The 144,179-nt window shown below is 42.1% G+C and overlaps 5 protein-coding genes and 1 long non-coding RNA gene across 12 annotated transcripts; 2 read left to right on the top strand and 4 right to left on the bottom strand.

The window, feature by feature from the left end:
* Nucleotides 1–257: 257 nt before the first annotated feature.
* ndufc1 (NADH:ubiquinone oxidoreductase subunit C1) lies at nt 258–3,003 on the bottom strand. Its single transcript, XM_044205792.1, has 5 exons — nt 2,868–3,003; nt 2,033–2,204; nt 1,397–1,500; nt 534–605; nt 258–352 (listed from the first exon to the last, which is right to left on the bottom strand). The coding sequence occupies exons 2-4, from the start codon at nt 2,076–2,078 to the stop codon at nt 546–548; spliced, it is 210 nt and encodes a 69-aa protein (XP_044061727.1). The 5' UTR covers nt 2,079–2,204; nt 2,868–3,003; the 3' UTR covers nt 258–352; nt 534–545.
* An 11-nt stretch (nt 3,004–3,014) lies between these two features.
* On the top strand, nt 3,015–31,831 carry naa15a (N-alpha-acetyltransferase 15, NatA auxiliary subunit a). 3 transcript variants are annotated; one of them, XM_044205782.1, is made up of 20 exons: nt 3,015–3,156; nt 4,333–4,417; nt 11,126–11,230; nt 11,524–11,681; nt 11,873–12,007; nt 16,822–16,975; nt 17,252–17,371; nt 19,341–19,436; nt 21,979–22,085; nt 22,187–22,259; nt 22,417–22,586; nt 22,697–22,849; nt 24,145–24,273; nt 24,829–25,042; nt 26,309–26,502; nt 26,632–26,740; nt 26,826–26,924; nt 27,250–27,393; nt 30,930–31,027; nt 31,148–31,831. In XM_044205782.1, exons 1-20 carry the CDS (start codon nt 3,103–3,105, stop codon nt 31,355–31,357), a joined length of 2,607 nt encoding a protein of 868 aa, XP_044061717.1. In that variant the 5' UTR covers nt 3,015–3,102; the 3' UTR covers nt 31,358–31,831. The 3 variants fall into 3 exon arrangements, 2 of the variants coding, with proteins under 2 accessions (XP_044061717.1, XP_044061718.1); XM_044205783.1 differs by lacking the exon at nt 3,015–3,156 and adding an exon at nt 3,395–3,540; XR_006378958.1 differs by lacking the exons at nt 22,417–22,586; nt 22,697–22,849; nt 24,145–24,273; ... (5 more) ...; nt 30,930–31,027; nt 31,148–31,831 and having other exon boundaries at nt 21,962–22,085; nt 22,187–22,236.
* Nucleotides 4,638–11,571, bottom strand: LOC122880542. 2 transcript variants are annotated; one of them, XR_006378959.1, is made up of 3 exons: nt 11,472–11,571; nt 6,337–6,456; nt 4,638–6,175 (listed from the first exon to the last, which is right to left on the bottom strand). It is a non-coding gene; the product is annotated as an uncharacterized LOC122880542 (long non-coding RNA). The 2 variants fall into 2 exon arrangements; XR_006378960.1 differs by lacking the exon at nt 11,472–11,571 and adding an exon at nt 7,429–7,535.
* A 4,245-nt stretch (nt 31,832–36,076) lies between the features above and the next one.
* On the bottom strand, nt 36,077–55,665 carry mlsl (malate synthase-like). 3 transcript variants are annotated; one of them, XM_044205793.1, is made up of 16 exons: nt 55,495–55,665; nt 55,224–55,292; nt 52,934–53,062; nt 50,764–50,982; nt 50,100–50,190; nt 49,866–49,942; nt 49,426–49,536; nt 49,274–49,333; nt 43,045–43,201; nt 42,658–42,856; nt 41,923–42,001; nt 41,726–41,818; nt 41,169–41,241; nt 40,988–41,055; nt 39,590–39,714; nt 36,077–36,621 (listed from the first exon to the last, which is right to left on the bottom strand). In XM_044205793.1, exons 2-16 carry the CDS (start codon nt 55,227–55,229, stop codon nt 36,450–36,452), a joined length of 1,659 nt encoding a protein of 552 aa, XP_044061728.1. In that variant the 5' UTR covers nt 55,230–55,292; nt 55,495–55,665; the 3' UTR covers nt 36,077–36,449. The 3 variants fall into 3 exon arrangements, with proteins under 3 accessions (XP_044061728.1, XP_044061729.1, XP_044061730.1); XM_044205795.1 differs by lacking the exon at nt 36,077–36,621 and adding an exon at nt 36,628–39,264; XM_044205794.1 differs by lacking the exon at nt 49,426–49,536.
* Nucleotides 55,666–55,799: 134 nt separating this feature from the next.
* hars (histidyl-tRNA synthetase) lies at nt 55,800–79,393 on the top strand. 2 transcript variants are annotated; one of them, XM_044205797.1, is made up of 14 exons: nt 55,820–55,960; nt 61,312–61,707; nt 61,860–61,949; nt 63,465–63,584; nt 64,884–64,979; nt 66,206–66,331; nt 66,480–66,587; nt 66,680–66,778; nt 66,999–67,092; nt 70,263–70,390; nt 70,613–70,885; nt 71,077–71,193; nt 71,842–71,988; nt 72,874–79,393. In XM_044205797.1, the coding sequence occupies exons 2-14, from the start codon at nt 61,597–61,599 to the stop codon at nt 72,931–72,933; spliced, it is 1,569 nt and encodes a 522-aa protein (XP_044061732.1). In that variant the 5' UTR covers nt 55,820–55,960; nt 61,312–61,596; the 3' UTR covers nt 72,934–79,393. The 2 variants fall into 2 exon arrangements, with proteins under 2 accessions (XP_044061733.1, XP_044061732.1); XM_044205798.1 differs by lacking the exon at nt 61,312–61,707 and having other exon boundaries at nt 55,800–55,960.
* A 1,238-nt stretch (nt 79,394–80,631) lies between these two features.
* On the bottom strand, nt 80,632–94,540 carry dnd1 (DND microRNA-mediated repression inhibitor 1). The gene is made up of 5 exons (XM_044205799.1): nt 94,325–94,540; nt 91,398–91,503; nt 85,849–86,174; nt 83,992–84,124; nt 80,632–81,226 (listed from the first exon to the last, which is right to left on the bottom strand). The coding sequence occupies exons 1-5, from the start codon at nt 94,346–94,348 to the stop codon at nt 80,652–80,654; spliced, it is 1,164 nt and encodes a 387-aa protein (XP_044061734.1). The 5' UTR covers nt 94,349–94,540; the 3' UTR covers nt 80,632–80,651.
* Nucleotides 94,541–144,179: the final 49,639 nt, after the last annotated feature.

A 144,179-nucleotide genomic window follows, 5' to 3' on the forward strand; every position in this document is an offset into this window, starting at 1 on the left:
ACAAGTGATGGTGATGTTATTTGGTGGCTATACACTGACAAGAAGTTATCCTTCTGCTTTGTTATATTTCAAAGGCTAACAAATGTCATCCAACCCAAGTTTATATACCGATATTTTGGAAAAGCTGTTTGGAATAGAAAACACGTATCTCAGACCACTGGTTCATTCATAAAGAAGTATAAATCAAACGTTTATAATATACCTATCTACCACAGCAACTGTGAATTTCTGTGAACAAAATGATCATGACTAATGTATATTTCACATAGTTCATTTTTATTAGACACAGAATTCAGAGTTTGGAAACAAGCAGACAAACAGGTGCTTCCTATAGACAGGACCTGACCGCCTCCTGCACGGGACAAGAAACGACAGTCAGGTTTTATTTATTCACCCATTTATAGCTTTTATATCTTCACGCTGGCTGACAGAATACCAGTAATACTATATGGCAATATAGGTATCAGATCACACAATAATGATATATGTTGATTTCATATTAGTATCATCTAAACAGACAGACACTCACGTACCAGTGTGGTGGGTTATTCCAGGCCATTCCTCACTTTGTACTCCTGTGCGTCTGTGCTGTGCTGCTTGAAGAGCTGTGGGTGGAAGACAGACACCTCAGGTCATTTAAATGTACCAACTGCTTCTATCAGAACATTCTTCATCTTCAACTACATCCCGTCCCAATCTGAGATTCCTCGCTGCCTTGCAGATCTACGATAAATGAATGTTTGTCTTCAATGTAGCAGCAGATTTCAAAAGCATTCATTTAGGACTTTGAGAGCTTTTTATTGCCACCTCGAATTAAATACAATTTTTACAACACCAAACTGCAATATAAGACTTATCTTTAAAACAAAACTAATCCAAACTGGTAAAATCCAAGAAACTCTCCTTTTATGATGAGAGCATCACACCAAATGCCATTCAAACAGCTGGCCTTTTAAATGGCTAGATGTATATGGCGCTTTACAAGGTTTTTGCCGCTCATTCGCGCACACACCGATGGCAGCAAGCTACCACACGGGGTGCTGGCCTGACCATCGGGAGCAACGTGGGCTTCAGTGTCTTGCCCAAGGACACAGTATGTGCTGCATGGTGGACCAAGTGCTGTGCGCTCCAACTTTCCCTGATTACTACTTGATTTAGAAGAGGGTCTTTTATCTTGCTGTAAGACACGTTTACATTTCTTGATAGGTTAGGCAATGATAAAAATGACTTGCTTGGCGTATGAACAGTTTCGTCTCCATACAAATGAGAGATAAATCCACTGGGCCAAAAGAAGCCCTGGTTGAATTACCCATAGCACCCTGACACCAAATTATCCATTTTATAGATTATATGTTCATCATCAACATGTTCTGTGTTAAATGGTGTGGTCATTTACCAGGCCCCAAAGGAAGGCAGACGTTCCAAAGGCAAGACCAACCCGCAACCAGTTGGGGTTAGCAGTGTCGGGCTTGGAGCTTGTGAATACAGACCTGGATCCAACTGAAAAAATAGCAAAACAGCATGTCGACCCACACTTATCAATGAAAAAGGAACATTGTCTGGGCACTGGCAGGCAGTGCTTGAAACAGCCATGAAGGGAAGGATCAGTATTAGTGTGAGAAGAATGAACCCACGTGATCCTCTGTATGTTACTGTGGACTGCCTAGCTATTGGAAATCAGCAGAGTTGAAGAATGGCTCCTATTCACGCTAAGCAGTTCCGGGAGAGCAGCACTGAATTGCTGAATAGTGCTGAAAGAAACTTGCTACAGAATGGTATAGGTGGTAACATTTGGATTACAATCCTTACTGTTAAACTAGATAAACAGTAGAAGAATACATTAGCGATGGGTAAACAAGCACTAAGTTAAGTAACACTGCCATAAAATGCAAAGCTGGAAGCATGCTAAGCTAAACTAAGCTAAGGTCAGTCTTCAAAATAAACACGGCGTTCTCGTTGTAAATATCAAGATAAAACGCAGGTCTTTTAAAAGCAAGACCATGAATTCATTACCATGATGTCATCATCTTACCTCTGCTGACGAGAACAGCGCTAGATAGTAACCGGTTGAAAGTCATTTTAGCTAAAGGACAGCTCCCTTCTTCCGATGTGCGCTCCTGCCACTCCGCGGTCGATTAAGCTTCCTGCAAGGACCGAGTAGCTGATTCCGACATCACCGATAAGTCGCTCCAACACTCATGTTGCTGTTATTAAATGACATTTGGAATTTTAAACTCAACAAATATCTGGATTCTACAATTTTCAGCCAGTTTAGTATAATTTGCGTTAACAAACAAACTAATTCCTCTTCTAATGGGTTTAGTAGTTGATATTGCACCAAATTCCATTAGAAAATGAATCGTCGCTAAACATGCACACTGTTAGGGCATGTATTGAGAAAATGTTTAAAACCCTGTGACGAACTATTCAATTTGGCGTATATTAAACAAACCAAAAATCTGTTGTTTAAAAAAACATCTCAAATCCCCGCTATCCCTTTCCACCAAATTCACCTTTTGGTTGATGAACCTAAAAGTCCTTATTCTAAACCACGGGGGTTTAGTTCAACTGAAAAGGTGCTGCTTGCTGAGTTATCTATGTACCTCCTTTTATAGCCTATCCACATAATTAGTCAAATGTTTTACACCCAAGAGTTATCATTTGCCAAGAAGCAAGGCAGTGTTAAATTTATAGACATTTCAATGGAATTTGGTTAGCAACTTTGAAGACCTGCACAGTGCACCCTAACCCTAACCCTGCTGGCATACTCTCCATCCAACACGTATTATTTTAGAGTTGTATTATTTTGTAACATATCCGGGTATTTATGTGTCATTCAATAAAACACAGTGTCATGGCACTCTTACCAAAAGACCATTCAGTCACTGATGCATCTTTTCCCTCCTTGGCCGTGTTTGACACGCAGACTCAGACAGCAGCCTGACCCGGAGGAGGAGCACATCGGCCATTTTGCTCGGAAGGGGGCCTAGGTTTCAACACGTGAGAGAGAGGAGCCTAAAGAGACTGAAACAGTCCAGGATCTCTGACTCCAAGAGGATATTATTCATGTGTGAACCGTCAGAGGCATAGGAAGCCAACACAATGCCCACAATCACTCTGCCGCCGAAGGAGAATGCTCTCTTCAAGAGAATATTGGTAGGCTAAATGCCTGAGATAACGTTAGCTTGCTAGCTAATGCTAGTTTGCCAAGTAGCCATCAGTTCTAGCAGTCACAGCAAGTAGCTAGGGAGTTGCTAGTGAATTAACCAAAAGATTCAGTCCACCAAACGCATTGTAATGATCACGACTCTGTTATTAACTATTAGTTGTAATAATGCAATTAAGGAACCAGCATAGTTAGCAACCAATCATGTGCTGTCCTAAGTTAGCTATCCTTTGGCCTTGCAACACATCCAAAGTGCATCAGTGACAAAGCTGTTTGACACATGACAGTCACACACAGCCTCGGTGGATAGTTGAGTTAGCTTTCCAGTTAGTAAGCTGCGGCTTGGAAACATCTTCGGCTGCACTGTCAGTAAGGTTGGTCAGCGTTTGTCTTGTATATGCGCTCATGTAGTTGTCGTTAGGTCGAGGACTTGAGTTGAGCACACAGTTAACTCAGCCCCGTCCGGACCCGCCGGGTGCCTTCCGAGCCAACTCACACTCATTTGGAAATGCAACGGTTAAGCTAGCTTACTCTTGCTTCTTTACAACATAACATGGATGGAAAAGCTCAAGTCGTTTACTAAATCATTTGAAGCCACATTTAAATCCCGCAGATATCAGACACGCAGAAAACCAACAGTTAAAGTCAAATGTTTCTTAAAACGGTTCTGTCATTAACAGAACAGAACTATGGTGTAGAGTTCAACGCGAATGCTAATAATTGACACTACTAATACTGCTCCTGTGATTCGGGAGTGTCTGTCCTTGCCTTCTGTCAGTCAGGGACGTGAGTAGAGGGAGTTGGCAGGATTTCCACTGGGGGGCTCTACGCTCCTGGTGTCTGCTCTGAGCCAGGCACATCCATCTGGCTGCTTGTCTGATTGCATCAACAGCCCTCCATCATCAAGCCTGTTCAGTCAAGTGCTGTTTCTTCCATTTATCTCAGGGCTACAGTCCCCCGCGGACTGGACTACCGAGGAGGCGATGTGCAGGAAGGACCACTTATGTCTGCTGCTCACTGGAACACAGCGTTTTCATTCAGCACACTTGCGATAATGTCCTTTTCGTGCACGTTTAACCCGACTCTCTAAGGATTAGTGCAGCGGAGAATGGCAGGCTGTTGGCCTCAGATGCCTGACGTATAGTCTGCTCTCTCTTATGTTGCAGAGATGTTACGAGCACAAGCAGTACAGAAACGGCCTGAAGTTCTGCAAACAGATCCTGGGCAACCCAAAGTTTGCTGAGCATGGAGGTAAGACATGAGCTACTTGACTTGCCCCCTCACACTAAACTAGTAGGAAACCGCGAGAAACATCATGCTTCACTGTCACCTTTTTCCTGCTGTGTTTGAGTGGTGAACTAGTTGTTACACAAGATTTGTAAAGTAAAGTGGATGGATCACTGGTCACCAAAAACAATAGGTGTCATAAGAGGCCACGCAACAAGAAAAAATCATATGTTGTTGGTTTGAGTTGATGTGAATAAATGGTAGTTTAAGTTTTAATTCAAACTGGATTAAGAACAAAGAAATTCCCATTCTGCTGGATTTACTGATTTTATAGTGAAGAATATTTGATTATAATATGATAAAACAAGTAACATCTAATGAAACTGTTCTTTAAATGTTACATGGTTTGCAAAATAACCAAATTTGAAAAATAAAAGTGAACATTTCACTTTCAAAGAGCCCAGAACTCATGAATTCAATAAAAGCTTTAAGGTCAAATAAACTCTCTCATAAGATCACATTGTGCTCCATCTAACACTGAAAAGTTGTGAGCATGCAGGGAGTCTCATTTTTTCATGGTGTGTGATCAGTGGCAGTTGCGGCACCGCGGGTCAAAATAGCGGAGTGGAGGTGTAGGAGCATCTGTGCGTGTTCAGAACTTGATCTGTTTTTCGGTCGCACTCCTCCTGTCTCTTCTTTTAAAGTACACCACCTGCATTGCTGCCAAAACTGAGGTGATTGATGTGACTGAGCAGTAAACACGGACAGTGGAGGAAATATGTAAGGAATGAAGAGAAATGAATTTGAGTTGGAGTGCTTGGAGCTGTTCCCATTTTCACACCTGTGCACACCTGGCCAATTGCTGCAGGAAGTAGGCAGGACTGTCGTATTTTCGGTTTCTAAAGGTTGCTAGAACTGTACGGCACAGACCCTCCCTGTCCAAACGGCGCTTCTGAGGGAGTATATTTTGAGTGTTTAGTGGAGATCTGTACAGGTGAAATCCAAATTCTGAGAAAATGGCTGTGATGAAAAATACATAAAACAAACACCATTTAGTAAAAGGGTTCTGAAGTTTGGCCCAAATGGTTTCTGAATATCAAAGACCAATATGAGAACTTGACAAAAAACATCTTAGAACACATTTATTGACAGTGCCTGGTTCCTCTCAATATATTTCCATCTGTCCAGTATTTCCCTCCAACAAACAAAAGAAATAGACCTATTATATGCATAATGGAACAGTAGCCTTCATACATACTGTATATGATTTTGATTGTTGTCATGGCTGGTTGTGTATGATTTGATTTCTCATTTAGCCTAACTGAAAGTGTAAGTGTAGTCTAAAAGTGTGAGGCAGTGCTATACACACACTTTGGTGTACTTTTGGTCATGTGGTTTTGGCTAGGCCCCTTAGTTCCACTGTGGGGGAATCTTAATGCTACAACACACAGTGGGATTTTAGACAATAGTGTGCTTCAATCTTTTGTGGCAACTTTTAAGGTGTCATTATGACTTAGTGTCCAAGGCGGGTCCATGAAGAAATGGTTTTCTGGGTTTCCCCGTCTCAGGATGAATGCCACCTGCGAGCCAGGCCTTATCTCCCAGACAGGTGTTGGCAATCGGAGCAGAGGGAAAGGTTAGCAGTGAAGTTGTCCAGTGGCAGTAAATGTACAGTGTAGGTTACAGTTTGCCCATGAATAAAGCTGCAGCTCCTCAGTACCCAAGACGTTCCCTTGTCTTCAAACAAAGTCTTCCCTGTGCTTCCCGACCACGGTCTGAAAGCTGCAGCAGGAACGGTTAACACTATGCTTAAGTAACCTCATTAAGCAGATCATATGATTTATAAAAAATATTTTAAATACTAGTCATAATGATAAACTACTCTTACTAGGTTTTTACTTGCAAAGCATTTATTGCACTTTCAGTAACAAGATTTTACTCACAATGTTACGATGGTGGTTGATGGCTGTCAGCCATCGGCCCGACCCTAGGACCTGATTAATGCTCTTATGGCTGAATGGGAGCAAATCCCTGCATCCGGGTTCCAACATCTGGTGGAAAGTCTGAAACCAGAAAAGTGGAGGCTGGTATAGCAGCACATTAATGAACATGGTTTTGGAATGACATGTTCAGCTATCACATATGGCTATAAGAACAGGTGGCTGTCCACCTAAAAAATGTTGATATTTAAAGTACTATCTTACATTAAAAGGGAGGACAGTGAAGGGTGAGATCCGAGCACTGACCATCGCAACCAGCCATTATCACAACATGTACACACAATAACCACAGGCAACTGCTCTTTAAAAGATACAATAGCATGTATTTAACCTTAGCACTGATTCACAATCAATAACTTCGACCAACAACCACTATTGTCAAATAAGCATACAACAGTGAGCAAGCATATAAGGTGTGTGTGTGTGTGTGTGGGACAAACAGAGGGTGGAGTGCAAGGAAGGTGGCGGCCATGTGGGTGGTCGTCACGCACAAAGCCAAATGGCGGGCAGACCCGCAAATCTCAAACAGATGGACAGAGCTAAAACGGGAGGACGAGCTCTATTTGTCCTCAAAATAACATGCAGCTAGCTGGCTAAGCTACCACGTTATCTGGGCTGTTTGAGATGTGTGTAAGCGTGTAAAGGTGTGTGGGCTAGCGGGGAGAGAGAGGGAAGAGAGAGGGAAGCACACAGAGTAAGGCACATGGAATCTCAAATGCCATGACAAAGCCTAATAGCTGTCCCTTTATCACACAGTAATCTGGCAGTAGACTTTCGTACAACGGCCGTGTTACTGGACCTTAGTCTGATAAAGCACAGTTATTAGCTCCCACAGTGGCTAAAGCTAACACAGGTAAAACGGCCCAACAGCGTGGTACTGATACAAAATGGAACGTGCTAAACACAAAGAAAAACACACCAATTCGAACTCAGTGGCCCGTCACTTTTCCAAAAAGCAAAGCACAATTCACAACACTGAAACTTAAAATAACACAGTTATAAAAATCTATCTCTTTCCAGACACAAGCCTCTTACTTGAAATCGCTCTCGGTTACCGACCGATGTCACGGTTTGTTTGGAGCAGAGTTTCTCTCAGCTGCTGATGCTGATGAAGTCGGGTCCACTGGCGAAACTGTTCCTTTCGAGGCAGCAAAGGAAAACGGGTGACGCCGGTAGGGAGAGGGGCTCAGCGGCGATCTTGCTCTGGGTGAAGGGAACGGTCAGTCCGCTTTGTCTTCCTTCTGCAGGTACGGGATCGTTATGGGGCGAAACGATCAGGATCCAAAAGTGTAGAGCAAACACAAAACAGTCGGTTTCGTCCAGCGAGTTAAGCGCCTTCTTGTGGTAACGGCAGTTACCGTGGAGAGAGACATGATGCGCCTCCTTTAGTAAAAGGGTTACTGTGGAAATGGCAACGGGCAGTGTGGAGCGCCAGGCTTTATAGAGTTGGTGTCGTCATGGCTGTGCGCCGAGATTTCATGCGCTGTCTCGCGCTCTCGTCCAATAGGAGTTTAGATTCAACTGAGATCTCGCGTTGGGTTCAAACGAGATCTCATCTCACTTTCACATTCAGGTGTGTATTAACGGTTTTGTCAGCTTGGCGCCTTCCTATTGTCTCTTCTTTGTTTCTCAGTCAGGCCTCTTAGTGAAGGCTTTGGCCTTTCCAGGTAGGCCTGTCTTTTCTCCTTTCACACATGGTTAGGCGAGGCCCAGCCCTGCTCTGGACTTACTAAGACTAATTTATCAAACAGAACTTTTGTAGTAGTGGTATTGGTCGGTGGTGCCTCCTCTTCTGTGGCCCCTCTGACCTGTGGTGTTCCCTAAAGCTCCTTCCTTGGGCCCCTGTCGTTCAGTGTATACATGCTGTCACAGAGACATATCATACATAACATAATATTCAGTACCACTGCTGAATGGGGATTTATGTCCCATTTAGTAAATAAAAATAAAAACTGAAGAAGGCAGTTTTCATAAGTTATTATCTTGTCTGTCAGGAATAAAGTGCTGTATGTCCCAAAACTGTTCCAAGCTAAATGAAAACAAATCTGAAATCATTCCTTTTGGTCCTCCAAAGTCCCAATTTTATGGAAACATCTTGACTCCCTGTCTACAAATGTCAAACCTGCAACGAGAAACTGGCTATACTAATATTTGACAGTGACCTCACAAAAGTCGTTCAATCAAGTTTTTATCAACTGAGGAGCATCTCAAAAATCTGTTTTCTCTCTCTGATCTCGAGAAGGTCATCGATGCTTTTATTTCATCTCTATTAGATTATTGTAATTCATTGTATTCAGGGTTAAGCCAAAAAACAATCTCACGCCTTCAGCTGGTACAAAAGACAGCTGCTCGGCTTTTAACACTACTAGAAGACAAGATCGCATCACTCCTGTTTCAGCCTCTCTTCACTGGTAACCAGTAAGTTTTAGAATTGATTGTGCCTATAGAAAATCATTATAACATGTCAAAATCAAAGAATCAAGGTCATTTATTTGTCATTTTACAACACAGAGTTGCACAATGAAATGTAAGTTGTAGCCCCATCATGCTGCACACACGTAGAACATTATATATACAAATATTTAAATTTAAAATAAACAGAACAGTATATAGTTATTTACATATTTACCCACAGTATACACCCAGAAAGTAATAATTCTGTAGTGCATTTTTTGAATTTGCATCTGGGGGAATGTAAACAGCAGCAACAAGACAGTGTTGATAATATGGTCGGCATCTTAACATTAAAAACTCGACATCTGGGGAATCAGAATCAGAAATACTTTAACATTGTCAATCAAGTCTGACCACGTTTGAGCACCAAGCATCATTGATGTAAACACAGAGTCTACCTCCCCTCTTCTTGCTGCAGTCTTGTGTTCTGTCGGCACGGAACAAGCTCCGCCTGCCGAGTGCAATAGCTTGATCCGGGATCTTGTGGTGGAGCCTGGTCTCTGTAAGATGTGGGCACAACAGTCTCTGATTTCCTGTTGCTGGGTTAGTCCCATTTCATCCATTCCATTTTCCTGCGAACAGACAGGAGCCAGGAGTAGGCTGGGTAGTGGAGAGCAGCCTTAGGTCCAAGCTGGGTTAGCTTAGCTCTTATCCCTGCTCTCTCGTCCTAGGGTCCGCTGCACTTAATTCACCTTTTGCTTTAATTACAGCCATCAGTCTATTGGGATGTGTCTCTACCGGCTTTGCGCACCTACATTGGGAAATATTTGTCCATTCTTCCTTGTAGAATTGTTAAGAGTTCAGTCAAATTTCGTGGTGAGCAACGATGGACTGCTCTCTTCAAGTCCATCCACAAATTTTCTATCAGATTTAGGTCAGGGCTCTTGGCCACTCAGGGACATTCACCTTCCTATGGGGTTAGGGAAGAATTTGGGTGTACTTTGCAGAATCCATTTTCCCTTCACTTCTGACCCAATTGCCCAGAGAAATACCCCCATACCATAATGTTGCCACACCATTCACAGTAGGTATGGTGTGTTTTGGGTGGTGTGCTGTGTTTGGTTTTTACCATAGCTCCACTTGGAGTTCAGTCAAAAAAGTAAAATCTTGGTCTCATCTGACCATAAAACCTTTTTTTTCAGTGTGGCACTTTTTCAGAAGAGGCTTCTTTCTTGCCACCCTGCCATACAGGCCAGCTTTGTGTAAAGCTTGTGAGATTGTTGCCACACGCACAGACGACCAGTCTCAGCCATAAAGACTTGTAAGTCCTTCAAAGTTGCCATTGGCCTCTTGATACCTGCTCTGATCAATATCCTCCTGGCTCCAGTTTGTAGGGACGGCCCGAACTAGGCAAGGTGTTGGTGATGCTGTATGCTCTCCACTTCTTAATAATGCTCTGAACGGTACTCAGAGGGATTGTTGAAGCCTTTGATATCTTTTTGTATCCTTCTCCTAACTTGTGGCTCACAACTTTATCCCAAAGCCCTTTTGAAAGCACCTTTCCATCTATGGTGAATTCTTTGTGTTCCCATGCACTACTAGTAGTGGAATCCTCAAGGAACAGCCGGGTTTATTCTGAAGTGATCAAAACCACTACAGTTAATGGTGGGGGCCAATTAGCCTGGTGTGTGATCTGGAAGGTGAGTCTACTTGAGCAGGTTTATAATGGTTCATTTAAGGAGCTGATCAATTATCCAAACCAGGTGTTTTACTAATTAAATTTTACTAATTGAAGGCGAGTGTTGTGTTTGTAACCCAACCATCGCTGGATTTTTGAGGCAGCTACAAGTATCGATATCTTAGAACCTCTTAGAGTTAAGAGGTTCGACACTGCACTTCCTTGGGTCCCCAGAAATACACCCGCCAAGTGTGAAGTCGATCGGATGAACGGATGTTGAGAAAAGCGAAGAACACACACGCAAACAGACAGACTCCTACCATTTTTATATTTAGATGTCCATTTATTTGCGGCGTGACTTGATTTTAATAGAAGTGCTTCTTGTGCAAAGTCGAAGCCATCCAACCCCTTGGCACGACTGGACAATGATGACGCATGCCTAATTTGTTCCAAATAGTGCCTCATAAATTATTACACCTGTTCCACTTAGCTGCCAAGCCAACTTATTAAATACTGAGTCGTAAACTGTAATGTTCTGTAAGTCTCTCCAACAGTTAATATGAATAAATTGGGTTAGTAAACATAGTCAGTGTCACTCTTAACAACTCATGTCCCTGAATGTCTCACTCCTCTCCTCCCCACCCCTGCTTTGTGCTCCAGAGACGCTGGCCATGAAGGGTTTAACCCTCAACTGTCTGGGCAAGAAGGAGGAGGCCTACGAGCTGGTGAGACGAGGCCTACGCAACGACCTCAAGAGCCACGTCTGTATCCTTCCATCGGGCCCTCGGGGCACCCAGATTTCATCTCACACAACAGTTTGACATTCAAATTCAGTTAAACACTACAGCTGCTGAACTCACTCTGTAACACCTTCGAGAACTTGCTCTTTAACTGAATTTCTGCTTGGCTGCTCTTTGTTGAGGGTGTAAACCAGTCTTTAAATCCATCCGGTCTTTTAATTTACTGTATGTGTGTGTTTGTTACATTTGTAAACACATATAAACACCTGAATAGTGTGTCTGTGTGTGCTTTGCTTCCTGAACTCGCTCATCCTCCAGGCTGGCATGTGTATGGCCTGCTGCAGCGTTCGGATAAGAAGTACGATGAGGCCATCAAGTGTTACCGCAACGCTCTGAAGTGGGACAAGGACAACCTGCAGATCCTGCGAGACCTCTCCCTGCTACAGATCCAAATGAGAGATCTGGAGGGATACAGGGTGAGGGTCACCAGAGAGACAGGGTCAGACAGTTACCCATCCTGCTGCACCAGATGGAAAGTGATGGTGAAGATAGACAGGTACAAGTGGTGGACAGGATAATCAAACTTAAATATTATTGCTTACAGTTGTGTTGTGTGTGTGTGTGTGTGTGTGTGTGTGTGTGCTGTGATGGTCTTCTCCTTCTCTAGGAGACTCGGTACCAGCTGCTGCAGCTCCGTCCAGCCCAGCGGGCCTCGTGGATCGGATATGCTGTAGCCTATCACCTGTTAGAGGACTTTGAGATGGCTGCCAAGATTGTTGAGGAGTTCCGCAAAACACAACAGGTAGGCCAAAGCTGTACTCAACAGAACTGTCAAGATTTTTTAAAACATATCTAAATTCTAAAGGCAAATATAAGGTCCACTCTAACAAGACTAAAGCCCCATTTAGACATTACATTAACATTACAGGGGGAGGTGGAGAATGAAATGTTCACTGTGCTCCTCGGTAAAGCGACATTCACTGCCACTAAGTGTCGCACTAGAGCAGCAGCATCTCAGACCAAAACAAATGGGCGCTGACTCCACTGGAAAAAGTCATTTTACCTCGCAGATCATCGTAAAACACACTTCATTCAAACTGGACAGAAACAAAATTAGACTCACCAAAACCGTCTTTCCACTGTTCCAACAATCACCAACTCTGGTTTGGTTGAAGTAAATCCTTAATTCACAGAGTTAGATGAGAAAAGAAACAGCCGTGACATCGCTCTCCTCACAGACTTAACAGTTTCACACGAGGGACTCACATGCACGCGATAGCAAATAGTTGTTTGCTGCTATATTAATGTTCAGAATATACTTTACAGGACCTTTAACTCATTGGTCCAGACTGCATTTTAACCATGGTGAAATTACAGGATGTGGTCTGTAATAGACATGGACATTCACCAGGACAAAGCCAAACGAGAAAGACCAAAGCCTCCCCAGGGGGGCGCGGAAGGAGAGACGTGAGGTTAATTTCAGTCAAAAATCGTACTTCTTTTCTGAGTCATAGTCTCAGTCTGTCAAATCTGAACAGACACTAAACACATATTGATATCATTCAGTGTGACTTACACTTTCCAAGGATATCATTATCCCCCATGTCTATCTCGAATAAATAAATCCACAGTCCCAATGGGGCTGGATGATGCAAAATGACCACTGATGACTGATGAGTGTCTGAAATCTCAATTTACTGCTCACTGCAGAGTAACTGACTGTCTCCCTGTTATATACTGTAGGGAGTAGTGAACGAGTAAATGAAGGAGTGATTTCGGACACAGCCACAGTAATATAAAAGTGCTATGAGATAACTTCTGTTATGAATGGGCGCTATATAAATAAAATTGAATTGAATATGATAAAAGTTGATGTCCAAAGTTAGTTTTTTATGCTTAGCCGTTGAGGTGAAGTAAATGTAATCCGTCAGTGCGTGGTCTCAATTGAATTGTAAATGTTCAAACTTTTTTATATGAAAAGGCTGGGGTCCCACGGGTCCTTGAAATCCTTGGAAGCCTATGAATATGAGGGGAAAAAATATAGACATGAATAGACATGGGTCATTGAAAGTGCTTGAATTGATATATTTTGTGCAAGAATAGAAATTGAAGTTCACTGTAACATAGTCAAGCCTCTCTCTCTTTTTAATTGTCTGTGAGCTTCTGTAAAGCCGGCTAGTTCTTATTATTAAAAACAACAATAATCAACCTTGGTAAGTGTCTCAGACTGTGCCATGTTGGATCCTTGAATTTGAGGCAGTTGGGCATGGAAAGGCCTTGAAAAGTCCTTGAATTTTATGTTTAAGAAGGTGTGGGAACCATGAAATGGGTTTATCGTAGTGTTAGCATGAAAGTGTTAAGAGTATGTCCAAGTATTGCATATTTTGTGTGAGGATGGTGCAAGCACAACAGTCAATATATGAAGCCACATTTACAATTTTATGATGTCAGAAAATGTGGTGTTGGGTGTGCTAAGATGATAAAAATGAAATGAAAAATGAGCTGACACAAAGACATTTTGTCTTTATTTCATCTGAACATATCGGAGCCACAATCATTATTTTGTGAAAGTGGCATATTTTAATTCTTAATGTTTTCCAGTTATGGTATAGTGCAATTGTTAAATATGTTTGTAATACTACAAGGCTATCATAACCGATAGAACTAAAAACTACCTATTAACTACCAAAATAAGACCTAAATTGTAATAAACTGGAATGATCCTTTAAGGTAAGTGTGTCTACCAGGCTCTTGTGAGTTGATATGAGCTCACTCTGAGGACATTTTTTTCACTGTCTACTGGTGTGGGTGCAGTGCCACGGCTGAAAGGGAATGTTTTTTTTACCTTTTATTTTTATCAATAACTTAGAATCTCTCCCAGGAATCATGCTGATTTTCAACAATCTCAGAATAGGAAAAGAAAGCCAGAAGATGAAGTTATGAAGCTTCCTACATGCTTGAAAGAAAGAATGACATTACTGTTTTTTCAAACTCTGACCTTAATTTAATGATAATATAGATTTAGTTTGCAGTTGTTATACTACTCCAACGCACTCAAAAGACTGTCGAATTAATATTGATATTCTGATGTAGAAGAAACAAAAGAAAATACAGACTATGGCATCAGTTGTTGGTGAATGACACACAGGGGCCGACTCAAAATCTTTTTCCAAGATAACATATATACAATTTACATTTTATCCGTGTTTTTAACCGGTTTAATTGAATCCAGTGTCGTTTCCTGGTCTCTTAAGCAGTTACAGTGGTGTGAAATAGTGTTTGCCCGCTTCCTGATTTCTTATTTTTTTGCATGTTTGTCACACTTAAATGTTTCAGATCATCAAACAAATTTAAATATTAGTCAAAGATAACACAAGTAAACACAAAATGCAGTTTTTAAATGAAGGTTGATATTTTTAAGGAAAAACAAAATCCAAACCTACATGGCCCTGTGTGAAATAGTGATTGCCCCCTAAACCTAATAACTGGTTGGGCCACCCTTAGCAGCAACAACTGCAATCAAGTGTTTGAAGGACCTCAGCCTCCTCAGAAAATAGAGGCGGCTCTGGCCCTTCCTGTAAAGAGCTTGAATGTTCTTAGCCCAGTCCAGTTTATTGTCCATGTGTACTCCCAGGTACTTGTAGTCCTCCACAATGTCCACACTGACCCCCTGGATGGAAACCGGGTCACTGGTGCCTTGGCCTTTCGTAGATCCACAACCAGCTCCTTAGACTTTGTCGCATTGAGCTGCAGATGGTTCTGCTCACACCATGAGACAAAGCTCCCCACCACAGCCCTGTACTCAGTCTCATCACCACCGCTGATACATCCCACCACAGCAGAGTCCTCAGAAAGCTTCTGAAGGTGGCAGGACTCTGTGTGGTGGCTGAAGTCTGTGGTGTAGATGGTGAAGGGAGAGAGGACAGTCCCCTGAGGGGGCCCCAGTGTTGCTGATCACGCTGTCCGACACACAGTGCTGCAGGCGCACGTGCTGTGGTCTGCCAGTCAGGTAGTCCACAATCCAGGACACGAGGGGGGCATCCACCTGCATCGCTGCCAGCTTCTCACCCAGCAGGGCAGGCCGGATGGTGTTGAAAGCACTGGAGAAGTCAAAAAACATGATCCTCACCGTGCTTGCCGGCTTGTCCAGGTGGGTGTGGATACGGTTCAGCAGGAAGATGATGGAGTCCTCAACTCCCAGTTGGGACAGTGCAGTCCACACAGAAGTTAATGTAGCCAGAAATGCACTCAGTGAGGCCATCTATGTCCTCTCCATGAGGCTCACAGAGGCTCACATTCCTGAAGTGTCTCATAGGCCTCCTCTGACCATCTCCTCACTGTCCTTGTGGTCGCAGGCTGCCTTTTAACCAGAGGCACATAGTGGGGTTTGAGGTGAACCAGGTTGTGGTCTGACCTACCGGGGGGGGGGGACGAGATGACTGTATGCGTCCTTAACGTTAGCATACAGCAGGTCCAGTGTCCTCTCCTCTCTAGTAGGACAGCTCACATACTGGGTGAAATTAGTCAGCGTTGTTGAAACACTGACATGGTTGAAGTCACCCGAGATTAATATGAGTGCTCTCGGGTGTTGAGTCTGGAGATGTGCTATGGCAGTGTGAATGGCGTTGCACGCCGATGCCGGGTTAGCAGAGGGGGGGATGTAAACAGTCACAACAATGGCGTGTGAGAATTCACGTGGCAGATAATATGGCTGGAGTCCCACAGCTAACAGTTCAATGTCCGGGCTACAGATACTCTGCTTGGTAGTAACGCAGTGTAGTGACCAGGGTTACACCATCTGTTGTTAACCAGAACAGCAAGCCCCCCGCCGTTCCGCTTACCGCTCCCGGTGTGATCCCTGTCGGCCCGAACACTCTGAAAGCCGTCGATGGAAACGTTATGGTCCGGGATATCCTGGTGTAGCCATGTCTCTGAGAAGCACATCAAACTACACTCACGGAACTCCGTCTGACTCCGGGCTAACGCCGTCCATTTTATTCTCCTGTGATCTCACGTTGCCCATGACGAGAGAAAGCAGACACGGCTTAAATCTCTTGTTCTTAAGTCTCTTTTGTCTGGACCCCTCTCTCTTCCCTCGCCGCTTTGTTCCACCTCTGCATCCTCGGTGTGTCCTCCTCCAGATCTCAGTGGGGACATCGGTTGTCCTGGGCACCATGCCGCTCGGCTTCAGCGCGATCAGCTGTTCCCTGGTGTAAACAATGCGGCCAAACCGCTGATCTGCAGCGGTGCCCTGACCGAGTAGCAGGAGAAGAAGTTTCATGGTGAAAAAAATCCTCAAAATACTCTCATTTTTGTAAAGAGTGTAGTTTAAATTACACTTACACAAAAGTTACTCAAGTTTTATAAGAAAAAGGAAAGCTAAAAGTTGGAAAAAGACCACGAGACGGAGCAACAGCAATAGGCAGCATGCACGTTGGCGCATGCGCACATCAACGCATTATAAATATAAGGAAGCCATCGATTTTGAATCGGGGGGGAATAAAAAAAAATGTGGCAGGAAAATGACTGAGTCGTGGAAGTATCAGTTAAAGTCCACTTAGGCACGCTCCATTTTTTTTATCTCTTTCTCTTCTGTGTGTGTGTGTGTGTGTCCAGACGTCTCCAGACAAGGTGGACTACGAGTACAGTGAGCTGCTGCTGTACCAAAACCAGGTTCTGAGGGAGGCCGGCCTGCACAAGGAGGCCCTCGATCACCTAAACAATTACGAGAAACAGATCTGTGACAAACTGGCTGTAGAAGAGACAAGAGGTGGGTTGATGCTGTCGTTTGAACAGCGTTAAGTTTGTGTGTTTAGGCAGAGGCAGTGAAAAGGTTCGGCCAGTTCTCCAGCATTCTCTGGACAGAATGTTCACCTGCTTGTGAGGAGAAGATTTCCTACTGTGCCAGTGACAGAATTTAACAACAACAGAATTTAAATTGGCTATTTGCTTAGTTAGTGTTGCAGCATTGTAAGCTGGAGTGGAATTGCCTTTTTGTTGAAATGTGTGTGCCATACCGAATACCTAATTGTGTGTGTGTGTGTAGGAGAGCTGCTGCTAAAGCTGGAGAGGCCCGAGGAGGCTTCTGAGGTCTACAGGAGACTCCAGGAGAGGAACCCTGAGAACTGGGCCTACTATCAGGGCCTGGAAAAGGCCTTAAAGCCAGGTGAAGACCATCCTATAAATACTTAGAGTTATTACTGTTGTTTTTTACCTACAGTTATGGCCTGCTTCATACTGGCCATTAAGAGATTCCTTCTAGTGGAGGAGATGGGTGACAAATTCCAGGCTTTGTTCCTTGCAAAAATACATCCCAAAGTTTATCTGAAGATAGTATGAGGTTTCAGCAGTCTGAGTTCATCAAATCAAGTGGGTATCATCTAGAAATGCAGCTTTTTTAGTACAAAATTCCCACTTTGTGTTTCCACAGACAGTGTTTCTGCGCTGAGCTACAGTCAAAGGACCGTAACACAAAGAGTAACACCTGCTCTTTACTTTTCCTCCCTATTTGTTATAAGAGTAGCGTGGCTCCTTTAAGGAACAGGCAGTGAGTGTGTGGGTGAGCGAGAGAGAGCGTGAGTGATGGTGACTGCACTCAGAGCAGACAGGTGTTGGCAATCGGAGCAGATGGAAAGGTTAGCAGTGAAGTTGTCTAGTGGCGGTAAGTGTCAAAAATAATTTTTCTGATTCAAAACGATCGGCATTTGAATTGTCCGATATCAATTCATAAAATCCAGAGATCTATCTTTTAATATATGCCTTTTCCTGTGGATGCCTGACGCTTTATTAACCCTGTTAGGGCTAAATATAGCGCAGCTCTGGCAGCGCGCTGGGATGAAGCGCTTGTGCAGTAAGAGGAAAAAAAAATGCTACGCGTGGGTTTTGTTTCTATGACAAGCAGATTGACATTAGCTAAAAAGAGAAGAAATAAACCCCACCTAGGTCGGAAAGCGGTGTTTACCTGTATTTTTCGATGTATCAGGCTGGGATGTAGCCGGTTTCCCCCGAGCTGCAGCCGGACCCCAGCCACCAGTGTTAGTTGCTCCTCTCCAGGAGAAGCTTTCTCCGGCCGCGACGTGCAGCGAGTTGGGCTCCGGATCGAAAGGCGCACCATGTGCAATACTTGGGGAAACTTTACAGATTTGGCTGCTTTCACGTGTTGTGCTGCTAGCTTGATTAACTCTTTCTCTAAGCTAAAACAGCATATAGATGCGCTGAACGTAAGACAAAGGAAGTTCACAAACCGTGCGTATAAATGTTGATACATAACCACGCAGTATTAAAGCGTGAATAACACTAAAATTCTACAACATATTATGCTAACTTACATGTAGCATGGAGGTTTTGTGAGTCGAGTGAAAATGTGCCATTCACGTATACAGGTTCCTGGGCTCACCTGCCTGACCTCTGACTGACAACAACATTTAGAAATACAATACTTAAACTACATGATTAAGGGACATTATATGAACTATATATATATATATAAAAAATATGCACGTCAGCGCCGGTATTTTCCCTGATTAATAGGTCAAAAGCTGATTAAAAGCTGTGCTCTATGTACTTGTCAGTTCATTAAGTCCATTAAAAAGCGATTTGCAGCCTAATAATGCTTAGAATCAGTTATTTCTTCATAAGACCTTTGTGACACCAAAGAACATAAATATACACATCAGAAGCATTAAAGCTGCATAAACTTCTGTCAGTCACCTGAATTTGATTTCCCCACGTGGGTCCTGATGATGCGCTGATGATGCAGGATGACAATCGTCCAAACTGTCCAATCAGCGAGTTACCTGTCAGTCTGTATAACTTCTCGTTTACTCCTCTTGGTTCGTTGGTAAAATTTCAGTGTGAGCAGGAACCACACCAGAACTAAAATGCAACAGTGTCACACATTTGTCCCTTGGTCCGGACCAAAAGAACTGAACTACAGGTGTGAAAGTGGTCCCATTAACTGTATCCACACTGTTCTTTAACAGACTGCAAGTTCTCATAACGATACTGGGTGGCACTGGGTGGCCAAAGGGATGACTGCAGTATTAGTGGGGGATGATGTGTTTACGGTCAATCAGTTTCTCTCCTTACCCCTGTGTGTGTGTGTGTGTGTGTGTGTGTGTGTGTGTTTTCTCTAGGAAGTAAAGAAGAGCGTCAGAAGATTTATGAGGACTCCTGGGTGAAGTTTCCTAAAGGCCTGGTTCCCCGAAGACTGCCTCTTAATTTCCTCACAGGTAAACACAGTACAGCCTGCAGCACCACCATACAGTCAGTGTGGCAGCCTTTTTTCTATGCTCATAATACGTTGGGAAATCAAAATATACTGTATCTCACGGTCTGTATCAGCATGTATTGGGAATTGCTTTTGAAATGTATTACTCTAAAACTTACTAAAATAAAGTATTGACTTGTCTTGATTCAGATAAATAATTCATGTTTGAGCCACGGGGGTCTGGGAGGGGGTAAAATGGGCCCAGTAGTACTTTTCTATGGGCTTGCTGCATTATCCAAGGGGGACATAAACAATACTGTGAAAGCTGTACACTCTGTGAGTGCTACAAAGTAATATTAAAATGATAAGAGAATTGATATTTGAGAACATTAATGTAATTATAAAATCACATGGATGAAAAATTGGTGATTAACTCTGACAGATATTTTAATTGGTATTTTACTTTGAAGTCAACTTTATAGAACTTGGAAGTTAATATATATGTAGCACACAGGACCGGTTAGCTCACATTTATTGTATAGCTACATTAAAGTGATCCTTAATATTACTTAGAATCACATAATTTAAAAGGTGCAGTTATGTTTAGTGATAGCTACTACGTAGATTTCCACTTACGTAATAATGACAAACTAGCCCAAAATAATTTGGGCTACTTTTTTGTACCATTTGGGCAATTTCCACCAACGAACAGTCAGGCTATATTCCAATAAATCGGCCCCCCCAATCCTCCGGGTAGTGTGATTGAGATTGACAGAGCACCGAGTTCAGTAGGCCAGCTCGATACACTGCGACTGAAAACCAAATGTCATTTCAGTTTATTACAACTAAGTTATTAAACTTTTCTCCTATTCCAGCTATTATTGTGTCATAGCTGTGATAAGAGACTTGCATGTGAAAGCTTACATGAAAACCTTTAACGTTTAATGGAACCTTATCTAAAAGACCTTTATTTTATGACTTCTGTTATAAAGTTTTCATTATTGTAAGTTATCCTCCACATTTCTGTGTCATCGCACCGTAACAAATACTACTCCCATTGGTTAAACAAGGCTTATAGAGAAGGGATCTGAACTGTGATTGGCTCATCCTCCCAAGGTCTGGGTGAAGCCACTAACCAGCTGGAGGGGCGGGTATTGTTAGGATTGTATCTTTATCTGATCCATACTCTTATCGGCCCGGCTCTTTATCAATTCACTTACTGGTTCTTTTTCAATACTAAAGAATTAGGTTTTTTTTTAATTATCATTTTAAAAAAGAATAAATTCAGAACAAGATTAGAATTGATTTATATTTTAAATATAATTAAATATTGTTTCTAGAGCAGCAACAGTTCACAACAGCAAAGTCACTCTATACACTCAATAATATCTCACTGGAAACAAATCTGAAATGTCAGTAAACTAAATAGCCGAATATTCCTGACCTCAAAATAATAAGGGACATTTAGAAAGAATGAAGAACGCAGAAATCAGTCAGCATCAGTCCTTCCTCCCGTCCTCTTTCTCCTCCCTCGGCTGCTGCTGTGATTCACTGCCTGCAGGCACTGCTGGTAGAGGGAGGGGCTGGTTTGGAGGGGGGGCTGCCTTCTCAGCCAGTAGCTAAGTTTACAAGAGTTAGCCAAATTTTATGATTCGTGGCCAACTAAGATAAACAGTTAGGCTACACACAGACAGCTTTCGTTTTAGCTTGTTCGTACCAATTCGCTATTAGCTTAACAAGCGTGCTGTGGTGGTAACAACAACAACTGCAGACAAAGCAGGTGGAAATATCACTTTTCGTACTTGAGTTGTCCTCAACTGGAGTAAAACGTTACCTTCACGTCACCTGGTGTCTCCACCTGTGTGTGTGTGTGTGTGTGTGTGTGTGTGTGTGTACAGCACAGCAGGGGAAGAGGGGCTGACTGACTGGCAGTGAGAGATGCTTTGCTGAAGCAATGACGCAAAACTCAATATTAGAGATCTTTTATCTTATGATGGGACGTGTAAAAATATTTTCACTGGTTCATTATGAAACTGGCGGGCCGCCACAGTCTAGGTAATTAATACATTTAGTGCTGAAAGTCAGTACTAGACTGCTACCTAGCTAGAATGTACAGGACTAGAAGTAAACTATCTAGCGTTAGCTGACAAGGCACGTTAAGTACAGATATAATAATGATGATGATGATAAAAATAATTTAAAAAAAAGACTAATCAGACATACACACTGGTGTTTTTTTCCCCAAACAATTCAGCTTTGCCTAAGTGTACAGATACCAGCTTGTGTTGCACAGGTAACAGTAACAGTTTAATTTTGTAGTTTGGCTAACTCATGAAATGAACTTGAATTGACTACAGCTGATAAAATCTAAAAATGAGAAGCCCACTAACGGCCCTTGATTTTATGCGGATAAAGGAGCAGGAGGACACAATCAATGGGACGTCTTGTGTTTTATTGTGTTGATTTTACAACGACGCATCCTGGATCATATATTGTCATTCTGTCCTATGTGGCAGTGCAAATCTCACTTTACTGTACCTTTTACTGTGTGTTGTGCTGGCCAGGGGAGAAGTTCCGTGAATGTCTGGACAGCTACCTGAGGATGAACTTTAGTAAAGGCTGCCCACCAGTCTTCACTACCCTCAAATCGCTCTACGTCGACCAAGAAAAGGTAAGCAGGGCGGCATTTAAAATGTCTGCTTCCACATTGAAATTCTCCTTATTCCTGGTCTGAAATGAAACAACCATTTAACTCGTTTTCCCCTCGTGCAGGTTACGATCATTGAAGAATTAGTCGTTGGCTATGAAACCTGTTTAAAAAGCTCTCGAATGTTTAGTGAAAATGGTGAGTGTTAATCTTTCTTGAATTTCCTTCTTTTTCCTTGCCATTGGCCTCCATTTATTTGTTTTGATTTAGCTAAATCACACATAAAGGCAGAGGTTTCTGGAGCTGATCTCTGAATCCACACAACCAATGTGATTTATGTAAAATGTGTGTACAGATGATGGGAAGGAGGAGCCCCCGACCACCCTGTTGTGGGTACAGTATTTCCTGGCACAGCATTTTGACTTCATAGACCAGCCCAGCCTCGCCTTGGAGTACATCAACACCGCCATCGACAGCACGCCCACGCTCATCGAGCTCTTCCTCATCAAGGCCAAGATCTACAAGGTTCAGTGTAAACTATACCTCGAGTAAACAGATTTGCATAGTTAGGCATTTTGATTGAAGTTGGGTGATTAGTTTCTTTTGTATCACGAGTGTTTACTCTGTCCCTGCAGCACGCAGGCAACATAAAGGAAGCAGCTCGCTGGATGGACGAGGCTCAGGCCCTGGACACTGCTGACCGCTTCATCAACTCCAAGTGTGCCAAGTACATGCTGAAGGCTGGCCTCATCAAAGAGGCAGAGGAGATGTGCTCCAAGTTCACACGGGTAAGAGACCGAGAGGAAGAGAAGTGTTTTCTGCCAGATAATTTTGATTATATGCATGCATCAGACAGATGAGGATTCTAGTCTGATGGTTATAAATCGTAGTTTCTATTTGTGCCTAAGCTCTTGTGAGATGTTGTTTCATCTGCCTTCTAGTCTAATGTCACATTTCAGTTTGTTAGTTTGTAACCTGCACCACAGCCTCTTATTGTCTACCAGTACTCAACAGCAGAGCTTATTATTACACTGAGTATACATCTTTTGAGGTGGGGTCAATGGGCAAGAAGCACTTATACAAACAGATTCTTTCTTAAAGGGGAACTCCACCAATTTTACACATGAAAGTGTGTTTGCAGGTGTTGGGGCGTTCTACTGCAGATGTGAAAAAGTAGTATAAAGCCTTCAGTGTGTCAGAGCCAGCTGTGTGCAGTCTGATAAATGTCCTCAAGTGATGTCACTCGAGTCGGCGTCGGTCGGTCGGGGCTGAAGGCTACAGGTGTGAAACTGAAACTAATGTGTTGGTGTGGAGTCAGAAAGACGTGAGCTGAGCAGAGCTCTGCAGCTGCTGCTCGTCTCTGCTGCAGGCTGCATTAGCCGCTACTAGCATGACACACCCGAATCTTCTTGCATTGTGGGTAATGTAGGCGCCAGGTTTTGACAAGGAAGAGGACGATGTCGCTGGTTCTGCTGCATTGATTTTGATCTTTCTTCTTTTTTTTTTTACTGTCCATCATAAGTCCGGCAATGTTATAGGAGTGTTCACGTACGAGAGATTGTAAACAAACTTGTGTTCACTAATTTCCTTTTTAACATTTTCAATAAGGCATAAACAAAAGTCACAAAGCCCTTCCAGACGTGTTGTACGAGTCATGTACAGAGAGTTCTCCGCAGGGGAAAAACACTTGTTGGAGTAAAGAATTTAATCTCTAATGCCTTAATCTGAATGAATATTGAGTTTAAATATTTTACACAAATCAACTAAAATATATATAAGATCAAAATAATGTCAAATTCATATTTTGTTCACCTTACTGAAACCGTAAAAGTTTTTTTTGCATGACAACTCGGACAGTTCTTTAGTTGCTGCCTCAGAATCTTTCTGCAGGCCGCTGTCCCGGGGAATGTCCTCCTCCTCCACCCCCCATCTTGCATAAGGCCCAATGTGCCTGAATGCATGAAGACACACCAACCTAGTTTTTCCATGGGCCACCATGACTCCAGCTCACCTCGCTGGCTGCAGTTTCTCTTTGGCTCTACATTGCGATAATGGAAGTGTGTGTGTGTGTGTGTGTGTTCAGGAGGGGACGTCGGCAGTAGAGAACCTGAATGAGATGCAGTGCATGTGGTTCCAGACGGAGTGTGCCTTGGCCTACAAGGCCATGAACAAGTTTGGAGAGGCCCTGAAGAAGTGCCACGAGATCGAGAGGGTAAGCTTCTACGACTATCATCCCCTAAATCTAACCTAATGGTCCTCACCCGCTCCGCCTCACCCATAAATTCCCCTCTCTCACCCACACTGCGCATTCAGTGGCTGAACTGATCAGGGATCAGATAAACGATACAACATCTCGGCGTGCCTTCTGAATGATTTCAGCATTTCAAACTGTCTCAGAAAAATTGAATTGATCAAATTACAGACATTGTGAATCTTGTACAGACCCAAAGTCCAGTCCGGAATGTTCCTTGAATTTGAACGAATTGGGCCTGGAAAGGTCTTGAACACTTGTTGAATGTAATGTTTAAGAAGGTGTGGGAACCATGGTATTAAAAAATACATATGTTACATTTATCTTTACCAAGATAAAATGTGTGAGTTTACTATGATCCAGATTTCAGATCTGTTCTCACTGTCCTCTTATCAGATGCCTTGGACTTCCACACCTACCTGTGTGTCTTCGCGTACCACAGTCATTCTTCTAACACCAGCCGATCTAAACGCAGGCTCATCTGTCTCTTCTTTCTCCCCTTCTCCTCCCCATCAGCATTTTGTGGAGATCACAGACGACCAGTTTGACTTCCACACCTACTGCATGAGGAAGATGACGTTGCGCTCCTATGTGGACCTGCTGAAGCTAGAGGACGTCCTGCGGCAGCATCCGTTCTACTACAAAGCTGCTCGATCCGCCATCCAGATCTACCTGGCCCTGCACGACAAACCTCTGACTGACGACAACAAGGAGAGCCAGGCAGACACCGGTCAGACAGTGTGTGTGTGTCTGTGTTACAGACTGTGCCGTCGTTAGTCAAATAATACCTCTCAAATGAGATTTTAGCTTTTGTATCAAGTAAGTTAAACGTTTAGTATTTAGTTTGTGAAATGGAATTTGTGTCTTTTTTTAGAGCAGCCCAGAGAGTGTCCTGTCGTGACTGCATATTTTAGCTTTTCCCTTATCGGATGTCCTCAGGGACAAACTTGGTGATTGTCATGAGGCGTCTTCATGTCGGCCAGGCATAGTATCGGTGCATGACTTGTAATGTATTTCCCGATTGAACTTCTACCAAATATATGAGAAGTGCAGATATGATACTACACATTCGGGTAGTATATGGTTGTTTTCAATTTTGCTTCAATGTTAACACCTTTGCTTATCCCCATATACAGGGATATGCCTCTGAACCTTTCTCAAATGAACTCCTGTATTTACTTCGTCTTACTATAATACATTCGTTTTATAGTTTTATAGTTTTAAACTCTATTTAAATTGAATTTAACACTCTAAAATGAGCAGAGCTGTCTAGATTCTGCTTTTGTTAGATAGGTGCATTGTGCACAGGTGGTGGCTGCTTCCACCACAGGAACCTTTCCAGAGGCCCAGGACCCACTTTAGATACTTCCTCTGCCATAGTTCCTGGTGCCAAACGTCCCTGCTGGTGGGGGGGTGGGGGGCAGAGTTTGCAGGACTGACACAAAACACAAAATCTGCATCTGCTACAATTTCTAGCCTCATTCACAAAATACGGACGCACTGGTCTCAGTAGTATCAGTATTTGGACGAGAGGTGGACATTTCTTGTAGTGTTTAATAATGTTAAAAACAAGTTATGTGGTCGGCTTCCTGACTAGTCTAAAAAGAGCAAAACAACACTGTATTTGCTAATAGTTTCTTACTGAAGCAGAAATAAATAACCATTAAACACTCAGCAAGTCGTCTACTTGTTGTCAGTCTCCTTTTCCACCTCTGCAGGTCTCCTTTGCTTCCATCCATTCAAACATCAGTCGTGTATCAGAAAATACAGTGAACCGAATGATGATTCTGTGTTGTATGACAGTTGTGTCTCAAACACTGCCATCTTTTTTGTCGTTGAGCATTAATGCCTTTTCAGAAAAGAGTTGAGAGAGAGCAAAAGGGACTTTAGTTTAGTTTGCAAAGCAATACCAGTTTGTTGACAGTACTGTCTTAACAGCATCACTATTATTCATTATTTGAAAAAAAAGTACCATTTACCCTTTTGCTCTCTGCAGAGAATCTGACGGACAAGGAGTTGAAGAAACTGCGGAACAAACAGCGAAGAGCCCAGAAGAAGGCCCAACTAGAAGAGGAGAAGAAGAACGCAGAGAAGGAGAAACAGCTAAAGAACCAGAAGAAGAAGAAGGAGGATGATGACGAGGAGATAGGAGGGCCGAAAGAGGAGCTAATACCAGACAAACTGGCCAAAGTGGGCTCATGTTTACCAGTTCTTTCAGCATGACAGAAGCTTTTGTAGCTGTGCTGTGTGAGCACAGCGTGCCTGATTGGTAGAATTATTACAGATTAATAACGTGACATGGTTAACTTCTTTTACCAGCCGGAGAATCCTCTGGAGGAAGCAGTGAAGTTTCTGATCCCTCTGAAGAACCTGGTCCGCAACAAGATCGAGACTCACCTCCTGGCCTTTGAGATCTACTTCAGGAAAGGTCAGACCGATACTTCCAGCCTGCATTTCCCCACGTTTCACACGCTCCTTTCAATAGTGCCAACTGTTTTTCTTCATTCCTCCAGAAAAGTACCTGTTGATGCTGCAGTCGGTAAAGAGGGCTGTAGCCATCGAGCCTTCCAACCCATGGCTGCACCAGTGTTTAGTGCGCTTCTTCAAAGGAGGTGAGCACAACCCGCACTGAGCTGACGTTTCATAGTGACGTCTGCTGGATATCACCGGGGGAGATGTTTCAAAGTCACACGAAGGGCAGCTGTTCTACATGTAACATCTGAAGCCTTCTACCTGTGTGGTCTAAGTGTGAAACCGCTTGCAGTCAGGATTGTGGTATCATGGGTTAAGTAGACCGAAACCACGAACTGTCCATCTAACTTGGATTCACTAATAATAGATCTTTCTCAGTAGGTTGACATGCCTCAGTTTGGGTTGAGATTTTTAAAGCTTCATATGGTTCTTTTATTGTGTATGTGTGTGTGTGTGTGTGTGTAGTGAGTGAGAGTGCCGACCTGGCGGAGGCAGTCAGGACGGTGTTGAAGCAGGAGATCTCCAGGCTGTTTGGGGAGAGCAACCCTCAGAGCTTCAACAAAAACTTCCTGAGCCAACACTCCAGCTCCGTCCCACACCGGCTGGCTGGTACGCAGCACACACACAGACACGTCTGCCGTTATCTGTCCACCTGCACTCAAAAATGGGTTTGGCTTATTGTTGTTCACTTCACTGTGCAGATTCATGAACGTGGAGTTTTTCACATTCGGTGAGAGGGACTCTGAGTTCTGACAGCCAGAACACACGGATTGATTCAACTCCGACTCGAACTCTTTCTTTCTTTTTTGAAATGTCTTTTTATTGGGATATACCAAGGTCTATACAAACAATGTGATCATTGCAATAAGACTTAAAGGCCTTATCTATCCAAGCCAAACCGTTGAAGCTGAGTAACAATAGATGGGACAGAAGCAAATAAGGACCAATAAAATGAATAAAAAATACAGGGATAGAAAACTAAATTCATAATAGAAAAGAGAGCTATGGCTGTGCTGATTTCTTTCAGCTGCGAGCTGATTACTCTGCTCATTAGTTAATTTGGGTAGGCGAATTGTCTTAAAAGATATCCTCCATTTTCACTTTGTCAATATGAGGTTGGGAATATAAATTCTGCTCAAATCACTCCAAACTACTTTGTATATCTTTTCATTTGTGGTGTATGATGTTAGTCAAAGGGTTTGTAATTTTAGGAATTTAGTTCTCCGCCTGCAGTTTTTTCAGTCTGTAAGCTAACACTGTGCTGGCTTTTCCTCCTCCATAATATTTGTTTTGTAAATATGAACCTGTTTTCCAAGTAGTCTTTGTAACCACCTTGATGTGGTCCTGAGTGTGCACTCTCCACAAACTATTTCTTTGATCCAATTCAAGATTCAGTTTTGAGTAAAGAGGACTGTGGTCTGGCAGGTCCATAATGCCTATGTCACAGTCAGCAACCCTATGTAGGCCAACGATTTATTAAAAAAATGTTTTTAAAAAATGAGTGGGGGTTGGAGAAGTATGTATAGTCCCTTCTTAATGGATTTAATTCTCTCCAAATTATTAAATTAATGCTTATCGGTTTTGGCTGATGAACACAGCTCTTTGTGTGTTCGAGGCGTAGACTGTATAAAAGAAGTGGACGCAGACACCGTGACGTCACTCAGTGTTTGGTGGACTACCATTTAGAAGTCTCGCCTTCGCATTTTGGCCCTCGCCATCTTGGTTTTTTGGAACCAGAAGTGACCATATTTGGACGAGAGGGTGGAGCTAGCTAGCTTGGTTAGCAAGATGCGTCCGTAAATGAGGTTAACTGTGATATTAATTGGGATGCTAATTTTGGCTAGCGAAAAACAGGTTTAAAACAAAATGTACTTTCCAGAAAAAATGAACAGCCGACTCATCACAGTGTCTTTAAGTCCAACCAGTAGGCGATTTGAGGGGGGATCCTTCTTGTTAGCAAAATGACCAAAGTCCGTCCTCCTTGTTAACCTGCTCAAAAGATGCTCTGTGCTTTGTCTCGTAGTGGCGCTTCACATTGCTGCTTTTAATAATCGTCACAATCTCGGAACGCTGTGTTGAAGAAGACTTGAAACTAGCGATTGAGAGCATAAACTCAGTCGCCCCCTGCTGGCCGCTAGAAAGAATGCAGGTTTAAGGCACTTCCGCATTGGCTTCACTTTTCAGACCCGGAGGTTCCCGCTTGGTTTGAGGTCATCACCTCCGATTTTCAGTCCTATTTGCTGTACAAAGGTGCTGAGACGTCTGGTGTAAAAACAGACGTCTATATTTGCCTCTCGGTCGGTCAGTTGTTCTTCGCATCACACAGTCTATGACCATATTGAAAAGCAACGCTGACATCACGCATCATTGCCTCACTCCTGTCTTGACTTCAAAAATGTGGTTGCTGTTACCTACGTGGCATCAAAACTCTTGAAGATCAGGATACTTTCAAATATGAGTTGGAAATTAATTTTGCTGGAGATTAGTATTGCCACTCCCCTCCTATGGCCAGCCGAATATGATGATGAAAATTGGTACTTATAGCCCATTCCTTTTATTTTAGCATGTTCTATATCTGTAAAGCAACTTCAACTTTTTTTGAATTTCTTCTCAGTTTGGATAATATCTTGCTTCTTTTGATTGGATTGAGTAAACCATTCACATTGTAAGTTACAATTTAACTGCATGCAATTTGGCATGAAATAAAAAATCGAAATAAAATATCGATTGTAAACTAAATGCATCAAAGACACCCCAGTGGCTGCAGAGAATGGCAGCAAAAAAATACCCTTGGATGGGCAAGAACATAGTAAAAACAGTGAGACGCTACTGCTCTGCCGCCGCCCTCCACAGCACACAGCAGCGTTATTAAAAAGCACACCATTAATATTATACAAGTTCACAATATAAAGTTTACCCTAAATCACACTGCGTAAACAAAGTGACGTTCCGCATTCTACGACACTCTCCCCCTTTAACAGTTGGCGTCCCAACAAAGTGCTAATAGCCATAGGCCTACCTGTCTGGAGGTCCGCTGGTCTGTGTGCATTTTGAAATGACAATTGCGCGTCTTGATTGAACAGAAAATTGGAATTTGGATTTTATCTACCCAGGTGGGTCTTAATCTGCCTGGGCGGGCTGCCCCAGTAGAGCCTATGTATGGGAAACGATGCATTACTTATAGTCTGTCATCCCAAGACTGAAAATAGTGCTTCCCTTTTTAATAGCGACTCGCCCGCTCTTCTCTCGACTCGCCACTGAGCGGCAAGTCCCAGTACTTTTGCGATCATGTACAGTCACATCAGGTCCTGGTGCCTAAAAGCCTGGAGCCTTTCCTTGTAGTCCCGAATCATACCAGCACTTCTGTCGAACATCTTCTGTCGAACCATACAGAACTGTTCCCTCCTTTTAACACAGTTGTCCCTTCAGCATGTTCTCTTTGCGCAGGCGAAGTCGTGATCGGGATTTACCCTTCTGCCGACTTTTAGCTCTGAGGGATCTTGGTGAGGCATCTGAGGGCGTCTGAGGCATAGCTCAAGAGAAGCAGGGAGCTCCAAATTTTCCCTTAACAGGTGCTCTACATGGGAAACCACTGACAGGGGGTGCTCCTTGGCTCCCTCTTTCCATCAGGGCCCCGAGGCTCCGGAGCAATCTGCCCAAAGAAATGAGGCTGTCTGAGTCGCCGTCTTCTTTTATGTCTCTTCGGAAAGCAGATCCTGATCTTACCTGAGCTGTCTGTCTATTTGATTGGTTTTTAATTTATTATGTCTTATTTTGTTTTTGTCCTTCGTGTATTTCATCATTCACTGTGGTATTTTATTTCTCTCTCTGTGAGCACTTTGTTTTGATAAGTGCACTATAAATAAAGTTTAGGAAGGATGTGTATAACAAGAGGAGATCTCTGGTTCTGCTGCGTTGACTTTGAACCCTGCGACGCTGTTATAGGAGCTCAGTGCAGTGGAGACCTCTTCCAACACTTGCACTGTGTGTATTCAACCCTGTGCTGCTGCTGCCTTAACACGAACATGACAGCATTTAATTCAGACTTGTGCCATGTTGAAAGGGTTTAGAAATGTGGCTTTTCTGTGATAGTGTCTGAAAGGGGCTGTTGTATTGAAACTTGTGTGTCTCTCTGGTATTCCCAGCTGCTAAGATGATGGTCTACCTGGAGCCCTCCTCTGATAAGATGGCCTGTGAGATAGCTATGGCCCTGGATGAGTCACTGTCTGGAAGAAGCATCCAGGTCTGTGGTGATTTACCAACAACTACAGTACCAGACATCACACACCTGCTGTCTCTGGTTTACAACATGGCCACGATAATTCACATAAACTAACTGTGTGTGTGTGTGTGTGTGTTGCAGATCTGTACTGAGGTGCTGGAGGCTTTGCGTGATGGGCAGCTGGGCGAGGGCCAGCAGAAGGCTGCTGAGGCTTACCGAGCCGCCTGCCATAAGATCTACCCCTACAGCCTGGCCTTCATGCCTCCTGGTTACCAAGACAACAGCACCACAATCAGTGCCAACGGCGACTTTTCGGCAGGAGAGCACGACGACATGGCAAACGAAATGTGAGCTCTGACGAGGAGGATGAGGAGGTGCGATATGCCGCCAGACGCCTTAGTCCGCCAACACACCCGTTTCCCCACCCCCCCTCCAGTCCCTGGGCTATGGCTGCTGTGAGTCGCCCCCACATTGCACTGATCTGGTTGGACTGAGCGCCACAGGAGAGACAGGAAAAGGAGCTGGCACACGGAGGAACACGATGCCCATTTAACTTTTTTAAACAATAAAAAGGCCCTGTCCACAGTTGTTCTGTAACTGAAAAAACAGATAAATACAGTATGGGGAGGCAAAAGAGGATTCTGGGAAAAGCGGACATTGGCTGGCTAAGATGGCTTCTGTAAACACAGTCTTGGTTTTCTATAAACTCCTGTGTTTTCACGCCATGTCCTTCTTGAAGGTGCATCTGCTTCTCACGTTTTTAAAAGTAATTTATATATTACAAACTGACAAATGGATTAATAAAACAATGTTTGCAAAACCAAACAGTACCATTGTGATAGTGGTGGTGATGTTGAGGGAGTGTTGTTGTTCAGAATGTGAACTGCAGTTTACCAAAACCAAACGAGCAGGAAAACAGGGAAACTGCCGATGTTCGGGGAAGTCGTCGTAACCAGCAGTTCTCTCCTCTACCACATGAGGGCGCTGCCTGCGCCCAACATGAAATGGAAGAGGAGGATGAAGGGACATGCAGGACAGGACTGAAAGAGCTGCAGATGCCAGAGCTGTGCTTTGTGTGACACACAAATGTCCAAGACTTCATACCGATCCCTTCGTTTGTCTGCACGTCTTCAGTTCCTGGTGGGGAAAGGCTGCGAGGTGTCTGAAGAGCGTCAACCTGCTCCTATATATCAGCATCAAGGAGTTCTGAATAACACTGGTTTCCGAAGGCAGTTGTTTGAATTGTTTGAGATCCATATAGAGCAAGCTAGATTTAATAAAATCTTTGGTGCTGAGCGTGCAAAAAAAGAATTTACACTGACGACGTATTCACACTCATTCTACATGATGCTGCCTGTCAGAGAACTGCTCTGCTGCGTCGTCATCTAGAGTTCTGGGCAGAGATCGGGAAGCGGTCTTCCAGACGGACCGGCACAGGCTGGGTTGGGGTTTGTCTGTGTCCAGAAGCTCCACCTGTCTGCTCTGTTCTCAGAGCTGACAAAGGTGTGGTGATGAACTCTCTTTAGGACCACCTCCACCACTTGAAACTAACAGCATACAGAAGCTACGCACACATGCTAATTACAGAATATAAAGGCATTCATAATAAATGCACACATACAGTATCCTGACTATGATTCTTCATGATGTTAGTGTCCCCTCATCTTTCCTCTAACTCCACTGTCAGGCCACATTTTCCACTCGACCAAGCCTTCGTTCCATGGCAAGAAATCTGAGAAACTGCTGGTCGGACTGCTTTGCCTTTGTCTCGGATATTCAGGGTCGCCAGCGTATGAACCATATTGTCGCTGTTAATCCTGCCGGCTGAAACGCCCTCTTGTACACATGAAATAACGGAGGAAAGGAACGTTTCCGGAGGGGCGGCCCGGTAGCTCACCTTACCGCAGTGGCTCGGGTTCGAATCCATCCCAGGATCCATCCCTGCATGTCACCCCCCCTCTCGCTCCCCCTCCGCCTTTCCTATCCCTCTGCAGCTGTCACTGTCAAATAAAAATGGCCAAAAACATCATCTTAAAAAGAGCGCACTCCTCCTGTTCAGATCTTACTGACGCCATGGCCTGTCCTGTAAAGTGTTAAATGATGACACTCACACCAAAAACGTCAGTGCATGCTATTACGCTTCATTACATCAGTGTGACTTGAATCAAGTCTGCTTCAGTGTCTGTACATTCAGCACATGCTTGAGTGTTTCCAGTGTCATTTGTCACGCGTTGAGCAGAACAAATGAAAATCCACTCGCCTTCATAGTTTTGAGAAGAAGGCAGAAATCTCAGATTTCCCGAGATTACAGAAGGGGTAAGTGAGAAAATAAACTTTTGTTATTTGAACCGATCAAAGTTCATCATTCTCTCGACCCTTACTGTTCGACTGTCACAGAGCCCTTCGTTGGTAACATCTTCAGAGGGAGTGTGTCTTCGGTCCAGTGTGTGAGAGTGTGTGTTAGTGTCAGGATCAGAGAATGACAGCTTTCCTCTGTTCCAGTCCAGCTGCACTGTGAACTTCAGCTGCACTGGATCATTAAAAAACTCTCCATAATGCAGAGTTGATGCTCCCCTCCTGTGGGCAGACGCTTCCCGGTTTGTGTTCTGTCCAACCTCAGCATCCCAGCTCAGGGTTTGGGTCCAGGATCACAGGAGTGTAGGAGACCATGTCCATCTTGTTCCAGATGTTGAAGGTCAGCTTGCCCAGGTGTTTGGCCTGGTCTGTCAGAGCTCCGGAGAGCAGCTGTGGATCATCCAGCAGGGGGCGCTGCTGGACTCTCTCCACTGCAGCCGTGTAGTTGAGCAACAATGAGACGTCTTCAGCTCTCAGCCACTCCTCTGTGGCTCTCACTGTGAGAGCCTCCATCTTGTTCTTCATCAGCACCTGACTCTTCAGCTCCTCTTCCTCCTCCTCAAACTGCTCCTTAATCTGCCTCTCTGTGTCGGACCCTGTGCAGCTTCGGCGCTGGGTCTGAATGTGTGGCTGGCTGCTGCTGATCCAGACTGCAGAGAGCCGCGCAGCCTGACGAAGCTCTCGGATCTCTCTCGCAGGTTATTTAATGCGGCTCAATGTTTGAAGGTCTTCTCTTACAGAAGCTGTGGCTACATGACGGGATGTTTGAAGATACTTACTTGGTAAACTTACTTTCTAAAACTCCGTGCAGTGTCTGCAGTCAGGAACGGGCTGAAGAGGCAGTATTCCAGTTTTCTGCCGTCTTCCTTCAGTGGAAGCTGTTGCTTTTATTTCACAGCCAATCGTATCGTGTGTCTGCTCGGGAAGAAAGAGAGGCAGTGTTTCCTGGTCTGTGTTTAGTCAGGTACAGGGTGGGGCTTTGTTAAGCCTACAGTAAAACACATTCAGGTCTCAGTAAGTTGTTGGGGGGGAGGCTCTGACCGCAGCTTTGTCCCGCCTCTGGTGGCCTCCTCGGCCTGAGAAAGCTACCTGAGTTTAACTGTAAATCATGTCTTGTTATTGTTAAAGAAAAAAAAAAAACTTGGTCCTTCACCCTCCGCGGGTGGTCTCATCCTTCGAGCTCGGGTCCTCTACCAGAGGCCTGGGAGCTTGAGGGTTCTGCGCAGTATCTTTGCTGTTCCTAGTACTGCACTCTTCTGGACCGAGATGTCTGGTGTTCTTCCAGGGATCTGCTGTAGCCACTCCTCCAGTTTGGGGGTCACTGCCCCGAGTGCTCCGATGACCACGGGCACCACTGTCGCCTTCACCTTCCAGGCCTTCTCCAGCTCTTCTCTGAGCTTCTTGGTGGAAGCTGATAGACTAACAGCCTGAACCCACACATCCATCCAAGGCCTTGTCACTGACGACTTACTTTGACCTCAGCTTACAGGTCCAAGTCCTTGTGAGTTCATGTCATGACACCAACCTCTGCTTCAACATCAGTGAAACTAAAGAGAGGATGGTGGACTAGAGGAGGGCGACCCTACACCCATACACATCTGCAGTTGAAAAGGGTCAGCAGTTTCACACCATGGATGTATCACAGGAAGCGGTTACCAGACTCCAGCACGGCGCCCACTCACCAGGCACATATGCCAAAAAGGTTTTTCCACTTCACTTTCACATTGTGCGTCCCACTGCTCTCGCTGGCCCTGCCCGCTCGGTCCATCCTGGTGATTCGAACGTCCTGCCAACGCCTCTTCTTTTTCAGAGGACTTAAGAAGTTCGACATGGACCCGGCAATACCCACAAATGTTTACAGATGCACCATTGAGACAATTCTGAAAAGTTGCACCACCGTATTGTTCGAGAGCTACTCTGCTCACAACTGCAAGACTCTTCAGAGAGCGGCAGTATCTGCAGAGCATATTGGGGGGGGGTCAGTGGGCTTCCAGCCATTGAGCACACGTTGTCTGAGCAAAGCACTGATTATAATCAAGGACTCTTCCAACGCAGCACACAAACTCTTCACGCCGCTGCCCTCTGGCGGACGGTACCAGGGGATCCAAGCACGGACCTGCGCTCAGACCCACGAGTGACGCCGTGGCAGTGAGCGCGGTTGCCAACGCACAGGGCTACCGCAAAACAATGCCGGACCGCAACACGACATTTCCTGGCAGGGCACAGGGTCAAGTACGTGCAAGCGCACATTTCTGTTAGATTACTTTGAAACGGGAACGCTGTATTTCTACTCTTCACCTCACAGTGGTGATGATGAAAGAAAATATTTGTAGTCGTGATAACCTTCCAGAGTTGTAAGATTTACAGACTGCTGTGATAAGCCTTCACACTCCTGGATCTATTACTCAGACTGGACTTCCTGGATTGTATTTCATGTCTCACTGGTACCTGAAGCAATACGGCCCCTCCGATGCGACTCTGTTTTTAATGCAGGGCTGGTTTTGGTCTGAAGACAGTTTGTACCTCCATTCCATCAAGCTTCTTAACACTTAGTACTGGTCTGTCATTTAGTACTTTAATGCTGTTATACGTCACCATGTGCCATTATGCCAACATACAATTTGTAATAAGTGTTACTGTAACTGCGCTACTGATGTCATATGTATTTTAAAGGGCGGGGTCCGGACTCTAAACATGATCAACTCTGGCACCGTGTGTCTATAAACCTTTATGTCAGTTTGCCAGCAGATTTATGTTGTTACAAGGCATGGCTTTCTGGAAACCAAACGTAAGCAGGATGGCACGCATTTAATTCTTCAAACATAAAGCAAGGTAAGCTTATTTATTTAAATGCATTAATATATTTAACAGAAAATATTACATCTGCAATTTATTTTAAACTTTGGGTGTGACATACAGTAATATTACTCCATATTTGTCTTGATCTTATTTTCTTTAACTAACTGATTAAATCTATAAAATATCAAAAAATAATGAACAATGTCTATTGCAATTTCTAAAAGCCCAACGTGTGTTATGAATAAAGAGTTCTGGGCAGAGATCAGGAAGCGGTCTTCCAGATGGACCTTCACAGTTTGGGTTGGGGTATGTCTGTGTCCAGAAGCTCCACCTGTCCAGAGTTCTGGGAGCTGAGAAAGGTGTGGTCCTGATTCAGGTAGGTGGTGATGAACTCTGGGAAATCTCTCTTTAGGACCACCTCCAGGAACATGTCTGCTGCTGTGTGTAACCTCTGTTTAGCCCTGAAGAAGAGAGACACAAGACCTGAACCTGTTTCCATCTGTGTTTGTATTTAGAGAGAGAGGAGAGAAGTGAGAGAGGGGGTAGGAGACTGTTGGACCTCCTGCTCGCTGTGATCCCCGTCACTGTGTTTTAATCGGCCAAATTCACAGTTTACTTGTTCTCATTTACATATTTTTCTGTTACTGTTGTCAGATTATGTGACGAGTAGGGAATTTTATTGCAGTTAATAAATAGCATGTTGACCTCCAGTCTCCATCAAGCTGCTGAACTGTAGATAAAATCGTTTTTTTCTGACCATGACATCGTCAGACAAAATAAACAGAAATACAAGTTAATTCCGGCAGCTGTGCTGTGAGAGCTTTATTGACATTTTAAGGCTCTATAATGACTTATTATACTCATTTTTATGCAGATGACACAGTCTTGTATGCATTTGGTTACTCTAACTCAAACTATATCAAGATTTCAATGTGCCTTTAACGTTCTTCGCACATCTCAACATAATCTCAAACTCGTACTGAATGCTGACAAGACAAAATGTGTTTTATTCTCAAGAAATCTGAATTCCACTTTGCATCTCCCTCACCTTCCTACATTTAATGGTACTGAAATTGTCCAGTCTCACTTTTAAACAGCAAGTCACAGGAACTAAAGCTAAAAATGGGGCTCTTATATCGGAATAAAGCGTGTTTGTGTCTTGAGGACAGGGAAATGAATGTACAGACAATCATCATGTCTGTGCTTGATTATGGAGATACTTTATTCTCATGCTGCTCGCTTTACTTTAAAACAACTTGATGCAGTTTATCATTGTGCTTTGTGTTTCATTACAGCAGATACATATGGTCCTCATCACTATATGAGACTGGTCCTCAGCAGCAACAAGAAGAGCTGCATTCTATCGTATAACGGTCTCCTGGTGAAGCTGCCTGATTAATTTAACACCACTGCTCACCAGAGCCGATCTCAGGCCCTCTGGTAAATGCTGAACTACAGACGGCCTTCCACTACTTTGCAAATGTAAATGGAACGAATTAGAGGATTTTAAAACTTGAATGTCTCATCCCACTGCTCAATTTTAAACTTTCAACTTCAAATCTATCAAGTGATGTCTGTGATTATTTGTGCTTTTGTTATATCTCGCTATGTTCTTTATGTATTTGTCAACAAATCAGAAAATCATCTTTAAAGAAAGATTGAAATCACAGTCAAGTCATCCCTTTTTACAGTCAGAAATCTGTTTCAACATAATTGTATAATTTTGTTATTTTTTTATAATTGAAAGAAAGAGGTGCTTCCTTAATCGTCAAGGGCCAATTACTTTGCCAAAAGACGGAGAGGTTCCTGTTGTCAGATGGTTTTTCTACATTGAAACAAAATAAAACACCAAGTCCACTTGACCTGTGCTTGATTTTCTTCCACAAACAATGGCCTTTGAAGAAGCAACAATTATGTAACCAGTATTTTTCATAAAAATATGATCATATTCAGGATAAATGATGAGAATAAAATGTTATCCTCCATTTCAGTATAATATGTTTTTTATTTTATTTTTTACATAATGTGTCAAAGATTATTTAGAAAACAGGTGTTTTCAACATATGTCCCGCACAATATTGCAAAAACGCATACAAATTCAAATTTAGAGATAATCCTAATAAAATCTATTTTGATGAGAAATTTTAAAAAGAAGTCATTATTTTTATGATCACACTTACTACATACACTAGGTGGATAGAATACTTAATATTTCTCATTTTCAGGCGCATTTGTAAAATATGGTGCAAATGTCATGAAGCCAACAGAAATACAACGTACATTTTAACAAACCTGATGCATGCTTTTAAAACAAGTTTTTCAAAGATTTTTGAACTGCTCATCTTCCCAGCCCTTATTTGTCACTGACCCATCAACAGATTGAAGGTCCAAAGGGTGAGAGTTCCAAAGTTTAGGAGCCACAGTCTCCTTTAGTTTTAAGCCTAGATCGAGGACCAACCAACAAACTCTGATCAGGGGACCTTAGAGACCTGCTGCTGATACAAGGCTGCAGCCATGCCTGGGTTCAGATTTTGATGGGGAGCCAGTGAAGAGAAATCAAGATCTGTGTCACATGAGACCTTTTGGAGGACCTGGTCAAACGATCGGGACGGGATAAAATTATCATTTCCATCTCGGTTTGAGGGTTAGGATACTCTCAGTAAGGTTTCCCAGCTGGAAAAAACAGGAGCGACTCAAACACTTGACATGTTGGTCCAGAGTCAGAGCCTGATCCATGGTGACACCTACATTTCGTGGAGGATTTAAGAGAGGAGGAAAGAGAGCCGAGACCTTCATGACCTTAGAGACAAGACTGGGTGGAGCAGTAACCAGAAGTTCTGTTTTGTCAGCACTGAGCTGCAGGAAATTATCTGCCACCCAGTTTTTTTACGAGTCACCGGGGAAAGTAAGCCCAGAGAGTGTAGGGAGAGACCGGTCGGAAGCAGAGACTGGACAAGGGGAAGTTGTTCCGCGGAGCAACAGCATACACCAAACCAAGGCTTCGCTCAGCTTCACCTGCACTCCGGCCCTTCTCCCTCTCCTCTTCCTGCGTTTGTTTGGTAGCTCATACAGCAAGCAAAGGTGCAACACAAGACCTGTCCGTGCTTGTAGATAAGAAGGAGACATTAGCTAAAAAGCTAAAGGGACTTATGGTTCAAAGTCTGTCAGCCTATGATCCACTTGTGATGGTTACTCTGCAAATAAGTTTAAGGTAAAATGATTTGATATAGCTATACGCTAAAGCTAAAGAACAGCAGCCTTCTGCCTGGTATCTGCACAGATCAAATATGAAATATAGTGTACATTTCTCAATGGAGAGCATGGGTGGTATAATTTAGTTGTGCTATGGTTAATGTCTCTGGAGCCAGTGATCTACCACGGACACGTCCTCATTGCTCACAGACTGGTCCTTAAGGAGTGTGTGCTTACCTAACAGAGCGACAGAGAGCGCTGAACTCCATCGTGGCCTCGTTGGCGAGGTCCTTCACCAGCCGCCTGCTCACCACCCTGCCGTCATCCTCCAGCTGAGTCCGATGACGGATCCACTGCCACACCTGACACACACACACACACAAACACACAGCGCGATTCAATTATTCATACTCGAGGGTCACTGAGGCTTTACAATTCTGATTAACAAACTATCCAAGTGTGCAAAATGCTAACATTTAGTAATACCAGTTAAGTATTTCAACTGAAAACATGGATTTACAACACGAGCTCCATTAAAAGCCCTGAAAACCTAATTCCTCTATCGGCTTCTTGTCACGCATTTCCGTACACCAATCAGGATTTAGCAACATTCGAATCTGATCAAACCACACCCGCTCAGTCCTGAAGCAGATTGGCTGAGTTTTCAGCCATGCTAGGCTCTAGGGATGGCCATGTCGGTTGCTCGCTCGCTCGGCGGTCGGCCTATTATCAGAGACATTTGACGTTTGGCATTACATTTTTGGCCCATTAAGCCATAGGTCAGAAAACAATTGACAGTACCACCATTTAGACCAGGGACAGTCTTTCAGTTGGTTGTTGGGTCAATCCGTCCACCACTTTGTCCAGACCGAAACATCTCAACACCTATTGGAAGGATGGCCATGAAATGTTCATTCATGGCTTCCAGAGGATGATTCCTCATCAGCCTCAGCTGTACTTTGTGTTAGTGCCATAATTAGGAAATGTTAGCATGCTAACATGCTAAAGTTAGATGAACATTGTAAACATTTCCTGCTAAACGTCAGCATGTTAGTGTGCTGATGTTAGCATTTAGCCCAAGGCATGCTGTGCCTCTACTGTGGCTGTGAACTCTTCTACCCCATTCAGACCGACAGTGTCGCAGGACAAACGGGTGGACGCACGTCAAGACCCTCCTTCATGACCCTCCTCCCATCAGGGTTGGATGTGCATCGAGTAGACCAGCTGCTGCTGTCTGAAAGGGGTGTTAGTTGTAGGTGTAGGGCAATAGTAGGTGGTGCTACACCAACATGATACATTTACTGGGTAATGTCTCAGTGGTCATGAGTCTGACTCACATGAAATTCATTCGTTGGCAAAGCCCTAATATTTTCAGACAGGATAGTGATGCATATCTGGATCCAGGAGCACATTACAACATTTCAAACATTTTCAGGTAATCAAATTTTAATTTATAGAATTCAGGAAGTATACGCTCTCTTCGTGCTTCCTAGTTTGTCTTTACAGTAAGTTATAGCTGTAACAAAATAAGTTTTAAGGATACCATTACCCGATTGCTCTGATTTAGCTAACAGATACAAGTCATGTGGTATACTTGGTGGGTGCTGAGGCTGGATCATTTAATCCTAAACCCACCTGTGATCTGGAAATCTCTGCTGTGGCTGAATCTTCGACCTGGCCTCTGTAGAAAAAGTGGCCTTTACCTGGGAAACAGAGCATGGTTTTAACAGTCTACACAGTAAGACTTAGTTCCTGCCTGCTTCACTTCATTCTGCTCCTAAAGATGAGGAGACCAAGAATATGTGAATGTACGTACCTGAGAGCCAAGCATTAATAAAGAGGACACCAACTGCAATGTTATACTTCAAACCATAAAGGGTGACTCCTCCCTAAGGCAAGACAAACAAAATGCATCAAAATATACTTTATTATTAGAGTGTAACACAGCATATCCTGTTCTTTTACATGAAGCTACCAAAGTCAGTAATGCATTTACAACCTACCATGTTATGTGACAAGTATGAAAATTCTCAACCCAACTGAACTCCTGAGATTTTGGACAGCATTCTCCACCGTCATCAAAACAGAATGAGGGAATATATTTTGGAATACTTGTGTTCATCCCTCCAGCTTGGAGAATCTGAAGCTGTTCCGGAGGCTCATGGTTGAACAACACCTTACTAAGACACATTATGGCTTTTTCACTTCATTTGTTATCCATCTGCATCTTGTTTAAGGGAATTTTGCAGCCCAGACGTCTATCGGTCTGTTTGGAAATGGATGGCTCTGCCATCTACCAATGGTTGAATGTGAATGAACTGTTTAGTAACGTTAAAATGTTACAGCTTTGCAAGGTATCTTTTATCGACTGACCAAAGGCATGGACAGTAGGTCCTCAGGAGTCACCGTGACATCAGTTTGAAGCCGGTGAAGCTGGTTGTCACCTTCAGTGTGGAGCTTGAAGAGCTGGAAGAGGTGAAGAATTTCCATGAACAGAAAACACAAGTCATTATTAGCCACTCTGTACCTATTTATAGAAAGCTTTGTATGGCTAATGAACCGGAGCTTACTTTCTGCATGGGCTCAATCAAGTTCAGGTCATAAACCATGAAACCGTCCACACCTGCTTTGATCTCGAGTAGCTTCAGTCTGAAAGGCGGGAGAAAACGATGTCAGAGCGGTCGACGTATTTCAGTTTAAAAATGCAGGAACTGTGAAGATAGTGATGCTAGTTTTAACTACTTTATATACAGTTCCATAGTTTATTCCAGTGGTTTCCAACCGAGGGGTCGGGCCCCTCCAAAGGGTCAGCGGATAAATCTGAGGGTTGTGGGATGCAACTCAAACTCATCTGACACTTGACAAGGGGCTCCAACTAGACACTGCTGTTTTTTAAGATGTCACAAACCAAAAAAGAAACCACTGGTGTAATCTATATAAATGGCTAATGGCTGGCTGGCTACCTTGCATGGTAGCCAGCCAGAGTAGGTTCAGTGTTTAGACTTTAGATTTTTAGACCCACTACTAATAACATTCTTGGACTTGTAAATGTTCATTCCCTCCAGTACTTTTGTATTCTGGGGTGTGATTAACACTGTCGCCTAATGTGGCTTTTAGTCACGGTGTCCTATTGCCCAGTGAATGTCTTTGCCACATGCCTGGAGGTAAGCTATGATGGTTTTCAATGGCTGAGACTGGGACAATGGCTCTGTGACAGAAAGCACATCCACAGTAAATTCATCAGTGAGTTTACATTTTCTGCACTGCAATGCTTTAACCATTCAGTCTCGTGAACATGTATGTACCTGGTGACAGTAGCCAGCACTCTCCTGTGGGAGTCACTGAGCGGGTCCTGAGGCAGCAGCAGGGCAGCCATGCCTCCTGTGGCCAGCGCTCCCCTCCGGTGACACGTCTGAACCAACAGGTCCATGTAGCTGCGCAGAAAACGCTTCTCCATGTTGACATATTTACTACGGTCGGGAAGTAGGAAGGCCTGTCGGTGACCTGGAGGAGAAACACATGACCTCTTGATTTCAATGAGACAGAGATTGCCCTTTTCACCATAACTTAATGTGTCTTTTGTGTACAATTTGTAATCGGAACAATTGCTTATTGTAAAAAGTTACTGATGACAATGAAATAGGGTTCATAGGGATGTCAGGAGCAGCTAAAAGTCAGAATGTTTGGCTCACCAAACTTATTGATGAAGGAGGCTGAATAATCCCAGATGCCACAGTTGAGTCCGGCTGAATGGTCTCGCAGCTCGTAGAGAATCTCCTCCATCTCAAACGCTGCTAATACATTTTCAATTAGCACTGTCACCTTGATGCTGCCCTGTGGAAGGCCCAGCTAGACACACACAGAGAGGCACAAATTCACATAGATACAGCAACAACTGCATATGAGGGATAATTTCACACACATTATTTTTATACTACCTCTGCCGATAATCAGGGCATTTATAAATGTTAAAAACAGCAAAAGAAATGAAAAAAAGGGTATTACATTTTGAAATACCAAACTGATTTCATGAAATGGAAATTTGGAAATGGAAAGTAAAAGTGCTAAATAAACCTACACCTAGAACTTCACTGTTTTGCTTTTCTGGATGTATGTAAATGAGGGGGTGTGGCCTAAAGAGTGTTGGATGGGCTTGAAAGAATTTGGGGTGCAAAAGGCATTTATTTTGAAATCTCCTCATGTGTCTTGTAGTTTTACTTCCTGTCTTTGTGTAGTTTTCCCTCTAGTTTTGATTATCTGCCCCGCCCTAATTAGTTGCACCTGTGTCTTGTTATCTCCCCTCATTAGAGTATTTAGTGTCTTCCCTTTGTCAGGTGTCAGGCCGTCTGCATTTGATCCTCAGTCCTGTATTTGGTCCCCAGTTCCTGCATCTGTTCCTCGTGCATTTGCCTTCCCTTTTGTACCTGGGCTCCTTTGTTGATTTTTCCCCTTAAACCAGCCTGCTAACTACCAGCCTGCACTTGATTTTACCAGTTCCCTGTGTGTCTTGTCTGCTCTTGGGTCCACCTCCTGAACTGAACTATAACACTGTGGCCCATCTGGAATGTCTCATAATTCCAAACAGGGCTAGGTGTCTGTTTAAATGTGTTACTGGCAAGCTACAAGCAGAGCATTAACATTCACTCAGTGCACAGATACTACGACCATCAACTCTGCCTTTCATATAATTTCCAGAGTCATAAAGCTGGCTTCAATAATGTTCTCATGCCTGGAAGTTTTGTTTTGATCTCCGTCTGGAGGAAACCAAGTCCCCACTGCCCTCTTGTTAATGCCTCGGAGCAGGACTGATTATGTGACTCATACTTCATGTAACTGCTTTCTTTTCATTTCACTATCCAAAAATCTCTGATTATAAGGTGCTTATTGTTTAAACCTAATTTCTTGTCATTCTCATCCCTCATTTGACACATAAAAGCTTACAGACTGCTCTCACCTGATTACTACAGGGCAGTGCCAGCCCTTTAAATGCGAAAGTCTGTCACTAACTGAGTGAGTGAGTGTTGGAGTTTATCCAGTGGCCGTTGCTCTTTCAAAATGAATAGGAATGAACAGTCCTCTATTACGTCCTCAGGGGGCTTTTACAGCGGTTCCACTCATTTACTGCTGCTCATTCCAAATCTATCACACGCCAAGAATGGAATATTCTGCTGGTCTTGGATACTACTATCTGAAGACTAAAGACTTCTGAATTCATTGTTTAGACCATTTTGTCTCTCCAAGGTAAGTGAAATTCTTCACCAGTAGACATTTACCAGGAATTGAAGTTAATGATACGTGTTACAATGTCTTCGCCCAATGTGTGCAAGGAAATCTAGGAGGGTTTCAAGTGACGTTGGAATGGTCGCTGCCATGTTGTATTTGGTGTAGCTTATTGTAGATAGATGGCAACAGACTTTAGAACTGCAGGTAGAAGCCAAGCAACATTGAGTAAAAAGTGTAAATAATTATTATTTTTTTCAGTCAGTCAGTAGCATGACTTACTTACAAAAATCATGTACTCAGTTTAAATGCAAGTGTTTTACGCGTATTACGATGTCTGCAATCAAATCTAGTAGGGTTTCAATCCATCTCCAAAAGTGTATATCTGAACCGGCATCTCCATGTTAGTATCCTACTTTGTGTAGTGTTGACTAACGTTCTATCTAGAATGTTATAACGAATTGCCAGTAGATGCCAAGAAATGTTATGAGGAGAAAGTGGAAATAAGACACTGATGATTTTGTGCAAAACAAACTGCTTTAGCTTGTATGAACAATGTGGCCACATTTTGTTCCAAAAACTCCGGTAATTTGTCAGGGATTTCTGTAAATACTCAAATAGTGGCCAAGGCTTTTATTTACCTCAACTGCAGAGGGGACCAGGCCTTTATTTGAAGCAGGCTTATATTAGAGATAGTCCTTTATTTGTAATGCCCTCTGTTTGATAAGTATTGGCCTATATAAAAATGAATAATTGGGTATAAAAGAAACATCACCAGAAACAAACAATGCCAGTCAAAACTTGACATCAGCATATTCAGAAGTAGCTACACACCCAAACAATGAAACACAAGCAATCAACCCTTCTGAGTCAGTCTATTACAAGCATTGTTACTGCACTGCCTAACAAAGATACAGAGATGGATTGTAAAACACAAAAATCACAGTTTGACCTGACTGATGGGCTCTTGGCCAATTTTGCTGATCATTGGATTTCTTGCTTTGGATCCCAGCACCAGACATCTTGTCTTAGAACTAAAGAAATATCATCATTTCAAAAAATCCTGTCAGAAAAAAGGACCACATTGTAGATTAAATTTCCCACACTCTCCCTCACTAAAAACTCTGATAACAATTCCAACAAGAATTAAATATCCTAACAATGCAGAGCTGAGAGAAAAATGCTTACTGAATCACTAAAAATAAAGAAAACAATCAGAAGTAAGTGAAGACTTCATGAAACAAGCTGTGGCAAAACATCAGGCAACTATACTTAGCTAAAACTTTGTGGGCAAGTTATGGTAATTGAAAACATCTTAAATGAAAGACAATTGAAAAACCCTGCCACAACCGCCATACAGGATGAAATCTTGATAACTGAACTCAGTAACTTCATTGCATCAGAATACACTACAAGTTGGCACCATATCACCTCTAATGATCTCAAACAGTTAATTAATTTGAAAAAAACAGAAGGCATTCCAATTAATCACATAAAAGCAATGACTAGAGCTAATTCTAACTGGAGCAAATCTTGAGGGGGACTTCCATGAGAAACTTTACAAATATGAAGAGGCTCTCACTGATGAGGTCATTCTACAATGAGATATTGATGAAAGGATGATAAACAATTGTAACCCAGAATGGATCAAAGCATGGAATGCAAACATGGACATGGAAATATGTTTAGTTAAAATACAAGATGAGGTACAGAAGTTAGTACTTTATCATGTGCATAATTTGTTCAGCAATATGAACCCTTCAGCTCTGCACATAATGCAACATCTGTATAGAGAAAATACACAAGACACTGAAAACATACTACAAATCCCCAACATATCATTTCAGAAAATAAAAAATAATTCATGAGTATCCAATCTCATCATTATTCTATATACGTGTCCAGGACAATATAAGTGGATGAAACTTAGATCCACAAGAGTTTTAAGGTTCCATAAATTTAAACATAATGACAATCCCCATGAATTTATTACTTAGAAGCACAACTTTTCTACCCATTCAAATCATGCCCCATCTGGACACAATGATAGGGGCCAGGGGGCGAGCTGAAAAATTCATTTCCAACATTGGTGATGATCTTGATGGAAGGAACAGATCTTAAGGAACAGGAAGATGAGGAAGCACTGGAACAAGGAGAACAAGAACACCCAGATCTGGCTGTCAAAGATCCTTCTGGCCTGTTCAATGATGACCATAATTCAACATCTGGAGATCGAACATTCAGAAGAATTGACCTTCGACATGACAATGAACTCCAAAATCAAAGCTCTGGACATAGACCAAAGAGCTGTTAATTTCATTCATTCTGCATTCATTTTGCTAGGCAATACCAAAGAGCAAGAAAATATGGAAACCCTTGGCCTCCTCCTCCTCTGTTGATTGTTCATGGAGGTGCTGGTTCAGGTAAAAGCCATGTCATTGATGTCCTCACACAAATGTTAGAAAGAATATTCAGACACAGTGGAGATGATCCTCTTAAATGTACTCTTAAAGTTGGCTTTGACAGGCAATGCTCCATCAATTATCAAAGGCCAGACCATTTATTAAGCTTTCCAATTGCCTTTCAACAATGACCTAATATCAGTGGGTGACAAAATTAGGAAAAAAAAGGAAACAACTACAAAACCTACGACTAATCATTATAGCCGAAATCAGCCTGGTAAAATCAGACGTGCTCTAGCAGCTCCATTTTAGACTTCCCAAAGACATCTTTCAAAACAATGTACCATTTGGAGGCATTGCATGTATTTGGAGATATCCTTCAAATAAAACCTCATCTTGGTGTTTTGATATTCAATCCACCCAAACATGAGAAATCCAAAATGGTACATGCAATTGATCCCCTCTGGAAAAAAGCTGAAGTTATATCTTTAAAAACAAACCACAGACAGAGTGAGGATCGAAAATATGCTGATTTACTAAATAGAATTAGAATAGGCAAACACACAGACATGAATATAACACTTGAAAAGCCGAATACATGCCAAAAACAGTCCTGAAAATGCTCTCTTGATGACAGGAACCAACCAAATAGTCAGTACTGTTAAATTAAACCAACTTATGGGTGGATTGATAGAATGACATGCTACAGTGACTAGCAGAACATGAGCAGAACTTATCCCCGAACAAGATGCTGCAGGAATGGTAAAGAACACACCATTACAATTTTGCTTTGATTGTAACCAATGTGTGTAGATCTACAGATTCTAATGTACATTTTTTGAACACCTTGACCAGCTTCATCCAAGACTATTCAAAAGGCCACATTGTAATGGGAGATATGAACTTCTGCCGAAGAAACAACCCAAATCATTCAGTCAAAAAACTAGTAGAAAACCATCACTTCCATCCAGCAATAGTCCCTCCTGCATCCACACACATGGACAGTAGATGCATGGGTCAAATCTACAAGACTCCACAAGTTGAGTGCAAAAACATATCAGTGAAAATTTGGTACTACTCAGATCAAGAAACAGTTTCCATTACAGTTGAAATAAAAGAATACATACGCTGTACAAATTTGTTTACCTAAATTGGATTACATGTGTCTTGTTGGTACTTGTTTGCTTTTTTTCTTCCTTCTTTACAGCTCAGAAGTGGATTACCATACTACAGGACAATTACATAAAATAATACAACCTAAACACATCAACACATTACACCTAACTTCATGTTCTACGTGACCTTCACCCCTTTCCTAACAACCCAAATACATCGTCTTTAATCTCTGTCATTAACCTACATCATTATTAATCATCCTACTATAGATGTATATAATAATATAAACAGATTTTTTACAAACCAATTATATCATGTGTTCTTTTAATACACATGATCCAATAAAAAACAGAAAAATACTCTCAACTTTACATACTGTACAGTATGTCATGCTCATAAACTGTATAATACACTGACTAATTAGTGAGTGTCATTAGCTTCATTACAAGTTTTCATTCAAATCAAACATCTTAAGATATCAGTGGAAAATGTTGTTCATGCAACTGCATTTCTAACATTTTTTGACTCAAACGTTGCTTAAACATATCATGAGATAATCTACTTCAGTACACCTTAAGAACAAATATTAATGGGCCCACCACAGAAAATTGCAGATGAACATTTAATATCCAGGAATTCACATTACAGATACTACCAGTGACTATCTGTGCAACAATTTGGCCGCAATGTAGCACATTGACCGTACCCAGTCCAGCCATATACTAGTCTTGTTTTTCGTAATATTATGACTTCTCAAAATATTCCAACTTTATTTTTTCTCAAAACCACAGGTATGTTTTTCTTAAAAGCGGCCCTAATACTCCATTGTGGGTAAAGCCAGGAACTTACAGTGACAACAAATGAATAGATCAATAAGATAAGATACAAGTAGCAATGGCTGCCTTACTGACGTTTCCCAACAACTGACTTTTGTGTTTTCTCTCCCTTTTTCTCTTCACTTTCGATTTACAGAGACTCATTCGGAGCTGTCCTCGCAACTACACACCGTGTTCACTGGAAACTGAGCTGAACACTGGCAACACAATCAGTGTTCACAATCAGTTTAATCTGCTCATTTAAAACAAAACCTGGTTGTTTTTGTTGAAAATTGATATAATAAGAAAATTACAAGGTTTCATCATCATAACATCCTCAGAAAAATAGACGTCAGACGTGTGCATACCTTCTGTTGTGTCCAGACAAATATCTTGTTCCATAGTCTGGCCTCCATGAAGCTCTCCACCTGGAAAACAAGGAGGAACAGTAGAGCTTCATGTTGACTACATTCATATCACACAAATCACCTGTGTGCTTGAGTGATTGTGTGTGTGTTACTTTTGAGAGGTAGAAAAAGGGTCCACTGTTGTTTTCAAACAGAGTCTTTCCACAGTGAAACATGAGGAGTCCAAAGTCAAAGAGGGGGCCAGGAGCTTCCCTCCCCTCCACCTGACAACAGCCACACAACAGACAATGTTTCCTCTATGGACTCTTTTCTTTTGATTAATCAGAAACTAATTTAGCCTATAACACATCAAAAATAATGACAAATGCCCATCTGAGCACCAAAGTGATATAATTAATAATGGAAAACTGTTTATATTGTCTGATGGTATTAACACATTAACTAAACACATTATAGCTTTACCCCCCGCCCCCCCCAATTGAACCAGTGTAGGTTAATTTACATTCTGCCACTTCAGCTGCACTTGGATCCCAACCTTCACTGAACTAATACATTACGTGAGTGAAGTGAAGAAGAGAAAATGCTATGCTACCGTCATGTTGTGCTCCACCATGTTCCAGGCGCGAGGCCGAAGCATCAGCACTGGAGCCCGAGATATGTGTGGAACAGCTGTTAACACATGGAGGGAGGTGGATGAATAGTCTGGTGCATGAGAGTATGTGTACTGTGACTTTTACTCTGTTCCACACCTGGAATATTCACACATATTCTTGTCCATGTACAGTAAGGTAGCAACATGAGTATCAATTTAAAGTGAACCACTTACTGGGGAAATGGTTGTGAACCGCCTTAAAAACATTATGAATGCCTTTGATCTGGTTGTGATACGTAGGGCAGTTCCCATCATCAAAGTCGACCTGCCGAAACCAAAGAGGAGTTCAGCTGGGTCTACAGTGGCACAGCAGAGACGGAAAAGGTTTTTCACTGTCAATGGTGACGGTCCAAGAAATGCTGACATTTGGTTTCGAACAAGACTGGGACTGTCCGAAATCACTCCCTTGTTCACTCGTTCACTACTCCATATACAGTATAACAAGACGCTCAGTGGTTTACCCAGTAGTCAGCAGTAAGTTGAGATTTTGGACGCCTTCTGTCCTTCTGTGTCATCACTGACAGCTGTATGCCGCACAACTGTAATTTTCACATCTAAATAAAAATGAATGCAGCTTTAATATTTTCTTCATGTTAAGGCTGTGAACACGTAGGACACATTTTGTCCTACAGCGACAGCTCATGTACTACTGTGGAAAACTGGAATGAACTATTCTTCACAATTAGATTTTTAAAAGAGAAGGCTGTTGTTATTCTATATTGTTCTCATTGTCAATAAATTCCATAAACATGCCCAAACCAATGATGAGTTAGTCCGTCCCTTAAACCTTTTAAACGTTTGGTCTCGTATGGTCACAGGTAAGTGATAGAGGTGGCACCTGTATGCCTTGTGCTGGTGACTGGAGAGCTTCGATGAAGCGCCGGGTATCGCAGGGAGCAAGGTCCCCAACATCCACGTGTCTTCTCTGGAGCCTCGCGGGGACGGGCAGCACCCTCCAGGCTGGGTCTCTCCTGATATGCGTGGTACTTTCCAGAAAGCTTGGCATGTCACCTGAAAGGTCCAAGTGGGCCTTTCTGGACACTCGCAACCGCAGGACCTGAATAGAGATTTTTTTGTTTGGTTTTGTTTTTAACTGCAACTTGGTTAGACCAAAACAACAGTGAAGCTGTTCTTATTGAATCAGCCCCTCCCAACTCCAGCTTTGCGAATGAAGTCAGATTTAACAAAGGAGGTGGAGTGGCAGCCCGTTATGATAATGATTTCCAGTGCAAGCAGATAGCAGTTGGAAAGTGTGCAAGCTTTGAATATCTTGCTCTTGTACTGAAAACATCCTCCCGTGTTATATTTGAACTGTATATAGGCCGCCAAACTACTCAGCTGTTGTCTACTGTATGTACTGACTTTGACTGGTGACTTCAACATTCATGTGGATAACACTAAGGACAGTAGTGCCAGAGAACTGCAGTATACTCTGGGCAGTTTTGAATTGACTCAGCATGTGTCAGGGCCCACCCACAGCAAGGGCCACACCCTGGGCTTAATTATGTCAAAAGGTCTTAATATTTCTAAGGTGTTAGTTACTGATGTTGCTCTCTCTGACCACTACTGTGTTTTCTTTGAGATCCAGACAAATGTAATCTCCAGGCGGTATATCAATGAGAACACCAGTACATCATTCATCCAGGCTTTCTCCACATCACCTGCTCTCACTTTAGCCCACTTTAACTCAAAAATTACAAATATCGTTGATCTCATCTCATCATTGCACCTGCAAAAGTCAAAGTGATCTCTGGTAAGTGAAAGGCACTGTGGAGAAATGCTACATCAGTAAAACTCCATAAAACAGAGTGCTGGAAAGCTGAACGCAGGTGGCAGACAACAAAACTCAGGGTTCATCACAACATTTACAAAGAAAAACTACGCAACTGCAGTTTGGAATTGAGGAGAGCTAGACAATCATTTTGTTCTGACCTCATCAACAAAAATATTAATAATGCACATGTCCTGTTCTCCACTGTTGATAGGCTGACTAACCCCTAAGTGAAAGCTGCTCTCCACTCAGTCATGTAATGACTTTGCTTCCTTTTTTGCGACAAAGATTCAGAAGATTAGACAAGAAGTCAGCACCTTTTATTTCTGTGTCCCCTTTGTATATTCACAAAACAAATTTAGCAAACATGTCACAGTTTAATCCGGTTGACTACAAAACACTAGAAGAAGTGATGTTGCATCTAAAGTCCTCTACCTGCTGCCTTGATAGTCTACCGACAAGCTTTTTTAAGAATGCTTTTAATTGTATTGCACCAGATTAACTGCAGATAGTCAACAGTTCCCTTTTAGCAGGTGATTTTCCTACGGCCTTGAAAACCACAGTTATTAAGCGTCAATAATCAGTAATTACAGGCCCATATCAAATCTGCTGTTCCTAAGTAAAATAATTGAAAAGGTTGTCTTCCTACAACTCAACAGTTTCCTAACCTCCAACAATACTGTTGATGTCTTCCAATCTGGATTTCAGCCCCACCACAGCACTGAGACTGCTCTAGTAAAGGTTTTTAATAACGTTTAATATGGACTGCGGATAAATCTCAGTTCTAGTTCTATTGGACCTTAGTGCTGCGTTTGATACAATAGACCATGACATACTGGTAGACAGACTGGAAAAATTGGTAGGGCTGTCTGGCACAGTCCTAAACTGGTTTAAATCTTACTTACAAGAGAGAGACTATATTGTATCTATTGGTAACTGCGTATCTGAGCAAACAAAAGTGGCATGTGGAGTTCCCCAGGGGTCGATTCTTGGGCCTCTTCTGTTCAATCTGTACATGCTTCCACTTGCTCAAATTATGCAAAACAACAGTATTTCTTATCACAACTACGCAGACGGCACACAGATACACACTGTTACTGTATTTTTCCTTCTGTAAAGCACTTTGAATTGCCTTAGTGTATGAAATGTGCCGTGCCTTGCCTGGAGCAGATGCCTCATCCTGAGTTAAACAAGTCTTCCATGCATTAAATAAAAAGGGATTTTTCAGCTGTCCTACCTGATCCACCATCTCATCAAATGTGGAGATCAGCTCATGGAGGAAGAGAAGGGAGTCTGTGGTGAAAAGTGTCTCACACTCTGCTTCTAGACCTGAGGGAGGGGGAGACAGCTCCATGCTGACTGGACCCTGTGGACGAAAAGAGTCATATTAGAGTCTGTATGATGTGTGTTTAACAAGGTCTATCTCCATATTTGCAGAAAGGTGCTAATTTTAGGGGCCCCAAAAAGAGAGAGGACCCATAAAAATTCCAGAAGGATAATTTTATCACTAACATGTATGGACTCATTGTGAATGAGACTTTAATACACATGCTGGTGCTGGATGCCTCTGGAAACAAAGCTAATGAGAGCAGAGAGTGAACCAAACAGTTAAGTTGTGGGACGTGAAACCAATAGGCTGAAAGATACCAAAATGCTTCAGAGCTGAAGGGAGGTGCAGAGTTCGTTACTATGAGTAACCCCTTTCACATTATAATATGAAATACATACAGGAATATGTTTCAGGAGCACCCTGGAGGCCCAATGGTTATAGTGCATACCACCTAACCGCAATGTACATGGTTTGATTCCGGCCGGAGGACCATTGTTGAAGCAGGAACCTCTGGGTCTGAAAAGTGAAGCCACTGAGTTTATGCTCTCAATCGCTAGTTTCAAGTCTTCTTCAGTACAGCACGATGTTCATTTTGTAAATCACGGTCCCATTTAGAGGAAAACAGACGATAAAGCAGGGTAAACTATCACATTTAACTAGCCGTGAACTTGTTTTTGGGTGCTGTCGGTGTTTTCGTCTTTGAACGTTGACCCTTTCACAGTGGCTTCAGTTCATGAAAGTTAATTGTAACATTTTGGTCGCCTAAAACTGTTCAGCGTTGTTCAGCGTTCGGTTGAACTAAAAGACACTCTACAGAGCCGGCTGTTCATTTTTTCCAGTAATTTTGTTTTAAACCTGTTTTTCGCTAGCCAAAATTAGCATCCCAATTAATATCACAGTAAACGTGAATTATGGACGCATCTTGCTAACCAAGCTAGCTAGCTCCTCCCTCTCGTCCAAATATGGTCACTTCTGGTTCCAAAAAAACAAGATGGCGAGGGCCAAAATGCCAATCTCCAGGCTTCTAAACGTAGTCCACAAACCAATGAGTGACGTCACGGTGTCTGCGTCCGCTTCTTTCATTCAGTCTGTGGTCACGCCCCTCTCCCCCCTTGTTTCCTGTCTGCCTCTTCACTGTCAGATAAAGACCTTCTTTAAAACAAACGGTGTTTCAGTTGTGAAGGAGTCGTGTAGGAATGATGCAGGTATCGAAGGAATTCTTTTGTCATTTCATTCATTGTTAATATAAAAATATTGATTAGTGCAGCTTTAAACAAAATAGAGGAAAAACCGATCATAGAGTTCTACGACTTCCCAAGTCTTTATGAACTTTAACAAGCTATCAGTACTTGAATAGGAAAAACAATGTGTGGAAACAGATCACTCGGGAAATGAACTTGTGCAGCAGTGTAGCAGCAACTTGACGGCCTAATCAGAGCTCAGCGTGTAAATTACAATGCAAACACCCCCGAAAACCAGACCAACGAGAGCCAAGAGATTAGGGCCATGATCGATCAATCTGCCGATTATTGTCACTATGAATCAATTACGAGATTGATGTATAACATGTCAGATAGTATTCACACTATTCACAAATAGTGAAAAATGCTCATCACAATTTCTTAAAGCCCAAGCTGGCGTCTATCAAACGTCTAGACATATTCAGTTAACAGCAATTTGAAATAGAAAAAAGCAGCAAGTCCCAAAAAACATACAATGTAGAGGCTGGAACTAGAGAATGTTTGGAGTTTTTGCTTTTAAAATGACTTAAACGATTATTCGATTATCAAAATAGCTGCAGATTAATGTTATGTTGATCAACTTTTCTATTATTTGACTAATAGTTTCAGCACAAGACATCTCGCTGCTTTTAAACCCGTATATGTGAATGAGAAGCAAGTGTTCCTAGCTATGCTCCTGCCAGTGTAGTTACTGTTTTATTCAAGCAGCTAAAAATGTTGTAACCCTGAACGCACAAGACATTCCTGAGACTTGTTCAGAGCGAAGGAACATCTGAAGCAGCACTTTAACTACTGCAGGACACTAAAGCGAATCAAAGTGCTCTGCAGTTCAAAGTCCATTGTGCAACACACCTCCTCACATTGTAGTTGTTCCTTTCCATCACCCATAATGTTGCATTCTTTACAGTCCATAATGTCTATTTAGCTGCAAAATAAAGTAACATGATGATACTCACAGACATGTTGACGACAGGTCTCCGTTCGCTCAGTGGAAGTGGACTTTGGTTATGGACTTACTTTGGTCACTGTTTGAACAGGAAGATGTTTGTTTGTATGTAGAGTTTAAAGTCCTATACTCTGTATATTGACATTTCACACTATATAAACACAGTTCGCCCTATAATAGCAATTTGATAAAATGTATAATACTATGGGTATTATAAAGGTATATTACAGGTATTATAGATTTTATTTTATTGGAAATTACTAGATGTAATTGGAAATTACCTGGAAATCTCAAACTCGGATCCACCATTCCTCAGGATGCTTTTCCATTCTACTACAGTCCAGTTCTAACCTGTTTCACTCCCAAAGGTAACCTAAACCAGCCTTCTCCTAAGTCTTCTCAGCACTGTTAAGATTTATGATGGCTCTCCTTCTGAATATCTGACTATCTGTTTCTATTGTAGACGTACTGTAGAGTTTTTTCTGCTTATCTAGTGACTGGAAATACTGCTACACACCTTCGCCAGGAAGGGTTTGACTTCTTGTTATACATCCATGGTTTTACTTAGAAAATATTAAACGGAAGTTTTAGTTGTTTCCGTTTCCGCTTTACCCGCTACAGGCTTGACAGCTGCTGGAGGTCCATTAATGAAAAGCCATGGAAGGCAAGGCACAGATACAAGAAGCAATTAAAATCCAAGGTGAAGTCGTTCGGAAGTTAAAGTCAGCGAAGGCGGGCAAAGAGCAGGTCAGTACTCAGGTTTAGCAGGGGGCTTTAATTGTGATATTAAGGCAAGTTCTTAACATGCGGTGAACAGCGTGCCCATTTGGCATCTAACAGAAGGGTTGCTAGCCAGCTTCATTCATGCTGCATAGCTAACTGGAACCCCACAGACCAAACGCCGTTTAGCTTGCTGTCAAATCTGTTGCGGCCTTTAGTACATCACTTTCTGCTTTGTTATGAGTTACTTTACGTTACATTATGTCCACAAAATGAACGGTTACGTATTTAAGTGAAACGCCCATTATAACATCTGTCAGCTGTTTTTAAAGAATGTTCCTCTGTTATTTATATAGCTACACAATTAATTGGAAGACACCAAGAATTCAGATGACGTCACCCGTTATATTATGTGTTCAGCTATAAGTGAGTCAACATTTAATTGCTCTAGATTTGAGCGATGAGTAACGTTAACGTTAGTTCTAAAGAGGACATAAAGGCTAGCTCAACGCGCTGGGGCCACTAGCTGTTTGGCCTGCTATCACATCAGCTGTTTAATAATGCCCATTTCATGCCGAAGGGATTGTCTTCACTCTGTTCCTACCAGTGTTTTCATTTTAGCTGAACCGGCTAACTGCTAGCTAAGTTACCTCAGAGGGAGCGGCTAACCAGCCCGTCCGCTAACAGCCCTCCTTCCTTCTGTCGAGTTAGCTAGCTAGTGCTAACATAGTGGTATGGAATTAACGGAAAAGTAGCCAACCGCCTCTAAAACCACCAGATACAGTCCATTTTATTTGCAAAGGGACGTTTTTAGACAACTCTGCCACGATGCGTGTAAACATTCACTTTAAGCGTGTCTACCTAAAATGGATAGCTGATGCAATAACTTGCCGTATTAACGCAGGCAGATGTTATCAGAAATTTAGATATGAAACGTTAGCTAATCAGCTGTCTTCAGGTGCCGTCCTACTAGTATAAGCTCTGTGCTCCGATAGGGACAGAGTGTCACACAGGTTATATCTGACTGTAATGCTGTCTTTTATTATCAGCAAGCACACAGAACATTATTTAAGACAAGTTCTATGGACCAGTCTTTATCTCAGCTATTCTGGACTACAATAAAGCGTTTATTTCATTCAAATTTCCAACTGGTTTGTGGTTCCTCTGTGATATTCATGATCTCCCTCTGCCATGCACCGTAGAGGATGCTGCAGCCGGGCCAAAGGGCCAAACTGGGAGTATCATTTAAATTTAGAAGTTTCGAGTGAGACAGACATTTCTTAACAAAAGTTTAAACCCTTAATGCCTTAGGCGTTGTCATGCCACCTGTTCCTCAGTGAACTTGTCTTAGTCCACAGATAACAGCCTCAATCTGTCTCTTTTCTGATCTTATTTTCTATGAGATGTTTCCTCCTTTATTTGTCTGTTTTGTTTGGTCTGAATTCTGTGCTGTTATGTCAGGGTCTGAGTGTCAGTGAGACCTGTCAGAGCTTTTACCACCAGCACATCACCAGTGATCACATCACACACAGTGTAACCTCTGGAGATAATTAAGCAAAACAAGCAGTGGTTATTGGAAGTAAGAGTGGCAAGTCCAATAGTCCTTTTTCACAGCAAACACGTAGGCTTTGTTCAGACTGCAGGTAAATCAGATTTGTTTCTCAAATCAGATCTGTAAGGCAGACTGTCTGCACTGTTATTTGCAAGTGATCAGATCGGATTTGTGTGTCCGGACATCACCAGCCTATCTGCATGGGTTGCTGTGGTAACGACGTAGGCGTCAGTTACTACGTTTGCTGGTGACACGGCTTTCCAGCGTAACGTGGAAGCATGAGAAATGGAGATCCATCATCTCGCCCTCCAAATAATCACGCTGTCAAGTGGCGGTGCAGAACTGCACCGTCACACCAGACAAACTCAGCGACGGAGGAGGCTGGTATGATTACTCCTCTGATGCTCTTCTCTCACTCTGGATTTGATGTCATCGTTGTGTGTCACGTTGCAAGTGAAGCAAAAGACACTTTGAAATCTGATTTGAGCGTCCGGACTGGATTTCAGTCATCATTCATTTCATTACTTACACCTGTGCTTTCATACTGTGACATGTCAAAATGTGTTCTGTGAAAAAAGGTCTACTGGGCTTTAGTGAATTGTTCAATCCACCATCAGTCATCTGTAGCAATATGTCGCTGATAACGTACCGGTCACAAAATCATAGCGAACTCATGGTTCGCTGCTGCCGAGTCAAGAGAGACAGCGCCTCTGCTAACGTCTCCGGAGAGATCTGAACATGGCTGTGCACCGACGCCCCCCATCCAGCCTGAAGGACCTCGAGAGGTCCTGCAAAGAAGAAGGGGAGAAACTGCCCAAAAATGGGTGTGCCAAGCTTGTAGCATCGTACTCAAAAAGACTTGAGGCTGTAACTGGTGCCAAAGGTGCTTCAACAAAGGATTGAGCAAAGGCTGTGAATACTTATGTACATGTGATTTTTAAAAAAAAATTAAAAATTGTAATTTTTTAATTAAATTTGCAAAGGTTTCAAACAAAGTGAAGCGCTGTGAATACTTTCCGGATGCACTGTATTAACACAGGCCTTTCTTTCTGCCTTATATACTGAAAACAGTTTTATATCTGCTCATACCGGACAACATTTACACCGATACTGATATATCTGCGACAGGCCAATATCTTCCGATCATATTGGTAGTCGGGCTCTACGTTGTACATTCCTTACCAATATTATCTATACTTTACACGGGGAAGCTTGTGTGAAAGAGAGCCTCTTTTCCCTTTTTAAAATTACTATTGAGCAGTGTGCCATTCAAATAAAATAAAGCACTATAATATTTATGATAATAATTGTATATTGAGAAAGTAGTAGAACGAAATTAAATTTTAGTTAATAGCAAATACAGCTGAGTGTGAGAGTAAAATGTACTAGATAATACCAGAGGAATACAAGGCTCTGTTTCTGCTGACTTTTAAATTTCATGAAATTACAGTAAGAGGTTGCTCAAAGTAAAGTCAGTTTTGTCATTTAACATTACACTCACAGTCATCTTACATCTTTTTTTTTATCACGATAAAATGTTTCATTTCAGTCTATCGGTGAGCCGATATTATCTGCCGATATTGGCCTGTCGCAGATATATCAGTATCGGTGTATATGTTGTCTGATGTCAGCCGATATAAACCAGTTTTGTCTCCAGTAGATTAGGCAGAAAGAACAGCCTGTGTTAATATATTGGTGTCACTACAAAGGTTATCAAGCAGAGGGCGCTGTCACTACAGTGGCAAGCAGTGTCACATGAGAGAGAAGCAGCAGCTCTCCTTAAGCTAAGTTGCTAACTAGTTTGTGAAATACTTTGCTGCAAAGGTAATAAACAATGAACCCATCAGGTTCCCCGTTCAATATAACTCTAATATAACCCCGCCCCTGACAACAGTCACATCACTCATGCTCATCACAACTGTTTGCTGTGTTAGCGGGGTAGCTAGCCAGCTGTAGTTTGTCAGAGCAGATTGAAAGGTTAGCGTCAGAGCATCTCTTCATCGTTCTGCAGCTCAGCAGACGACGGTGCGCTGGTGGTTTGAGTCCGAGTGTTGGCTTCACACTACGTTACCTAGTTGGTGAGATGCAATGCTGCAAAGTAAATAAATAATGTCCCCATATTGGAGTCACAGGAGCTGTTTTTTCTCCGGATATGTTGAACGTTTCCCCTGAACGTTTATAGCAGAGGAGCTGTTTGTCTGGACTCGGCAGCAGCGAACCATGACTTCATGTTAGTGACCGTTACATTAACAGCCAAATATTGCTACAGATGACATGTTTTGATAAGCTAGAAAAAAGCGTTTGATTGCAGTTCAATCCAGTGAAATAATGGTTCAGAACGAAGCTGTAGCATGAATCTCAGAGCTTGATAGAGTAAGCTAGTAGAGAGCAGTGGTGGAATGTAACATTTAGTACTGTACTTTAGTACAGTTTAGAGTTTATTTTCTGCTACTACAGCAACTGACTGATACTGAACATACAGTACTGATGTTTATTTAGCTATATATTATTTTTTTTCTGTGTTCATTTCTGTAATTGGTTGACAATGTATATGTTAAATAATTTAACATGTTAAAGAATATTGAATAAAGTGATTTGTTTAAGAAAGCAGCCTTCTGAGTAGCTTTACATAGGCATATCAGTGCACAGTCCACGTAGAAAAGGTCTGTTTTCATTCCAGCTCAAAAAATCAATATATCGGCCGTCGTATCAGCAATCGGTGGATTTTTCCACTCTAAAATCGGTCTCAAAAATCCCATATCAGTCGGGCTCTATTTTTAATGACCTATTTTTAAAGGTGCAATGTGTAAGAATTTATTTTACTAAATAAATCCCCGAATATTGCCGTAAAGAAGAGCTGTCATTACGCCTGCTTTGCTTTTTTACACTGAACCGAACAACGGCGGCATAATGCTGCCCCAGAGTAGGGTTGGGTACCGAACTCGGTACTTTTAAGGGTACCGACTGTATTACATCGGTACTACGATTCACGTTAAATCAGTCGGTGCCAGATTTTGGTACCTGAGAGCGCGTCTGGGTGAGAGAGCGAGACTACGTCACCTTCGGACATCGCACTACGAGCGCTCATACAAGTATGTGGAAATGAAAATACAAATTGGATTATTGAATAATCATTTGAATTTTTACTCAAATAACACATACGTATGTGGAAAATTATAATGCTATTGGGGAATTACATTTCCATTTCCAAGTTTATTCAATCTTATCAAGTCTTATCATTTAAAATAGTCTCCTATACGCTTCCATACAAAGCCTTTTTGAAATGTTAAATATTCTATAAACCCAAGCAGCGCGTAGCCGAAAGAACTTTGTCTAAGTAGAATACAGTCAAAACCTTAATAAAAACTTAAAATTAAGTAAACACTGGTACTCAGCAGTTTTCTATACTCCGTGCTATGAACACATCTGGCCTTGTCAAAAAAAGTATAGAGGTTTGATACCCAGAACCTAGCAACCTCAGAAGTGAAATCGCCACATATTTATTTATGATTTAGTTGGAGGCTGCAGACAAAACTCCAGTTTCTTCTTCTTTAGAATTATCATTAACTTACATTTTAGAAAAAATTACACACTTAACCAAGCTTTTAAATGTAAGGAGCTTTTAAAATGCCAGCCACACTACAAACACTAAACACTGACACAGATTTGATACTAGGATCAGGGCAGGACCCTGTGTGTGTGTGTGTGTGTGTGTGTGTGTATGGGCTGCGTTGTGCTGACTGCTTTGTTTGACTTGGTACATCTCATGTTCTATCTTCCACGCTGTGATGATGATGATGATGCGTCATGCCCCGCCTTCCCCTAGCGCTAGGGTTGCTTACCACTTTTCTCCTGTTCTTCCTGCCTGACCCTGGATGACCTCGGCCTGCCTCACCCTTCATCATCACCATCATCTACCTCACTGTCTGGGGAATCCAACCCTCCTGGACATCATTGCTCAACTCACTTCCTGGTTCTCCGTCTACTGACCATTGTGATTGGTTGCTGTGGCTGCCCCTGGACAATACCACTGGACATTACTGTACCCATGATGCACTCCTGAACTTTTGCTTGTACAATTTCCGGACTTGCTTTCCCCCTGTGCTGTGGGATGAACGTGCTGGGCATGTTTTGTGTTCGTGCTCGTTCTGGTCTGGTGGGCTTTCGGACTGCAACGTGTGCCGGATCTCTGCATTCTTTCACTGGGATCACTGCGGCTCAGGTAGGCCTGTGGTGCAGTGTGCTTGTGTGTGTTTGGCAAGATTTCTCGCTGATGTTGACCAATGCAGTATGACACTGGTGTTAGAAAACTTACCTCTTATCTTTCTTATCTTCTGGTTTGTGTGTGTGTGGGTGGGTATGTGTGTATTGCAGATTGATGAAGAGGTAGCCAAACTGCTGGAGCTGAAGGCACAGTTAGGAGGAGATGATGGCAAACATCAGTTTGTCCTCAAGACGGCAAAGGTAAGACCACAGTGCTGCTGTATTCAAACACACATCCATTTACTGTACATACAGAGCACTGTTGAATAGAACAAGAAAAGGAATCTGTGTTATAAAGACCAGATTCCCACCTGGTATTAAATTACGATCTGTATCTGGATATCTTATCTGGATAAGGGAAAATACATGTTGATGTTATTACAGATGTTATTTTGTATGAAGGGTTTGAAAAGTAAATGTTTTGTACATGGAGAACAAAAAGGCTGTACAATGGTTCAACCAGACTGACAGCTGAAAGGGAAAGACCCTCTGAGCAACAGTTAAATAAGAAAAAATCAGCAGTCACTGGTAACAGAAAATGCAAGCTGAGCATTAAAATGTGCCGATTTAAACAGGAGCAGGTTCTTGTTTCAGTGTCAGGTGAACAATAATGCCTCTAACAAGCTGGAATTAACAGGCGCGTATTCTTAAACCTTCGAAATAGAAATAGTAGGTTAGTCCAGGGTTAGCACTGTTGGAACTGGATGGCGCAATAGCAGCTGAACATACTGTGGACTGACCATCACAGTTTAAACCTATTCAGTCGAACCACTGAGTAGACTGCAGAGGGCCCAAAGATATTTAGAGCCCGATTGCACTGTTGTGGTTCAATAAGGATCTAGGGTCACTCACGCTTTTCTGGACTGGAAAAGACATTCAAAATCGAAGGGGATTTTGGGGGAGGAGATGGTTACAACAGTATTCTCCCCTGTCAGGCAACACTCTGGGCACATCGACTAAACGCAGGTTTTTTAATTATTCTAAAACTCTTTCAACTGTAAATAATACATTTGGGGTCTGAATTATACTGTTAAAATAGCCATCATTTAAGGAAAGAAGAAAAACATCAATATAACAGGTGATTCCAAACTTTTGAAACTATGTTTGATACTGAAATGTACCCATAACACCACACCATCAAACCCACGCCATTGTGATCTATAAGATAACATACCTACAATAGCTTGCACAGCCAATGGTGGTCGTCTGACAGTAAGCATGCTAGCTAGATTAGCTTGCTAGTGCTATCATAATGCGACAGAATCAAGAACGAGAGTGCTTATTAATACTGGGTGTAAATGTAAACCTGTGATCAGCTGTCATTATCCAGATAATGTATCCAGATACAGATCACATGATAATACCAAGTGAAAATGGGACTCTAAGGCTGTGATCGCAACGTCACTTTAGTTTAGTTCACAGTTGTTGTGTATCACTGTTGGCCTTTTATGACCATTCTTACACCAGAACATTTCCAAGCATTTTAAAACAGTTAACATGGAAAAATGACACAAACAGTAACTGACACCAAGCAACAATCTTTTGCAGAACAATAAATCCTTTAAACAAATTTTTGAGACCACTTTAACTTTATTCACTACAACCCTGTTGATGGATGCACACCTAATTCACATTTTAATTTTAAACATTTTAAAAGTTTGGGTAAAATTCACTTGACAGTCAGATGGAAACACAGCAAATGTCTTTCTCTGTCAGGGAACGAGGGACTATAACCCCAAGCAGATGGCCATCAGAGAGAAAGTCTTCAACACCATCATCGGCTGCTTCAAACGCCATGGAGCAGAGACCATCGACACACCTGTTTTTGAACTAAAGGTAGATTTTCACACAAACTTAAACTAGGGCTGTTAACGAATATTCTGAATTCGATTATATTATACAATCGAATTGTAAAAAAAAACCCAACAGAGATTCGATTTGTGAAAATTAATATTCGATTGTGGGGAAAAAGCAGCGCTACCGTGGCTGTCTGCCTCGGTTCTCGCGTTGCACTGACTGCACTGCACTTTCACTGATTGATAATGAAATGCAGGTCGAGCTAAACCGAGCGGATAATTCAACACGAACCGTCGTAATGACAGCAGAGAGTTCATAACCCCACTCGGCTGCAGAGAGAGTGATTTGCATTACATTTTGGAAATACCGTAAAACTTCACCGCTAGCCCGTCTTAGAAAGGATGAAAGCCGAAGGTTACCGTAGTTATAATAACTTTTTTTATGAAAAAACGTTTTCATTCTTTTGATGGGTGGACCCATACGGACTAAAGGAATATAAATAATCGAGCAATGGACACATATTTGGACTTTCTGACCCTTTCAAAGGTAGGGAGGCAACACTTTTCCCCGTCTCTCTTGTTTACCGTGCCGGTAAATCTGATTGAATTATTCTTTGGTGCTCATCGTTTCCGTAAAATGAACTTAACTATTGAATTGTGGAGAATCTAACCGATCTGATGTGCAGCATGTCCATATTAATAGAAGTTTAGACATGTATATTTGTATGCCCGATCTAAGCAGCTTAGATCTAGCGCAAGCGGGCAATCCGGTGGACCTTAAGAGGTTTTATACATCCAAAGAACTTCTATAAAAACCAGACCTGGCTTCTAATTGAGATTCGGATTTTGGTCAGTAGACGGCAAAACTTTGGAACCTCGTGATAAAGTTGTATGCAAGCTATGTAAGCTACAGTTAGCCTACTATTCCAACACTAGCAATCCGAGGGCACATCTCGAAGATATGCACCCAAACGAGCATGGCCTGATGTCTGGAATTCAACCCAAACCTTATTTGTTTATTTTGTAATGTGTAGGTATATAGATCTTTTAAAAGACATGTTTATGTTGAAACAAATATACCTACAAGTAGTTATGTCTCATTGTATTGGTTTGCCATCTTATGGACATACTGTGCAGAAATAGATATTTGAATAGTTCGAATTGAAAAATGTGTTGTTGTTTTTTTTTAGAACAAATACTCGAACATCATTTTTGGCCAATTTTGACAGCGCAAACTTAAACACAATTTAACATGGTTGCCACTCAGTACATTTGTGCACGTATGGAACATAAACTTGAGATCATCTCACATGAAGGTTTATCTCCCTGTGGTGTGTAGGAAACATTGACAGGGAAGTATGGAGAAGACTCCAAGCTGATCTATGACCTCAAAGACCAGGGAGGAGAGCTGCTGTCCCTCAGATATGACCTCACTGTATCCTTAAAATACACACAACCATGAGCATCAGCTGGCTGAGGACGGCCTCGTATTCAGTCTTAAGGTGTACTAACTAGAGTTTTATAACAGATATGGCTTTCCGAAGATTATTTAATTACATACATAAATTTACATAATTGGCAAGTTGGTTTTTTTTTTGCCACTTGCTGGTTTTCACAAAAACTGTTATATTTTAATTCTATTAGGTGTCGATGCTATGCTTAACTCAAGGTCCACTTACTAGCTGTTTCCAGATGTTTCAGCTGCATCTCATGGTCTTTTACCATTTTGTTTTTTCAGAATGTTTTCCTATAAACCCTTTTTTCATTTAACAAAATGTGTCAAACTTCTCTGATGCATCAGTTTTTAATGTTGTCGCACAAACACAAATCGCTATTTAAAGAGTATAAAATTAGCTAAATTATTATTTAGATCAGGAAATATCTTATCCCCAAGTAAGTAAACATGACCAATCATGCCAACCTTTTAATACTCAGACTGTTTTCAATACTCATTTTAATTTGCCTTTTTTCCCCTTAGCGACAGTAAAATATGTGATATCTAGGCAGAGAGATGGATATGAGATGCAACAAAGGGCCCTGGCCAAAATCGAACCAGGGACGTTGAGGTTATATGGTACTGTATGTGCTGGTCACCAGGATGCCATACCAAGACACTCGGGTTTTCACTTGATTACGTTTGAAGTTTTTTTTGGTCTCTTGCGTTTTCTGAGGGAGGAGCCAGCATACACTGGGGGCTGTTTAACCCCAATGCTCTGCTTTGGATCCTAAAGACCCCAGGCCCTCTTTCACAGCTCAAATGACTGTTTAAAACTAAATCAAAATCACGTGTCAAAATTAGTCTTTTTTTTTTTCTTTCTTTTTTCTTTTTTTTTGCATTTTTAACTTTTATGTCTTTTAAGCATTTTGAGGCTACAGCTGTCAGTCTTTGTAGTGTGCAGTTACCATGGTTATCGATAGCAATACCAAAGACAAGTGACTGAAAGTAACATTACATCAACATCCACAGACCTTGGTAATGTTATGTTAGCTTACCTTTTTATAAATGTCAGTGTGCTACCTGCATGTTTTCGGAGTTTGTCCCAGCCGTTTGTTGCTGCTGCTTGTCTAATTGGATTGTAGATGATTACATTAACCCCCAAATGTCGATTCCCTCCATCACAGCAAAGAGCGGTGTGTTGTCCTTGACCTGCACTCTTACAGGTGCCCTTTGCCCGCTACCTGGCGATGAACAAGATAACCAACATCAAGCGCTACCACATCGCTAAGGTCTACCGCCGTGATAACCCAGCCATGACCCGCGGACGCTACAGAGAGTTTTATCAATGTGTGAGTCATCCTCAGATACATGTTTTCACTCCTGCCAGGGAGGCGGATTTGTTAGAGCTTTTGGAAACTGATCTGGTTTAATTCACTTTTGTGATTTTAATGGTCTGCGCTACTTAAATGAATTAATGTGTGCATATGTGTGTTTCAGGATTTTGACATAGCAGGGCAGTATGACGCCATGATTCCAGATGCTGAGTGTCTGAAGATCGTCCACGAAATCCTGAGTGAGCTGGACCTCGGAGACTTCCGTATCAAGGTTTGTCACATCCATTCAGTAACGTTTACAGATGAAACTTGCAGACTAAGATCAGTCGATGTTATCTCTGTAACCACGTCCTCCATTTCCAGGTCAACGACAGACGCATCCTCGATGGGATGTTTGCTGTGTGTGGTGTTCCAGATGACCAGTTCCGCACAATCTGTTCGACAGTGGATAAACTGGACAAGGTATGGAGACACAAGGTTTAAGATGTGTAGATGGTGCTCTACAAAGTCAACTATTGTTATGAAGGCCAGACTTTCAGACCAACCCTTCGTAGACGATGGTTATGGTCAGTCTGATGTTGACCCCTTTCCACAATCCTCTGTTCCCTTTCACCTTCTCTCTGTTATTCATCAGTATCTGGCTTTGACCCATCTCATGCCGTTTTCTGTTGTCCAAACGTAGATGCCCTGGGAGGACGTGAAGAAGGAGATGGTGAATGAGAAGGGCTTGTCGGAGGAGGCAGCCGACCAGATCGGGGAGTACGTCAGTATGCAGGGTGAGACTTCACACATGATGCGAGACATCAGTGGTGTTGGTGCTAGTAAAGCATTCATCCGTTCAGTCCAACGCAACCTCTGTTAATTCTACAGCATATTATGCTAACTTTCATGTAGCATGGAGGTTTTGTGAGTCGAGGAAAAATACGTATACAGGTTCCTGGGCGCACCTGCCTGACCTCTGACTGACTAAGCAAGCGGCCATTAAACAATCTTTTTTTCTTTCAATGCGGAAATAACACCACAACATTTACAAATGCAATACTTGAACTGAATATGATTAAGGGACATTATTTCAACCTTAAATGTCAAGTTTTTTTCTTAATTTCTATATATTTATTCATAATGTGATGTTTGGGGAAACACTGGGGCGTCTGAGTGGAGATATCAGCTCTGTTATAGGTGATTTAAAGGCTCAATTCTTAATGTAAACATTAATATTTTTAATAATGCAGCAGGTTAGAGGGTTCCTTGTACAATTTCCAGCATTAATTCTCTGAGAATCTCTTTCATATCCAAGCAAAATTGGTATTGTTACTGAAATGTCCCTAACCGAATCGATCGAATTGAATCGGGACCTTATGAATCGAATCGAGTCGGGAAATCGGTGACGAGACCCAGCTTTATTTATTAATATGGAAGCAAATCATTTTCAGGACATGATGGCTGTAAAAAAAATGCTCCAGAAATACGAGAGCGTATAATAGCCATAATAATGTGAATCTTATAGGCAACTGCTACGTTGTCTAGGAATTCAGAAATTTTTAAATACTGTATTAATTTCCAACGGATCATTTATAATGTTCCTGTTTGCATCCTCAACATAGTAATTGTCCTCACTGTTTGCTGTTGTTTGATGCGCCATGCAAGAAGTCTACCAGGCTTTTCTCCTTGAGTGTAGTACATTTGTTTGAGCCTCATTAATTCTGCAGCAGCCTTATCAGATGTTAACTCATTGTACTGATTTCTAAGTAATAATAATTGCTTAGAGATGTCATGTTGATTCTGCCCTTCCTGAAAACTCCAGATCTCATTTTTTCCTGTTTCTCTTGTTCTTCTGCTCATATAACTTATAATTTGGTAATAATAATAATAAATAATAAATGCCTTGAAGGCTTAGTTGTGGCTGAGGTGTGGTATGTCAAAATAGTTATCAATTTGTTCTCCTAAAAACTGTATCTCCACAATCTCCACTTAGGGGACTGACGTATCAACTTTGACTCCACATAGATACAGCTGCATGGTCCGGAATGACTATGCTGTTGTAATGGCAACCTCTAATATTAGAGAGGAGTTCTGCTGACACCAAACAGTAATCTATTCTAGAAAAACTTTTGTAAGTAAGTTCAGTTCTTTTATAAAGTAATGCTTTCCTAGATCTCGAGTATTATCCACACCAAAAGATCTATCTTTTCTTGGATCCACGACACAGTTAAAGTCCCCAGCGGCAATGTGCTAGCCTGGTAATGTTGAAATTCTCAGAAATAAGTTGATATAAAAATTAACATCATGGTTATTTGGTCCATATACGTAATTAAATTAAGCTGTGCAGAGAGAAGACGTCCTTGTATGATTAAAAATCTACCGTTGGGATCTTCAATCTGTAATGGAATAGACTTGTGAATTAGTGTCATTACACTTCTAGAATTAGTAGTGAGTAGAGTAGGAAGCTGAAAGGACCTGTCCTGGCCACCTTCGTTTTATCTTAGACGTCTCATTAGCCAATAGGTGTGTTTCCTGTAAGAACACTATCTTGGCTTTTAGCCGTTTTATCCCGTTCATAACCTGCTTTACTTGGATAAGTTTATGTCGGCCTCTGCAGTTCCATGAAATACATTCAACTAAGATATCCGCTATTATTTGTTCCGTTTATCCTGTATAGTGGTTGGCTATACCCCCCTTTTTAATTAGTTCCTTTATCGTAGAAGAGGTTTCAGTCGTGGTCATCTGGACGCTGAATCTCCCATCTGGAAGTCATTCTCAATTGTGGAGACGACTACGACTGAAACCTTTTCTACGATGGGACGCTCCTGGACGAATGAGGGACTATACCGTCTTAGTTCCTTTTATGTTTCTGAAACTGTTGTGGAAGATGGGATGAAAAGGCATTAAAGTGGATAAATGAAATGGGTGCAATAATACAGACTTTCCCAACCCAACCCTGAACATACCCGAATTTACCAAATGTCTTTAAAGCTCCTGCTCATATTGCTTGTTGATTTGAACATAATTCACATCTTCTCCAGTAATGATGATAACATATGCATAAAGACAACTCTGATAACTATTTTAGTCTTTAACAAATGGTTTGTATTTAACATTTTTGTAACATGACTCAAACATAAAATAATCATGATGCGTAGAGTGAGCCATAGCTCCCTTCAGCCAGAGTCTACAGAGTATACCGAGTCCTAACATTAACATTAGACTTGCAGTGACCGTAAGTTCAAAACAGGTTTTCTCCTGCTAACCTCCAGGAACCGGTTCTCCCAGCTCCCCGATGTATTTGTCGAAGGCAGTTTTGTGCTCTGCGTTGGTCAGCAGCAGCTTGGCGGGAAGACGTGTTGAAGGATTCCCCTGTCCTGCAGCTTTTTCTCTTTGTTGTTTGTAAACGCCGACAGATTCGGGAGGAATCTTATTTTATTGCTTCTGTACATTACATTACATCCTGGCGGCTCTAAGGATGTTCCTCTGTCTTTGTAGTTCAGGCTTTTCACAGTGAATCCTCTGGGAGCAGAGTCGGGTTTTTGGCTCGTTATGTGCTGAGCTCTCTAGAACAGGAGGTGGTATATTCACATTGTCTGCGATCCATTTCTCCATGTAAGAGCGGGGTCAGAGCCTTCTTTTTTCTCCGGTATACCCATTATACGTATGTTGTTGCGCCGACACTCCAAGTCTTCTACTTTACTTGACTGTATAGCCTTCATGATGTCTGTAGTGGAGGGATGTTCCGTGTTTTTAGTGCTTTAGACCTATTCGCTGCCTCCAAGTCAGATCCTGACAGGTGTTCTTCATTAACGAGCCCTTCACTTGTCTTATGTTTGTCCTTGGTTCCTTTTTTCGGCATATTCACCGCGACTACTCAGCACGCCACCACAACCGGAAGTTACCAAATGAATGCTGCTCTGTGTCCGCTGGATGTGTGAACAGGCTACTGCTTATGTTGTAGGTGGAATGGACTTAGCAGAGCGCCTCCTTCAGGACCAGAAAATGTCTCAGAGTAAGCAGGCCTGCGCTGGCCTGTTGGACATAAAGCTGCTCTTCAGCTACCTGCAGCTCTTCCAGGTCACAGACAAGGTGAGGCATGCTGTTATTCACACATCCCATAATGTTGTTTGTTACAATAATGATTAGATAATACTTTTATGCATGTTAACGCTTTCTTAGTTTCATCAAACCTTCCACTTTTTCCCCTCTTTGTTGGTTTTCTTCTCTTTACCATGTTACTTGTAACTGTCTCTGTTCTACTCTGCTCCCTTTTCTATCTTTACTCCCCTTTTCTTACTCCATCATCTCCAGGTGGTGTTTGACCTCAGTCTGGCCCGTGGTCTGGACTATTACACAGGAGTCATTTATGAGGGGGTTCTGACTCAGGCAGGTGTGGCCCCGGTGTCCACTGAAGCCCAAAACGGAGCCCCTGCAGAGGAGAGTGTCAGCGTGGGCAGCGTGGCCGGCGGGGGTCGATATGACGGCCTGGTGGGCATGTTTGACCCCAAGGGCAGGAAAGTGCCGTGTGTGGGTGTCAGCATCGGTATCGAGAGGATCTTCTCCATCATGGAGCAGAAGGCTGAGGTAATGTGTCGGCTATCATCTACAAAATAAAAATGACTCAATTCCGTCTTAATTTTTATCTATCTATCTCTCTAGATAGATAGATAGATAGATAGATAGATAGATAATCTGAGCTGTTTTAAATTGTGCTCCTCCAGTTGAAGTGTTGTATTGTGTACTGCTAACACGTGTGTAGCTGTCGTGTTGTTCAGGCCTCAGCAGAGAAGGTTCGTACCACAGAGGTTCAGGTCATGGTGGCGTCTGCTCAGAAGAACCTGCTGGAGGAGAGAATCAGACTCGTCACTGAGCTCTGGAATGCTGGCATTAAGGTGTGTGAGAGAGTGTTCTGTATTGACGCCCGTTTCCTGTTCTGCCTGTTAACTTCCGGTCGCTGTTGGCAGCTATGTTAAAATCAAGTCGTGTCGTGTCGGTCCCGATCGGTTCACACAGCTTACTTTAAATTTCTCAAAGCTGGGAACACACGTGCACATTTACGAGGAGGTCATGTGACCTGACACCACCACAGATATCAGATTAATTCAGATTAGAGAGAGGGAGTTACTAGGAAAGATCTTTTTTGACAGCCATATCCAAAATTGTTAATTTTTATTGTTTTTACAAATTTCTCACAGAATTCGGTTTAGATCTGGGATTGTGTATCAATGTATTCATATCTCTGACTCGTATTGGTATCTGTAAAGTATATGAATGACTGTTGTAATCTTAAATTCTTCTAACCACTAGGGATGTAAAGAGTAACTGATCAGAATCAGAAATACTTTATTGATCCCTGAGGGGAAACTTTGTTACAGCTGCTCACTGGATCCCACTTTGTTCCAAGATGCTGTAATTAAGACTATTAAATATGAAGACTATTAAATATGAAGACTATTAAATATGAAGACTATTAAATGACAGTGGAACTCTGAAAAGTACAGCCAACTGAACGCTGTGTGTGTGTGCGTGTGTGTATCCAGGCAGAGGTGATGTATAAGAAGAACCCCAAACTGCTGAGTCAGCTGCAGCACTGTGAGGAGTCTGGGATCCCCCTGGTGGCCATACTGGGAGAACAGGAGCTGAAAGATGGAGTGGTCAAACTCCGCGTCGTGGCCACCAGAGAGGAGGTACGACTGATACAGAACACACACACCGTCTCCCTGCTGTCACATACATAGAAGCAGATACAAAAGACCATCTGAATTAAAGTTTGTTTTTTATGATTAGCAGCTTTTCTTTACAACCTTTATTTACACCCAGAAAAACAGAGGAACAGTAGCCCTACTGTACTGTACTCCAGTTATTGGGGTATCACAATGCTCTGCCTCGCGGGGAAAGTTTATTCCAGGGTGCTGGAAAGGAGACTCCGACCGATTGTCAAACCTCAGATCCTCCCGTCCTGGCCGCGGAACAGTGCACCAGCTCTTTACCCGTGCAGGGTTGCTGGGGGGTTCATGGGAGTTTGCCCATCCAGTCTACATTGTTGTGGACTTGGAGAAGGCTTTCAACCGTGTCCCCCCGAGGAGTCCTGAAATTACCCAGCCAGCCTTGATATAGATGACCAGAGCTTTACGTTACACACACAGTGCACACACAGTTTCTGCCTAAATAAAGTGGTGTTAGACGGACACTGTGTTTCCAGTGGTTAGAACTAACCTCGCTGTACGCCAAAACAACCAGACCCAAGAACAGTTTCTACCCACAGGCCTTCGCTCTGAACACTCAGGAACAAGCCTGTGACACAAATGTTCACTGTAAATGTATCTCATTATGGAAATATCACCTCTTTTTAAATCTACACACGCTGTACATACTGTCATATCCACCTACCTCATGTATATACTGTAACGCAACCTGTAACATTAGCATTTTTATTTCAGCACCATTGCACTAATCGTCTTACTGTTTACAAATGTTACTGCTGGTTTTTGTACTTAAGTCAAATTCCTTGTATGTACACACACCTGGCCAGTGAAGGTGATTTAGACTCTGATTCTGTTTTCTCTCCACAGGTTGATGTTTCCAGAGCAGATCTTATAGGTGAGGTCAGGAGGAGGACCTCTGAGGCCTAGCCATTCCCTTCTGTTGAGCTACAACCCCAACCACATCACCTGATTGCTTCAAACAGACACTCTGTAGAATCTTGTACAGAATTTCTTGTCTAGTCCTCTAGAGAGCACGTTGGACACCATGCCGCCCTGAAAACACACATCCAACCTCATTTCCATAGCAGCAACGTAGACTGGTATTATATGGATCGTGTGGCGTTCATGTTGCACTCTTGCATGCGGGAAGCGTGTTTAACATTTGTTTCTTAAAAGGGAAAGCTGTCATTAGAGAACACCAGTGTGCTCTAAGGAACAGATCATTGATGTTAAACTATTCAAGTCCAAGAAGTCAAAGTTTCTTATTATCCATAAAGCTGCTGGAGATCAGTTTGGTCAGAGTCATTAGAAAAAAAATCTGTTTTTAGAGCAGCATACCTTCAGAAATGCTTTCTGTTCAGGACCAAGGATGAGAAACTCTGTCAGCGACATTAACTTTCTATCAGATGATATGCTGCAGTTTGATTTATAACTCCTAACAAAACAAAGGCTCACCTGTATCAAACATGCTTGTATTGTTAAGTGTCTGAAATAAACACATTCATCATTTTGCTCAATACTAAAAAACAACTGCTGTATTGGCTATGATATGATGATATAAAGTTGTGTTCATGCTTAGTTTTGTGTGAAGACACTAGTTAGAGAAAAGGTCGACCAAATGACAAATGTGTTTCTCACTGAGCTTTAGTGGTATCGAGCCGTGCAGACTGCTGTAGTTTTATATATTGGTTTTATTTTATTTCAGAGATGGCTATCTTAAAACCTAAGTGTTTTTTTTTTCTCCCAAAATATTTTTAAACTTTAACGAAATGGGTGGGATCACTGCCAAAGCAATACAATGGCATTAAATGAAATCCTTGACTGGATTTCATTTATTGGCTACAGCCCAAATTATGTTGGGTATGATATCGCAAAACTCTTCTGCTAGTCAGAAGAGTAAAATGTCTCCTGTAACTGATATCTGATTCTGTCTGAAATGATTAGATTGTTAGAGGTAGAGCAGCATTTTGCTGTTGTAGCTGATCGAGGTGGAGCTAGTTTGAATTGTTTTACATGCAGTTGCTAGTTTAGTCCAGTGGTTCCCAACGTAGGGGTCGGGCCCCTCCAAAGGGTCACAAGATAAATCTGAGGGGTCGTGAGATGATTAATGGGAGAGGAAAGAAGATAAAAGCAAAAACAGTTCTGATACACAAACCTGTGTCCAGTTTTTGGACTTTTTTCTAATCTTTGCATTTTTGCGAATATTGGATACTTTGAACAGTTATTTAAATGAAACCATGTGAGAAGTCTAGAGGAGAAATGTCTCCTACTGCTAACAGCGCAGACAGCTGAAACATGAGGCCACAGCTAGACACTGCTTTACTGCAAGGGGTCACAAGCCAAATGACTGACAATCCTTGGTTTATCATATACTATGTAACAATGCATTTAATTTTATAAACCTGTTTTTTTATGTAAAATCTGTAAAGTAACTGTCAAATGAGTGTAGCACAGTAAAGAGGACAATATTTGCTTCTAAAATGTAGTGGAGTAGTGGAAATACTGAAGTAAAAGTACCTCAAAATTGTATTTAAGTACAGTTCTTGAGTGACTCTACTTAGTTTCCACCACTACAGGTTTTAGATCTTCTACAACACGATTTTAATAGAATGAATGGAATCCAATGGATTCCTTGAAAAACGTTTAGCAGCAGCTTCCTGAAGGTACAAATATAGTGTTGCAGGGCTGTTTTGTTTTTGAATTGCCTTTGATGTCAGTTTATTAGGTATACCAAATTACATCAGTGTATAGGTCATTTGTAGTAAATTGACTAGTTGTAATGGGATCATGGCATGGAGAAGTTGCTCATGATGCCCCAGTAATTCTTCTTGACTGGAGATCGCTCTTGGATGCTTCCTGTTTCTGTGTCGGAGTCAGCTGGGTCCATGTTTTGGCCAGATCGTTCTGTAGTGTTTTAAGAAAGCTCAGGACCCAAAGGAGGATTGGTAGTTGGTTGCAGGTGTGTAGGAGAGGGAATGAAGGCCACACCTAGACAAGATCTCTCACTCACACACTAACAGGGGACAAATAGGAAACACAAGGGAAGGGGGGGGAGAACAGCTGGAAACACTAGGAATGAGGAAGACCTATACCACGGTGATGCACATCCATGAGCAGTGGGCTGTCATCCATGACCCGGGTGGAGGGGAAGCGGAAGAGACTGTTTTAATTGAGAAACACGAAAAGTGGGGTGGATCCTCATGGTATTGAACAGTTTGATTCTGACTGCGCGTAGGCTGATGATCAAAAATGGTAAGAACTACTGTTACTTTGTGACACCGTGAGACCAGTGACACCAAGTTGGTGTATGACCAAGGACAGCTGGGAGTAGGTAAAGGAAGGAGCAGACCAGCGGGTGGACAATGGGAGACTTTCGCTTGAGTGCAGACTGAACAGGCGGAGACGTAGTCCTGGGTATCAGCATCCATCGTGGGCCACCAGAAATGCTGCTTGATGAGGGACAGGGTATGGCCAATTTCTGGATGACAGGAAAAACAAGTAGTGTGTCCCCACTAGAGGACTTGAGAATGAACAGAGTTAGGTACAGTCAGACAGTTGGGATGACCATTAAAGGATGGCTACACTGTGGTTCTCTTACCACTGATTTAATTTCCCAGATAACAGCTGCTACCACACACGAGGACGGGAGGATTCTTCAGTGGTGTATTGGCAAGAGAGAGCATCAGGCTTTGAGAATTGCTCCTATGCCAGTGTCAGAAGCGTCCACCTTGACGATGAACTGGGGGCCAGGATCTGGTTGGATGAGAATGGGAGCAGATACAGTATGAAGTTCTTGAGCTTGGAAAAAGCTTGTTTTGCCTCTGGGGTCCAGGAGAATGGAATGGAGGAGGTGGTGAGTCTGGTCAGAGGTGCTGCCACCCTGCTGAAATCTGATGAATCAGCAGTAGAAATTGGCAAAGCCTAAGAACAGCTGCAGCTGTTTGTGTGTTATGGGTTCTGGCTATTCTGCAACCATCCTGGTCTTTTCAGGATCCGTCTTCACCTGCCCGCTCTCAATAATGCAATGCAATCCAGGAAACTCACCGACTGGACATGGAATTCACTTTTCTCCATCTTCACAAAGAGCTTATTTTCCATCAATCTTTAGAGGAACTGGTGGACGGCCCATATCCAGGTACTTAAAGTGTCCGGGGGGAGTGTTCAAGGCCATCTTCCATTCATCTCCTTCCTTGATCCGGACCAGGTGGTATGCATTCCGTAGATCCAATTTAGTGAAGATGGTGGCACCATGGAGAGGTTCAAAAACAGAACTGATTAATGGCAGAGGGTATTTGTGTTTCAGTGATGTTGTTCAACCCACGGTCATCTATGCAGGGGAGAAGCGTGTGATCTTGCTTTTCTACAAAGAAAAGAAACAGCTCCGACAGAAGAGGAAGAAGGTCGAATTAAGCCTGCAGCAAAAGTTTCAGTGATATACTTTTCCATAGCGTCTCTTTCAGGATGGGACAGGTTGTACAGTTTACTCTTGGGTATTGGAGCACCTGGAAGGATAGCAATAGCGCAGTTGTAGGGGCGGTGTGGTGGCAGGGAGAGTGCTAAATCCTTACAAAAACCCTCTCTAGATCATGATAAACAGCTGGGATGGAAGACAGATCTGGAGGTTCAGCTTTAGCTGAGGGGATGGAGCCCCCTGTTGGAGGGAGGGCAAAAAGCACTACAATCCACAATTCTTTCAGCTAACCAGTCAATATGGGGGTTATGTTGCCTCAACCAGGGAAGACCCAGAACTAACAGTGTTAGGGGATGAAATTATGTTTAACTGAAGAGTTTCACGGTGGTTGCCGTGGGGGGGTGCGCAAGCTGTTCAAAAGGTATACCAAACTGTTGGGCTAAATCCCTATCCAAAAAGACTATCATCTGCACCCGAATCAGAGCATGACCAGGATAAGACGACTAACGGATGGTGGCTTGAATCTGCATTTTGTTTCTATGGGATAGAAAAATTTGTCTGGCTCAGCAGCACCCCCACAGTTACGGGTGAGCCTAGTCTTTTGGTTGAACAGGGCATGAAGTACGGAAGTGACCTGGCTGACCACAATAAAGACAGTCACCCGCCTTAATTCTGCGGAGTCGTTCAGCAGATGAAAGGTGGGCTTGTCCTAGCTGCATGGGCTCTTTGGGAACAGAGGTGACAGAAGACGAAGCGTGAGCCCCGAGGGGAGAGGGAATCCCTGGTCTTGCGAGAGGTGGTGGTGAAGAGAGGAGGATGGGATTGACCCGTTTTTTCTTTGCATCGTTCACTGGTTGTCCAGCCTGATAGCAAGAGAAACAAGGGAGTCAAAAGGTAGTTGGATCATCACGGGAGGCAAGTTAATCTTTTAACTGTTCATTAAGCCTGTTCAAAAACACTCGTCATTCCACCCTGCATCTGCTGCTAGCGTCCTAAATTCCACCGCGTAGTCAGCCAAACTCCTAAAACCCTGGCGGCGATTTATTAAACGTTTAGCAGCGTTACTGTCATAGTCAGGATGGTCAAACACCCCTCTCATCTTCGTCACAAACTCCTCATAAGAGAGCAAAGCAACTGCCTGGTTGGAATTAACAGCCTCAGCCCACATCAGTACTGTCCCTCTCAAAAGACCCATAACATAGCATACCTTAGACTGGTCTGAAGAAAGGGTTAGCGGTCGCTGATTAAACACCAGGGAACACTGGAACAGGAATCCCCGACACTTGATTAAATCCCCCATCAAAGGGTTTAGGGTCTGGAGCTTAGGATTCTCTGCGTGAAGGCGAAAGTGCAGGTGGAACAGGCGAAACACTTTAAACCTGCAGTTCCTTCTGGACAGAGGTGAGAGGCTAGCATAGCAACGTGATTTGATAGTTGCGTTAGTTGGTTACTCGTGGTTTGGTTTCCGTCAGACGAGGACTCAAAATTCAAACTATTTATTTCACACACAGATAGCAGAGTGGCTTGAGTGTAGACTGAGATCTCACAGTGGTGTTGTCTCATTTGGCAGGCAGTCTTGAGCTGACACAGAGTCTAGGCGGGCAGGCGGGCGAGCAGGTCGGCAGTTAGGTTACCAGCAAACAAATACACATTAGAGTGTAAATCCAGGCAGACGGTACACAGGTGAGTATGATCCACTTAGGTTAACTGACAAGCTGAAGAAGACTGGAGAGGAGAGCCAGGGTTATATACTGCTGGAGCTGGATGATTGGATGGATCACAGGTGTGCAGGAGGCTTGGTGGCAAGGCTTGATTGGTAGTTGGTTGCAGGTGTGTAGGAGACGGAATGAAGGCCACGCCTGGACCAGATCACACACCGATACAGACAGAAACCAACAGGGTACAAACAGGAAACACAAGGGAAGGGGGAGAACAGCTGGAAACACTAGGGATGAGGGAGAGGCAAAGCCAGACATTATCTTTTATTTGCGCTGCTCGGGCTGCAGCTCAAAGAATAAATCTAAAATGATCATATAAGAATACATCTAAGCAACACATTTTACATACGTTTTATTTATGGTTTTTAATCATTCATTGTGTTTAAGTTTTATACCTCTTTTATTTCCTTTGCCTGCCTGTTTATTCATACACCACTGTGTATTTTATTGTTGTGTTTTATGTGTAAAGCACTTTATAATGCTGGTTTTGATAAGTGCTATACAAAAAAAACCCTGTATTATTATTATTATTATAAATGTAATTCTAGTCAGATCATGTGCCCTAATGATGGGGCAGTGCTATTATAAGCCTGTTAATTAATTTACACATTCACACAGTCGGTGATGTTTTGCCAGCTGTCCTTCCTGCATTTGGCAGCTGGATTGTGTTGTCTGTTTAACTTCTTCGTATTTGTCTAATATTATAGTTTGCTCTTTGTTTGTAAAATATGCCGCTCTGACTTGAATGAACCTAACAAATCAGTCGGGGCTAAAGCTGTTCCATAAAGTTCAATTCAAGTTCACGCAATCAGACTAATTCGACACAGGCTCAAGTAGTCAAGATAATCGCGTGTGCGCGCTGTTGAGCAGCCCGAGAGGTCGAACATGGATCAGATCGATCCCTCATGGCAAACAGCAGCGGTAAAGAGAGCAGAGCGTTCTATTAGAAACATAATGAAGAATTCAAACATCTAATAACCAAAAAAGGGAATACAGCTGCCATAAACAAAACCATTGAGTCTGGTTCTGTCCAAGGTTTCTGCCTCTTAAAGGAAGTTTTTCCTTGCCACTGTCACCAAGTGCTTGCTCATGGTGGGATTTGTTGGGTCTCTGTAAATAATATTATAAAGAGTATGGTCTAGACCTGCTCTACAGGAAAAGCGCAATGAGATAACTTCTGTTATGAAATGGCGATTGAGACTTTTATGTAGCCTAAGCGTTTGCTATCACATACCATATAATTAAACATGTAGATCTACATGTTTCATTGTCATTTAGCTTGTTTAAGTTGATTTTCTATTAACTTGAACCACTATGAGTCGAAAAATTTAAGTCAAATAATATGGCAGCACGCCAGAAAGTCAGTGGTAAAATCACCGCTTTCCCGTCGGGTCAGTGTTCCAGGAACTCTGCCTGCCCCGGACCAGGTTAGTTTCCCAGCATAAGTTGCCATAGTAACTGAGCTTGAACTATGTTGAATTTGCTTTATGGAACCGAATTAACTGAAAATGAGTCCTTAAACCCAAACCTGCAGCAGTTAGATGGATCATGACCAATTGGTTTTACCGTGAACCACAAACAGGACTTCATTTTCAGTTACAAATGGCTCCTTTCTTAGATTTATACAGTTTTACGTGTAAACTCAGATTCTGTTCTGTCCAGACCAGTGGAGCCAGAACATATGACATTTCAACAGTAAAACTTATTAAATGATTAACTGCAGAACTCACTTTGCTAAAAAACTGTTCATGCAATTAAGCTGCTTTTTAAGAGATTTAGGTAAGATTTCATTTTAAAAGCAGACATGATTATCACTGAAAAGTCTGCTCGTCCATTGGGGAGTAACTCCCCAGCATCACGTGTAGTCTGACTATATTCACTGCTAATGTTTAACAGAGTGGATATAGAATGTAGAACACAGCAACACAAAATGACTTGTGTCCATCAATCTGTTGCCCCAATGCATGCTGGGAGGGTTCCCAACACACCTACCTCATGTACCTGCAATCACATCATTAGCACTCGGCCAATCATTTGAATGCTGATCATGATTTCAACTCTTTACTCATTTTGCCTTTATTTCAAAATAAGAGTGTGCTGTTCAAGATAAATCCATCCAGGATGCCACATTTGAAGATCAGGGCCCTGGGAACAGGGACGTGGATACGTACCATCCCCGACTTCCTGTTGGCATCTTTCTAAAGAGTTTCCATTTATCCTTCATTCCATACATGTATATGAACACAACACAATCACATTTTCTTTTCAAATCTCATTTAATTAAAATGAGGAACCAATCCAACAGTAACACACAATAAAAAGCATGCGTAAAACAAACTACAGAAGTTTAAACAAGACAAACAAGTCTACTACTACTCTAATAAAAGCATGCGTAAATCAACAAACTACATATAAGATCAAACAGCTTTCTTTCGATATAACATCATTGACGAAACAAACGGAGCGTGAAACAGTGCGGTAGAAGTAGGTGTAGTGTATACTATCTGATAAGCTTGTCAGTGGGCGAGCTGGTTATTGTACACCCTCTGCAGGACCTGCTGGGCTGCAGCCCGCTGAGCTTCCTCCAGCATGGTGGTGTCAGTGGGTCCCGGCAAGATCATAACCAGCCCTTTGAAGGCTGTAGTTATCCCGGGGATACACACGTTATAGGTAAAGTAGAGGAATCCATCAGGCCCAGCGTGGCTGTAGTGCATCTCATAGAGCGGCTGGCCAACCCGAATCGCCTCACACATCTTACGCAGCAGCCTCACAGGGGATGCTGAGGATGCTGTAGACACTGGATGCCCCTGGGAGGAAGAGGAGATGGTGGAGGAGCTGGGAGGGGGAGGGTGCTGGGGGGCAGTGGGTCCTCCCACTGCTCTGCAGAAACCCGGAGGGACAGATGGAGGACGGGCCAGGCGAGGAGGCAGGACAAAGGGCTGTGGAGAGTTCAGGATGTGGCGCGGCAGCTTCAGGGGGGATGGCAGGAGGATCTTTGAAGGTTTCTTTGGAGGTAGTGGCTCGTCCGGGCTCGGCCTCACTGTTGACTGCCACTTGATTGAGATGGTCAAAGCAAACTGCTTCTTGAATTCTAGAGACAAAAAGAAGAGCAAGTTCAGTACTAAGGAAAACATGAAAATAGGGTGCGCACACTCTAGCTCTCTCAAGGAAATTCATTGGCACATCCAACAGTGATGTTTTCGAGCTACCGCTCGTCTTCAGAAAGAGTTCAGCAGAAAGGACCGCAGCTGTTTTCTACAGAAGCTGAGAACGGCTGCAATTGTTTTTTAAAATCCTTTTACCTCGAAAACACACATAAATTCTGTCATTTTAAGGATAATAAAGTTATTTTCTCGTCAGCCAGAAAGGTCATTTTCAAGAAAGAGACAAGGGTCGGGTTATGCTAGAAAAGAACTGATTTGTACAATGTGTTGTCCAATCACAAGTGGCAAAAGTGTTGATAGCTGTTGCAAACGGCCACACTCGAAGGGGGACTGAAAAGCTGAGAAGGGGGACGTGATATTGTTTAAATAACTGTGCACACTTTCAGAAGGTCTCTCCTGGAAGACATTCTTGTTGCACTCTGTTCATATGAAAAGTGACAGAAATTGTTGGAAAAACTGAATAAAGAGCAGAAGGAGAAGTTCAAACCCTGGCTCCTTTCTCACCTCCGCACAGCTGACCAATCACAGCGTGAAGTGGGTGTGAATGTTGGATTGTCAGTTTTGTTCGGACCAGAGATGTTTTTGAGTCTTTTGAACCAAGTCCTGCAAGTTATAAAGCAATTTCATCCTGTCTATCAATGCACTGTATGAAAATTACAATAGCACAATGGCCAAAATCACACCAAATACTTTAATTTGAATAAAAACAGGGCATTTGACGCCAGCTGCATGTAATGAACCAAAGCATCTGTATGAGTCAAACTGTTCAATGAGAACACTCAAAACAAAAGGTGCAGCTTACAAAAAGCTATTACAGAGATCCGTTTAGATGTACTGAGGAGCACACGGGCTTGTCTCATGATGACTAAAAACTAAGTAAAGCTAACGCTCTAAAAGGCTAATATAATTAGCTGAGTGCACACAGACTAGGCCTGGGCGCTATCTATTTTGTCATACCTTCATACATCACTGCCAGCATTTAGGTTTCAATATACGGAGATTTTTTGGGTTGCCAGGGTGGTGTGACCGATAGGTTGAAATTGTATGTAGTGTGTAGACTGTCTGACATCACCCAAGTTTCCATAGTTTGAGACAGTCGGAGAAATGAGCGAGTCAGAGAAATCATTTCACATGGCAAGCTCTAAAAATAGAAAAGCAGACAGCGAAAAGAGAGATTTTAATCAAGAATGGACAGACTCTTATATGTTCATTCTTCCCACAGGCAGACTGTAGCGATTATTAAAAGCGTCAGTGTGAAGCGCCACTAACATTACGAGACAAAGCACAGAACATCTTTTGAGCAAACATAAGGCAAAGCTACATTTAGTAGAGCATTTTTCAATACTTATGGATCAACCGCTCAAGTCTTTTTACCTTTTAAGTCTGAAGTCAAGTCCAGTCTCTGTGTGTGTGTGTGTGTGTGTGGGGGGGGGGGGGTCGTCCACCAATCGGAAGGTCGGCGGGACCTTCCGATTGGTGAACGACCTGCTTGATCCCGGCTTCCCCCAGCCCACGTGTCGAAGTGTCCTTGGGCAAGACACTAAACCCGAGGGCTATACCTTCGGTGTGTGTGCGAGTGTGTGTGAATGATTAGTTTGTTTCTTATGTGATGTGTGAAGCGCTATGAAAAGTCGGAAAGACTTGAAAGGTGCTATACAAGTACACAGCCTTAAAGGTCCAGTGTGTAACATTAAGGAGAAGCTATTGGCAGAAATGGAATATAATATCTTTAAGTATCTTTTCATTAGTGTATAATACCTTAGAATAAGCTGTTTATATCTACAGTCGCCATGTTGCACCGCCATGTTTCTACAGTAGCCCAGAACGGACAAACCAAACACTGGCTCTAGATAGGGCCGTTCGCGTTTTTCACAGCCACCGTAGTTTCTCCTACAAGCATGGAATTCACCGCTAGATGCCCCTAAATCCTCCACACTGGACCTTTAACAGGGCAACAGAAACATTTCAGCAAGACATGCTGAACTACAAAACCATTTGAGGAGTAATGTGTGCACATATTTTGGATTCGACAGCATACAACTGTCATACAGTAATGTTACCGCGACAACAAATCTGACCACGAATGAAGGGAACCGAGTTAAGTCAAGGTCAAGTCTCCAGCGTAACTCATGGGTTGCGTTGAAATTAATTCAAACGAATTACATGTTAGTTCTCATTCATTCAAACTTGATATTTTGAAGAAGTGGCAGTCCAAGTTTTGCAGTACTCTTCCAGCCTGGTTCCAGCTGGATGAGACATTTCTGCCTGCATGTCTGATTATTTCAGTGATTCAAAATGTCTGTTGTTGTGCTCATTGCCGGTGTTTCCCTGGTTGGAAACCACCGAGCAGTCAGAGGTTTAAAGGCGGGACTAAGAAAGGCAATGTTTCTGTGCTAGAGCCAGAAAAATAGCTACCGGAAGAATAGCCACAGAAAAACTCCCACAAAAATAGGGTCAAGGGCGGATTAGATTGGAGTAGCTGTACAGGCTGACACAGGTTATAAGACACTTACAGAAATAACAAGTCTTAAACTGACATTTCTTTGATCATTGTGAAAATGTCCTTGCTAGATTAACATTTTAAAAAAAATTCTGCATTATATCAAAGGTTGACAACATAAGTGGGACCATATTTACAGCAATACACAGATCCCATTTATCAGTCCATCACCATGAGCAGGAGCTCACCTACCTTCCACCAGCACCTTCTTGGCCATAGAAGCAGCGTGGTGGGATGAGAAGGCGACTATAGCAGACACCCCCTCTATACCAGGCCCAGCCTTCAGAGACACTCTCTCCACCCCCTCTGTCAGTACACGCAGCACCTGGGAGCAAACATTCGTTACAAAGACGAACTTTTATACATTTATTTGTACAGCAGTAACAGGTGCTCTCATTGGCCAGCTGTCATTTTCAGAAATGAGTGTTCTGTCATCTAGCCAATGAGAGCTTTTACTTCTGACTTCTCTGCGCTTTAAACTTTCCTGTACATTGGACCTCCACCAATCACAGGCTCGGGAGAAACCCAGAGTTACAATGAAGCAGGCTATTATGTACTCTGCAGCACTGCTAAAACTTCATGGGAGCTGTTTTTTGTATGCTAACAAATTAATCATCCTTCAACTTAAAACCTAAACTCACAAAGGGTTCTAATTCTAATATCAAGCGGTACTCATTTGTCTTGGATTTGGATAGTAACAAGTTAGTGAAACAGAGGCTAGCCTGGAGGTGGTGTCAGGATTGTATGTCTCTATGGCAGTGAGGTTAGCTAACATTAGCAGGTTCACCTGATAGCTACAGTTTAGCCAATCTTTTATGTACCACATACAACACAGACACTGGTGTTGTCAGTTATTCTGGCTGATTACACCCCAAACTGCATGTATCAATGGTCACTAAAGGTGCACTCAGTCCAAAATTTGCTCCCTATTCAATTTCCAATTTAGTTTAGCTTTATGTAAAGACAAAGCATATATAAAATAGTGGGCAAAAACCAAACAAACAAAAATGGTGATTATAATATCACTTAATGGGGGTGAGTTCAATGTGACTGAACTTCAATCATGAAATCCCCAGGCTCTCCAAAGAACAGCCACTTTGAGAGAGGGCTGTGATTGGCCTCTCATTTAGGAAATATTTTCCATATCCTTGAGGTATAATCCAACAGCCCAATAACCCAAGCAGCAGAGAGGGAAGGATGCTGCTTAGCTGCAGTGAGTGCAAGAACAATGGTAAAAGGTAAGTGCAATTAAAGCTAGAATACGGGACTTGCTGATTAAGCCTATCACCACCAGCTAAATCTCTCTGTATTTGGCAGTATACAGAGTTTTCAAATCTGTCTGTGGCGAAATTTCCCGCGCTGGTCCACTGGTAATGATGCGTTTCACGCCAACCAGCAATGACTGGTTTTGATTTGATTTGGTTTGCCAGAGCAGAAGTGGGGAGCAACCCAGAGCCATGTAGAGAGCTCCGCCATTGTTTATGATTGTATAGTTTGTGTTAATATGCTTTGGCAATGTTTTGCCACTTGAATTGAAATTGAATGGAGTTAACGCATCTCTCTCTCTCTCTCTCTCTCTACATGGCTCAGGAGCAACCATAGCGACGCAGTAGTAATAGTAAAACCATAGACTGTATAAAACAGAGGAACACCTAAAAAGAGTCCAGCTTTTCCTTGTAGGAGAGCACTGAGAGAAGGGACTGAGGGCAGACACAGCAGTCACGTTACTGCTCTTGGACAGGTTGGTAAAATATTTGGAGCAGGCTATGTAGCTCTTACATTTACTCTACCTAAATAATGGATTATTGTCTTATTATGGAACTTTGGAAACTTAGCGAGATTACTGTAGACATACATCCTAAGCACTCGTCAACAGTGTTTGTGTAATTACTGTAGACTGCTCTTGTTAGCCTGCTAGCCACGCTAGCACCTGCAGTTTATGCTTACAACCCTACCATAATTCCTGACAGTGAATTAATTGAAGTTTTCTTCCACTTCAGCTTAAAAAAACATTTCTATGACAAAGACAAGCCACAGAGCTGTTTGTACCTGCAGCAGGTCCTCTTGCCTGGTGGCGGCTGGCAGGTCTCCCATACAGAGGTGTCTCTTCTCTGTGCTGCGGCGGACACTGAGGCGGAAGCCTGGTTGCAGCATGTGACCGTGCAGCAGGCGGATGGCGTCTGTAGCTACAGTTGGCGAGCCGTATTTGGCGTAGGCAAAACCGCGGTTCTGGCCGCTGAAGTTCATCATGAGCCGGAACTCCCAGAGTGGCCCCGCAGAGCTGAACAGGGGTATCAACAGATCTTCGTAGGCATCCCGTGGGATCTGGCTGATGAAAACCTCACAGCGGGCTCCTGGGGTAGGGCCATCCCACACTGACAGCAGAATGGAGAGGAGATGCGAGTGGGTGATGTTGCCTGATTTTATCTGACATTTTGTCTCATGGTAAATGTATAGCGCCTTTCTAGTCTTCCGACCACTCAAAGCGCTTCACAATACATGTCATTCACCCCATTCACACACATTCATACACTGATGGCAGGTGTCAACTGCTCATCAGAACAATGAAACTAATCATTCACACACACACACACACACACCCCAAAGACACAGCCCTCGGGAGAAATGTGGGGTTCAGTATCTTGCCCAAGGACACTTCGACACCTCACTTGCCTCAGTTAAGGTCAGTGTTCATGACTCCACCATAAGAGACTGGGTAAAAATTGCCTTCATGGCAGAGTTCCAAGACGAAAACCACTGCTGAGCAAAAAGAACATTAAGGCTCGTCTCATTTTTGCCAGAAAACATCTTGATGATCTCCAAGACTTTTGAGAAAATACTCTGTGGACTTACGAGACAAAAGTTGAACTTTTTGGGAGGTGTGTCCCCCATTACATCTGGCATTAAAGTAACACCGCATTTCAGAAAAAGAACATCATACAAACAGTAAAATATGGTGGTGGTAGTGTGATGGTCTGGGGCTGTTTTTTTGCCCAGTCTCTTTCTTATGGTGGAGTCATGACACTGACCTTAACTGAGGCAAGTGAGCCCTGCAGTTCTTTGGATGTTGTTGTGGGGTCTCTGAATGGCTGAAGAAGAACAAAGTGAAGACTTTGGAGTGGCCTAGTCAAAGTCCTGACCTGAAACCTATTGAGATGCTGTGGCATGACCTTAAAAAGGCAGCTCATGCCCGAAAACCCTCCAATGTGGCTGAAATACAACAATTCTGCAAAGATGAGTGGGCCAAAATTCCTCCACAGCGCCGTAAAAGACTCATTGCAAGTTATCGCGAACGCTTGATTGCAGTTGTTGCTGCTAAGGGTGGCCCAACCAGTTATTAGGTTTAGGGGGCAATCACTATTTCACACAGGGCCATGTAGGTTTGGATTTTGTTTTCCCTTAATAATAACAACCTTCATTTAAAAACTGCATTTTGTGTTTATTGTGTTATCTTTGACTAATATATAAATTTGTTTGATGATCTGAAACTTTTAAATGTGACAAAGTGTGAAATCAGGAAGAGGGCAAACACTTTTTCACACCACTGTAGCTTCTGCCTTCTGCTTCTGTTGCTTTGGCTCAATTTTCACAACAGATTTTTAATTTGCTAAATCCACACAAAATGCTAAACTCAATTTCGTTCTCAAAATCTCACATAGCACACAAAGAGAAATTAGGTAATACATCACGCTGTGAGTTTATCAGAGCATAAGAACAATGAGACTTCATATCAGGAGGAAATCAACAGTCTTGCAGAGAACAACCTACTGCTCAACGTCAGCAAAACCAAGGAGTTGATCTGTGATTTTTGGAAAAAGGAGGCAAAGACAAACACCCCTGTCTACATCGGTGGGGCTGAGGTGGAGCAAGTGAACAGTTTTAGGTTCACGAGAATCACAGAGAACCTGACATGGTCCTCTCACATCTCCACCCTGGTCAAGAAAGCTCACAAACGGCTGTATTTCTAAAAAGGAAGGCAAAATCCTTGTGCCAGATTCGTGTTAACTTTTACAGAGGAACAAGAGAAAGCATCCTGGAAACATCACAAACTGGCATGGGATGTGCAGGGCCCAGGACCGGAGGGCTCTGCAGCAGGTGATTAAAACCGCTCAGAAGATCATTGGTACCCATCTACAGACCATCGGTGATATTGGTGAGGTGTCTGAGCAGAGCCCAAAGGATACTTAAGGACAGTTAAAAACTACTATCCAGTTCTCCACCTCGCTGTGTTCTGCTTTTGGGTCCTTAGATTGTGAAACACAACAATAACAATGACAGGAAACATGTCTACGAATTATATTACCTAGTGGGAGCATTTAAAGAGAATAAAATTGGTCACAAAATTGACCCTTGAGGTACCCCATACCTGACAGTAGCAAATAACGACCTAAGGTTGTTAATGGGCACAGAATTTTCTGTCTGAAAGATAAGATTTGATCCAATTCAGTACAGTGCCCGATATGCCCACCCATTTCTGTCCAATAAAATGCCACGATCAATCGTGTCAAAAGCAGCACGCAAATCAAGCAGTACGAGAATGGAACACATGCCAGCATCATTGGTCATTAAAAAGGTCATTAGTGACTTTAAGAAGGGCAGACTCTGTGCTGTGATGCTGACGAAAACCACATTGGAAGGTTTCAAAGATATTGTTATCTTCCACAGCAGCAAGAAGTTGCTTAGCCACATTTTTTTCCCAACTATATTTGATATAAAAAGGTAATATTGAAATCGGATCTGGATCTGGGGACTCCACATCATTGAAAGTTGTACAGGGCAATATATTGGCCCTGATACACTGCACTTTCTCTGTAAAGTAAGTAAAAAAATGTTCAAAAATTCCATTTTTGAGGGGAGCGACTATCTAAATTTGAAGAGCATAAAGAATAAAGCGGTCAACTAGGTCATTGAGGTGGGGAGTTTTCAGACTGTCCATTGTGTAGTGGCTAAAAAGTGCACAAAACTCAGGGGTGCTTTGTTCATTAAGCATGCGTGTGCACATAGAATGGGACTGCGATTTAATGTGAATGTTAAAGTCTCCACAGAGAACAATCTTACCATTAGTTACCACGAGACTAAATAAGAAGTTAGAGAACTCATCCACATCCACATTTTGATTTCGGGGTAGATTAAAACCAAGAATGGGTTGTGAACCGTTGAGCTTAAACGTTCTCAGAGATTGGACAGCTCGTGGGCAGCTAATGAATTTTTTTCAATACACACTCACAAGACCACCCCCACGTCACTACCCCTAGGTCGGTTTAAACGACCATAGTCGGGGGGACATAGCTCAGTCAGCTGACTGCAGTCATTGGGATGTAACTCTGTTAAAAACATAAAATCCAGATTTGCCTTCAAAATTAAATCATTTAAAACAAAGGTTTTACAGGAGAGAGACCTCACATTAAAAAGCGCCATTCTTAGCGGGCTGACTTTGTCTCCGGTCAGAGCTGGTGAGAGAGTCCGAATCTTAACCAGGTTATTAATATTTCTGTGTACATGCGCGTTCCGTTTAACAGATCTACCAGTCACAATCACAGGAATGTCATCATTATTAGGAACCGCGAGAGAGACGGACTCACCCTAGATTTGTGTACTGCATGATAGTGACAAGTGGGATGATAGAGAAGCTTTCTGAATTGTTTGGGCTGTATGGGGAGATAGTGGTACGACTCGGAGGTGAAGAGGTCACTGGGGAGGAAGAGGAGCAATCAGTGACCAGTGTGTAGTCTAGAGCTGCGGAGCGAGTGGCGGTCAGTCGGTGAAGAGAGGCTGTAGTATGGAAAACGTTTGCAGAAAGTGCTCTTGTGCTATGGAAGCTGGGGTGGAGACCATCTCTGCTAAAAAAAAAAAAAAAAAAAAAAAAGGACTTATTATTTATATAAAATGTAAATAGACTGTACTTGTATAGCGCCTTTCTAGTCTTCCGACCACTCAAAGGGCTTCACACACTACATATCACATTCACCCCATTCACACACTGATGGCAGATGCCAACTGCTCATTAGTTCAAAGAAAATCTACTTACTCCCCCTGCTCTTTCATTCGTTTCCAGCTGCGGGATGTCTCTGTTTTTCTATGACTCACGCTGTATGGAGTGTTTCGTCAGAGTGACTGATATTTGTGGAGCTTTAACTGTGCGCTCTCCCTCGTGCCTCTGGGCGCATGGACAGCGGCTTTCTGTCCTACTCTGCTGGACTGTTACAGTGCGTAACCACCGTCTCCACTTCTCACAGAAGCAGGTTTTATGTTTCATTCCCTCATGGTGAATATCAGGTACCGATTCTGTGCACATGATGCGCCATTGTGCTGTGACACATTGGCGAGGTATGGACTGGTTTTGGGTACCGGACGGACCTAGTGGGGGATGGACCACATCCTGCTTTGTCCCTATCCCACTAGCAAGTGCCTTAGAGAGCAAAGCCTATACGAAATAGAACGTCCAGATTCTGAGAGTATAGTCGCAGTCCTCTAAGCTCTGGGCCCCACTGGCTCCTTTAACTAGCTGAAGAAAAAGCTGTTTTTGGGAGCTTGTCCAGTCTCAGCTCAACTTAGAGCAAAGGTGAGACCAATGTGGGGCCCATGTAGTAAGTAACTTTCGTTTGTTTACAAGTGTAGAGATGTGTCTTCTGGGCTCTGAGCATAGTGATCCAAGACACTCACAGCTTAGCAGTAAGTTAATCAACTGGAGCTTTAAACGCAGGTTGGGTGTGCTTCCAACGGAGCACAACCGGGGATCAAACCCTGACCACTGTGGTGATGATCAGGTCTCATCAGGTCACAACTGTTCACTTCCACCACAGGCTGAGGAAGCATTTACTACCTGGGCTTGTCAAGCAAGTTATTAAAGAAAAAAAGTGCTACAACTTCTATCCCTTTATCTTTAGATATGTATTTATATTCTACACATTTTTGTTCTAAAGAAATGATCACCAGTAAGGTGCTTAATACAAACTGCTTTTTTAATTTTCTGCCCAACATAAAACCAACCTGCATAACTAAGAATTTTGAAGGACTAGAAGCAGTGACATTTTTACCTTGACAAGTACAAGAGGCAAATGCAGTGTACACTTTGCAAAGGCCAAACCTAAAAATGGTACAAGCTACTCTAGAACAGTTTCCTATTATTTAGTTGAGTATTTCTGCATCCTTTCTTGCCCTATTGTGAGATTTTCACTTCAGTGTCAATTGCAGCAACAGCACCAGCGTTTACAGGCTATATCATGATTTTATATATATATACATATACATACACACACAAAATATATCACACTACGAATGTTTTGGGTCACTTTTGTTCTGATACTACTGTGAGAATTTGCAGCTTTTCTCTGATTTACACGCAGCATCACTGTAAACTTCTCCTTGGGAGTTTGTACTGTTGCTGGAACAAAGATAATCTAATGGGAACTTGTTATGGGCATTTTTCACTATTTTCTGTCATTCATTCATAGAAAATAATAAGACTAATGGATAATGAAACTCTTCAGTTGCAGTCCTAATTACCACAGATATGTATCTTTAGGTTTCTCTAAGGAGCTAGTTTGATTGTAGCGTTGTGTAAAGGCAGTGTGTTTGAGCTGAGCAGCCTCTCTCACCCTCAGGTGGTCCTCCATACTTCCTCTGGCCGTTAACTTGAATCAGCTTTGTATTTGTTGTTTTCAGCCAGGTTTCCAGCTCCTGCACCCGCTCAAGGTTCAGCACCTGAGGGGGAAACAAAGTGTGAACAATGCCTCAGCAACCGCACCTTTACAGCTGTAAGGAAGATCAACCCTTAAGAATAGGATGTCTGTGCGTCTGCCCCTGTACTGCCCATTTATTCCAAATCAAGTATACTTCAGTAGATTATAGCTGACAACAGCTGGGTTTATATAATATCAGTATTGGGATATGAAACTAGACATCATTGGTCATTGTTATATTGTGATGCAGCTTAAATATAACCTTTTCCAGGTCTTCAGGGCTGCAAAATGATTCAATTTTCTGAACTTATTACACTGTTCTCGCAGAGTGAACTGAGCAATCAAGTCCATTAGCAATCTGATGGCCACACACCCATTTACACTTAGGGACCATAAACAGAAAACCCTGTACATTGGACACATCATTGAATCGCATCATTTTCAGGAAAACATTAGGCTACTACAGCAGGACAAGAACCAGCAACAGCAAAAACACGAGTGCTGTTATCTGAAGTGTAACAGCGTTGATAGCAAACACTCGCACACTGCGTCCACAGTGAAACTGGTAAAAAGGTTTTTCGAGTCTGTCCCAATACCCACAGTTGGGGTCTTAATAGAAGAGTCCTCTACTGATTTAGCAATGCACTCCTATAGAGCCGCAACGATAGTTGATTAGTTGTCAACAATTAAATTAATCTCCAACTATTTTGATAATTGATTTGAGTAATTTTTTAAGGGAAAAAAAGTCAAAATTGTCTGATTCCAGCTTCTTAAATGTGAATATCTTCTGGTTTCTTTACTCCTCTGACAGTAAACTCAATATCTTTGGGATATTTCAGGACATCATCTTGGGCTTTGGGAAACACTGATCGACATTTTTCACCATTTTCTGACATTTTATAGACCAAATCACTGATCGATTAATCGAGAAAATAATCTACAGATTAATATACAATGAAAATAATCATTAGTTACAGCCCTACACTCCTATAACAGTCAGACTCACGATGGACAGTTTTTAAAATAGTATCAAAATCAATGCAACACAACCACAGATATCTTTTTTATTCCACACATTCTTCTTCCTTGTCAAAACCTGGCGCCTACATTACCCACAATGCAAGAAGATTCGGGTGTGTCATGCTAGTAGCGGCTAATGCAGCCTGCAGCAGAGACGAGCAGCAGCTGCAGAGCTCTGCTCAGCTCACGTCTTTCTGACTCCACACCAACACATTAGTTTCAGTTTCACACCTGTAGCCTTCAGCCCCGACCGACCGACGCCGACTCGAGTGACATCACTTGAGGACATTTATCAGACTGCACACAGCTGGCTCTGACACACTGAAGGCTTTATACTACTTTTTCACATCTGCAGTAGAACGCCCCAACACCTGCAAACACACTTTCATGTGTAAAATTGGTGGAGTTCCCCTTTAAGGGCGCATTCATGTCCCACCAGATAGTAGGCAGGAGTCTTCTACGTCAGAAAAATGCCAACATGCTGGACATGGAACCCACACTTGACACTTCTCCTTATACTGCTTTGAAGCAGTCTTCAGAGCTAAGTGTATCCCACAATTCACCACAGTCTACTGTGACACACCTGTCCACTTTTTGCCAGTAATGCACCTATAAGCTGGCTTTACAACCACCATCATCAACAGACATAGCCATATGTTCCACAGAAACAGGCACTTGACTACTTGCAAATACCCGGTGATGGAATGTAACTATGTACATTTACTCAAGTACAATGTTGAGGTACTTGTACTTTCCATTTTAAGCTACTACTTCTACTCCACTACATTTTGATGGCAAATATTGTACTTTCTACTTCACATTTGTTTGCTATAGTTTCAAGTTACTTTGCAGTTTCTGATTATTGATTCAAAATATAAATAAACTAATAAATTCTGATATATTTATTATAGATTATAGTTGAAATTTGCTCCACCTTTGAACCAAATGAAAAAAATGTGATGAACAAATTAATGCATCACTAATTATAATCCAGTAATACAATATATATCATGGGCCATTCTGCATGATGAGTACTTTTAGTCATGGTACTATAGTTTTGATGCTAATACTTTAAGATTTTGAATGCAGAACTTTTAATAGTAACAGAGTAGTTTCACACTGTGTATTACACTTTATATAATTTACTTAAATGTGCCCCAGTTGGATACAACACAGTAAACATCATGGAGGCTTGATGTTGAAGTTGTTGTTGTGAGATAATGCAAAAGTCAGTGTAAGTGTAGGCTACACCCAGCAACAAGGTCACTGTTACAAAACGACGTTTCAAATAGCTACACACAGCACTGCAATGGACGGAAACATAGCTACCTCGAAGTTAGGAAAAATATCTAGCACACCATGGTATACTTTGGAAATGGCCAGGAGTACTATAAGGGTCTGTGTGTGTACTTTCTAGTGAAACGAACAAACATTACAAAAACACTGGCGGGTTCTTTATTAATGTAATGAGCGGCAGGTGGGGCTCAACCAAGCGGCAGTGCAGGGGAAAAGAAAGAAAAAAAACACAAATAAAAATGTTTTACACAAGAAAACATGACAAAGTTCCCTCGTAAAGCACAAGCCATCGCGAGGACCCTTCACACAATGTAGCCAACTACGCGCGTGTGTATAAACAGCTCGTGAAGCACGATACAAACTAACTAGTTAGTCAAATCAAAGCTGAATTGCATCGCGCCGCCACTGCTGCTCAAATAGCCCAGACCAACGTTTTGTTCTCTTTTACCAGGCCAATTTCCGTTTACTTTTAAACAACCACATTTAAAAAAGGAACAAACACAAAGTCTAACGTTAAAACAAGTTACCTGGCTCTGCTTGCTCTCCATCATCTCCACCGTTGTTATGTTCGCGCGGACAGTGACGCCACTCTGTAGCCCCTGCACCTGGAGCACTCTATTGGCCAGCAAATTACACTTGACACCACGTCGCCGTCACGGGCCGCTCGTGCCTTGGCCTCTTCTCCAGCCCACATCCTGCGCCGTGGAGAACAGGCCTACTGATTTGCCGCGCATCCAATTCAAATTTGAGCAAAAATAAACTCAGGAAACGAGTCCTTAACAAAGTAGCCTTAAGGAGACTAATTAGTGAGGCCCGGTAGATATATGGATAGCTAGTTTACCACTGAAAAATATTGCACTTAATGGAATTGTGTTCCAAATAAGCCTTAATACTAAACACACACCATGGCAAACAACTTATGACAAAAAAAATGCACTTCGACATTTGTCTTACATAGCGTATTTGTTCGATGTGTCATCCCAATTATGGACAAAATGAATTTTATTTTATTATCCGTTCTTTTTTACTGGGAAGTAAGCAATACTTCATTTAATATGATAAAAACATTTTGTGAATATGCATGTTGCAGAAAACCTGAGTTGGCTTTTCACACATGAAACATCTAGTTTGGCTGGAGGCACCAAATGTGGTTTAACTAAGCTATGCTGTCCTTAAGTATCCTTTGGGCTCTGCGCAGACACCTCACCTCACCGATATCACTGATGCTCTGTAGATGGGTACCAATGATCTTCTGAGCGGTTTTAATCACCCACTGCAGAGCCCTCTGGTCCTGGGCCGTGCACATCCCATGCCAGTTGTGATGTTTCCAATCAGGATGCTTTCTCTTGTTCCTCTGTAAAAGTTAATAAGAATCTGGCACAGGGATTTTGCCTTCTTAAGTTTCCTTAAGAAATACAGCCGTTTCAGAGCTTTCTTGACCAGGGTGGAGATGTGAGAGGACCATGTCAGGTTCTCTGTGATGCTGATTCCCAGGAACCTAAAACTGTTCACCTGCTCCACCTCAGCTCCACTGATGAAGACAGGGGTGTTTGTCTTTGCCTCCTTTTTCCAAAAATCAATGATCAGCTCCTTGGTTTTGCTGACGTTGAGCAGTAGGTTGTTCTCTGTGCACTACTCTGAAAGATTATTGATTTCCTCCCAATACGAAGTCTCATCATTGTTTGAAATCCGGCTGGTGATGGTGGTGTCATCCGCGAACTTCACAACAGAGTTGTCTCCATGTCGGGGGTTGCAGTCGTGGGTGTACAGCGTGAACAGGAGGGGGCTGAGCACACAGCCCTGGGGGGCTCTGCTGTTCAGCACTAGAGTGGAGGAGGTGTGACCGCCAATCCTGACTGTCTGGGGTCTGTTTGTGAGGAAGTCCAATTTCCAATTACAGAGTGTGGTACTCAAGCCCAGAGTGCTAAATTTGCCAATCAGTTTTATGGGGAGATTGTGTTGAATGCTGAGCTGAAATCAACAAACAACATTCTGATGTAGGTGGTGTTGTTCTCAAGGTGTGTGAAGATTGAGTGGAGGGCAGTGGAGATGGCATCCTCTGTAGATCTGTTGGTTCTGAAAGCAAACTGGTGAGGGTCCAGACTGGCTGGGATGTTGTTCTTTATGTGCTGGAGAACCAGTTTCTCAAAGCCCTTCATCAGAATGGGGGTGAGGGCCACAGGGAGGTAGTCCTTTAGGCTAGATACCGCCCTAGACTTTTAGGTACAGGGTACAGGGATGATGTTGGCTGACGATGTTAAATGGGAACAATCTCCTGTGACAGTGATGTGTTAAAAATGTCAGTAATGACATCAGCTAGTTGGTTGGCACATGTTTCCAGCAGCTTTACTCATATTCACTCTCAGCAGGATTCTTCTCACATCCGCTGTGGATACTGACAGTGGCCGGTCTTCTGGAGGCAGAGTAGACTTCACAGCTGACTCTCTGTTGGGGAGATCAAAACAAGCATAAAATGTGTTTAGCTCATCTGGTAACATGGCCTCACTGTGATGGTCTGGATCACTCACCACGTCTTTGGTGTTGTGGTCTGTAAGCTTCCTTGTCACCTGACAAAAAGTGCTTTTTTGGCTCTGGATAGAGCCCTCACCTCTCCATTCATTCAGGCTTTCTGGTTGGGGAATAATTTTAGTGTCTTTGTGATCACCACATCATCAACACATTTGCTGATGTATGATGTCACTGATAATGTATATTCCTCAGGTTGATGTGGTTCTCCTGGGTTGCGGCCTCTCTGAACATGTGCCAGTTTGTGTGCTCAAAACAGTCCTGTAGAGCTGCTGTAGCTTCATCTGTCCACACTTTAACTGTTTTTACTGATAGTTTGATCAGATTTTTATCAGCTGGGTGTGAGGACACAAATGAGGACAAGGGAGGGCTTTGTAGCTGCCAGAAATGTTTGTGTACACATGGTCCAGTGTGTTTGTTCTCTTGGTGGGGATATGGACATGCTGCCGTGGGTATTGGGACAGACCTTTTTACCTGCGTTACTGTGGATGGAGATTGATTTGCTATTAAAAGAGCTATCGACTCCATTGTGAGTCTGACAATGTTGCAATGCAAAGAGTGCAATGCTAAATTGGTGATGTACTCCTGTAAATATTAATCCTGACAGTTAGTCTGTAAAGTTGGTGACACCTGTGGTGAGAGCTGAAAACATCAAGTGCATGCATTTCATATCACAGATCCCAGAGAGAGAGAGAGGACACACCTCAGAGCATCTTGTCTGCCCAAAGAACAGCTCATCCATACACCCCCAACAATCCTCTACATCCCCAAACAAGGCAGCATCGTTGAACCAGTAACACCGAATGTGCTATTCAAATGTTAATCCTATCATTGATGTGTATATATCATGTATAATGAGCCACAGCTCTTCTCTCTCACACTCAGTATATTCTTTCTTGTGTATTAACACAAACATTTCCAGCATGTGAATTAAATGAGTATATCTCTATAAAACTGCCAACACTGCCAGAACTAGAGCCATAATAGGTAACTCACAGAACAGAGACAGAAATGCCAGTGAAACAAAGTATAATATGTGGGGTCTTTGAGTTTTAAACATGTTTGTATAGCATAAATGTTGTTCCTTTACAAATTTATTTGACTTTCAAACTGTCAAATTTGTCTCATTTGTCTCTTGTTATCAGTATTACTTCTGCTGAAATACGCCTCATGGTCAAAATGGGCAGGGTTAAGGCTAATATAAAAATAAAAATATTGAAAACAAAAAGGAAATTGTGGAGTCAGAGTGTAACATGATGTTTTTATACTAACAGCCTGCAAAAGGCCACAGTATTCACTCATATTTTTAATAAAATCACACCAAACGTAATGCATATAGCGCCTTTCGTGCAAAAATGTATACAAAGTGATTTGAATGATAAAACCATCAATAATAACAGAAGAAACTGGAGAACCTTGCTGCACTCAAAAACCCCTAGACATTGACAGTAGCAGTAAACTGTATGTGACCTAAAACCACCACATGTAATGTATATATATTTCCACAAGGTGTCAGTGTTGGATCATGGTTGTTTTCCCTGCAGTGGGGAAACTGCTGAGAGACAGGCAGAAGTACATGACACACATATAAAACATGTTTTGTAACATTATTATCCAAAAATATTGGAAATGATAAGGTTTTTTGAAAGCACTTCATGTCATTAAGGTTCTTGCTGCATAATCTACCAGAATAAATGTTAAAGAGGAATGGTCTCACTAGCCTTGGTGGTAATTCTTGTCTCCATGTACTATGCACTTAGTCCAGTTGTATGGGTTGGATAAAAAGCACCTGTATCGTCACACGGATGTATGCAAGTTCATTTATAGTTAAATTAATTCTGTGCTCAGTTCATGCCTGGTTGTACCAGTATGATACATTTGCAGTGTTGTTTATTAATTAATAGTTATTTGTCTACATAAATCAAGTGAAATTGAAATAGCACCTAATAACTTACTGAAAGAGTTAACAACAACCACATTAGGAAACAACTCCTAAAACATGATGCTTTGTTGCTACGGAGAAATGGCTTCTAGGGTAAAGATAACGTGTGACAGGAAAAGAAAAAATAAAATAATAATAAGGATATTATAATACATGTTTTAATGAATTTGGTGTTTTACGGTATATGTAAGAGTTGTGCAATGTAGAAAAGAAATCTGAAATGCTGTAAAACTGGACTCATCATAGCTCTGAATGAAAATCGTTATGATACTGGACAGAACAACAAGTGCAGGGTGTTTGGGCTTATCTTGCCCAACGTATTATATCACCCTCATCACATATATTCATACACGTGTTTATGTTTGAGGTAAATAATCCCAATTTTTTACATACTGCAATTCTTGGATACTACTTGGAATTATAGCTCTCTTGCTAACTAACACTTCTTAAATGTAAAACAAGAAAGATATGCTTTATTATATTTATATGTATTTATTTCAAGCCGCAAAAAGAGTAAGACATGTTTTAGCTGTGTTAAAAATGTTTCTGGGTTATCCATTACGCCAAACAGTCAATATAAAAAACAGATAATAAAAACTGCTTCAGGTAATTACCAATAGAGAAATCACAATTTGCTCATGTGTTTTGTGAAATATCTTTTCATTTGTTTGGAACTGTGTTTTCAGTTTTGTCATTTTATTTACTGATTTGTTCATTTGTTTGGTTTATTGTCCTCTTTGTGTCTATGTTTCCTAAAATATCTATGTTTTTCTGCTTTGTCTTAATTGTATTTGGAAATGCTGTGGTTTTTATGTTAGAATAAAAGTAACCGGATACGTCCATCCGTCCATCCTCAGGGTCACAGGGGACTGGAATTTATCCCAGCATTCTGAGTGCAGAAACGGATGGGGTTGGCTGCTCCGTCTGCAGATGAAGCTGTAAAATTCTAGTAATAAGTGAATATTGAGTTAAGATAATTTTGTCAAAATATCTCAGGATCCCAACATGGACAAAAACAGTGCGTCCACATTTAAGTCACAAGAACTAAAGAGCATTTATGTAAAATTGACATTTGCACACTAATTGTGCTAAAATACTTTCACATCAGTCCTGTTGGTTTAGACATGAATATTGTGCTTATTCCTTCACTAACTCTGGGGAACATGAGGCCACATGTGACTAAGCATGTTTATATAAACCCAGTGATATAATATAGAAATATTCTTTAAACAGGAAGATTGTCTGCACTCTACAGCTGAGCCCCCAGTAAATGATTCTGACAACAGTTTGGTCATAGACACCTTTCTTCAAGGTTTCTTTTTATGTTTAATGTTACAGGATATGCAGAGTTTTCTTCATCAGCAGCAGAAGCAGCATTACAACTAACATCATGTTTTTCCCCTCACAAGACAAGACAAGAAATCTCAGTAATTCATTACCTTCCTATTCTAGGCTACTTAACGTATGATAACGGTTTATTAAAGCTTCTAAACACTCATTTCCTTCATTCCCTCTTTGATAGTATGTTTCCCCCTGGTGCCAAACCTACAACTTGTTATTTTCTTCTCATGTGTCGGCAATAGTTCTTTTAAAAAGAGCATTATGTGTCTTTATGGTTTGGTTTAGAATGATGGTTGTGTTTTGTATCATGTGATCTCCTAATTGTAGGTGGAGCTGCCATTTTCTGTCTGAACATATAACCTGCTTTTTGTTCACTGGGCGGTTTGCCTGACAAAGACCTTGTAGGTTAAAACGTTGCATCATGACATTTTTGGGGCCTTTTCCTCTCGTCTCCTCTGTACAGCATGCTGCTTTTATACTGCTCCATTCAGCCCGTCCTCACCAGAAAAACGGCCGTATTGGCCATCTGCAAGCAGCTTATAACGGACCATATTAAATACATTATGTACGTTTATTGTTAGGCGGCGACCTCTAGTGGCCGTAGTGGTTATGACGGGAGCAGTATGAAGAGCGAGGGAGGAGGTCGGGGTGGATGAGGGGGTCAAACACAGAGACCGGGGTTCGCGTCCCGTGTGAAACCAAAAATCAGCAATGACTTATTTAAAGTTTTAAGTTACATAATGTCACGTAGTCATGTGACTTATGTAACATGATTCACGTAACGTACTTATTTGAACCCAAACCACGATCTTTTCCTAAACCAAACCAAGGACTTTTGTAGTCTAAACCTAACCAAACTGCACGTTTCACAATATTAACCACGTGTTTAACGTCACATGACCTGAAGAGTAACTAAACCCCCAAACCCCTTTTTTCAGCCGAAAACCAGTGTATATGGGTATTTAGTGGTGTTGTTGATGGATTCAGGTCCAAAGCTTGACATTTTAGCACAAAGTATTTGAATTCTACATATTGTAATATAAATTTCCATAGCGACCAGGCAATTGCAATTGAATTTCGCTATTGGTTGATCTGGAGGCAGGTGACGTATATGGTGTCACCAACCAACCCCCCCCCTCCTCGCCCCCTCTTATTTGAAAAGTCACATGTTGCACTTTTTGCTGCTTTGATTGGTTGTGGATCTGGGCCTGCGTCCAGTCTGCAGGTCCATCCACCAGGCTCACACACTCAGATCAAGCTGTCAAACTAGGCAGTGCTGATCAAATATGAATCCAGATTCTGGCACTGCATTGCCTCTTTCCTGCCTCAAATGTATTCAGAAACACAGCTTAGTGAACTGTTTAGCTGTAATTTGAGAAAGCTCCTGGTTGAAAACGGACCACGCACCGCCCCGTCGCTCAGCGCTACGTGACGTCACGCCTTTTGCTGCTCTGATTAGTGGTAGGTCTATCCAACTGTGCCCCTCCCAGCGCCGCCCACGTTGATACTTTTAGTTCTAGAGGCATTTTTTAATTTCCAGGGTAGAGGCTCTTTGGGGTTTAGTTGCTCTTTAATGGTCCGGTACACCTGTTGCTGGTACGGCCGTATATGTCGCTTTGGGAGTCATTGGCAATCGACCTATTCTGTCGTTTAGGTGTGCGCACGTGTTGGCACCGTTACATCTGGGGACGGACGTGCACACTATCCAACTTCTTTGCAACAGACTTTGTGAGGCCACCAGTAAGGGCTACTTGAACCTAAGAAACCCCTGACCTTTGTCAGGTCACCAGAGTATCATATACACTAAACCATAAACTTAAATAATCACTTGTGCAACATGGTGAGTGCAAACAGCAGAGGGCTGAAGGTTTTCTCTCTCTGTGTTGCCGTGTGTGTTCTGCCTGTCGCAGGATAAAGTACAGGTGTCTGCATGGATGGAGAACTGCTGCGATGTCAGCGACAAACATTATTTTCAGAAAGCAAAACGCTGCCATGCACCGACTCTGATATTCAGCTGAGCTGTTTGTTTTAGGTACAGGCCGTCGCTGTCCTCTCCGCCTGTGTGTGTGTCTGGCCTGGCTTCCACACACTCCTGCTGCACACACACACAAATTCATGCTCATCTGATAGAAGCCGGTATTGAGAAAGAGAGAGAGAGCCATCATTCAACCTTCAGTTTCAATATGTTGGGAAAAGAATTTTGAATGACTTTTAATTTTGTATCAACAACGTTAGCTCTCTAATTAGATCATACGCTGTAGATCCGTAAAAGATACATCTAACTTTTGCTGTGTTGCCAACGGTTAGATGAGCTATGCTAGGCTAAACACCTCATTAGGCCTATCTCGCTGGACACACAGATAAAACTGATATTGTTCTCGTCATCTGGCTCTTTGCAATGGTGACAGAACACAAAGTACATTTTTACATTGCGTTATTTGTGCCGACTGTTGTTGTGTAGTCTGTTTATTCGCCCCAGTCAGCTAATACGCTGACTGTACAGACGTTAGCTGTAAGCTAGCTAGCAACCTACGTAGCGACAGTGTGCGAGGGAGTGTGTCTTTGTTACAACTCAGACTGATTTCAGAACTCGTCAGGAACTCCAGTTTTTTTTCATTTCCCTCCAGTCTCCAGGACTTTTCTTCAATCAGAACCAACATTCTTCGCTGCCTGGCTCATCCACATGGCCAGCTAACAAAAACGTCTTCCTTTACGGACTGGTAACGTAACCACTGGACATAACTGGGCATAACACAGCGTGGCAGAGGACACGCTGAGTACAGGACTGTTACTTTAGTGAATGTATCTGTATTGATTTGGTTCATTGAGTTTTATTGTTGTGATGTGTTTTCACTGTGAGGTTATTTGGTAGCCTCATGCTAAGCTTATGTTAGTGATGTTCATGCAGACACAGGGTCTGGCATGCAACTGACTATCCTCTTTCTAACCTGGCACAGTTTAGCTTACACAGTTCACGCTTCGTACACTTCAGTTTGGCCCTTTAACAGAGCCACACTCTAAACATACATGGCTTTGCAGCCATTTTGAATTTCCTTTCTTTGTCTAAGCATGCGGCTGCTGCTCAGCTGCCATTTTGAATTGGATTTATAACAATAAAACACTGGGCCACATATTTTAATGAAGCAAAGACTAAAATGTTTTTTTCTGATTAAAAGAGAAAGTGAAATTGAAAAAAAAAGTATCTAGTTTTTCATATACTTGTGTTTAATCTCTATTTTCTAATCATGTTTGTAACCCACTTAAGGTTCTCTGCACACACACACACACACACACACACACTAAATCAAATGTCTGACGTGACTGGCTCATGGGCTGGGCTGTCTGTCTGTGCCACTGCTGTCTTGCAGTGACCATGTGTGGTGAGAGAGGCAGTGCTACTGAGTGTCTGCACTGAGAGAGGAAGGCTCCCACTGTTCATTCAATCCCCATCACATCTGCACATCAAGGCTCGCAGCCCTCCTGCAGCCCGGCTTCAGCTGGTGGAAAGGTCCGTTCACTCACGTCTCAAATGTTTTATTCAGTAACAACCGTCTGTGCTTGACAGTTTGTGTATGCGTGTGTTCTCATCCTTGTGAACACCAGTTTGAAAACATTTTGGACTCTCCTCACTTCTTAAAGGGTTTAGTTCAGGATTAGGCCTTGGATTTAGAGTTAGGATTAGGGCATAAAACTGAAATTAGTTTAGCATTAGGATTTAAGTTTAGGGTTAGGTAAGAACGATGAAGTATAGGTTCAAGTTATTATTGTTTAACTAGAATGGTCAAAATCAAAGCCAGCACACAGAGAGAGAGGAATAGCAAAAGAGGAAAAAATAAAAGCCATTAAAATACTTCATTTTCAAAAATGCAAACGATCCAGTAAACACATTCTACACAAGTGTAGTCATCTCCTTGACTACACTTGTTTAATTGTTTGTACAATTAAAACATCATAGCAAAAAGCATACAATAAAAAACTAGATGGATATGTGCAAGGAAATAAGGAAGCCGTGGGGTTCTATACTATAAGAATTTAAAAAACAATCAAGTATAATGGTTCTGTTTTAGCACCCAGTAGAGCCTCTAGATCCCAAAAGTTCCTCCTAGCTCACTGGTGATATTCTGAAACTCAGCACAGTTCACTGGCTGCCTGGAAGGTAGGAAATCAATCTACAAGCATATGGTATGGTTTGGAGAATGGCTGGCAGTAAGCAGGCCATTTATAGTTTATGGGCAAAAAATATGGAAAAGCACCAGCATGGTCCTTCAGCACTACTGCAGACTGCTATGTTCAGCTAGTGCAGAACTTAGTAACTGGAAAACGTTTGTTCTGCAAACACCAAGGCTGAATTACCAACCGGGCAACGTGGACAACTGCTGGTCCCAGAACTCTAGGAGCCCCAAATTCAGCCTTGTTGTACATCATCATATTTGACAATTTTAATTGAAAATTTGTTGAGTATGCAACACTAAACCACAATATCAATTGACGGGCTTATCGGGGAGTTCTCCAGCGATTTAGTATTGTGCTTGCATAAAGTTAAGGGACTTGTAAGAGACAGATTTAAAAAATAATGGTCAAAATTGAGGACTGACTTTTAGGCCATAGTATGAGTCAAGCTCCAAAGACACTGGATCCTACATTTCCCATAATGCAACACTAATGCATCTTTGGTTGAACTCTCCCTGGCTGGTTAACATCCATACGTTTCAAACTCCATGCCCCCAGTTCATAATGCAGACTTTCTGACAAACATTTGAAATCTTAAACCCAATCCATGACAATGGGTGACAATCCCTGATCAGATCAGGGCTGTGTTGCGTTTTCTTCCCTGAAAGGACACCCATTAGTGCACTGGATCATGTTTTCTCCACAGGAAGGGCACCCTCTCTGGAAGAGGGACTATCACTCTGACATAACTTGGGTTAATATCTGTGACTTTAGCCAAGTCACAAGTCGCCTTTAGCATCTGGTCAGTGGACTCAGTCAGACTCAGGCTGTTTGAGGGGCAGGGGCGAAAAAAAGAAAAAGGTGCTGAGATATCCTGACTTCATCATATCATATCATCACGACAGGTTTCAGGTTGGGTTTGGATCAGTTTTTTTCAAATGCAATTTATTAAGAAATGTCTCTTTTTCTCTGTCTGACTGCGCCAATCATCTGTGTCCATGTGTGTCATGTGTTGCCAATAGATAAGCAATGCCCAGCAGAAAGCCAGTGTGTCGCACCAAGCCCACAACACGCTTCTCTAGGCTGCACGAAAGCGAATGTGCACAGGGGTTGTTCAGAGACGTTGACGCTTCTCTGTTTCTGTCACACTTGATGAATTTTGAGTGTAACTTTTACTGTTACACACCCACTTGCCAAAAGGAGTTGGATCAACCAATCAATTTGCTTGAAGCACAGGTGTGCATAATACGCTGTCGAGATTTAGAAGGTGTGCTCATTGGCTCCTGTGACCTACAGTTACCCATAACACCCTTCTCTGGGTAGACCTGCAGGGATGTTAGGTGTATGTTTGGACAATTTCAGCCTTATCGTGGTGAGTTCATGGTCAGTAATGGATGAAATAAAGCAAAAATATAACTTCGGGTATCGGGTCGGCTTCATGTCTCAATTTTAGGCCTGTGCAGTACTCTGATATAAACCTGATGACATCACCATGACATCATCAGGGTTATTTTCTCAGACTTGATACAACTCCTACTTCTCCTCCTATTTCCTTTGTCTAAACAAGCAAACACTGCACTTAAATGCTATTAGTATTCCAAGAGTGTCACTTCTTAAATACACATTGTTTTTGAATTGAAACGGCATTAAGCTTCTAAAAGTGAGGAGACATTTTAAAAAACACTTTACTAGTAGACTGACACTCTGTTTATGATAAGTGAAGCAGATACAGGTTTTAAATAGTGCTTTCACACCCCGATAGTTGCCTCTTGGCGGAGTTTGGCATTTTTCACAGTTAAGCCTTTTTTTCATTAGCAGTCACAGCAGATATTTTTCTGCACAGAGAAGGATGTAAGTGTCTTTTAATTTTATGAAGAGCATGAGAACCTTCATGTGGCCTGAAGAGCCTGCAGAGAATGGAAATACTGTGACTACTACACTTCTGTGCAGCTTGTAGCTCCTCAGGTGACCAGTGTTGCAAGTGCTTCGACTCCAGTGTTGAAATCACAAACGGGAATGTACATTTAGCTATATGCGAGAGAGTGTGTGTGTGTATGTGTGTCTGCTCAGTAGTGTGTGTAACTGTTTGCTTTTATGTTTGTCTATGTGTAGACGAGGTCTCCAGTGTATTTTATCAGCATCTATTCAAAAAAAGGTTTGCCAGAGTTAGGGGTTAATTAATAACTGTAGAGCGTATGTGCATTTACTGCACTGCTATACTATATACTGCTATAATTTATTACTACGTATCAAATGATGAAATGTGAAATTTGAAAACAATATTACAATGTGCAAGGGGTCAATCGTAGTGATGAACCTACATTATTACCTAAGTATCACCTGAATCTGCAGCTCTTTTGAGCTTTTTTAGCTCATTGTTCTTGTTATCTGTCTGGAAGGCAACTTGACTGTTCTGGTTCACTCTCACCGCTCTCTTAGCGTCGTTTTCATCAGCGCCAAACAGCAGACAAAGTTAGCAACTAGCTGGTGCTAGAAGGAGTACTTTTACTTTGATACTTTAAGTACATTTTGCTGATAATACTATACTTTTACTTAAGTTGGATTTTGAATGAAGGACTTTCACTTATAACATTATGGAAGTCTATACTGGACTATATTCAAATGATAATATAAACTTGAAAATGAAAATGTAATTACACAATAGCATTATCATTTTCCACATATGTATGTGTTATTTGAGCAATTTTCATTTTCATTTTCACATACTGGTATGGGCGTTCTATGACTATATTAAAATGAAAATGGACATTTAATTTTCAAAGTTGTAACCCACTGCACAGTGGACAGTATTCAAATGTTAATTCAAATTTGAAAATAAAAATTAAATATCTTTCTTCTTCTTTTCCTTTCGGCTGTTCCCTTTTCAGGGGTCGCCACAGCGAATCATGTGCCTCCATCTAACCCTGTCCTCTGCGTCCTCTTCACTCACACCAATTAGCTTCATGTCCTCTCTCACTACATCCAGAAATCTCCTCTCTGGTCTTCCTCTAGACCTCCTGCCTGGCAGCTCCAGCCTCAGCATCCTTCTACCAATATATTCACAGTCTCTCCTCTGAACACGTCCAAACCACCTCGATCTGGCCTCTCTGACTTTATCTCCGAAACATCTAACATGAGCTGTCCCTCTGATGTACTCATTCCTGATCCTGTCCGTCCTCGTCTCTCCCAAAGAGAACCTCGACATCTTAAGCTCTGCTGCCTCCAGCTCTGCCTCTTGTCTTTTCTTCAGTGCCGCTGTCTCTAAGCTGTACAGCATCGCTGGTCTCACCGCCGTCTCCAACACCTTTCTTTTCATTCTTGCTGATACTCTTTTATCACACAACACACCTGACACTTTTCTCCACCCGCTCCAACCTGCTCGCACTCGCCTCTTCACCTCTTTCCCACAGTCTCCATCGCTCTGAACCGTTGACCCTAAGTACTTAAAGTCCTGCACCTTCTTCACCTCTGCTCCCTGTGACCTCACCGTCCCACCTGGGTCCCTCTCATTGACGCACCTGTATTCTGTCTTACTGTGGCTAAGCTTCATTCCTCTGTTTTCCAGAGCAGACCTCCATCTCTAGATTTTCCTCCACCTGCTCCCTGCTCTCACTACAAATCACAATGTCATCCGCAAACATCATAGTCCATGGAGATTCCTGTCTAACCTCATTTGGCCTTTGCATTAGTTGGGGCGAGTGGAGTTGCAAATCTGCTTGTCAGCGTGGTTTGTCCTCTTGGCAATTTTCGCTCAGACGGTGGCGAATTGAGCTCACCATGGTGCCGTGTGACGTGCTGTAACATGTTGGTTGTGCTATTTGTGTTTGTCATCAGCCTCTTACAATATTTGCACGCTGTTTTTGTCTTGTCTGTGATTTTCTCACTGTTTTCACTTAAAGACAGGGAAGCCAAAATGCTGCCACATTGCTGACTTAAAGCTGGTCGGTACATAATCTATTTCAAAATGACTCACCATGTCTTTCGTTCCGTCTGAACAACCAACAGCTAAATGTGATGTACGACGCTGAACACATAGTGATGTCTGACGTCGAACAAGTGAAATCAAAAGTAGATTACTCCCTATGCCGTTTAAAAATTGCATCAGAGTTCATTTGTTATCTCAACCGGTTTTAATCGTCGCACATTTCAATCGATTTTTAACAGATTCACGATGCATCGTTACATCCCTAATAAAAACCCAAACAAAATTAGCACCGCTGAAATAGCACAACAAAACAGGAGAATTAAATGTGGACTCTTAAACATCAGATCTCTGTCATCTAAAGCTGTACTGGTGAACGATTTAATATCAGAGTATCATATTATCTTATGTTGTCTTACTGAATCCTGGCTGGGTCATGAAGAATATGTTAGCCTAAATGAATCCACTCCGCCCAGTCATATTAATACTCATATTCCTCGAGGAGGTGGAGTTGCAGCCATCTTCGACTCAAGCCTATTAATCAACTCTAAACCTAAACTAAATCATAACTCATTCGAAAGCCTTGTTCTTAGTCTTTCACACCCAACCTGGAAAACAGTTTTTATCTGAATTCTCAGAGTTTTTATCAAGATTAGTACTTAAAACAGATAAAGTAATTATTGTAAGTGATTTCAATATTCATGTGGACGTTGATAATGATGCCTTAGTACTGCGTTTATCTCATTATTAGATTCGATTGGCTTTTGTCAGAGTGTACATGAAGCCACTCACTGTTTTAACCACACCTTCGACCTTGTTCTGGTATATAGCATTGAAACATTTAATAGTCTTTCCACAGAATCCTTCATCATCAGACCATTATTTAATAACTTTTGAACTGCTATTACTGGACTACAAACGTGTACTCTACATGTTTATCTGATAGTGCTGTGGCTACATTTAAGGAAGCAATTCTATCTGCATTTAATTCAATGTTATGTCTCAATATAACAGAGGACTCCTATGCAAATCGCAGCCCCTCCCAAACTGACCATCTAGTTGATAGGGCTGCAGGTTCACTTTGAACGAAACTCAATTCTGTCGCCCCTCTAAAAAAGAAGATAATAAAACAAAGAAGGTTAGCTCCATGGTATAACCCCCAAACCTGCTAATCAAAGCAAACATTGCGAAAACTTGAAAGGAAATGGTTCCAACAGTCTGGAAGAATCTCGTTTAGTCTGGCAAGATAATCTTAAAACATACAGGAAGGCCCTCCGTAATGCCAGAGCAGCCTACTACTCATCATTAATAGAGGAAAATATGAACAACCCCAGGTTTCTTTTCAGCACTGTAGTCTGGCTGACAGAGAGTCACAGCTCTACTGAGCCATGTATTCCTATAGCCCTCAGTAGTAACGACATCATGAGCTTCTTTAATGGTAATTTTAACTATTAGGGAAAAAATTCATCATTGTGATTGTGGGCAACCTGCTGCCCCCGTGTTCCTGCTCGACAACTGCTACTACAATCGTTATTATTAGTTTTATTACTATTATTATCATTATTATTCTTATCACTAACATTCCTATTATTAGTACTTTATTAATATTGATATTACCACTACCATTACATTATTTTAAAATTCTAGGTGGAATTTGCATTGTGCTTCCCCCTCCCTGTTCACCCCCTTCTCTCAACCCAACTGACAGCGGTGGATGGCCGCCTTCCCTGAGTCTGGTTCTGCCTGAGGTTTCTGCCTCTTAAAAGTGTTTCCTTGCCACTGTCGCCAAATGCTTGCTCATGGTGGTGGGTCTCTGTAAAAATGTTATAAAGAGTACGGTCTAGACCTGCTCTGTAGGAAAAGTGCAATGAGTGCAATTTTCATTATTGCATTTTCATTTTAATTTTTACTCAAACAACACATACAATATAATATATATTGTATAGTATGTTTACATTGTTGTATTGCTACTTTTACTTAAACAAAGGCTCTGAATACTTCTTCCACCACCGAAGTCCTCACAAATGCAGTGAGTGAAATGTGTGCTGAGCAGCATACCCAAAATGCCCAAAATGTTTTTTTTTTTTTTGGAAGGACAGAATGAAAAACAAGCTGTGAGAGACCTGAGCCACTAACTGTACTCGGATCCAAGAGATGACTGCCAGTATGCCAGTATGTGTGTGCGTGAGGACGTAGCATTGGCATTGCTCTGAAGGTTTACTGATCAATTGACCCCCTTTCTCTCTCTCTGCTTGCATCGGGGGTGTACAGCTCGCTGAAGCAGCGGGTTCAGAAATGAAAAACAACAAAAACACTGATGACTTTAATGGATTTTTTTAGATAATGCCTTTGCTGCAGATTGTGGTCTGCTTGGTTCATTGTGCCAAAAAAAAAGAGGGAGATGGAAAGTTGCAGATGAGAAGGAAGAGGAGGATAAGGGGAAAGAAAAGAAAGTGAGGGAGTTCATCCATGAGATGGGACGGTATTTCAGAAAGGCGATGGAGAGGAACTTAGATGGAAAGATAGACGAGAAGAAGAAGGGAAGGAGGGAGGAAGAGGGTGAGGGTATTGAGTTGGGAATATGGTGTTTCCTCCTGCCATGTCTGTCTTGTTGTTGTTGTGTTCCCAGCAGAGGAGTTTATCTGAAGTATCTGGGATCTAAGTGAATTACTGTAGCCTATCTCAGATAAGCAGCCCGGGCCGCTTTCAGGACAATCAGATCTGCATCAAGGTCTCGGGGCATTTTTATTGAGCACCCGAGGGTCCCCATGGAGTTAATATAGAGGTTTGATTTACATGGCCCTGTGTGTGTGGCATTTAGTTCCTGCTCTTTTCAGGTTGTTGCTAAGTTACTCTTCCACAGGTTCACATCAACACTTTTATATTGGCACGAGCAAGCACACACACACACACACACACACACACACACACACACACACACAGACAAACACGAGTCCATTGTGTGTCGGCCTTGTAATTTCCCACAAGAGCTGGCTGAGTGTTGGATAGTTGATGAGTGGATGTGGCATCCTTGTGTGGATGACCCAGTGAATGTGTGTCTGGCCTTTGGAATAGACTCTTTTTACTGGCCTTGGTGCCTCAGAAAGCAGCAAGGGCTGAAACTTATAGCTGCTCTGCAGAGTGATACAAATGGGTTTGACTGTGTCGACCGTTTACTTATGAGTTGGTGTTAAAGTGGTTTTCTTTCTTTCAGAGCCTATTTATTTTTAAAAGTGTGCCTCCATCTTTAGTGTGAAGCTGTCTTAGCTGTGCTGTTTTTGTAGCACACTGCTCAGAGATCACATGATATTAAAATTACAGTGCAGATAGTTCTGGTTTTATTTACCCAGGTTTTGAGATATCCTCTGAGACTACCTCCACCTCAAAACACAGATTGAACACAGAAATTGATTGATTTGTGCTGCTAAAGGTAACGAAAAATTACATTTAGAAAACTCATCAGCAACATCTCTTTCTGGAAATTGAGTCCCCTTCCAGTTTTCACTGGAACTTCTTTCTACCAAAGAAAGATTCCCCATGAAAACTGGTCACAGTGTGTCCTGTGGATTATCCAGAGTAACAGGAATTTTTCTACCTAAACCAAAACGATCTACATAGAGGCTAGACACCTCTTGTAATATGTGAGAAAATGCTTGTTTTTTTTCTTCAATAATTTGGGTCAACCAACAATTTAAGTACAGCAGATGCATCATTAAATGCCATTATTTTATCATCTCATCATCATGATTGTATTCCACTTTTTGAAATCACAAAATCAAAACTGCCTGTCATGACTGAGCTTTTTTCATTTTAAGTATCACTCTTTTAATTAATTATTTTTCTAGACCGTACTCTTGATAATATTATTTACAGAGACCCAACAATTCCCACCATGAGCAAGCATTTAGCAATAGTGGCAAGGAAAAACTTCTACCTCTAAAAAAAAACCTCTAGCAGAACCAAACTCAGGGTGAGACTGACACTGCAGAGAGACTGCACCAAAAGATCATCTACTGAATGAGCAACTGTTAACTGCTACCTGCTACTATTACCAGCTACTGAACTGCTCTAATGAAGCTAACAGAAGAATTACTTTATAAAGTCAAGATGAAAAAAATAAAGGATCCTTGTTGGTAACATTAATATATCTGGTAAACTTCAGTTTTTTTGCCAGTTTCTGTAGCCTAGAAAAACTTGCAAAATATATTCTTAGCCTAGTTCCCCTTGGAGTAAACAAGTTGTCGCCATGGAAACCAATCAGAAGGCAGCACAGCTCTCAGAGTAGTGAACAAGGAGATTCAGTACCCTGCTAAATGTAAGAGTGGAACAGCTGGGCAGAAACCAAGGAGAAGACACTCTGTGAACACCGAGAGGTCCTCTTCACTGACTATGTTCAATAAAAAGAAGGAAGGAAGGAAGGACGAACAAACTCATATTCTTCACTGATTCCATTTACATCTGGAAAGACACTGTGCAGCAATTATGCATATGTGTCCAGTGAGGGCATCGGCTCAGGAGGCAGATTAAAGATCTGTAAAGATGAACACCTTGACAAGGATGACCCTCTGCTTACCGTCACATACTACACCAAAGGAAATGTCATGGTCCAAGGGAATGAAGCACACCTAGAGTCCTTTCAAGAGGCATTTCCCCTGTTAAAAGCTGAGGTGGACACCAAGAGGATCAATGTCCCCTCTGACAGTGAAGATGATGAGAGCTCATTAGGGAACCCCACCACCTTGTCCATCTTTGCTCCTCCTTCAACTGCCAGCGCCACCAACCAGCTGAAGGAGAGTATGGCCCTGCTGGAGCACCATAGGCCAGGTAATGAAGCTTTTTGAAAAAGAAGACCCTAGAGCACTCAATGCCTGGTGATCCACACAGGAACAAATTACCTACACAGCCTTCATAAAGACACTGCTGAGGCAGTGAGGAAGATGGCAGAGCAGGCCAGTAAGGAGTTCCTCATGTCATCCATGACATTAATATGGAGATCAGAAGAGGATGTGCCACCTTACGCAATGTCCACCTGGCTCTCCACCCAACCATTGGCACCTGGGACCTCTATGATGGACTCTACACAGAGAGCAGGGGGAACATATTTGCAAAGACCCTCAAAGACACGGCCAGAGGAGGTTACCTTCCCCCTCCTTAGCCCCTGCCCACCAACCACCTTTACAGCATCAGCAGCAGAGATATGTGGCAACACCAGCCCCTTGTCAACCTCCCCACCTACTGCAGCGTAGCCATACAGCAGCATCTGCCCCATATTCACCTCCCCACCTACAGCAGCAGAGATATGCAGCAGCACCTGCCCCTTGTCTCCCTCCCCACCCACTGCAGCGTAGCCATACTGCAGAAGCTGCCCCTGGTCTTCCTCCCCCACACACAGCAGCGGAGCTATGCTGAAGTTGTAGCCTACTGCCACAGTCCTTCCCCCTGCTACCTCTGAGCAGGGAGACATCAGGGAGATGCTACACACCCTGTGCACCCGGCTTCTGTTCAGCTAAGACACATACTCAGAACACCTTCTCATTTGAGAAACTGAACAATAGCAATGGTAGTAGTCAGTACAATAATAGTATTAGTGAAAATCGTACATGCCTCCATGTAATCCATGTAAAATTATTATTCATTATTGTAAATGTACAGATAGTTGTAGGTGTTTTTATATTTGTTTCACTATATAGGTTCATTTTGATTGTTTTCATTTCATATAAGCTGCTGGAATATTCAGGGTCTCCACTCCTCAACCCTGAATTCATGAAATCTATCAAAGATGTTGATGTAATTGTGTTAACAGAAACATGGTGTCAAAATGATATGCTCACTCACTGTCCTCCAGGATATAATGAAGTCATGGTGCCCTCAGTGAAATTAATAATCATACGCAAGGGCAGAACAATGGGGGGGATCTTCATCAGATCAACAGGATAAATCACACATTTGGTTAAGATAAGATCAAAGCCTGGGCATAACTGATAGAGACCTATATATCTGTGCTATTTATATACCCCCAGTAGATTCTCCTTATTTCGAAGAAGACATTTTTGAAACTCTCCACTCCTTTTTCCAACTTTTAGCTTTCCTTTTTCTTCAAAACTTGAGTAACTTGTGTGTAAATATAATTTAAACCACGCTCTTTACGAAAATGAGAGTAGGTCAAGTAGAGTTTTGGTACTTTTTTTTGCCGTGGAACTTCTTCTCCTGCTACTCGGTCAGGGCTCCGCTGCAGATCAGCTGTTTGGCCGCATTGTTTACACCAGGGAACAGCTGATCTCGCTGATCTTGCTGAAACCAGGGATCAGCGACCACAAACTCTTTAACTCCTCCCTCTAAGTGTCAGTCTATATGACCTTAAATCAATAAACTGGATATTGGATCATTAACATCACTGTAATACTTGACATAATTGAGCAATATTCTCTGTTTAATACTTTGGTGCAATATACTCTGTTTTCAGTTTAATTTATTGATATTTATTCATACTTCTATTACTGCTGGGCAATATCCACCGTCTCATAATCATCTTAATAAGCTACACTTAACTTGACAGTACATGCACTATTACTTATTACTTATATTATTACACTGTATTATTATACCGTTCATACTTATCATCCACCGGTAAATCCACTTTGTACTTTACACTTATTTTAATTTTATACTTATACCCACTTCGTACCGAATTTATCTGACCTGTATTATAGTGTATTATATTTTTTGCTTAGTACTTCTCTTCCTGTGTGCACTGACGTGACAGTGAGCTGCTGTAACAAAGAGTTTCCCCTCGGGGATCAACAAAGTATTTCTGATTCTGATTCTGATCTAAATGGACGAACAGGAATCAAATCTGATGTCATCGACCCACATGGCAACCATGTGTTTGGTCAGTCTCCCCTGTTTACCGCACCAACCATCACCCCTAGCAACAACCTTAACTCTGAAATAAACCAAACTGGCTGGGAGGTAGTGCATCTCTGCCGGGCCTTATGCCTGTATATAGTTAATGGTGGGTTCAGAGGGAACTCTTTAGGAAGATTCACATACTCCTTAGTGCTTGGGTCTAGACTATGGACCCCTCCACTATCAGTGCATTCACTGTCAGCCAGCAATCCCTCCTTTCAGACCACAACCAAATAAATGTGTTCTTTAAACTCTCAGGTCAAATGAGTGACACAATAAGGGAACCCAGGAAGCTGTATAAAGTAAATTCTACTTACAGATGGGCCCAAGACAGTGGAGAGAAATTCATTGTGGACTTGAACTCACCTGATCTGATGAATGACATATCAGTATATAACCAAAATCAATATGTCCCTGCCAGAGATGGTGTAAAAAAGGCTATTGATGATATCAATATGATATTTCATAAGGCAGCTATTAAAGCTAACCTTATAAAACAAAAACGGAAGCCTTTTAAAAAGCAAAATGTCGCCAACCAAACAACCCAGCCTTACGCCCTAGGTACAATGAAATTTTAAACAAATATAAACATACAATAAGGAACAAAAAACTAAATTATACCCACATGAAACTTGAAGATATTGAAAACGTCATTAATCAAAATCAATTCTGGGATATGTGGAACAACTTCAACACAAAGCAACCACAATCACTACCCATCCAAAATGGTGACATCTGGATAGCACTTTTTGAAAATCTGTACAAAGACATACCAATAAATCTATTCATTCAATGTCTTATAAATAAAAAACTCCAAACTTTAGAAGAAACTATTAAAGACAACCAAAACCCCCTTGATTATTACTTGGGAAGACACACAGATAAAATCTCTCTGGCAAAGAAAATCTTGTGGTCCGGACAGCATTAAAAACAGAAAACTCAAATGCAGCACCCCAGAGATGCAGGGTGCAGTGTTGAAGTTGCTCAATATTGTACTAGTCAGGATGTTTTCCAAACATCTGGCGCAAAGTGCTCATTTCCCCCTCATAATAGTATGGACAAATCAGACCCTGGTAACTACCGTGGCATCTGTGTCAGCAGTTGTCTAGGTAAACTATTCTGTAGTATTCGAAATAAAAGAATACTAGATTTCCTTGAAGAGCACGCCATCTTGAGTAAAAATCAAATTGGCTTTCTCCCAAAACACAGCACCACTGACCATGTACACACCCTTCACACTTTAATCAACAAACGTGTACACCAAACAAAAAATGGAAGGATATTCTCTTGTTTTATTGACTTCAAGAAAGCTTTCGACTCTATTTTGCACGAAGGGCTCTATTATAGACTTCTACATTGTGGTATAGGGGGCAAAATGTATGTAGTGTATTGTAATCATAACACTGAACACAGTATGAATTTCTAACTACCTTGGTATAACAATAAAAGTATCAGGGAGTTTCAAGAAAAAAGTAAAAGAAAAAGCTCGAAGAGCTCAAAATGCATTTAAGAGAAAATTTTATAATTTCCAAATTCCAATTAAAATTTGGCTTAAAATATTTGATAGTGTCATCCAGCCCATTGTGCTGTATGGTAGTGAAGCAGGGGCTTCACTCAGTCATCTTAGCTACACCCCATCCAACAGAATTGTACATACAGAATTATACAGATACATTTTACAAGTACTGTACCTAGAAAAACACCAACCAATGCATGTAGAGCAGAATTAGGCAGATACCCCCTGATAATTAACATGCAAAAGCCCTCCAAACCCAAGGGCTGAGCCCAGAAAAGAGTCCCCTATGTCAGTTGGTGCTGAGACCTATCTGGAACATTGGAAAGAAGAAACTAAAAGCCAAAGTAGATCAGAAAGTTATCTGGGCCTAAAAAGAGATGATGAACTGGCAGAATGTCTCTCTGCTGTCAGAGACAGATCCTGACCAAGTGCAGGCTCAGAGACCACAGACTGGCAAAAGAAAAAGGAAGACACAAAACATCCTGGCAACCACAAGAAAACAGAATATGTACACTGTACAATTAATAAAAAAATGTTGCAATGTTTATTGTACTTGTATTCGTATTTTTAACTGCAAGTCAATATTTATCATTCTGTATCTGTATATATTCTAATAGCGCTTTTTGTTTGCTTTGGCAGCGTTAACATCTGTTTCCCATGCCAATAACGCCCAACTGAATCGAATGAGAGAGAGAGAGAGCATACAGCAGCACAATGCAAATTCCACATAGAGATTTAAAGTAATAGTAATAGTATGATAATGGTATTTATTCTTCATTTTACAGGGAGCCAGTGCAGAGAAGCTAATATTGGAGAAATATGATCTCTTTTCCTAGTTCTTGTCAGTACATGTGCCGCAGCATTCTGGATCAACTGGAGAGTTTTAAGGGACTTATTCGGGCAGCCTGATAATAAGGAATTGCAATAATCCAGCCTAGAAGTAACAAATGCATGCACTAGTTTTTCGACATCATTTTGAGACAGGATGTGCCTGAATTTTGCAACGTTACGTAGGTGAAAGAAGGCAGTCCTTGAAGTTTGTTTCATGTGGGAGTTAAAGGATAAATCCTGATCAAAGACAACTCCGAGGTTCCTGACGGTGGTGCTGGAGGTCAGGGCAATGCCATCTAGAGTAACTATATCTTTAGATAATGAGTCTCTGAGGTGTTTGGGGCCCACTAGTAAATCTAATAAAAACTAAAGTCAATAGTACTTTAGAATGTACTGTACATGGTCTGGCAGCAGCCCTTTAGAGCTACTGTAATTGTGTGTAATGGACAGTAATGTGAAAGGGTCTCGTAAAATGAACCCACAAAGAATTATCACCAACTCTGCAGCTCTACAGAGCTTTTTAGCCTCTTTTAGCTCATTGTTTTGGCTTAATGGTAAATGTACTGTTTGGTTCAGTCTCATCACTCTCATCAAACTGGTTTTCAGTGAAAAAGCTCTGATAAACTCACTGTACAAAAAATACCTATTCAGCAGCAAACAGCAGACCAAGGTAGAGACTAGCTGGTGAACATAATGGAGCATTCAGCTGCTAAAGAACAAGATTTTGTGGAGACCACAAACAGAGCTAGTGAATATTGTGAATGGTGAATATTGAACTTTCATCAGATGGACACAAACACGATAACACAATTTGTTATAAGCAAATGTTGTTGCACTTTATGCCTTATGTGTATATTTATCTTTTCTGGTGTCACAAAGAGCTTCTACAGAAATAATTGATTATGAGCATTATTAGTCCAGACTGCAATTGGACCTTATATGTCATGAATGACGAACAGGTAGAAACAGGACAATAAAGTGGTATCTTACTATAATATTGTGTGGGGGTAGTTACTGTGTGGCTACATTTCACTCATTTTTAATGAGGAACTGTCAAAATACACAACGCACTAATCAATCCCCACACTCGTGCATACATGCTCCGTCTGGGTCCTGACCGGTTCAGACAGCCTGCTGTACATTTCTCAAAGTTGAGAACACACGGCCACATGTTTGAGGAGGTCATGTGACCTGACACCACCACAGATATCGGATTAAAAAAGATGATTTTGCCATTAACTAGCTTACAATGAGCTCTGATGCTAACTTATCAGGTTATTAAATTATGAACATTATCTGCATTCTTCACAAACAATCACTAAACCAGCTGACGTTTTATTTGCTGGTCTGAATCTGATTTAACATGAATTAAAACATCTTGTGACCCAAATATGTAAGATAATGCATATTTAATTAATTATACAATTTGGAATAATCAGCTTGTCCCATAATAATAAGCCCATGTCATGGAAAAGTGTTACTAAAACCAAATGAGTCAGTGACTGAAATATTGTATTAGCGCGTGTTTTGAATGGCCACTCAGACAACTTATGATATCATATTGTTATGAATACATAATAACTCACAAATACCAACACATTCTGACCAGTCACCATGACTTTTATATCAGTAACATGATGTACGCTCACAAGGTGATCACAAGAAGCAGATGTCAATCTACACAACGCAGCACATTCCCATTTCCTGTGTAGACAGGAAGTTAAAATACAAAACAACCACTGAAATGCATACGCTCTTACTTACTGCCTATGGTGCTTAAATCAGCTGACTTTAGTAATGCGTGTTAAATTGTGACTGAAGATCCCGGACAGGTAGTCCGTGACAGAGCTGCCATGTCTGCAGGTGGTCTAAGCCTCTCTCACCCCGTCACCTCTGTCAACAAGGTGTGCTAGCTTGCATTATTGTGCAACTCCAAACTAACACTCTCTTTCTTTGTGTGTGTTGTCAGGTTTTTCGGGTTCATCATCATAATCATCATCATCATCAGCACTGCAGTATATTTTCCACTGGCAGGATGTGAAAAGTTTCATGAGCGTCTCGTTTCGTCTTCCTCAGAGTCAAATTAGTTTGTGAAAATCTGTCAGTCTGTTGCTAAGAAGTGTCAGCTGCTTAGCGACAGCAGATCCTGAGCCGCGGGGCCTTGTCTGACACACACACCCTTCTGCAAACACACACACACACACACACACACAGTCGTGTTTCCATCACTTCAGAGGACATTACATTGACTTACATTCATTTCCTGGAGACTTACCCTAACCTTAACCTAAACCTAACCTTACTCTAACCTTAAACCAAAGCTTCACCCTAAAATGTAATGATTCACGTTATGGGGATTTGTCCCCAAAAGTAAGACGAGCCCCCACAATGTGACTGTGTAAAGAGATTTATGTCCCCACGTGAGTAATACACGTCCATAGGCCAAAACTGTCAGAAACGCATACGATCTGTCATGTACGCACTTCAGATTGTTTGTGTGTGTACATGCTTATACTGTACGCTCATTCTCTCTGCACCCCCCTCCTCACACACACAGCTGTGCTCTCCGAAACATCAGCAGGGGTGATCTATCTTCCCCAGTCTCACCTGAGGGCGAGCTGCGAGCGCCGGCAATCTGTCGGCTGTCACTCTCCATCACTTTTCAATCCTCATTCCCCTCCGATACACACAAGCCCGAGCCTGGCTGCGACAACTCTTTAAAGACTTTGAAATCAACTTGAGTCATCTGACTGCAGTTCAACAGCTGCTCGGTAATGAAGGGACCTTGATGTTGGGAGGCCCAGCCCTACATGCGTTCCATCTTTTCCCCCTGCTTTATTTTGTTATTATCTCTTCTCTTTTATAAAACATTTTCTTGTAAAAACCTTCGTGCTGTGAGACATTGTGGGCGTCTGAATGGGTTTAACTGAGTTTACTAACAGGCAGTGAAACCTTTAGCAGTTAGAGCATCTTTAGCTTCTGTAGTGTGACGTATTTCTGAGTGAAACAGAAAATGTGAGAGGGATTTGATTAAATCGTTCAGAGATTTGATCCGATGATTCAGAGGTGGGTGTGAAATAAAACAAAATGAAATGTCTGGAGAAGATACAGAGCTATAGACTGTTCACCTCCACTCACACCTTTCTCACCTGCAGTGTTACACTGATTAGGATGAGGCCGAAATGAATGAATTAGACTGCAATAAAAACAAGTTGAAAGAAGTGATCCTTCCTACCCTTTGGACTTTTACCCTCAGGGAGGTGCTAAAGACAAGTAAGAGCCACCAGAAACATGTGCAGCAAGCCTTTCTTGCCAAATGCAATTAGGATCTAACTCTTCTCCCATTTTATTTAAATTTTATTAATCTTGTTTGTTGAATAGTTGTGTGTTTAGAATAACAACGTATCAAATGACAATGTTAAAAACAATGTGACCATGTGGAAGGGGTCGCTCGAAGTGATGAACCTACAGAGAAGTATCAGCTGAATGTGCAGCTCCCCTCAGCTTTATGGAGCTACGTAGTGAGTTTCAGCTCATTGTTTAAACGTCCGGCTGCAACTTTACTGTTTTAGTCCACTCACCGCTCTCATAGCGTGGTTTTGGCTGCAGCAGGCAGCTGTTTTCAGAGAAAAAGCTCTAATAAACTCACTGTACACTCCGAGCTCAGCACCAACAGCAGACTGACAGAGAGCAGCTGCTGAACATAGCGGAGCATCTAGCAGCTACAGAGCCAGATGTTTCCCTCAGCAGCTGCTGGAGACCAAACACAGAGCGGACAGAGAGAGAATATTGGACCAACATTCATCAGCTGGACAGAAACACAACTCCAAATGATTGATAACGTTGTTCCGTAACTGTTGCATGTATAAACAAGCACTGTTTGCTAACAAGTTCACCATATCAACTTGATATGATATGTCAATGTTGTGTTCATAACTTGTTTCTGCTGCCCCCAAGTGGCTAAAAAATCAGTTATTGCAGGTTTAAAGAACTGACCTCCAGTGGACTAACTTCTCACCTTGCTGCAGTGATGTAGAAGTGTAGACTGTGACATCACTGTTGGGTGTGGTTACAGGTTACCACACCCAACCACACCCATGAATGATGCTGGGTGTGGTCAGAGGTGGACAGAGCAGTGAAACAATGCTTTTCATTACATTTTGTTTAAACTTAAATTTGAGCTTTTGATTTGATGGGCTGAAATACTGTCGACGCCTCTGAATGCAAATGAAAGTGAGGGATTTTGGTGTATAAATACTGAAAAATGCTTTAAAAAAATCATATTTAATACCAAGATTTAGAACATCAATTGACACAGGGACACAGGATAAGTTTTATTGTACAGTATCTCCAATTTTTTGCCACTTGGCCACTACAGTGCAACAAGTTGTAAACACAACATTGATATATCAATTAAATTCAATTTTATTTATATAGCGCCAATTCATAACAGAAGTTATCTCCTTGCACTTTTCCTATAGAGCAGGTCCAGACCGGACTCTAAATAGTTTGTTTGATCTTGTAAATTTTTAAATCTTCTCCATCCTTTTGTAGATTTTTTTTTTACTTTTTACTTTTTTACTTCAAATATACGATGTCCCTGTAGTGAGTTTGTGATGTGACGATTTCTCTATCTACCTTTTATATATCTTTGGGGGATCTCTCCCTCGCTGCAACCAAGCGGCAACCTCCGGGGCTGAAAAATGAAGCCAACGCGTACTGCAGTTCCTTGAATGGCCGCTTGAGGCTGGCTCCAAAAGCGAGTCAATCACCATTGAGTCCCATGTTAAAATGCCCAACCTCACAGCAGAAATAAACATATTTACAGCACAGACTGTATAAAACATGGACGTAGTCTCCGTGACGTCGCTCTGTTTTGAAGCTCAAAGTGGGCGGCACCGGCCGTCGCCATCATGGCAGTGCGAGGCTTGCAGAAATTTGGCCAGTGTTACTGTGAATTAAGCAAATCAGTTACATTGTCTGTCTTCAAAGGACAACAACAACAAATTGAAAGTTAAAGACTGTCATCTATAGTCTGAAGTGTTGCTGCCTTGCTCCATTTTCTCCTACAGATGTGACATAATAGTATTGTAAACATGAGAAACTGAGCCACCCTTTATAGTTAACTTTATGTTTTTCATTACCTGAAGCATTTATTACGCTAACTTATTCTCCTCCCATAATCACAGTGCGGATCATTGGTGAGAGCTGCAGAGACTGTGGCCTCAGCGTGCTGGACGTCCGTGTCTGTTGCTTTGGCTGAAGTGCGGTGGAAAGGCCTTCTCCCCTTCTTGTCCCAGTCCCTGCGAGGAAGATGCAGATGTCCTCATCATCCACTGTGGCGGCAACGACATGAGGGAGTCAGCAGCGTCAAGCTGGTCACCATGATGACGGAGGACCTGCACCAGCTTCACCTCCAGCACCCTGGCATGAAGACCATGTGCACCAGAAGGTGCTGGTGGAAGGCTGGTGCCAGTCTGGTGAAGCTCGACAAGGCCAGGACATTTGTCAACAGTGTTACAGCTACATTTGTTCGTAGCTTAAATGGTGTTAGGATTGAGCACCCTCACATTAGACATGTCAGTCCTGGGCTATTTTTGAAAGATGGAGTTCATCTCACACCTAGAGGAAACCGTCATGGCTAATGCTGAGTTTATTTTTTATTTTCATTGTGGTTATTAAAAAAACATCTGTAGCCATAACACTGTTACCACCTCTGCTCTTCCTCATCCCTACAATCCCACCCTTTATCCCCCCCCCCCGGGCGTAGCTGTTACCTCGTACCTCTGGCCCAGTCTGTTGATCTTATTTCAATAAATGTGTTTACATTTACATTTATAGTTTTAAATATTGTCCACCTTTTTGTGTTTTATGTCCTTTTATTAAAAACATGGTTCACATGTAAATTCTATTTATAATTGCACTCCTTTTGTCTTTACTACTGACTGAAAATGTTAGATTTCACATTCTAATCTGACCTACCTGCACACTGAGTAGTTATGAATCCTCCTAGGAGGCATCATTTATTTGCGACGTTGCAAACTGAGAAGGTCTTCCTCAGGCAAATACACAGGTACTGTGAGGCTTATATAGTGAGGCAAAATGCTAAGCAAAGCAGTAGAGTGCAGGCGCTGACAGGGAAGAGAGCGAGCCACGCTGGAAGCTGGAACTTTTATATCCTGTAGAGCACTGGGCCCAGGTGCTCCAGATCTGGATACTGCACTCAGCTCTCTGGTACCTCAAAAGACAACACAGTTACTGACAAAGCACACACACAAGTAGACTAAGCAGGGACCCTCACACGTCCTAATACTAATCTAACCTAACCTAACTCAGGAACCTCGCCCTACAGCCCGGCTACCTGTCTTCCCTAAGCCCTAAACGCTAACAAACGACGAACACGTGTACGACGTCGTCTGGTGACTTAGTGACTTTTGGAGCTACTGCTAGCTACTTTCATTAGAAAAGAGTTGGCAACACTGCCGTCGACTCCTAGGTTCTACCCCTCCTCCAACAGGAGCTGTTTGCGACTTTGCGTGCACTCATGAGGGAGGGAGAATGGGATAGACAGAGGGTCAAAAACAGATTTTATCCCCATAATATAAGAAACAAACAACAGCATGGTGCCAGGAGCTGCGAGAAGACACAGGGTTGGTAACAGACCGATGTCACCCAGCTGCCACTAGCCGTTCCTGCAGCGGGCAGCAGCTTCGTTTTCTCAGCAGCCTCTCCCGGTCCCGGCTGCACACAGCGACTGCTGATAGCTTCCCCCCCAGCTAAATGTGTGTGTAGGGTTGCCAACTTCCACTAGTAGAAATACAGAACGGCCGTAGATGGATAGTGGCGGGGTTGATAGTGGCGGGGTTGATAGTGGGGGGGTTGATAGTGGTTGATAGTGGTTGATAGTGGTGGGGTTGATATTGGTTGATAGTGGGGGTTGATAGTGGGGGTTGATAGTGGTTGATAGTGGCGGGGTTGATAGTGGTTGATAGTGGTTGATAGTGGTGGGGTTGATATTGGTTGATAGTGGGGGGGTTGATAGTGGTTGATAGTGGTTGATAGTGGTGGGGTTGATATTGGTTGATAGTGGGGGGGTTGATAGTGGTTGATAGTGGGGGTTGATAGTGGTTGATAGTGGGGTTGATAGTGGGGGTTGATAGTGGGGGGTTGATAGTGGCGGGGTTGATAGTGGCGGGGTTGATAGTGGCGGGGTTGATAGTGGCGGGGTTGATAGTGGTTGATAGTGGTTAAACGCTGGATATCTAATTTGTAATTTTAAAAATATCCCATGAATATTTCTCTGGAACCTGATCATCTGCAGTTCCCGCACACTCAGTGTTGTGTTCATCCAGCATCGAAAGGAGGGGGCTCTCACTAGCGTTAGCTGTCTTACTCTCGTGGGTCCAGATTCTCTCCCTCTCAAACAGAGGTGTTCAGTACATGTACGAACAAATCTTTATACAGAATCTTCTAACTGAACTGACTGTACCGAATCACCACTGTCACTGACTGAATCAGTAGCCTTTAGCAGTACAAAGACAGCGAAACCGTCACAGAAAGGATCATAATGTGATGGCTATTGCAAATAAGTTAATTGCAGCGGAGCTATTAACCTTGTAAGCAAGGCTTGTATTGGCTGAGTTTTGTACTGAACTGAACATAACAGCTTGAACTAGCAACAAACTGAATGTGCTACTGAACTGAAGACAGTCAGAATTAGCGCTGAACGTCATGGCGATAAGAGCGGTGATGTGTTCGCTTGTTGTACGTACAGAAGTGCATTTGAATGGTGATGCGATATCGCTTAGCTTAGAAAATAGTGAACAAATGACATAATCAGTGACCACATATCTTCAAACTGTACTGAACAAAACAATTTGAATCAGCGATCAGTGATTTGTGATTTACACCTCTACTGTCAAAAGTAACTGCAACAGGTAGTCCTGTGACCTCAGCACTGTGTATGTTACTGTGTGAGTCAAGTCACGACATGCTGTAATGTATAGAGTCACTGGGTGGGGAGATTCATAGTCATTTCTTAGCAAAACTGAGTTTAAATTTCAGTCTGACTTTAAGGAGTTTGGTAGTCAGAGATCCCTGAATTTGTCCATTCATTTAAAACGGCAAACCCAAACCCCTTAAAACACTTTGTGCTAAATTAAGGGTGAATTCACAGTTTTATATATTTTATATTCTCTTTCAAAGGTGACTAAAAGAAAAAAAAGAAAAACCAGCCCTGCAGCATGTCTTTGGTTAACTACCATTTGACATGCTAATCCCCTTTTCCAGGTCTTCTTATCTGCACATGAGGTGGCGGAAAAGAGAAAACACCTAAAAAGGGAAACGAGTATCCTTCAAAATATCACACAAGCTGCAGCATTTATATGTGAAGCTTGTGTTCCTCCTTGTCTCTCCCTCCCTCGCTCACTGTGTGGTGTGTTCGTGATCAGTCTGACAGACGGAGGCTAATTCATCCAGGTGATAAGGCGTGTCATTGGCTCTTTGTGCTCTGGGACCGTCGCTACTGTGCTTAATTTGACCTGCTGCATACCGCCGAGCGCCCTGGTCAATATTAGCTCTGCAGCCGCTGACTCAAAAGGACATGTTTGTTCACCCTGCACCTCCCCCATCACAGAAAACAAACACACTTCCAACACACACTCACACACAGGCACACATGCAGGGTGCTGATGGCTCTGATAGTAGCATGGAACAGTCTCTCACCAAGGCACAACACAGTGGCAGCAGATGTTTGATGAAGGAGAAGTGTGTTGGAGCTGGGGTGTCACATGTTTTTTATGGTTCACATGTTTTTCTACATTTTTTTTTAATACTTCCCATCCAACATTTCATACCATGCCTAACTGAGGGCTGGACATTAATTACTACATCATTTCTCTATGATACACTGAATCCACAAACAAAAATAACCAATCAGACAAACAAGTCTAAAATGTCTATCCTCACATCTCATAGGACACAGAAACTCACAGAAACTATTTTAACTACTTTAAATGCACACACCCACTTTACCACTCTACCTCAATGGGCAATGTTTAGAAATAGCCAACTGTTTACAATATTTACATTCTATATTTCTGCACTGGCTCGTCGCATCTTTTTCACTGCGTTGCGCCTGTTTTTGTTTCTGTCCAGGCACCTTATGTTGCCCTCCTGCACCATGTGCTCTGCACTGTCTACTCTGTAAGTTAAATGTAACACCATTGGCCCCAGATAAACACCCCTACTGTGTACTTGTATATGGATGGGTTGACAATACTCTTAAGTCATGGCAGCATTAAATCAAAGTAAACAAACAATACATTTCAAGCTCTTCAGCAGCATTATTAATTACATTACGATGCAGGAACTTTAATTATCTCTCAGAGGAAACATTTAGGAGAATCATGTTAATCTCACAGTCCCTCCCTGTTATTAATACCATTTACCATCAACCCACAGCGGAGTGTCAGTGTTATTAATTGTCAATTATGTTTAATAAAGGTTTGATATTGATATTTGAGGAATCCACTGCTACTTGAAAATGAATCTTTCTCAAACAAAAAATATGAAAAAATAATTCATTAAAGGGACAGTTCCCCCCCCAAATCAAAAAGACATATTTCTCCTCTCACCTGCGGCGCTGTCTATCCATCTGGATAGTTTTGGTGTGAGTTGGTGAGTTTTGGAGATTTGGCCCGTAGAGACGTCTGAATATAACAGGACTACATGGCGCTCGGCTCGTGGAGCTCAAAGCCCCAAAAAATACATGTGAAAAACAGCAGCAACGTCTCTTTCCAGAAACCCGGACCCGGCTACTCCACAGATCTGTTGTGAGCAGTTTCATGTAGGAACTATTTTCTTTCTACCGATAGTTCCTGAAATGAAACTGCTCTCAACAGATCTGTGGTGATGTCACATGAGAAAGTTTCACAGACTTGACAAAGCACCTCAGAAAACTAACCGACTGTTGTCACAAGTAGCACTAACCATGACTAGATCATTCATTTTGACATGTAAAATCAGTAGATTGCTAAGTAAAAATGAAATCTCCAAGTTTTAATGGCTTGGTACACTTCACCATAAGTTTATGATGCCATTATTTTTGGACTGAAGCAGTTGATATAGTGTAACTTACATTTCGCAGTTAAATGTTCCCTGTGGCGTTTCTGATCGCTAGCATTGCTATGGAACTGTTTTTTGATGAGTGGGTCCCCGTTTTGTTTATCTCGTTCATGCGCACAAGGACGCATGTGCACGCGCAGTACACATTCCTGCCAACCGTGTCACACTAGTCCACTGATCGACAGGTAAATCAACCCACTCGCCAGAATAAAATGTATCAGTTGGATGTTTCTGCAAACCACAGATACGTGCAATCTGTATGTTTCAAATGGTTAATCTATTTAGGTTAAGGCACAAAAACCACTTTTCCTTTCTTTGGAAAAGATCATGATTTGAGTAAAAATACCCGAAAGTGTCCCGACGCCTCGCTAAAAAACATCAGGTTTTGTGGCTAAAAACAGCCAGTGTTATTGTGGTCTACATACAAACATAAATTATACTGCTAGAATTATTTCAAATATAATTCAGCAATAAGGAATCAATCAATTGAAAATGAAAGGTAGAATACACTGCAGCAGCAGTAGCTGAACCCTGCTCACTGCCTCTTCACACTGAATTCAAAGGTTAAAAATGTGTGTGTTTGTCGTTACACAGCTCGTGTGTGTTTAACTGTCTAAATCCTATATGAGGTTATATAGTGGGCGGGAGGGGGCGGACCGCGTGAGTGTTTCAGCTCGTATCCTGTTTGTTTAGATCTGCAGCTCTACGAGGGCAGCAAGGTAGCGGCTCACTGGGTTTAGATTGTTTGTCATTTGGCATTTCAAGTGGAACTAACAAGCCTATAAAATGGTAACGAGAGGAAGACGGGAGGAGGCGGAGGGCAACCTGGAGAGGAGAGAGAGATATTCAGAGGCGGTGGGAGGAAGGAGAGAGAACGAGAGAGCCAGAGAGGGAAGAGGGGAGGAGAGGAACAAGAGATGGATGGGGAGAGACAAAGGGGACGAGAGATAGGGAGAGGTTGAGTGGGAGAAATTTTATGTGAAATTGTTTGTGAGATTTGGTAACAATATCTGGTTATTTCATGCCTGCGTGGATCTGCACCCACTCCTCTCTGATTATTTCTCCTTTTTCCACCCAAGCAGCAGTGATAGGATGCAGGATGACAGCATGGCGTGTTGAAGCCAGCGCTGAAAGGGTCAGTGGCTTTTCACCATGAAACAAACACCTTCCAAGAAGCAAAGACCAGCAGCAAGTGCCCGCCACATGACCCATGTGGATCATAGCTGTACAAAGGCCAAGTCAAGTCTGAGACCAGACCAAATCCAGTACTATTAAAGATCCATAAAGCAAAATTTTGATATTAATAACATTAAAACCATAACTGTGTAATGTGAAAGGTCAACAGTAGCACCACATCCACTGACAATTCTTCCAGTTATAGCTCTATGCCACTTTTAGCATTTGGACTGCATCGCATGATTGTATACTGGGTTGCCACCTTCGCTGCCTTACGCTGCAAAACAAAAGTCACGTGTCACAAACTGGCTCAAGGAATGTGACAAGGCGGGAGTCCATGCAAAGGTTATACTTTAAAAAAGGAGTCATTTATTAAAACTAAGGTTAATTCAGACACATCGGCAATGAAAGCGGGGCATGGATGTGTGGTTAATGTGCTATGGAGGCGTTGAAGGTGCAAACCAAAAGGAGAGTGATGCTGGGTGGATGTCATCTGTAGGAAGGTGGAGGCAGCAGGAAGCACGTGGGCCCTCCGGTGTCAGCCAGGTGACTGCTGAGGTACAGGCCTCCGTTTGTGTGCGCACAGGATGCGTTCAGGCACGGCATTGCACGTTTAGCACGAGGAACCTGCGAGCCGTTACACTGCAGCTGGATTGTTGAAAACAGAGTGGATCTGCTCCATCAGATGTGATCGAGATGGACGACTACTGTGAAGACACACCAGGAGGCTGTAGTCAATTTATCCTTCATGGCACACTTTCTATTAAAAATGTACTTAAACCGCTAATGTAAATGATAATGTAACGTTTTCAATTAATTTAATGGCACATTAGTAAAGTATTACTTTTCACCTTTCTGAGTGTATGGTTAGAATCATTTCCTTTAGACTTGTTTTTACTCGAGTCTGCAAAGGATGCTATTGCTATGATTTAGCAGTGCGCTGGGCTTGTCCTGAGTCAGCCACCAGTAAACACAATGCACAATAAGCACAGAGCAGAGTGGTATTTATAGTACAAGACTAGGAACATAAGTGGTCATGTTTGATCAATGGTCATTTTTTTGATCAATTCCAATTGAAATCCCGTTGGACGGGGCTTCTCCCTAAATCCGTGCTCCTCCATGGTGGCAGTGAGGAGCCTGAAATAATCCTCAATGAGCCCCCACTTGGCACAGGGGGCCCTCCCGTGGTCATTTATGTGTGGGGTCTGGGGAAATAAGGCGATGTTGGTGCCACTCCATGAAGCTGATCCACCACTTCTGGCCAAGGTCTGGTCTTCGGTGCATCTGGGTGTCTGTGGTTGAAGATGGCCAGAGGCCAACCTTCCGCTGACACGGTCACCCAGGCTGGACTTCTGGACCGCCAACATGTTTGGCTGCCTACCTTGCTGTCAGCCTGCCTACTTCCACTTCCTGTATGGCCTGTCCCATGGCGTCTGTGGTCCACTTCCTGGTCTTCCTCACCCTCCTCCTGATCTGCTGGATGTTAGGTATCTTTAAATATAGGTTTTTTTCACAGTCAGAAATCAGGTTTAAAGGCATATTTCATGTCTTCAATGAGGTAAAAATAACCATTCTCTAAACTGCCATATCACCATGCATAGACACACGTACATTTACCTTAAACCAGGCAGCAATACAATTTCTATATCCAGGCATAAACATGTTGATGCTGCTGAAAAGGAAATAAAAAACTCATGCTCTCTCTCACACACACACCTTACCTACCTTTCTTACCCTCTCTCCCTCTCTTCTTCTCTGTCTGTCTTCTTTCTCCTTTCTTTTTTTACTTGTCTCCTTTCTCTTCTCTCCTTTTGTTTCCTTTCTTTTTCTTAACCTTCTCTATCTTTTCAGTCGGAATATCAACCACACAAGAGCACAAAGCTGCCAAAATGCCAAATACATAAAATGTTGGCTATATATAAAGTTAAATTACATAGAATCTAGAAATATATATTACATTGGAGGTTAGTTTATATAATCAATCTTTCCGATCATAAGAGCCTCTACTGGCCTTCCACACATGCACACAGACACACACTCTCTCCCACACACAAAATATTTTCATTTTAAATCATGGTGCATGATTTATTTATATGATTATATTTATATTTTATCATAAAGTCTTGTGCTGTCACATTTCAGAGATCAGAAATAAATCTGCTACGTGATTTTTTGTAAAAGGGCGACTTTTTTTTCCAAAACCTCCTACCTTTCTGGTTCCCTCCAACTCGACTACAGATTATGTCACACATTATATTTTCAGCTATGAAATCCACTCATGAGTACAGGGCTTAAGCACCACAAGTCACTTTGGTATAATAATTAGACATGTAAATATCAATGTGTAAATGAAATTTGACACACAGATTTTTAGATATGTATAAATTAATTACACGTACTCTTCGGTGGCGATCGGCGGTAAAAATCCCAGAAAAGACTGGAAAGCTTGTCAGACTGGATGTGTACGACCGAGGACACAAGTCCTGATGAAACGTCAGAGCATCACTGAACGCATTAGGATACATGGAGCGTTGTGCCAGTCCATCTGGACCAAGTGCTGGTCGAAGTGTTTACTTTTCAGCCTCTGGTGTGGCTGAAGAGGGATTCTGAGGCCACCACACAAAAGTGTGTCAAGCTGCCAGCCAGTAACACAAGGATTTGGACATGCTAGCTAGACTGCTTAGCTACTCTGCTAAATACTAATGTAAGCAAAGGGCATCCTTGGGACATCTGTGTGGTCAGAAAAATAAAATGATACTGTACTGTTATTTTAAGTTTAGTTTAAATGCTTCACTGGTTGTCTGGCTTGTCTTGTGTCGGGGTTTTGTGATGTTTTTCTGGCAATATTACAACTTCAATCCCAAAATATAACAACTGCTTTCTTGAATATATATTTGTATAATATGATTTTTTAAAAAAACTAAAATAATTACGTGCTTTAGTAAAAATTAATTCTTAAAATTCTGACTGTTCTTGAAAGCTCTGTTTTTTTAACAGTAAAGTCCTGACATTGTTTGTAGTACTGTGGAAAAACCACACAAATGGGAACAAAGTGGAGAGGAATGCAACTTTGAAATGTTTTCAAGAGTTTGGAAAAAGGTGAGTCTACATTCATGGTGGGCAAGAAAAAGAAGTGAAAAGTTGAAAATGTCAGAAAAGTGGTCCGTAGGCTGGAACTCAATAGTCTTAGTTGGATGATGTAATTTTACTGTTGTGACAATATCTACAATCTCCAATCCCGTGCAAGCTAAAATAATATGAGGCAAAAAAACAAAAGCAAAAGACAAAAATGAAAATGTGTCAAAGAGCGCAAATGATTCAGATAAAGAATAAAGACAAAAAGACATAGCTGCAAACAACTGCTGCAGCAGCTAAGCAACACTGTGTCAAACTGTGTACACTTCACACAGGCACAATTAGGACTAGTCTACCCACTGAGCTGGGATATAGCACACTTCCTGTTTGTGTCTATGCTGCCAACTTTGTCACAGCCAAAATGCTCTGCAGAAACTGACCTGCGGTGACATAACTGCTGGAATGTTCAAAGTATTTATTCACTACAATATGAAGCTGTCTTACACTGTGAGTCAAGAGCAAGTCAGTTATTGTAAATGACCGTGAGAGGACCAGCAGGCAGGCTGGGCAGGAGGGACTGCGAAAACCAGAGCTACACAGAGCCTAATACACACCTCTATGCTTGACTCAAACTGTTAACTCATAGTCTTTCAGAATTAACATTTCCCATAACTCAACACTCTGATAAACAGGGCTGGTCTGTCCGCGCACACAAATTAAAGAACACTTTCAAAATGGATTAGTGTAAAAATCATTTGGATGGGGAGGAGTGGTGGCATTTTACACAACTGAATGCTTCCATTCATATGATGAATGTATCGAATGAAGCAGAAAAAAAAGGTACTGAATGAAGTACTCTATTGGTATCGGTACTGGTATTAGTACCGGTATCGTAATTTTTTAAATGATACCCAGCTCTACGCAGCTGTTTTGAGTGAAAAGCTCTGATAAACCCACTGTACACTACCTGTAGGGCAACCAAATAAATACCTTAAAACTGAGCAGACCACAGCCGTGTCTCTGTTCAGGGCAGCCTCATTGAAAGGCCTCATTTCAGTCTTGAACACATCATAATGCATCTACAAGGCTCCGCCCATTTCAAACATAGCTAGGAAACGCAGCCTTCTTTTGGTAGACATTGTCCAATATATCCTTTGTTGCCCTCAATATGCCATAATCCATTGCATGCTGGTCACTTGATTAATGGTGCACTTGGGTGACCTCATCAATTTGAAAAGCTGATGGTCATGTGACCATGTTGTATTTACCGCATGATTGTCACAATCAGTTACAATACTTCACATGAAGTGGGCCAATGCAAAGGCCAGTGCTGGATGTAAATACTGATATGAAAGCTTGACAGAAACTTTACTGTTCTTGAGTGTGACAGACAAAAATAAATCTGCTTCATGCAGTCTTCATCAGCATTATTCACAATGTTCTCGTTCTTGATAGTTGCCTGGATGTATTGGCAATCACTAACTTCTTACAATCATTCACTCACTGTATTATAGAAAAAAATAGGTTATCTGGATAAATTCACTATTGTTTTTTTGGCAGTTGTCCACTATGTATTACACTAAAGCAACACTGGTATTTACCTTTTCTGATTGACATTTGAGGGCAACTGTGTGACACTAAACATGGAAAATTCCAGCATAGCCATTTGATGATGATCACTCAAAAGTTACCATTGGTGTTGGTGTGAGGTAGGGCAGGAGTGGAATAAGAAGAACTTCTAATTTAGGAAGGTCTCCTCTGAAGGACAAGCCTTGGTACAGTAGGAAGCAGCCACTGAACTGGGGCACTGTTTATATTCACTGAACTCTTCTTGACCCAAAAACTCTGAGAACCAAGAAACGTACTGATACACACAAAGGTTTAGGGATAACAGACTTATGTATAAAGGTTGAAATTATGCAAAGATTATTCACTTTGGGAGCACATATATGTGATAAAATATTCTTAGATCAAGGTTCCCTTACTAGCTTTTTCAGGAGCATTCAACCATATCCTGTGGCCTTCTTCAGCGAATATACAACCTTGCCTATTCAACCACTCGTCAAAACCTAACCAAAGCTGCTTACTAAGTTCACGTTATGACACCTGAGCAGGTTCCATTCGCTGAAGGCCATGGGATAAGGTAGAAAACTTTGGAAAAAGCTGGTAAGTGAACCTGGAGTTTTGTCACAGATTTGAAGGTAGAAGTTTGGACTGATGGTGGTGCTGCTGAAACCCAAAAGTCGACCTACATTTCTTCGACTGAACTCCATCAAAGTGTTAATTTTTGTAAAACTTCACCATTGTTTTCTATGGCCTGTCATAGACTCCCATTTCAGACAAAAACAGACACAGTGAATGTGAAAAAAAACAAAAAACACAGTGGGTTTGATGTTAATAACTTTATCAAACTTTACCATCCATTTGATCAGTATCATCAAACAGAAGGCTTGACAAGGAGCAGAAAACAAGGAGCCATGAAGCAATGTCACAGCAAAGGAGGGAGATTCCTGTTGGGAATTTACATTTGTTTAGAAGTTTTGAGCGGGCGGCATGTTTTATAGATGAACCCCATGATATAACTAAATATTAGCACACTAGTTACATAACTTGTCTTTCAGTGACCCCGCTGATTTTCCTCATTGATGTGGAGATTTTCACTTAGATTTTCCCATTCAGGCTTATTGAGTTGCATTCACTCTAACAGCAAACCAGGGATTTACTCACCAAAACAAGCTGCCATAGCCTGGATCCTATGGCGCAGGGTAAGGAAAAAAATTAAGACTACTGAGAGGTTGTGAATAAATACATGGAGGAATACCAAGAACAAATAAAACACAAAGGATAACAGCATTTCGCTGTAGTTGCTTAAACCCCCCAAAATATCACAATTTAAGGGAAACAAATCAGTGAAGCTGACCCATTTTGAATTTGAGCACAAAAACAACAAAAAATAGACTAAGTGAAAGAATCTAGATAAATTTGCCAATAAAATACAAAAGAAAGTGACCAGCCAAATCAGTAGCTAATCTAGCTAGCCTTGGCATGCTAGTAACCAGCCATGGAAGTTAATGACCAGCCAAGCCAGTGGCTGATCCAGTGGGTTGCTAGCCTCGGCAGGCTAGTAACCAGCCTCGGAAGCTAATGACCAGTCAAGCCAGTAAGATCCAGCGGGTTGCTAGGTTAGACGCATGAGTTACCACCTTGGTCGAATGAATAGTCGGCTTCTCATTTCCCACCTCCGGCCTTTCAGTTACTGGCACCGGCTTATCATTGGCTAGATCAGTAGTTGGCTTCAGCAAGGCTATAGCCTCCGCCAATGTCTCTTTTGTCCCTTACTCTGTGCCATGGGATCCAGCCCAATGAATCGGCCTCCTCCCATTCAAGTCGTATTTGTTTGCTTATCATGTGAAAACTGGATGAATTTAGTTATATATGGAATGTGATTTCCATTCAGCAGGAAGTTCAAGCTACATATAATTAACCTGTATCCTGTGATGAGACCAATGTAAGCAACTGACATAATGCTTTGTCAGCAACAGCTTGAAATAAACAATGATGGATTGGATTGTCAGTCAGGTTACCTCATGGTTAACATGTGTAGACACGTGAAACAACTAATGAATGGTGCCATGCCACCCAGGTGCCCTCGTTAAGGACACTAACACCTCTGCCCTACAACTACTACGTCTGTCTCGACTGTTGTAATGCATGCGGGCACAAACGATCTGAAGATGCAGAAATCGGAGAAACTTAAAGAGGATTTTGTGTGCCTCATGGACAGTGTCTCGAACACTAGGAAACAGTGCATAATTTCAGGCCCACTGCCCTCCCCTGTTTTGGCGATGTAAAGTTTAGGCAAGTAAGGCAACTTCACATCTGGCTTAAGGGCTACTGCTGTACCAGAAACATCCCCTACGTGGACAACTTCACCACATTCTACAACAGAACAGATCTCTTTAAACATGATCTCCTCTATCCAAATCATGCACGATCCCGTCTTCTATCTATGAACATCAAACTCACGCTACATTCCTGCAAAGCATTCACCACCTGAAGATATGACATGGGGCGGCTTATATTCCAGGTGAGCCTGGTTTAGAACGCACTCTGTCCTTCACTCTCACTCTCTGCTCCTGTGTCTAACATTCCTGTAATTACTAATGGCCCTTGAAAATACCGCCAGCCTATTTCTTGTACAAGTTGTTATAACCCTAAAAATGTAATAATCATAAAACCCAAACCCCAAACAAGCTCCAGGTTGCCATTTGCGAGTAAGTCCCCCTGTGACTCTGGCCAGGTGTTATTTAACCCATATGTAAATCCAGAAATGGCCTGGGATTGATGCATTTAAATATCAGAAATCTGTGTAATCAATTCAAATTAGATCAGCTGAAAATTCTCGTATCACAGACTGATCCTGATATCCTGGTTCTGACAGAAACCGGGTTTAAACAGAGTATACACAATTCTGAGATTTCTCTGCATAACTATAACTTGTACGGAATAAACAGAGTTGGGAGGTGGGGGTGGGGTGGCTGTATATGTGAATTCATGTTTATCTGTTAGTGTTTTAAATGCTGTCACCATACCTCATTCTTTTGAATTTATTGCTCTGAAAGTTAACCTATCTAGTAACAATTCAATTCACGTGGTGGGTGTATACCACCCTCAGCTGTCTCTAGTGCAATTAATAAACTAGCAGCCTTACTTGCTCAGGACAGTAACTCAGCGATGCTGGTTCTAGGTGACTTTAATCTAAACTGGTTAGCAAATGACTCAAATAGTCTAAAAGAGATGTGTGACAATCTTAATCTATCACAGATAATTGATGAGCCGACCAAACCTAATTTAAAGGATCCTTTAAAATCAACATTGATAGATTTGATTCTGAAAATGGGTCCTGTCTAGTTCACAATATATATTAACAGTATTACATCCTTTATAAAAAATTGTAATGCCCATCTTTATGCGGATGATACAATTCTGTATTGTTTTGCAAACACTGCACACTCAGCTACTGAGATACTACAACAAGCCTTTGAAAAATTGCAAGATGCATTTTTTTAATTTGAAATGAGTCCTGAATGCAAGCAAGACTAAATACATGCTATTTTCTAGAGCCAGAGATATTGTGGACAATAGTTTGCATATTACCACTATGAAAGGACAGACTATAGAGAGGGTTTTAGAGTAGAAATATTTTGGGATCTGGCTGGATCAAAACATTAAATTTCACATTGACACACCTGTCAGCAAGCTATGACAAAAAATTGGATATTTGTACAGAAACAGAGCTACTTTTCCAATGTTCAGTAGGAAGCGGATAATTGAGGCAGCCTTTTTGTCTGTCTTGGACTATGGTGATGTTGTCATAGTTCTGGGGTTTTGTCCTGTGTCCTGTTTTATTTTGTAGTGTTTTCCTCTCCTTGTGTGCCTTGTTGTTTCATTTCCTGTCTTTGTTTGCTTTCCCTCCAGTTCAGACTGTTGGCCCCGCCTTGATTAATTGCACCTGTGTCTTGTTGTCTCCCCTACCTAAATGTATTTAGTTCGGGTTTTTTCCTTTGTTCAGTGTCATTTCGTCGTTTGCATTTGCATGTGGTTTCCCTTCTGTTCAGTTTGGACGTTTCTTCTGTTCCTTGTTGACCTTGCATGGATTTTTTGATTTTGAACCTTGCCTGCTCCTTGTCGGATTTGTTTGCCTGCCTTGGACTGCCTTCCTGATTTGGACCTCTGCCTGCCTGACTATCTGTGTAAGCCTTCCCTTGTAATAAATTTGCTAAACTGCCTCTGCTCTTCCTCGACGTCTGCGTTTTGGTCCTATTCCCTTGTGTTCCCTGTTTCCCTGCGTGACACTCATACGACAGAACGAACTGACCATAACATGGACCCAGCGGACTTTGGTTCCCTCTCCGAGGAGCTCCAGTAGGTAATTTCTGCCTTGGAGAGACAGCACGTGTCCATAGCAGGCTCTACACACATTGAAAACAAGCTGGTTGCTTATTACTTAATGAAGAAAGTGATTTTATCAAGGCCCAGGCTATTGGTCATGCTGGCTGTGGCTACAAATTTATCAGTGATTTCCACCATCAAACAAAGCCTCCAGCCTTCACCCCAGTCTGCTGGCATCCAACCTGATTCCCGACCTGCTAGCAACCAACATGCTAGCAGCCAGCCTACTAGCCCTACTAGTCAGTCAGGCTCGGATACGTTCGCTTGCAATCTGCCTGTCCTGAGCCAGTCCCAGCTCCGAACCCATAACTGAGCACCCGCCTGGCTTTTGGTGGTCCTCGTAGCAATCAAAGTGATTCCCGGCCTGCCAGTCATCAGCCTGCACCCGGCCTGCTAGTTCCCAGCAGATATTCCTGCATGCCTACCTACTGAGTGCTAGTCTCCAGTCTGCACCTCAGCCCGTTCCTGTCTTGGCACCTTCTGGGAAAACCCTCAGAAGGAAGCATGGCTCCCGCCGATGTCGTTCATCACCACTGCTCATCTTTACAGCTGCCCAGTGTCCCAGAGCCATCAGCAGTCCTACCTGGTCCCCAGCAGCCTGGCCGACACCAGTTCCTGCGCTGCCTGAACTCCCTGCTGGGCCACTGCACGGCGCCTGAACACTCTGCTGGGCCGCAGCAGCCCACTCCTCCTCCGGTTGGGCCACAACCATCCCCTGCTCTGGTTGGGCCGCTGCAGTCACACGTTCCCCCGAGCTGCCGCACTCTCCTGCCACTGCTGGATCACAGCAGCACTCTCCTGTTCCACCGGAGCGACAGGCTCCTGGTTCCTTGGCATCACTGGTTCTGCCGGCCCTTTAGCCCCTCAGAGCCTCCCTGTTATGTTCTGTGGTGAATATGAATGAAAGAAGAGAAAGCATCCGAAAGATTTGCCTCCAGTCTTCTGCTATAATAATTTTTTAGACTTGCCTGTTCTTAAATTGTTTTATATTATGTCTGTACTTCTGTTGCTTTCTTTCTTGCTTGAAATAATTATAATATTTAAGTTTAATATAGATTAGGTTAAAATGGTACAGTAAGAACAATTTCAAAAGCTTTCCAAATATTTATTCGTCAGCATTTGTAGCACGTTTAATGAAGGACCTGGCACAAGTTAAATTTAGTCTGTGAAATCTTTTCACCAGCCAAAGCCGTGCTCACCGGCTTGCTATGCAGCTATGTATAGCATGATATAGATATAGTATGGTATTGTGCCAAGAGATTCAATATATTTAAACAATACATTTCTTAGAAAGAAAATTGAATAGCTATGCTGCCAAATTGTGCAAAACTTACAACCCTAAAAAGGTCTAAGCACATGAATTTAATTCACTGTCCATTTAACTGTGTATCTATGCATCATAGCAAGACAAGTTTATTTATATAGCACATTTCACACGACAGGTGTAGACTCAATGTGCTTCAAAATAAAAGCAAGCAAGAAAAATAGGCAAAAATCATGCATGACAAAAACATACAAGATAACAACATAAGATAAGGAGGTATTACATATATGGAAACATAAGATAAGATAAAAACAAGATAAAATGGTCTTGCAATAAAAATGGAATAAGATAAGTAGGTATTATCATTAAAAAGAAATAAAAAAAAAAGTACCAGTTAACCACATACTTTAAACCTAACAACAAGCTTGGGGAAAGTTATATTTTTAGTCTGCTTTTAAAAGCAGACCATAGTTCATGTAGAAGAGAATTCCAGAGAGTAGGACCATAATGACTGAGGGCACCATAAACTGATTTAGAATTGATTCTAGGTATGGTGAGGAGACCTTTACTTGACGATCTAAAGGATCTGACTGGTGTGTATTCAGTGAGCAGGAAGGAGCTAAGCCATTCATAGCTTTAAAAACAATAAGAAGTATTTTAAAATCAATTCTTTGTTTTACTGGGAACCAGTGAAGAGAGGTTAAAATATGAGTTATGTGTTCAAACCTTTTGATTTTAGTTCAAACTCTGGCTGCAGCATTTTGAATGAGCTGGAGTTTGTCGAACACCTGCTTTGTCAGTCCAGCAAAAAGTGCATTACAGTAATCGAGTCTACTGGAAATAAAATCATGAACCAGCTTTTCAGAGTCTGACTGTGATAGGAAGCATCTAACTTTAGATATATTTCTATGATGATAAAATGCAGTCTTGGAGATATTAAATATGTGCTTCTGGAAGATCAGATCAGCATCTAAAATCACCCAAGTTTTTGGCATGCTAGTTTAGGCAAGCTAGTTGGCAGAAACAGATATGTATAACTGTGTGTCATCAGCATATGAGTGATATGAAAGGTTATATTGCTGAATGATGGACCCAAGTGGGAGCATATACAAGTTAAACAGCAGTGGGCCAAAAATTAACCCTTGTTGGACTCCATATGGAATGCCAACTTCATCTGTTTCAAAGTTGCCAGTAGATACAGAGAAAGGTCATCCAGTAAGATAAGATGAAAGCCAGTTCAGAACTGTGCCTCTCAGGCCTAAACAACATTCAAGGCGCTGAAGAAGAATTATATGGTTCACTGTATCGAAGTCTACATGAGCCTTTTCAAGAATTTTTCCCAGGAATGGAAGGTTTGAGATTGGTCTATAGTTCTCATAAAAAATTGATCAAGATTACTCTTTTTCAGCAGTGGTATAACAATAGCATGTTTGAGAAATGTGGGGAAGATTCCAGAGAGTAGGGAGGCATTAACAATCTCAAGGACATCATCAACCAAACAGCTGAAAACATTATTGAACAACTTAGTAGGCATTAGGTCAAGAGCACCTGTTGCAGAATTTAACTGCTTAACTGCACCACTTCTTGTAGTTCACTATGTTGTATAGGGGTGAGGTTGGAAAGAGTGCTGGCAACATGGCACTAAGAGGAAGAGGACTGGTCACACCCACCAGCAGAGGAAGCCACTGTTAGAACTGGACGTAACAGTGGGAGGCACGAGTCTTGCTGTGGTGCATATCAGCTAACGCTTTAAATGCTATAAACTGAATAAAATTCTGCTTGGTTCCCTTTCTGTTAGGTTGAACACCATCTGCTCTGTACAGGCTTGAATTAGTCCAAAAATAATCAAAGTTTGAGATGAAGTAATATCCTAGCAGCAAAACAGAAGTTTTTTAACCAGTTGTGAGGACTGAGGAGTCGGCTAAAACGTTCAGAGCTTTTGGAAAGAGTTGGAATGGGGCCAGACATACGAGTCTTCTCAAACTCTCAGTTGTGAAGAACAGGGACTCAAGGTCTGTTTGTAATTTGCTAGAATTTCTAGACATGACGTCATTTGTCCCCATGTGCATTAGAACAATATGGACAGTGGGATGCAGATTAATGAGAGTTGGAATGAGTTCAATTAGATTGAATACGTTGCCACTGGAGAGATAACACCAGGGAGAGTTAAATGCCTAACAACAGAATCACCTACTATCAAAATTTCTGGATTTCTGCTTACCACACAGCTGTTGTAGATGGCAAGGTTTGGTGGAAACTGGCGCACGGCACTAACCAGGCTAGCTGGATTAGCATCAGTGTTGGTTGTGCTCATTGGATCCAGTGGTGCAGCCCCATGGCTGGAGGGACCAAGGCCAGGCAGAGAGTGGACACCGGCCAGGAGGACTGGAGCTCTGGATGTTGGAGCAGGAGCTCCATCGCTGCCCTCCGGTGATGAAGTGCACACTTGAGGGCACTTGTTAGATGGAGAGGCGGCTGTGGAGCTGGATCTGCGCCTTTTGGAAATAACGTTAGATGTAACTTTATGATTTCCATCAGCACAACCTTCACTCAGTAGCAGTGAGGGGAGGTTGGTAGATCAACCAAAGGAGCAACGAAGTTAGACAGCTCCAGGTCAGTGGAATCATCCTGGGAATCATAGGAAGGGAGTGTCTATTCTTGCCCTTAACCACTGAGGCCCAGGTGGAACAGCCAGGAGATGGGTTGACTCTATCAGGGTGTTTTACCTAAGTGCTGTTAGCATGGCCAGATTAATGTACTGGGGATCCATGGGGCAATAATAAACTGCTGGGGCCCCATTAATCCCCCTGTTCTTTCCACTCTCTGAGCAAAATAGTGTATACAGTATCTCTGTAAATACTACCTGGCTCTAAATATTGACACATCAATTTAAGGAATATGCAACATTACTGTATAAGCACATAACTTAAATATTAAAGGTATTTAAACAAAACTTTGATACAGGGACCCTCTTCAAGACAGAGCCTTAAGTTCCAGTAATAAAGCAGGACCACCTTATAAGGCCCATATCGTGTCAGATGTTGTGTTTTAGTATCACATTATCCTAAAATGTCTATGATCACAAACCTGTTTATGTCTAATCTTGAAGTAAGTTGTATAAGGCTACAACTTTTGTTCGAGTACAGCTTGACTCTCTGAAATGTTTATGTCCCTTAAAATGTCAGATCTTGACTTTACTGACTTGTATCTGTGCAAAGTTTGTCACTAGAGAGGTGTTTTCACATTCCTCTATTGAAGGGGGAGATGTCTGTACACTTCCCTAAAATCTGAGATTCAAACATACTCCAGTAAGCTAGATTTGGGACGTAAAAAATACGAAAGCCAATCGCAATGCCACCGGCTAAGAAACCTGAAACCTCCAGCGCAGATTTGACTTGTTAGTACTGAGTGAGACTTTGCACTAAGTTAGCGTAGTGAAAGTTTTGACAGCAAACATGATGTGTGCAGTCTTTGGATGTAAACTGGACCCTGGAGCTTCCTTCCACTATCTACTAATGTTAAGTAATACTAATGTAAACACAGTGTAACATTGTAGCAGATATTATGGTATGTTTCACAACCACTAACGCTCTGTCAGCCACTGCCAGATGCAAGCCAACAAGCTAACAAACAACATAAACAAATAAAAGATGCTAACTACACTTACCATTCTGATATGTCTGCTAGGCACAGATTTTGGTGCACAACAGACTCCTCATCTGGGTCTGACTGAGGCTCAAACATGTACGGCTGAATTTCTCCGATGTTTCCTCTAACTCAAGCCATCTTGACGCACGCCGCTTTCTTACCATGGATTTATGTCTCTCACCCACATCCATGCTCTCACCGGCACCGGTCAACCTAACCGCAGTGGTGGTGGGCATTCAGAGATCCAGATTTTCTCAGTGAGGGAGAAAGAGTAGATATGCTTCCAGCCCCTTTTCTTTTTTCTTTTACTTTTTATGTGGGATAACCATGTTAAACTAAATATTAATCATAGCAGAGTATTTTTAAATACTTTAAAACATGTCTGGAGGGGAACTTTAATATACTGTATACTTAAGTCTTTGAATGTGTGAGTACTGATTTATGTACTGTATATGTGCGTGATATGTGTGTATGAATGCCTGAATACAGTATTTGCTGAAGTGTAGGTATGTAAGTTTTCTAATAAAACAAGACTACAGACAAGAGTACAGTCATGCTAGCTGCTCTGTGAGACTGTGTGTGTTAGCATGCTAACAGTACAGCTGAGGCTGATGGGAATGTCATTAGCTTTGCAGATATTTGATCATAAACCAAAGTATTGGACAAATTAAAACTTGACCAAAGCATGGCCAAAAATATATATGAATCACAAATCATATGAAATACAATACAGTAGTTATGGAGATTTCGGGGCCCCAGAACTTAAGCGACCCTGGGGCAGTCCTCTCTGCCTGGTTGGTAATGGGTGTCAGAATATGAGGAAAGGCCATTTAAGAGAGGCTGGGGTGGGGACGTTGTAGCTGCTACATATTATTTTATGTAATATGACACAATGTCATAACCTACAACATTACTTAAAATGACCACGACCATCATCACCACACTTTCTTCTGGCCTTGTAGTTGTATATATATAGACGCTGCAGACAGTTTGGCAGTAGACCTCCATGGTGGAGCCAGATGTGGTCACAAAGAGATTTATAACACCACTGCAAGCCTCTTGTGATGTCACAGTGGTTGTTATTTGTTGTGATGTCACAATACTGGTCACCATATGTCTCTCCCTGGAGAGAAGAGGCTCTCCACTGATTAGCTGAACAGCTTGTTGCCCAACAGGCCATGAGGTTGAATGACCTCTGGGGGTGAACAGAGAGACATGTCATTTGCTTGATGGGACAAGGTTGTAACACTTTTGTGTGTGTGTGAGTATGTATCTGTGTGTGTATGTGCATATCATCATTTAAATGGACTGATTATGGTTTCAGTCTGCCTATAGAGCAGGCTGATCTCATGCTTATGATTCTGTGCATAACAAAACCAGATAGTTTGGTTGAAATTCTAATTCTATTATCTCGTTTTTCCTGTTGTCAGTGAGACTAATCTGTGACATTCATGGAATTAGCATTTTGCACATGCTCGCCCATAAAAACAGTGTGCCATCTAAGCTGCTTCCATCACCAATTATAGAAATTGCATGTGAGAAAATTTAAGCACACACAATGGTAGACTGTGTGGATGTGTGTTTGTGTGAGTGTTGTATATATATATGTGTGTGCTTGCAGGGTGCCTCTGTGTTACTGTAATTTATGGTTGGCCAGCTATACAAGTGTCTCCTCCAGCTCCTCTCTCTTCCATTTATACAATCATCCAGTCCAGCAGTGCACCTAACTGCCCACACCACAGCACCGTGTTTGAGGGGCAGCACAGCCACAGCGCTCCGCTCCACACCTGCTCTGCACCAAATCCAGACACCAGCTACACTTCAGCATTGAAACCACTGGAGAGCAATAAGCACAATACAAAAGACACATGCTTTGAGCAACAAAAGTGTGCCCAAACTCAGAAATGAAATTACATTAATTAATTATTAGATGTGTATTTCTGGCTGTACAGGCAGTCATTGGTGATTCCGTTTTGTACACTGTAAAA

Source organism: Siniperca chuatsi, linkage group LG8, assembly GCF_020085105.1.
Source record: "Siniperca chuatsi isolate FFG_IHB_CAS linkage group LG8, ASM2008510v1, whole genome shotgun sequence".
In the NCBI taxonomy this organism is placed as follows: domain Eukaryota; kingdom Metazoa; phylum Chordata; class Actinopteri; order Centrarchiformes; family Sinipercidae; genus Siniperca; species Siniperca chuatsi.

What these genes read in the sequence shown, in the direction of transcription:
- ndufc1 (XM_044205792.1), bottom strand. Translation starts at nt 2,078, where the DNA reads ATGACTTTCAACCGGTTACTATCTAGCGCTGTTCTCGTCAGCAGAG. An exon ending in CGCTGTTCTCGTCAGCAGAG is followed by an intron (nt 1,501 to 2,032) that starts GTAAGATGATGA and finishes CTATTTTTTCAG; the next exon opens with TTGGATCCAGGTCTGTATTC. An exon ending in CTGCCTTCCTTTGGGGCCTG is followed by an intron (nt 606 to 1,396) that starts GTAAATGACCAC and finishes TTCCACCCACAG; the next exon opens with CTCTTCAAGCAGCACAGCAC.
- dnd1 (XM_044205799.1), bottom strand. Translation starts at nt 94,348, where the DNA reads ATGATGGAGAGCAAGCAGAGCCAG. An exon ending in TGGAGAGCAAGCAGAGCCAG is followed by an intron (nt 91,504 to 94,324) that starts GTAACTTGTTTT and finishes TTTCCCCCTCAG; the next exon opens with GTGCTGAACCTTGAGCGGGT. An exon ending in GTATGGAGGACCACCTGAGG is followed by an intron (nt 86,175 to 91,397) that starts GTGAGAGAGGCT and finishes TTCTGCTGTCAG; the next exon opens with TGTGGGATGGCCCTACCCCA.
- naa15a (XM_044205782.1), top strand. Translation starts at nt 3,103, where the DNA reads ATGCCCACAATCACTCTGCCGCCGAAGGAGAATGCTCTCTTCAAGAGA. An exon ending in TGTGCTCCAAGTTCACACGG is followed by an intron (nt 22,850 to 24,144) that starts GTAAGAGACCGA and finishes GTGTGTGTTCAG; the next exon opens with GAGGGGACGTCGGCAGTAGA. An exon ending in AGTGCGCTTCTTCAAAGGAG is followed by an intron (nt 26,925 to 27,249) that starts GTGAGCACAACC and finishes GTGTGTGTGTAG; the next exon opens with TGAGTGAGAGTGCCGACCTG.
- hars (XM_044205797.1), top strand. Translation starts at nt 61,597, where the DNA reads ATGAACGTGCTGGGCATGTTTTGTGTTCGTGCTCGTTCTGGTCTGGTG. An exon ending in CTGGGATCACTGCGGCTCAG is followed by an intron (nt 61,708 to 61,859) that starts GTAGGCCTGTGG and finishes TGTGTATTGCAG; the next exon opens with ATTGATGAAGAGGTAGCCAA. An exon ending in TCGGAGACTTCCGTATCAAG is followed by an intron (nt 66,588 to 66,679) that starts GTTTGTCACATC and finishes CTCCATTTCCAG; the next exon opens with GTCAACGACAGACGCATCCT.
- mlsl (XM_044205793.1), bottom strand. An exon ending in TTGATGAGATGGTGGATCAG is followed by an intron (nt 50,983 to 52,933) that starts GTAGGACAGCTG and finishes ATCTCTATTCAG; the next exon opens with GTCCTGCGGTTGCGAGTGTC. An exon ending in TTGTCTGGACACAACAGAAG is followed by an intron (nt 43,202 to 49,273) that starts GTATGCACACGT and finishes GTGTGTGTCTAG; the next exon opens with CTGGGCCTTCCACAGGGCAG.